The sequence below is a fragment of the Gopherus flavomarginatus genome, chromosome 1, assembly GCF_025201925.1.
Source record: "Gopherus flavomarginatus isolate rGopFla2 chromosome 1, rGopFla2.mat.asm, whole genome shotgun sequence".
In the NCBI taxonomy this organism is placed as follows: domain Eukaryota; kingdom Metazoa; phylum Chordata; order Testudines; family Testudinidae; genus Gopherus; species Gopherus flavomarginatus.
Window position 1 is genome coordinate 41,698,091 of NC_066617.1, and position 115,499 is coordinate 41,813,589.

A 115,499-nucleotide genomic window follows, 5' to 3' on the forward strand; every position below is an offset into this window, starting at 1 on the left:
CTTTGAAATATGTGATGCTCTTCTGTCAAAAAATAACTGCCATGTTCTACCGGTATGTTGTTCCTGAACAACAAGCATGATTTGCTTCAAGACTTTTGAAGTAAGTTGTGAGGTCACTTCCTTAGCCACAGGCCATATTTACTGTTCTTGACTATGAGAGACAGTCACCTGTTGATGGACCCTGATAACTTGAATAACTTGAATAACTGGAGACTATCCTCCTCCTCTACTCCATTCCCTTCATTTCCTTTGACTGTTCCCAGGGAGACAGAGATAAATGAGGAGCCACTGATCAGACTCTATAAGAAATGGGACTGGAATTCTCTTCAAAGAAGGCAGGAGTTTGTTTGGGCAATCTGAACAGATTAGAAAACTAAGCATTTAAAAAAAAAAGTTAAACTAAAGATGTTGTGCACTATTTAGCCAGAATCATTTTAGATATCAAACAAATAAAATAACTGTAGAAATGCAAGATGGTTTGAAAAGGATCCAACCCTTAAAGCTTTGTGCCTTCACTCTCCACTCACAGTCCTAATGAGAGATTTCGAAGAAGCCCTGCTTTGTCAGAATAAATATTTTGTATTTTAACATCCCAGTTGCCATTGTACTTTGCCACACTAACATGCTTTCTTCTATGACAGCAATTATTTCATAATTTCTTCTTTTGGCTTTGATTTTGGTGGATTACAAAACATGATGGTAAATAGATACTAGCGCCAATATAACTGTGAGGCATAGTTGTGTTTGGTATGGAAAGGGTTTTCTTTAATTTGTTAATAAGAATGGTTTTAGATATGCTTTAATTTTTTTGAAACCAGAAATATTATTTTTACTTAGAAAGAGCTGTAGGTGCACATAGTACAATACAAGAGAACAGGGCTATGGCCCTGGGATGTTACAAATGAGGAGCTTTGTCTTTATTACTATTAATTATTTATTGGAGAATAAGGATTGTCCAATGGTTAGGGTGCTTGTCTTGGACTTTAGAGACCCAGGTTCAATTCCCTGCTCTGTCACAAATTTCCTGTGTGACACTAGGCAATTCACTTAATTTCCCTGTACCTCAGTTCTCCATCTGGAAAATGGGGATAATAGCACTTCTCTACCTCACATGGGTGTGGTGAGGCTAAACACATTAATCACTGTGAACATGGGTGGTCGGTGAACTGGCCTTTGGGGAAGGCTAGCCCCTGGCCCCTTCCTTTCTGCTTGAGTCCCAGCCCCTCCTCCTCCCCTTCTGTCCCTCCTATCCCACAGGAGCCCAGAGCACTTCTACCATGGGCCCCAACCCCAGGCCACCCAAGCGCCCCCAGCCCCAGAGCGCTTGGTGACATAGTCCCAGCACCAGGCAGGTGGCATGGCCCCAGCGCCAGCTGCCCCAAGTCCTGGCGGCAGGCCAGCCCGCCCCAGCCCCAGTGAGCCTGGGCCAGGGAAGAGTGGGAATTGCAGGAGGGGACCTGGAGGCAGAGCATGGGCAGGGTTATGCCAGGCTGTTTGGGGAGGTACAGCTTCCCCTGGCCTATGATACCCTCTGCCCATGTCTGTGAGACACTCAGATACAATGGTAATAAGGGTCATAGACATACTGGTAGGAGCTAGTACAGTAGTGCCAGAGGCCCAGGGTACTTCGCACCATACAAAGAGTGAGTAAGTAACAGCTTCTAAATAGACCTGCTAGACAAAGCCTGGTCTAGGAAACAGGGGCACAGTGAGGTGATTTGTTAGTGGCAAAGGCAGACAGTAAAGTTAGAGGCAGCTGTTGGGTAAATGCTGTGTGCAACACAGGTTGCTTCTGAGAGGACAGTGGAAAGAAAAAAAGAAGGACAAGAGTTGAAGAGTATTATAATGCAAGTGAAATTCCTGCTCTTCAAACATACTTAAGCTTTGTGTAGCAGGGACCATTGTTTCATTAGATGTCTGTGCAGTGCTTAGAATTTGGGGCTCCAGCTCCTTACTGGGATCTGTAGGTGCTAGAAATATACTATCTACATTGGGATTCTATACTGCAGCCCATCCCTGTACTATATGAGCACCTTGCACATAAAATCAGTAGCAATAGCCACGTCTCTAGTGGATTCATGGAGTCCCTTGTTAGGGATTAAAAACTAACCTATGCATGAGGGGACAGTGGTTGTTGTTGATGGTTTGATCTACTTGTTTGTATTTATTGTTAGTTTTTAATTTTTACTTTAGTTTTTTTTAATTTATTTGGTTTTAATTTAATTTAATTTAATTTAATTTTTTTGCATAAAAGTGCAGGTCTGTTTAGATAGATGGAATGTCAATGTTGGGGGTGTCATTCTTGTTACAGAGGAAAGATTCTTACGAAGAGGCAGATTTTGCAGCATTTTGTAAAGATGATCAGATTCTGGGTTTGCCTAATCGCCTGCAGAAGTTCATTTTATAGTCGGATTCCCTCCACTGAGAATGCATAGTTCCCGGGAAGTAAATAATAATAGGAATGAATATGCAGGTTTTAAGAATAATGAACAGGATGGTTTAAAGAAGACTACACTGTACAGAAGAGTGTATTGAATGATTTGCCAGCCCCTTTTGAAGCAAAAGTTAAGTAAAAGTAGCTCCAAAGATGCTGTACATGTATGCTTTAACATAAGCCAAAGATAAATTCATTTGGATGAAAGTCAACAGCGAATACATACCAATTGTTTGTAGGCCATTGAGAAAGTAAACAGGGTCATCTTGTCTGTTCCCAGCACTTTCTCTGTCTGTGGCTGGTAGTCAGCTACTGATCAGTATGATAAGACAAAAACACATCAAGACCTGAAAATTATGTCTGGCCTCTGTTTGATACTGGAGATAGCTCAGATCAGTTAAGAAAGTAAAACTTTCAGGTGAGTACTGACTTGACTCCATTAAGCCAGGAGCCGCCCCTTTCAACTGGACTTGCCAGCTTCCTGAATCCTACTTCATATTATGCTAGGTTCCTGGAGGAAAAACCCATGGCTTGGCATTTATAATAAAATAATAATAATAATAAATAATAATAATAAACATCGGGCTAAATTGTCTGCTGATGTAACCCAACTGAAGTCAATGAAACTTAATCATGTGATTAAAAGTGAAACATATATTTAAATGGTCTACAGAATAGGGATAGTTTTAAATATATGTTTAAGATTATGCATAGGTTTAAGTACATAGGCTGAATTGGGCCTTATGGTCAAATCGTGAGATCTTTTCATGAGCGAGAGCTTTGCTTGAATAATGATGGCAAGATTTGGCCCACTTATTTAGTTTGGAAAATATATTGTAACATAAATGAGTGAAATAAAAGTTCTATTTTCAAATGGCTTTGGTGAACAGGGATTTAGAAATAATAATTTGTCAACAAATAATCAAAGCCACAGCCTGAAGATGCATTGTGTTTTTGTCTGATGGCTTCTTGGTAGGTTCTTTTTGATGGATCCTGCTATAAATCTATCAAGATAATATTCTTTTTAAGTAAGTGGATTTACTTTTAAAAGTTCTACAAAGAAAAAGCTGTTACACAGATGAAATATTAGTCTTTACTTTTGAACTTTCTACTTGAATAGTAGTCTTGGATTCAGATTTTTTTCTAGACTTTCCAAACATTTGCATTCAGATAAACACAAACAGGTAAATGTACATGACCCTTTTGGCTAACTTTCTTATAGGAAATGCCTGTGTCTTAAATCCATCAACTGATACAACATTATAACCAAGCTTGTTTTTAGGAAACTTCATTCTGAGCGCATGAAAAAGAAAATATGTTCGCATTAGATGTAAAACTGTTAGGACAGGGACTGTCTTGTAGAGCATCATGTATATCCTAGTGATATATAAATGTGATAATTATTTGTTCCTGATCACTATAAAAACAATCCTCATTGGAATAGTTCTAGTCTATTCCTACTTCCCCCTCCCAGAGGGGCAATGGGATTCTTCCAAATATCTGCAAAAGGCCTGACTATTCCCTACTTTTCATTTTCCTCCTCCCCATTTGAGACCCCCGTATTACTGATACTCCCTTTCTGGAAACGGATGACTGCATGGGACTCCCAGTAGTACAGTATCTGTTACTCTGCCAAAAGCTACTACTTCCCTTTGATCACAAAGAGGATCAGTGAGAGACTACAAGTCACATCATTAAGTGGCAGGCTGAGAATAGAACCCAGGAGTCCTGGTACCAAGTCTGTTGCTTAACTGCTACATCACATCCCACTATATACCTATTTATAGATATAGATCTATACCTTCAATCACGGATTCTCAGTGTTTATAACATAACTTCACAATCAGACACCCTCATCTAATCCTCCAAAGCAGCACCACGTCCGCAAATACATTGCTTTAGCATTCCTACTAATTTACAGAGATTATGTTAGCTATATTACCTGCTCTTATGAACAGCAATACAGTTCCTGATTTAAATGTCAGGAGTGGCAATAGGTTTGCAGAACAAGATGCCATTTTTAAAAAATATGATCAACTTTGATTTTTATCTCCGCAGGGTGTAGGAATTGGGCAATATCCCTTTCAAAAGTCGGAGAGTCCTCTAGTTGCACTCTCTCCGTTCTATGTTTAGTAACGTACCCAATCAGCAGTGTGTACATGTAGATAGGCCTCCTATGTTGTGTATACATAGACCTGGTCTACGCTACCAACTTATGTCAGTATAACTACGTCGCACCCTGAATGACGTAGTTATATTGTAGTTATACCGACCTAACCCTTGGCATTGCTACTGCCTCTCGGGAAGGTGGAGTAGCTGTGCTGATGGGAGGTGGTCTCCTGTTGGTGTAGGTAGCATCTTCACTAAATACGGCACTGGTGCAGCTGCAGTGTTGTATGTGTAGAAAAGCTAAACATGGTCACTTGGACCCCAATGTGCTGCTGTGGTGCCTTCATATTACATTTGTTGTGTAAAGAACAAAAGATGTAACAGTTGCTCCCTGACATTGTTAGTCGGTGTCGTGATTAATATAACAATTTCTGGGGCACATTCTAGGGTACAATCAGCCTTAGTTAACAGCGGTTTTTGTATTGCTTCACTTTGCATACCACCCCTGAACCACGCCCTTAATGCAGCATTTAAACACTAGCCAAACTGACAACATTCTGTGAACTTCCTTAATTCAGCCCCACATTCAGAAATTGTTTCATTTGCTTTGTGTTGTGTAAAGAGCAAAAGACACAACAATCTCCAGGGAAAGATGTGCAGGGAAATAACATTTTTTTCTTCAGCCTCCATGAAACCAGCGACACTATCTCAATTCAATAGGAGGTTTATACAACTGCAAAGGCAGGTTCCTTTTACATGGTGGGTTGTGAAACACACATTGCCTATATTGAGATCAAAGACGATTGCTTTCTATTATCATGTCTTGCTGAGAGGGGCACTGATAAAGATGTCTCCACCCTAATGCTTAAACCCTATTCAGACTAAAATAAACGTATGGAACCAGCTCAGCCTCCAGGCTAGGATTAGAAGGCCATGACTCCAGCACCCATTTGCTAGTCTGGATACAGGACATATTTTGCCTTTGTGTGAAATGTAACATAGCTTGGCTTGCACAGTCATTGCTGTCTCTGGGCCACTTTTCTTCCAACTGTGCTAGCAGGGAACTAATTTACGATGAATCCAGCCTAAATAGCTGAATGACAACAGGAGTTGAACAAATAAATGGGGAAAAAATTACTAGGCAATAATTTATAAACTGCTTAAACTTAAATGGTGCCTAAAATTATTTTTAAGAATGTGGTTTGCTTTGACCGGTCTTCTAAAGAGCAGGGAAGGAAAGCTGAGCATGGAATGCATGTAATTGACTGAATATTTATCTGGAGAGGGTGATTTTAGTGAACAGCAGGGGTTTCATTCTCTAAATAACATTACCGGTTTCACACTGGGTCTTGTGGCCTAAGATTGATGACTGTAATGTTTGCATCACTCGATGCTCTCAAGAGGTAATTTTCATTATTAAAATAATAGAGGAGTAAATAGATTAGAGATGAGATTGTTTTAGCTGACAACATTGGAAGGCTAGACTCAGGAACATTAGGGGACAAAAGTAAGGACACTATTCACATATTGATTCAGGAGAGTTTTCCTGAGGCACAGAAAGGAAAAGTGATACTTTACTAAAATAAAGAAAATAAAGGGAGTGTGCTTCCTAAATGAGGATGGTTGGCAGGTCTGGGTCATTGCACTGAAAGCGTTCCACCTCTGAACACAGGAGATAGTTACATTTTTATTGCCATTTAGCGCCAGACTCTGTCACCTTTACTCATGTTAAGTAGTACTTGTCTCAGTAAGGCGTCCTACTGAAAGTGGAATGAAGCTACTCTCTGGCAGCCTGATCCTGCCCATTGAAGTTAATGGCAAAGCTTCCAGTGACTTAAATGGTGCAGAATCAAGCCCTGAAAGCCGTGTCCTGCCACCCTTATTCACACTGACTATCATCATGTACCATGAACAGTCCTACTGATTTCAGTAGACCACTCATGGCATACATCACTATTCAACATAGGTACAGGTGACAGCAGGTGGCTGTATATAAATAGACTACCCATACTACTCCTGTTTTTCAACTGACTTTTAGGTAGTTATGTAAGAATGCATATTTACAAAACAGGACGTTTAAGAAGATTTAAGCTGGGCGGGATGCCTCAGTCCAGTACTCTGCACTGGCACATGGGAGAATGGCTAAAATAATCCCCTAAATCCTGGTCTCTCAGAATCCCTGTGCCAGCAAAGGCTAGGAATGCTGTAGATGCACGTGCCTAGTTTGAAGGGGACAAAATACTTCTGCCACTTAAAATCCATACGCATATCCTTGGGTTGAGCAGATTATTTACACAGAGATTCTGCCCCACCCAGGGACAAAGATACCGGAAGTGAAGAATTGAACTTGGTCCTCCACCTGCGTTTGCTTTATGCCACTAGCCTGACCATGATTTCTTCCGCTGACTGCATATGCAGTAATGTTGGTTTTTATTTGGTAAACGGATTTGGTAGATAACACTAAAGGCTGAAGCATGGGAGAGGGTGATACTTTCTCTGCCTTTTTGACTCCCTCCCACACTCTAATTTTCCTACTGTTACTTTTTCTCACTTTAACATTTTATTGATTCCCCACTTTCTCTCACTTCTTTTGTGACCTTGCTCCCAGCTTTCTCCAGTAAAATCAGATCGATGTAGGTGTGGAGTGGGCCCTTTGTTAGAATCATCCTCTGTCTCTTTCACTCCATTTTCTGTCTGGAATGCCTGCTTAGACTGTAACCTCCTCTTGGGAAGAGGGTGCGTTTTTGTGCCTTATTTAGTACTGAGCACCCTATCCTGCTGGCACTTATATTATAAATAGATAATATTTCATCTTAATCTTGTATGAGAAATTGTACTTGCTGGGAAAAAAGATACCTCCTCTGTTCACTTGTTAGGTCCCACAGGCAATTGCTTCTAAAAGCTTTTCAGATATAGTGTCTAAACTGTGGCTGGCAAGTGTAAATGCAATGTAATACTGCTGGCATCACCAATCTTTTCCTTTCTAACGTGAACTGTTGAAGCTTGTAATACACTTACACAACCCCTCTGAAATATGTTTGCACTTTGACATTTCTGTGAACTTTAAAGCAACAACTTTAAAGCAACAAAACAGAGGAGGGATAAGGAACTGTGTCTTCTTACATGATGTTGAAACACTTAAGCATGTGTTTAACTGCCTTGCTGAACTGGGGCCTAAATGCCAGATTATCAGTCTTATGTGGCAGAGAATATATTTCCAGGAAGGATGAAACTTCTGGGGTAAGAGTATTTGTAGCCAATCTTGTGAGTATCCCCAAACTTTTAAAGCCTAACTTTTTGGGTTAAATGAGCCATAGGAAATTTAACCTGTTTTAAAGTTAGGTAGCTGATCATAAGGTATACTTATCTGTGCCAAGTTCTGATCTGACACCAGTGTACCCCATTAGCCTCAATAGGGGCGTATAGGCATATTCTCGTATGAATTCAGCACGTTGGGTATAGCTGACCTTGAGTGATATATTCCTCTCCTTGTTCAGCTTTATCCTTTGGACTTCCATCAAAAAGTGCTGAGGACTGATCAGTCGTGCCATTTCTCAGAGCTGGTGATACAGTTTTGGGAAAATCTGACATTTTCATAAACAATATACATCTCAAAGCACTTCCAGTAATGAAGACACATACTGTTTATGGACAGCCATTCAAATGCAGTAAGACATGCAGCAAGCTCATTATATTGATCAAATGAGATCAGTGACATCTTGGCTTAATCCAATCAGAATCCACAGAAGGCTGTAGAAGCCACAGTAATTCCACATACCCTAATATTACAGCACAGGAAGGTAGAGTTAAAATTCCATTTTTAAGACTTATGATGGTATTGCTAATCTATCCATTAATTATAATTTTAGAGAATTAATATTAACTGAGAAAGTCACATTGAGACACTGAGAATTTCTAACCTCTTGCCTCTTTAAATTTCATTCTTTCACAGTTGTTCTGTAATTTAGCAACCTTAACTTAAAGTTTAACAGGGAGTTTTATTTTGGAATCCATAAGAGGAGTCATATTGAAAGCCTGTTGTGTGTAACCTGGGATTTGAAGTTTGTTTATATAGTTGGTGCCTCTGTCCTCTCACCCTGCTGCTTGAAGAACTCTGTCTCTGTTTGCAATTTTTTCACTTCAGTGGTTTGACTTATCTGATGAGTGTGAAGGTTTCATTTCAGATGTAGAGAACTTCTTCGCTTGTTTGCATTAGGTTTCCTTTCTGTCTAAACACTAATCTTTATGGTGTGTGGGGGGGCGTGGGGGACTGCACACGTAAGCAAGCTAGTCACTGCTAGGGCAAATTACATAATCTAGTATTTTAAATTTTGTACTTACTATGGGTCTGATCTAAAGCCTGTTGAAATCAGTTGAAAGATTCACATTCACTTCAGTAGGGTTTGGATCATGCCCTGTGAAAGAAAACTTCTAATAATGTTTCCTTTTATTTTTAAGAATTATGAATAAATGTTTTCAGCCATAATTTGGTCATGGTGTTACACAGAATGCCTGGTCTAAGAACCAGCTTTGAAATTACTAGATGTTCTCAAACCAACAGGCTCAAATTTCAGCAGGGTTATCTCAACACTTCATCCTCCCAAGACAGATCACAAAGTACTGTTATGAAGTTTGTGGGTGTTTCATTTAAAAACAGAGGTTCTCTGATTAAAGATCTGATGGCACTTTTCATAAAAAAATAAGGACAAGGGCTAGCGTCTTTGGCCAAGGGTTTCCTTTGACACCCTGGGATGTGCTGGATGGCTTTTACACTTTATCCCAGGTAGCAGCTTTTCAATGATGCTGGATTTATGTAGTGTGTAAAGCTCTTTGAAATCCAATATGCAAATTTAATATTAATTGACTATTGAACATAAGCAATAAAACATGGTAGTTATACACACAGACAGAATTACATTCAAAGAACATTAGTAAGGTTGTATGCAGTGTTGTTGTAGCTGTGTCAATCTCAGGATAGCACAGCTGTGCCATTGTAAGGTGCGCTGTGTGGCTGCTCTTTATCACCTCTCCCAGCAACAAAATTGTAGATTGCCACGTACTTTTAGAGGCGAAAGAAAAATGCAGACTTGTTATTTACCAGGCTGCACGTGGCAATAGACTGTATAGGTAAGGGATGCAAGGAGGGTATGGGTCACGATGCAAACTGCAGGCACACACACAACTAAAATTAATTAATTAAAAGTTTTATTGGGGATAGTTACAAGGGGTAGGGGAGCAGCGTATGATTAGCTAATAGGATTAATGGAACTTAAAACATACAATGGCTAAAGTATTTACTATCAAACAATATTTATAAACAAAGATGCAGTAAACAATATTTATAAACACGGATGCAGCATTTAGTAATAACCAATACTTACGAATACAAACCAACTCATAACGACCGGCAAACGTAGAAACTCTGCTTAAAACACGTGAGCTGAGAGAGGCTTCGAGGTGATCAGGCTCGGTTACGGGTGTGCACAAGGTACACAGGATTCGTTTTTCTTTCTCCTCTTCTGCCTGCACATGGCAGACCAGCCTAAAATATCCACTATGACATCATAGAAGTGTCATAGAGGACGGGGCCCAAAAACTGTGTGTGTTTGTTTCTGATTGGTACAAGCAAAGTTTACACCAAGTAGGGGAGCAGGTGCCTGAAAGTCTGGCTTCGCCCCCAAAAAGGTGAGGAAATGCATATAGTTCAGAATGCCTTTAACACTGACTGACAAAGGAAGAGGTCAGGGCAATACCGGTATGGGCAAGTCTTTTAGGATGCAGACAGGAACTTATCTTAACAAAAATAAAACCACCTCCCATCACCAGGAGTGCGGCTCCTCCCCGACAAAGCGCTTTCCACACAGGTGCTTTTCGTCACAAAAATTTTGTCATTAAGGGAAGTGTTTTTTTCACACTTTGAGCGACAAAAGTTTTAGTGATGAAAGTGCCAGTGTAGACATAGCCAAAGAGAGACAAGGTGGGTGAGGTAACATCTTTTATTGGACCAACTTCTGGGCATACACAGAGCTCTTCTTCAGGTCTGGGAAACTTACTAAGGCTATGGCTACACTACAGCTTAAGCTGACATAAGAGAAGGTTGCTCACCTTGCAGTAACTGAGGTTCTTTGAGACGTGTGTCCCTGTGCGTTCTCCACTCCAGGTGATGGTGTGTCCCGGCGCTGTTGATCGGAGATCTTCGGTAACAGCACTTGGTTGGGATGCATGTGCTCAGCTGCTGTATCATGGCATCGTTAGGTTCTGCCTGAGCATGCACGTCCCTCACCCCCCTCAGTTCCTTCTCTACCATAGAGATGTCAAAGTAGTATTCCAAAGTAGAGGGGAGAAGGGTGGGAGCACCCACAGGGACACACATCTCAAAGAACCTCAGTTACTGCAAGATGAATAACCTTCTCGTCTTCAAGTGCTGTCCCTGTGGGTGCTCCACTCCAGGTGAATGTGAAGCAGTACCCACTATGGTCGTGGGATTTTGGAGTTACAGCAGTGACAACTGTAGACAGTACTGTGTGGCCTACTATGGTGTCTGCTGTGGTATCCTGTGTGATAGCATAATGTTTGGTGAAAGTGTGGTCAGATATCCATGTGGCCGCCTTGCAGATGTCAGTAATAGGTACGTTATAGAAGAAGGCAACGGATGTTGACATCGCCAGAGTAGAATGAGTTCTGATGCCCTCTGGTGGTTGAGCATTCTGAGTCCGGTAACAGGATCTGATGCAGTCAGAGATCCACTTGGAGAGTCGTTGCTTAGAGACACACCTCTACCCCGATATAACGTGACCCAATATAACACGAATTCGGAAATAACATGGTAAAGCAGTGCTCCAAGGGGGCAGGGCTGCACACTCCAGAGGATCAAAGCAAGTTCGATATTACGTGGTTTCACCTAAAACGCGGTAAGATTTTTGGCTCCCGAAGACAGCGTTATATCAGGGTAGAGGCACCCTTCAATCTCTTGGTGGTGGAGACAAACAGCCGAGGGGATTTACGAAATGGTTTAGACCTGTCTAGGTAAAATGCAATTGCCTGTCTGACATTGAGGGTATGTAATGCCGCTTCTTGTGAAGTCTTACGAGATTTGGGATAGAATACAGGTAAGTGTATTGGTTAAGGTGGAAGGTAAACACCACCTTGGGGAGAAATTTAGGGTGGGGTGACGGGTTGCAAGGTAACCTTGTCTTTAGAGAAGGTTGTGTAGGGAGGGTGGGCCATCAGGGCGCTTATTTCTCCTACTCTTCTTGCAGACGTTATGGCAACCAAGAAAGTTACTTTCATAGACATGTGGAGCAGGGATGAGGTAGCCAAGGGCTCAAAGGGAGGGTTCATAAGACCTTGGAGAACTAGGCTGAGATTCCAGGCAGCTGCTGGTGAATGAATCTCAGGGTAGAGATTTTGCAGGCCCATGAGGAAGCATTTTATGGTGGGGTCGGCAAAAAGTGAATATCCGTCCAGCAAATCATTGAAGGTGATGAGGGCCGCGAGGTGCACTCTGATGGAGCTGAGTGAGACCCCACCCTGCTTTAGTTTCAAGAGGTAGTCTAGGATGCCAGGGAGGGTCACGGCATGGAGTGTCAAGTGTCTATGGGAGCAGCATACAGAGAAGTGTTTCCACTTTTGCAGGTAAGTCTTACGACTGGAGTCTATTCTATTGTGCAGGAGGACATATTGGACCTGCTCAGAACAGGCTAGTTCATGGGTTTGGAACCATGAACTAGCCAAGGAACCATGTCGTCAGATGGACTTTCTGGAGCTGCAGATGAAGAAGCCGGCTGTAGTTCTGAGAGAGCAGATCTGGTGTGTTGGGTAGAGTCCTTGGAGGACAGATGGACATGCGCAGCAGGTAAGGTTACCATGTCTGTCCAGGCCAAGCCTGGGCAATAAGTATGACCTGGCCTTGTCCTCTCTGATCTTGCATAGAACCCTGTGTATCAGTGGAATCAGTAGAAAAGCGTACATGAGGGAGTTGTTCCATGGGATGAGGAACACATCTCCTAGGGGTGCAGTCCCGGGTCCTGCTCTGGAGCAAAATAGATGGTATTTGCAGTTCTGGGTTGTGGCAAAGAGGTCTATCGACGGGGTGCCCCTGTGGGAGAAGAGCTGTTGTAGTATCGTGGGATGCAATTCCCATTCATGTTCCTCGAAGAAGTGTCTGCTGAGTGTGTCGATGATAGTGTTGTGACAACTGGGCAGGTAGGAAGTGGTGATTTCTATGTGATATTGTATGCACCAGTTCCATAACCGGATGGCCTCTGTGTATAGGGATTGTGATTGTGCTCCCCCCTGCCTGTTGATGTAGAACATACATGCTGTATTGTCCGTCAGAACCCAAATGGATTTGTTCTTTATGATGGGGGAAAGTGAAGGCAGGCATATCTGACTGCTCTGAGCTCGAGGAGATTTATATGCAGATGTGTCTCTGACAGGGACCAATGGCCATGTGCTGTGTCCTCCCCCCCCCCATGTGCGCTCTCCAATTGATCAGGGAAGCGTCAGTGGTGAGCATGAGCACTGGGGAGCGTTGATGGAAGGGAACGCCCATGCATAGGTTCTCTGGGTTTGTCCACCATTGTACGGAGGCTAATATGTTCATTGGAGGAGTCAGTGTCATGCAGAAGCTGTGTCTGCTGGGTTTGTAGTTGGAGTTGAGCCAACTCTGAAGACTCATGTGCAGCCTGGCGTACTTGACCATGAAGGTGGTGGCTGTCATGTGTAATAGCGATATCTATATCTGACCTATCAGTCCTCATCCTCAAAGGAAACCTGCACAACACTTTCAAAACAGGAGCCTAGGAGCTTAAATTCATACTTTTGCTAGACACTAAAAATCATGACCTGAATAGAGACACTAGATTTATGCCTTATTACTATAATCCTTGTGACTGGAGGGGTGTTAATGGGCCACTTCACCTTGAATGGTCTCTTAAAATATGTGTTAACTACTTATGCTAAACAATCTGTTCCACCTTGTATTTAGCTGTAACACTCTGAGTACTTTCCCAGACCTGAGCAACTCTGTGTAAGCTTGAAAGCTCTCATCAACAGAAGTTGGTCCAATAAAAGATATTACCTCACCTGCCTTGGCTCTCTATTAAGATTGCAAAGTCAAGCACTCGAAAAGTAGGAAGTATCAGAGTTAAGGTTGCCTATGGAACCTTAATTTGGTCCCCTTGTGCATATGCATTATGATACAGTCTTTAGCTATATGATTACATACTATTTTTTCCACAGGACCCCTGCCTCATTCAGTCCACAGCATAGATGAAGGTATTCAATATTTTGTTTTCTCATTGTTCAATATGTGGACCCATACTATTCAAACTGTGCTCTGAATACAGTATTATCAATTTCCTCATTAGAATGACCAGACAGCAAATGTGAAAAATCAAGATGGGGCGGGGGGGGGGGGGGTAATAGGAGCCTATATAAGAAAAAGACCGTATAAAATCAGGACATCTGGTCACCCTATTCCTCATGGACTTTTCAGTGCCACTTATCACAACAGTATTTGAGTGCTTCACAAACACCAATGAATTTATCTTCACAGTACCCTTGTGAAGTAAGGGATGGTATTATCGTCATTTTATAGTTGGGGAACTGAGGCCTAGAGACTAAGGCTATGTCTACACTACAGACGCTGCAGCTGCACCGCTATAAGGTCTCCTGTGTAGACACTCTATGCCAGCGGGAGAGAGCTCTCTCACCGGCATAATTAAACCACCTCTAATGCGCGGTGGTAGTTATGTCGGCGGGAGACATATAATTATGTTGGCCTTGCCCCCGTAGGCCTAGGGTAGAGGGAGACTGTGCAGTCTGGTTGGCATTAGGAGCTGTGAAAAGCTTGAGCATGCTCAGTGAGGACAAAATCTTTATAGAGATTTTAGCTGCTAAAATCTGTCTCTACTGAGCATGTACAAACTCAAACTTTTCAAAGGCTTGTAACTTGGATAAATTTGAAGGGATTTTCACAGGCATGGCAAAAGACACTTCCCTGACTTAAAGGCCATCCCCCCGCCCCCTTGTTAAATTTCATACCCCTTCTCCAATGTATGGGGTGCTAGAGTTTTTGGGAAAAAAAGTTACAAGAATTCTTTAACATCAGCAAAACAATGTATTTTCTCCTAGTCTCATTATCAGAAACAGCGGAACTGTTTTGTCTCGGGGAGAGGGGAAGTGGTAGGAAGAATCTCAGTCTCGATGATTAAAGTTTGGCAAAGACATAAGCAACTGGAAAGAGGGTATTATAATAATGGAAAGAATCAGACTACCTTAATAATAGGCGGTCTTGCCAGCACCAACACTAGTGGTATTGTACTACATTGCATTGAAGGCTGAATGTCACTAGTATCCTAGAAACTATGCATAAAATAATCTAGAAAGACATAAAACAGATGAAAGGTGGGGGAAACTGGATGCAACATACAAAGTGGTCAGAGTGAAGAAGGCACCTTTCTTTAAAAGAAAATAAAAGAAAAATGTATTACTCAGGGCAAATTCCCCTTTTAGTTATGGAACTCCATACCTAGCCATTGCTTTCTATAACAGCATTATATAAAGATTTATTGTCAGGAAGCCAAAATTAAATATAAAAACAAAAGCTGTCTTCCTCTGAACACAATCCAACACCAAAAGGCCCAGATTTTTGTCTATAGATGGGGAACATAGTGCAGTTGCGGGGAGAAGTATATACAAAGGCAGCCCTTGCACTGCCCTGATCCTGGACTGCTCTCCCGGCATGACTTGGAGGAACCTGCAGGCTGCTCTGAATTATTGTAGCTGCCTGTAGTCTTGAAGGCCATACAGCAGCCAGCAAGATATAATGAGGTGGAGGTATGGCACAAGAATCATTACACCAGTTTGTGCCACAGGAGGAGGATCCTCTATGTTGGGGTTATCCTCCCATGGCAAGGTACAACAGCCTTAGGGCTGGAACCCACTAACAGTGCAGTATGGATCAAAAGCTGTCACATCCAGCAGTTACCTTATAAGAGAGCAAACGGAGACACAACATTCATTTGTATTAGCTACAGTAAAGGTGCCCCAAACAATTTTTGTCTGAATTGATGAACAATTCCTGGCATCTGCCCATCCACTTGACAGTCAAAACTCCAGTTGACTTCACTGGGGCCTTTTCCCCCTCACTCTGCCTGCTTTAACTGGAGGTTTTGCAGTGGCATGTTAGTTGCTGCATTAGAAAGAATGCTCCCAGGATTCATTCACTTGGAGTTCAATGTTGTGTGGTTATTCTAGAGACAAGATAGCTGAGCTGAAATCTTTTATTGGACAAACTTCTGTAGCTTTCAAGCTACACAGAACTCTTCTTCAGGTTATAATCTAACTGAATATGCTTAAGTGATTCCACTGTTGTTTTGGAGTCTTTTTACTTGAATGGTAGTTTCAGTGCCTTTAACATTGTTTCATGTTGCAATATATTCCAGATCTTAAGAATGCTTTTCAGAAAGCAAACTGCTTGGTTTTGTTTCACAGTTTTTCTGTGCATACTTTTCCAAATCCCTCCCTCCCCCCTAGTAATGACTCACTGCATTTAAAAATATCAGCTAAATAATTGAAATAAAAAACAAAAAAGTGGGGAGTTTCCTGAAAACTGTAAGTGGTTGGACACACACCAAATGACAGGGCACAAATACAACAAAACTAACTGCGCTGTCATGTGCACAGAAAGTGAGCCTTTGGGAAAGGGAACAGAAACTTAGTTGCTGCAGCCCCCTGGTGGCTACAATTGTGATCTCAAAAGTATTACAGTTTGTATTGTATTTTCATTGTCCATTGAGATCAATAGGTGTTTTTCCATTGACTTCACTGGGCACTGCACTAGGCCACAGTCACTGCCTTTGATTGTTATTTATATTACAGTAGTGCTCAGAGGTGCCAGTTAGGATCAGAGCCCTACCAAGCTAGGCATTGTCCAAACGCAATAAGACATTCCCTGCCCTGAAAAGGCACAGTATTGTTTACAGTACTTTCCACTGCAAAATTGAGAGGATTCTAAAACAGGATCTGAACAGTACTTTGTTTCATTTGATTTCATGCATAGCAGTCAGTTTACATTTGCATTCTTTCACTTACCCTTCACTTGTGATAAGAGCGTTTCAGATCATCAATACAAGCAATGTAGAGCTTACACTGCGAGGGGTTAGTGCACTAGTCAAATCCAGTTGGGAGAGTCTCCACATCCTTAAGTAAAACACAAGTGATTGATGTAGCAGTGCTGAAGGAAACAGTACTACAGAAAGAACTTCAGCAGGACTAAAGCGCATGTGTGTGTGTGTCTTGTACTGCAGTATTATGTAACACTGCATTCTGAAACCAATTTCTTTGTTCTCAATTGCCTTCTTCCTGAGGGAGGCTACCACCAGCAGCAGAACAAGCTACATATTTCCCATGTCTGAGAGAGGCAAGCGGTTGCTAGGTGGCAATGTAAGTTTTTTAAAAGTGGCACAACAATCACACGGAGTGCAAATAGTCTTCTGAGCACTGAGATCACCTAGCAACAGCATGGGGCAGTTGTAAATGTGTGTGTACGGGCGGGGGGGCACATAAAAGAGATCCTCCTTTCCTAAACTACCAGCAACCCAAGGCTTGGTTCTCAAACTGTTTAGAAAAGTCTGCCTGGGGCGCTGGTGGCCCATGCACCGAATTGAACAGAACCACTGGCCATAGTAAGTCAAGTGCTACTTCCTATGTAGGAATGGATGGGGACTCAGGAGATGGAAGATGGATTGGCAGGGAGAACATATTCAGGAAGGTTTCCAGACATGTCACTAATCCCTCTGTAGCTACAGATAAAACAGCCCCCAGTTCCCCACTGGACCTTCCCCTAAAAACAAGTCTAAAGTTACCATCTTCATTCTTGTCCTCGCTAAACCTACAGCATATCTATGTTCTAGACTTGCTGCTCAGTGTTCAAATGGTTAGCATGGAAACTTACCTTTTTAATAGCCTGCTCTCTGGGCTGACCATAGTGCATGTGCCAAGTATGAGCCCTAAGGGAGTATTTTAATCCAAGTTATAATAAAAAAAAATCTCTGCTATAAGACCTGACATAACCTTAGCTGGAGCAGGTGGAAAAGGCACTTGATACAGTATTTGAATTTTGCAGAAGGTAAGAGAGCAGAGCAGCTCATAAGCTTTTTTATTCTAAGCAATAGCTTTTTAGGGCAGCTGATAGTGAACATTAATTGAGTAATTGGTATTGTAAGATGATCAAGATGCATTTAAGTTGTTAGATTTAGGGCCCATCACCACTTCCAGAACGCTGCTAGCTCAAAGTTCTCTTCTATGCTTACGAGGTGTTGATGTCATAACAGGTTTACCAATTGTCAGTGTGGACAAGACAGTGGTTCTTTAATCAGGTTAGGGAACGGTTTTATGTCTAGGCCTTGAAATCCTGTCCTCCAGAACAAAGTCATGACGTTTCTGTAAAAACTGAGAATGTCTATGAAATAACCAGATGCAACACTACACTCAGTCACGTTGTGTGGCTGATATACATTGCTGGACATTGGAGTGGGGGAGGCTAGAATCTATGGGCTTATTTCATTCCAAAATAAAGCAAGCCACCATCTCATATTAAAGTGGGATATATTGATAATATCGGGTTTCATACAATTTCTTGACAGCAAAAATATTTTACCCAGACATCTTTCATCAACAATACAGCTGGTGTGTGTGTGGGGGGGGTGTCGAGGAGTGGGAAAATGAGACCACTATTATTAAAAAAACAGTTTATTTTTCACAATAAATGTTGAGTACATGCAGATCATATTTACATTTCTCCTTAAGGCAAACAGAAATTGGGTTCTTATTGACCTGAGTTGCCTAGCACCAGTAGAAATAGCAAATAAAAACCTATGAAACTTAGCCTCCCCCTTTGAATCAGCAGTTGTATCACACAAAGTACACTTTCCTCCACGTTCACATTTCTTTTATAAGCTATTCATACTAATGATCCCTATTGCTCTCCTCAGCAATTTTTCTTAGCTTAAGCTCTTTGAGGATTCAGAATTCTGTATATTTCATTAAGGCCTTCTTTTCAACATTGGTTTTTTTTTTTTTCCCAAGAAAGGGTTAAAAAAATAAGGCAGTCTTATATTCACTGATGTTTTAGAAAAAATAAAATTCTTTTGCTTATGTGTCATTGTGCCTGTCCACCTCTACATTTAGAAATCATGGTAAGTTGAGAGGCAAAAGTCCATCTCCAAGCCAATGCAGAAGATGTCGCATGATCCTAATAAGTACTGAGCAGCAGAATGGGTCAACATTTTCCAAATCTCAATGAAAAAAAAAAAACCAGACAGGAAAAATAGAATTGACATTTTTCACAAAACAGTCATTCTGAGATTTGACCAACTGTAGTGCAGGAAGGAATTTTTAAAATTTCCAAAAGTTTGGTGAAATTTAGAGTTTGGAAATGTATTTTAAAAAAATACAGCAACACAAACTTTGAAAAAAATGCATTGAAGTGTTTGTCTCGTTTTTCCTGACTAGCTCTATCCAACATTAACTGCCATTACCTTCCATGAGAGTTGAAGGTATTTTGCTCTCAGCAACTTGCTGGATCAGTCTGAGACCATCTGTATACGGAAACTCTGGGTCTGATCTGGCAAGTTGCTGAGAGCAAAATACCTTCAACTCTCCTCTATTAAAGGACCTGATCCTGTGCCCATTGAAGTAAATGACAAAGCACTTATTTACTTTTAATAACATAAGACCAAGCTCAAGGTGAGAACAAATGGTAGTGGCAAAATGGAACATGACTCCCAACATGTGCATTTCTTAGTGTCTGATGTGCTAAAAGGTTTTCCTTTGGGATGTATTTACTGCCTCTTTTTATGCATGTTGTTTGTTTTTTTAAAGGTTTATCTATGCATGCATAAAATTGCATGGTTTTAGCTACCATTTCCTCTCTCCCTGTACCTCTTCTGGCTGCTCAGTGTTCATCACAAATACCTCTCGGCTAGATACTGGTATTTATAGAGCTTTATATTAAACAATCATTAAAAACCAAGTTGATGAAGCCTTTCAGTTTAAAATGTTTGAGTCAAAAAATAAGTCAGCTGAGCCATCTCTGGGTTTCTTTCCAGTTATTAGCTGCTAAGATCAAATATCTCTTTCCACAGATGTTCCACTTGGCACTGACGCAAAGCAGCACATTGTAGTGGGAGTAACCCTTATGCAAGTATTCAATTTTTAAAGAGATGAGCTTTAATGATAAAAACATGTACAAAGGTTTGTCAATTTCCATTTCCTGCTCCCCTGAGATTATTATGAACTAAACAGCTAGGAAAGTGCAAGAGATGAACACAGCTGAAGAACCCATAGAAGCTTCTAACCAATATCCCAGAGTAACTCATCAGGTAGATGTCTCCTGTGGATATTGTACCTTCTGTCAAGGGATTATTTTTCACAAGAGAATGAGATAATGAGATTTAAAAACGATTCGTTCTGTACACCTAATACTGCCTGTACAATGAGAACAAAATATCTAGCTGCAGGTCAGACGAAGAATAAAAGTATTATTTTCCCCATCCCTATTGTCATGAAGTGACACTGTGCATGTAGCTTTATTTCTAACTCATATCCACACACTGATCCTCCCCCTCCCCGATCACTATGTACATTTTCAATCACTACATCAAAACTATGAAGAAATTACAGAGCTTATAGAATGTTGTAAATCCTCACAATTTCCCCCTGGAAACCAGGACCCTCTACTCCACTATATAAAGTGAGAGCAAGTTATTCAGAAGAGGAAGAAAATACTGTATTATTTAAAATCAGGACCACTTGTGGCTCTATCAGTCCCCTGCTAAAACTCTTACAGCCATGGGTGACCCTGACTGCCACTGCTGCCTCTTGTGCACACCCCTCAGAGTAGGTTTGTTGAGCCTATCCGGCAACATTTTTGTTCCCTCACAATCTGCAGATCATCCACAAATTGGCATCTGCAGGAAGGAAAGAACCAAGAGGGAAGCCAGCACACTCCCCTTGATGCCTTCTGGGCTTGGCTCCAGGGGCTCATACTCCCCTCCATTCATGTAGGAAGAGGAAAACACTTGTCCATTTAGCCTCAGATTGCTTAAGGTGTTAACTATTACTCTATTACTCTGACCCAAGTTAACAATACCTGGTCTAAAAGCACATTCATGAAAACCCTGGTGTTTTGAGGAGTACTTTGATTAAATGAAACCACAAATTTGCACAAAAAGATGACAAAATTTGGATAGAGGTAAGTTTCCAGACAGTCTTGAAATGCTACTTCCAAAGGCACTAGCTTCCTAGTTAGAGTAAAAACACCATTATTCCTTAGAATACACATATAACAGATTACATCCAGTTTGTTTATAAAAAGGTTTGTACAACTGAGTTATCACAAGCATTTACACCCTTCCTGCTGCTTTTGATTTTTGAAGAGATGGTTCATACGGTTACACTGCTGTTTCCTTTGACTCAGGCAGGGGAGATGGCTTGAAGTTTATTACCTCTTTATAGGTAATGCCTGAAAAACAACAGTAAGAGAAAGCATTGCTAGTATGCTCATAAAAGAGTTAGGGTTCAAGTTTTCAAAAGTGGATGCCTAAAATTAGGCAACTAAATAAGTGACCCGATTTTCAGTGTTGCACCTACAACTGGCATTATCTTCAATAGCTGCTGTTGTGCACAGCACATCTGAAAATCAGGCCCTCTCGCTTAGGGGCCTAAATGGGCACCGAAAGCTAAGTGTCAAAGTTTGAGAATCAGGACCAAAACTGAGCCCCCAAATCTCATCAGAAAGAGATGGTCTCTCAGCCTCTGTTAGCAATACGCAGCATGACTACCTTAAGACTACGGCTAGTTGTCAGTCACACACCAGGAGAACATGCTGTGAAAGGCTCCTAATAAAAGGGTAAACCAAAGAAGAATTCAATCATGGACAGGCAGGCAGGAAGCTGTTAGGGAAAAAGGAGCTGAATCCCCACTTTTCTGACTGCCAGCCATCTGGGTGAAGGCAGCCTTAGATTTCCAGAATTGAGCCTGGTATGAATAGTAGCCACTGAGGTCTCTGTCTTGTTTTGTTATGAGACATTCACATACTAAGTATCCAATTCCCCTGTGGAGAGACATCAGTTGCTTCCTTTGCTTGAAGTTTATTTTTAATTCATCATAGTCTGTAAATCAACTTCCTAGTTCCGGTGAGCACAGAAATGCTGCAAGAACATCATCTCTGATGACACTGTAGTATTTCTCATACTGGCCAACGCTAGAAAGTAAGGATGTGAGGAAATGAAAGAAAAACACGAATCTCAGAAACAGCCTGGTTTGCATGATTGGGTGAGGACTAGTAACTTCCTTTTTAGTTTGTTTTTTAAGGGAAAGTTAAATTAACTCAACATTTATATTTATTTAAAAGTTAGCAGTCTCAGGTTTTGTAAATTGTAAAGGTCATTTTAGGAAATTTAAGGGAATTTGGTTTTAAATTTGAGTGACACCAAACAAAGCAGTTAGAAATGGAAGATTAGAAAGAGGACAGCCAGCAGACCCAGCAGCAGAGGGGAAAGAGTAGGTGGAAAAATCAGCAACATTAAAAAAATTATTCACATTAAAAAAATAAAAATATATATATATAAGTAACCAATAATTTGTACAATCTCTCCTGTGTATGGAGGCATATCACTCAAATGTATTAATTATGCAACCACATAACCTACTTTTTATGAAGATGTATCCACTCATGGGACACCTAAGCACAATCAGTAGCTCACTAGGTTCAGGAGACGTATTCTCCTGCTACATTGACAGTAAACAATAATACACAGTGTAAGAATTCAGAAATGCCTCCTTTCTGTACAGTTCAAGGTATCTTTCAGCAGAAAACCAGGAGCTCAAAGTACAAATTGCTACTTCCTCTTCCCCTCTATTTTCAACATTTGTTATGCTAAGGTAATAATTATGACCTGCACTCAGTCACAGGAGCCAACAGCATGCTGAATACTAGTCTTATGTTCCCTTGCATAGGCTAATAACTGTGGTTTGTTGCCAACCTTTGGGAGGCACATGCAGATGGGAGGGTGTTGATAGCTTTGCTGAAGTCTGTTTTAGGAAAGGCAGATTTGTAACAATCCATCATCACTGCTCCCATCCCTGTGATGTATGAAACAGGGAAATGAAAAAAAGTAAACCCAGAACAAAAAGTGAACCCAAATCCTCAATAACTGACTCCCACTCTTCTTTCTTTCCCTCAGAAAAGAGGAAATAATCATTTAAGTTTATTCTATACATAGCAATAAAACCTTGTAATAGTATTCTACAAACAGTATAAATCTAATTATTTTCCACTTTCAAGACACCTCTGGACAGTGAGAATGTTTGATAAAAACCCAGAATAATCCATAAAGATCAGCAGCAACTCCACATCTACCAGCCAGTTCTGCATAACCTCATTGCTAAGCAAGACTGTCCCAAAAAGTAATTTTTATTTCCATTCATAGTATAAATAGCTGCACTGTAAAGAAAATCTCTGGTCATCTAAAGGCATTTCCCATATGGGTCAGGGAAGGCTTGTTAGAACCTTAGCTAATCTTGGGGGGACCGAGAAGGGTGAATTGAAAGAGCTCAGAAAGAGATTTGGTGGAGAATGGGGAAGGGGAGGGAGGGAGGAACACAGATAAAGCATGGGGTGTTTGGGAGGAGCGGAGGAGGCGGAGCAGAGGGGGTGCCCTGGAGAGAGATGGAACTAGCAGAGGGGCAACCTTAGGAGGAGGTACAAGGAGAAATGGGCGCACTGACTCATTTTCTGTTTCTAGACCCCACTGGTGCCTATTTTCTGCCAAGATCAAAACAAGTCATTTTTAAGGAGATAAGTGTTTTTACTTCTCAGCTAGCCCTTCTTAGTCCCTTTTAACCTCCACTCTCACCCCATAATGGACTTACGCTTCCACTCATCCAGTGGCAAATCCATATTGTCAAATGTGTCATCATATTTCTCTGCCTCAGTTTCCTCTTCAGGATCGTGAATTGATTCAAAATAAGGATGCGCTAAAGCTTCTACTGCTGTTATTCTCTTCTCTGCATCTAACACCAGCATCTTCTCCAAAAGGTTTACAGCTGTTCAACACAAGCCAAACAGGACATTCAAATATTGCCACTGAATCCAACTTGGATTTTAAAGCTGTTGTACCATTGTTGTTTTTTAGAATTACAGATGATTACAAAGATGAGTTATTTCATTTCATAGACATCTGCTGTTTGAAGAAGAAAATAAAAATACAAAGTGTTTTGCTGCTGTCAAGTCATATTATTGTGATATTCAATACAAAAACCACTTCAGAATGAGCCAATCCACATGTTCAGTACACTTTCAATCCACTAGTGCAGTCAGATAGCCATGTTACATCTATAACACCGATTTTCTCAGCTATGCAACCACAGTGAAATCCATGGCAATCTTTACATGCATTTCAGTGGGATTTGGATCAGGCCCTGTGTGAGCATATTGAAAAATTCAAAATGTACGGTGCTTACGAAGTATGTTATCTTGAAAACTACCAAATCAAAACCAATTTTCTCTGGAACCTGAAATACTTCTCACTGAGTACTATTTTCATGACAAATTTCAGTTTTCAACCCCTATCTGTTTGTCTTGAACAGTCATTCAGAATAGGGCTTTAAGAATCATTTTTTTAAAATAGGAAAATTATATTATCTATATTTGATTTCTTGCTACTCACAGACCCTGATCCAGCAAAACATTTAAGCATTGGCTGGATCAGGGCCAACAGCATAAACTACTTTTGCTTAAGTTTTTAAGTTCTGCTTATCCAAGGACTAGTCTTGGAAAGTTTCAGTCCTTAAGATGAAAGTTATGAGCAATGGAAAACAAGGGGCTAGAACCCAACCTTAATTACCATAATGCAACCTTAATTATAGCAGCAGCTGCTGCACCTGCTGTAGCATACCGACACAAATGGTAGAAATCCAGACATATTTTCTTACCCAAAGGATTTGCATACTTCAAGATGGCTGCAAAGTCTTTTTTCTGCACCTTTGGGAGGCTTTTGATATAATTTTTTGCCTTAAAAGAAACATGAACATTGGTTAGAAGAGTTTTTCCTCTTTATGTGATAAGATTTAGCAATATGCTTGCTAGGTAAATTTTCATGATTTTTGTGAGAGCATGCTATGCATATGGACACCTTGTTTGCAAGTTTTAAGAAAAAGGAAAGAACAATATCTAAAGGTGATCCTTAATACTGTTTATTACAGCCTGTATATTACTGTATTTAGTTTGGGAAATGTACATGCATCATTATAATTATTTTTTCCCCACTGTGGGTTGATACAAGTTTCTAGAAAAGTAGGTCTTTCTCTTTAAGATATATCCAATGAGTATTTAAAATTTACAGGTATTTTAAGGAATGTTAATGTGCATTTAACAGGGTTTAAACTCTCCAGAGAAGTGTGCACATGGGACCAGGGAAGGCAATGTTAAAAACACAAGAACAAATGTCAGTCTTCTAAATATATTGTATGTATCATCACTGTGCTCTCAATAAAAGTAGTAGCCATTCAGCTAGAGCAGTTGATGTGCCACATATGTAAGAAACTTTAAGCACGTAGGCGTACATATTTCCAAGTGACCATTATTTTTTCACACACCAGTTTTGGGTGATCACCTTCAGATAGGACTCAATTTTTATACATGTTAAGCACCTGCAGCTCTCATTAACCTCAGCTGAAATTGTAGGTGCTCAAGACTTCTAAAAAAAAAGAAAAATCAGGCTCCAGAATCTCAGGTTGGGTATTCATAATTAATGAACACTTTTGAAATGTAGGCCATTAGCTTATTGCAATGTACTTAATTTAAAACTATTTGATAATTGTGTTTAACTAAATAAACTAAACTAATAAGGTTTCCAGAAAGTTCTTGAATATTTTTATGATGAGATTCAGAGAACAGCTTTCCATTAAGTTTTCTTGCATTTGAAACTAGGACAAGCAGAATATTAGCAGAATGTCAATCAGTTTACTCACATCTTGACTCTGTAGTTTCTGAACAAAATCTTGAGTTGGTGTGCCTGTTATCTTCATTATTTCTGTGAGCTGGTCCAGATCTGAATACTAGATGTCAGGAATCAAGTCTTTGTACAGTGACAAAATTAAAAGCCCTACAAAAATTATGCAGTTTCCTTGCCAATGGAGATCAAAGCAGAACACACAACATAAAGGTGAAATGAGAAACTTTACATTTGTGTAGCTCAAGGTTCTGTGTTTCTTTTGCAAAAGTTGAGGACACCAAAACACCTAAAGTCAAGTATATTCCAACTTTATGGGCCAGATAATGTCCTCTTCCTTGGATAGTTGATACTTGTGAAGTTTTCAATGGATTGTGTGATTGGAGCTGGGGTTTAGCCCCGTTAGCCAGGGTGTTTTGGAGTAAAAAGTATGGGGGGATAGCTCAGTGGTTTGAGCATTGGCCTGCTAAACCCAGGGTTGTGAGTTCAATCCTTGAGGGGGCCATTTAGGGATCTGGGGAAAAAATCAGTACTTGGTCCTGCTAGTGAAGGCAAGGGGCTGGACTCAATGACCTTTCAAGGTCCCTTCCAGTTCTAGGAGATAGGTATATCTCCTATTATTATCCTGTAGGCCTTCATGACTATGATAGCGGCCTGGAAAGCCAAGCTCACCACCATATTTTGTCCTACAGGGCCATCCCCTACTTTTCCTGTTTCCACCATCACACCATGCCATGGGGAGGAGAGGTTGGAGTTCCAGGAGACATATACTCCAAAAATAAACCTGGTCAGCAAGTCCTTCAGTTCTCGGTTTACCTTGCCACTGGAAATGATCTTGTTGGCTAAAAGTGTGTGCAAGTTGGTGCACAACTACTCGTTCACTTTAAACAAATTCTCATACATTCTTCAACAGTCTAACAAGTTCTGCGGTTATGGGAGAATGGAGAAAGTGACAGGTGATGGACATTGCTGGGACTCATAGTCATGAACCTGAATGCAGGCAGGTCAAGACTTTGGTCACTCTGCATTGACCTGAGGTGATAACGTAGTCCAGCAGCATCTTGATCGACTTGTCTGCTCTATTCAGGGACAGTACCACCGACCTCAATACAAGGAGGGGGACTCAAGAAGGTGCCCTAATAATTGCTCATCTTGAACAGCCCTGACCAGTTTACCATGGCTGGAGGGTGGCCCATCATGTGGTCGAAATTCAAATATGCTTTGAAAAGTTCCTTTTTGTCTCAATGTTGTGACATGGAATGTCTGTACATTCCTTGACTGTCCAAACCAAACTGATCATCCTGTCAGGCAGACTGCTCAGGTTGCTCAACAGCCTAGAAGATACGTATTGACACTGCAGCACTGAGCAAGATGCAACTTGCTGATGAGGGTCAGTTGATTGAGGAGAGTGCTGGGTATACTTTTCTTCCACAAAACAAGCCATACAATGCAGGAATAAGCTTTGCAACCAGAAAGGATCTTGTCTCTCATTTGGAGAACATATCCACTGGTATAAATGATAGATTGATGAAGCTTCAACTACCCAAAGAGGCAGATGTTATGCTTCACTGATTATTGCTTATGCACCAACAGTGACTAACACTGAAGGAGGAATTTTATTTTGAACTAAATTACCTGATCCGATTGGCTCCCTGTGAAGAAAAGTTGATTGTTTTAGGCAACTTTAATGCTCGTGTTGGCCTTGATGACTATGTGGCATGGTGTACTTGGCAAACATGGCATCAGGATGAACAGCAATGGCCTACTTCTGCTAAGGACAGATGCTGAGCACCATCGAAATATTGAAAACACTATCGTCTGACTCTCCCAACAAATATAAAACAATCTGGATGCACCTTTGCTCAAGTCATTGGCATTTGATTGACTAGGTGTTGGTCCGACAATGGGACCTACAAGATGTGTGCATAACTTGGGTATTACATGGAGCTAACTGTTGTACTAACCACTGTCTTGTTCCAAAGCTTTCCCTCACTATTTGGCCAAAAATGTGTAAAAAACCATCAGTCAAGCTTATAAATATAGCTTGGCTCAATGATCTATCAATTGCCGAACAATTTTCAACACAGCTAACTACTCTTTTAGAAATTCTTCCAATGATCAGTGATGACATAACTGCTGAATGGGTATCCTTGCGTGACACAATCGATAACACTGTCATGAATTGTGTTGGACATACGAAATGCCATCATGCAGACCGGTTTGATGAAAATGGTAATAAAATATTGAATCTCCTTGATGTCAGGTGACAAGTCCATGCTGTGCTCTTAGCTGACGCACTCTATGGGTTGAAATAGGCCAGATATAGGGCAGCCTGCAGTACACTCCAGTCCAAACTCTGCCATACGCAAAATATGTGGTTTGACCATAAAGCAGAGGAATCACACACTCTTGCTGATAAACATGACTCCAAAGGTTTCTATGAGGCAGTCAAATCTGTGTATGGCCTACCCTATCTATCTTGACACCACTACCAAGTGCTGATGGTGAATCTCCTACCACAGATCGCACTGCCATCCACGAATGGTGGCACGAAGATTTTAGTGAACTACTTACTTGTTCATCTACTGTTTCTGATGAGTCACTAAATAATGTCTAGAAACACCCCACATCTACTGCACTTGCCAATCCACCCACATGAGCCAAGGTGTTAAAGGCTTTTCAAGTAAGGAAAAATAATAAATTCCCTGGCCCCAATGTCATTCCAGTTGAGGTTTTCAAACACAGAGAAAATCTTCTCATTGACAAGCTCTTCAAATTTTTCTTACACGTCCGGCTTCAAGAAATTACACCATAACAACTGAAAGATGCCAACATTGTCACTATTTATAAGTGTAAAGACTCAAACAGCGACTGTGGTAACTACTGAGGTATCTCTTTGCTCTCTGTGGCCAGCAAGATTCTTGCATGGATCCTCTTGAACCACTCCTGACCCAAATCATCGACAACATCCTAGCTGAGTCACAGTGCAGCTTTCATGCTCAGTGGAGCACTGCTGACATGATCTTCATTATGTGACTATTACAGGAAAAATGTCACAAACAGCACCAATCTTTATACATCTTACAAACTGCTTTGTTATGACAGCTTGTAACTTTGGCCTCACCATCAGCTGAATGAAAACTGAGATTATATATTAGCCAGCTCCTCAACAACATTACCAAGATCCATCCATAAGGTTGGAAAGTTTTATGCTGTAAGCTGTCAAACAGTTTACATATCTTGGCAGCATACTGAACAACAAAGCTATAGTCAACCATGAAGTGGCTGTGCAAATTAAGTCAGCCAGCACTACATATGATCGCCTCTATCACCAAATCTGAAAGCAACCTGGAATCTGTCAACAGACAAAAATCAAAGTCTATAATGCTGTTGTCCTCATGACATTGCTCTATGAGTGTGAAACATGGACCTGTTATTGATGACACATTAAAAAGCTTGACAATTTCCATTTGCAACACCTATGGTGATTGCTGTACATGACATGGCAGGACTGAGTTTCCAACACCGAAGTCCTGGTGAAAGCTAGTTCACTTGGCATCAAGGCTCATGTGATCCGCATTCAATTGAGATAGGCAGGCCATGTAATTCAAATGCCTGAGACCCATCTATCAAAACAAATCTTATACTCTGAATTAAGCTTCGGCAATTGTAAGCATGGAGGGCAGATGAAACTCTTCAAAGACACTGAAACAAAAACTGTGCAAAATGAACATTTCTTACTCGCCCTTTGAGCAACCAGCGACTGATCATACTGCATGGTGCCACATCATAAGGGTGGGTGGCCACGACTTTGAGAAGAATCATGGGAGCAGCTGGAAGCACAGTGCCAGACACAAAAACAATGTGCAGCTCAATCAACACAATTAGGCAAATAGTTCTGTGGCCAGTGTGGTAAATGTTGTTTTTCCTGAATTGGTGTATGGAGTCACACAAAGACCCATTAGTACAAACTATGATTGTTGACATCATCCTCGAAGCTGAGGTGACCAGCTGATTATCATCATAGGTAGCTTCCTGACGGCAGCTGGTTGAACTATTTTGAAAATTTGAAATTTTGACAAATATTCCACAAAATGTTATTGCAGCTTTTTAAAAGTCATTCCCCCCCGCCCCTTGCTCCATTCCAAACCGAGATTTCCTGAGACAACCTGGGTGGGATAAGGCAAGTAGTCCCTGACCTTATGTTTCCTAAGGAAGTATAGCTTACTCAGCACAAGCATTATCTTTTCCAGGGATTCCAGCAGGTTCCCAGGGGCTGATGCCATAGAAAGCAGCCCTTGTCTGGTGTTGCTCCTCTTTGCCTATTGATTTTGCAGAGCTCCAAATACATGATCACACATTCAAATGCCTGTAGAGTCAGAGGGAGATGATGGATGAAACTGAATAGCTTTTACAAATGATGTTAAAAAATGATTTGATATAAAATTTGCAACAGAATTTATTTATGGAACTAAAACAAAAGAACTAAAAATTATATTTCTTGCTTTGCTTACCTGAAAAGGACTAGAATGAGATTGTGTTCTCCTTGCAACAGCTAACATAGGTTCACAGATTTTAAGGTCAGAAGGGACCATTATGATTAACTAGTCTGACTTCCTGCATAACATAAGCTGTAGAACTTCATCCAATACCGTCTGCAATATTCATCTCCTAAGATTATTAAAATACTGGTTTTCCCACTCCTGAATTTCTGGTGCAGCTTGAAATTGTGACTCACTTTTTTCCTTGTGTATGCATAAACGTTACATAAGTATCCTCAAGGCCAGCACAGCCCAAGCAATAATACTGGTTAGTTAACTGCTGCCCATAAGCCAGTAGGAAAAGATATTTTTGTATTTTGTTGTTAACAAGGGACGCATACTTGAACGTAATTAATTTAAAAAATTGTGTTAAAAATGGTTTCAGATACTGCAGCTGCACTAGTCCCCTCGTCTCATTTTTGTGGTTTTGCAATCTCCATTCTTCTATTTTGAAGTGTTTTTCTCACATAATAAAGGGACAATAAGACACAAAGAAGCAAACTAGAAACATATTAAAGCCCCAAAATCTTATGCTTAACTTTAAGCATGTATGGTAACTGCTGGCAGAACCCGGGCCTTAATGAATACATATCCAAGGGAAGGAGTGAAACTGGTTATACACAAGCCCTCTCAAATAAACAAAACAGAAAAAAAGTAGACAATTTTCCCTCTAATTCCTGTTCAGCAATATTAATTTTAAGAGTTACTTGTAACAATAGTAGGTCAAAAATGTCTATACTGAAGTGGGATTTTTAATTTTTTTAAGTTGACTTAAGTTTTAAGTTCTCAGCAATGAATGATACGACTCTATTTTAAATATGGAGAACCTTCCTAACCAGATCCTAACAATTCTGGATAAAATCTTGAGAAATGTGCGCCCCAAACCTGAGGCCCATATGTAAACTGGGCTCTGTATGTACCCATAAGGTTGAGTGTTGACACAACACCAGGTCTGTGTGCACACTCCTGAACCAGGGTGCCTGTTATTGAAGATTTTGCATAGAACCTCCCACCTGAGAATCCGAGAGTGCTTTGTAACATTAATGATTCAATGCTTATATCTTTGTAGTGAAGCAGCTCAGTAATATTAGTCTAATTTACAGATGGGTAAACTATGGCACAAACACCCAGTAATTTGCCCAGGATTTAAAAGAAGGTGAAATTTTACAGGGGAGAGAATTAATTGACCATTGTTTTAAATCTCTATGAAACCACCTTATTGTGACACACAAATACTGACACGCTTTTCATATCTTTCTGCCAGGAATTCATCATGAAAGGATACGATCATTTCCTTTGAACAGTGGCCTCCCTGTTATCATTTCTGCCATAATACAGCCCACTGACCAAATGTCAACTGAAATAAAAAAAATAAACATAAAGAAAAATCAGTAACATTAAGTTGCTGAATTATATTTTTAAATCCCCTCACAAATGTATGGTTAAAATAAAGTTTCAGTTATACTTCTTTAAAGAAGCATATTAATATAGTTGATCCTTTATACAGAAAATAAATGTCTACCAAAAGCAAGCTGCAATAATGTAACTGGTGTTCATGACCAGGACACTGGAGAGGGTAGCTCCTCAATACCAAGCTGATGCATACAGGAAGTAATTCTTCCAGTCATTTAGGAAGGGACTACAGCTACCTTCATGCTTCTTTAGTACTCCTTCTTTGCCGAATGGTTTGCCCTTCCATTTAGAGTTAGGATACATGCAGAAGGATTACAGCATGTAGCAAGGGTAGAGCTCGCTACCACCTGTGTCCAAACCCAGACTGCCTTTTTCTCTCTCTACACTGGAGTTTAATTTCTGAAAATTGACAACAAGAAAGGATTACCGAAATTTTTTAACCGCAGGGAACTTGCTCTTAATTACATTACTGTTTTACATTTTCACTAGGGCTGTCAAGCGATTAAAAAAATTAATCATGATTAATTGCACTATTAAACAATAATAGAATACAATTTGTTTAAATATTTTTTGATGTCTTCTACATTTTCAAATATATTGATTTCAATTACAACACAAAATACAAAGTGTACAGTGCTCACTTTATATTTATTTTTTTTTACAAATATTTACACTGTAAAAAACAGAGTATTTTTCAATTCACCTAATACAATTACTGTAGTGCAATCTTTTTATCATGAAAGTTGAACTTACAAATGTAGAATTATGTAGAAAAACCCCTGCATTCAAAAATAAAACAATGTAAAACTTCAGAGCCTACAAGTCCAATCAGTCCTACTTCTTGTGCAGCCAATCACTCAGACAAACAAATTTGTTTACATTTGCAGAAGATAATGCTGCCTGCTTCTTCTTTACAATGTCACCTGAAAGTGAGAACAGACATTTGCATGGTACTGTTGTAGTCGACCTCGCAAGATATTTATATTGCAGATGCGCTAAAGATTCATAGACTCATAGACTTTAAGGTCAGAAGGAACCATTATGATCATCCTGCATAATGCAGGCCACAGAATCTCACCCACCCACTCCTGTAACAAGCCCCTAACCTATGTCTGAGTTACTGAAGTCCTCAAATCGTATATCCCTTGATGCTTCAACCACCATTCTAGAGGACATGTGTCCATGCTAATGACTGGTTCTGCTCAATAACGAGCCAAAGCAGTGCGAGGCGACACATATTCATTTTCGTCCTGAGTCAGATGCCACCAGCAGAAGGTTGATTTTCTTTTTTGGTGGTTTCGGTGCTGTTGTTCCCACATCAGAATGTTGCTCTTTTAAGACTTCTGAAAGCATGCTCCACACCTAGCCTCTCACAGATTTGGAAGGCACTTCAGATTCTTAAATCTTGGGTTGAGTGCTGTAGTTATCTTTAGAATTTTCACATTGGTATCTTGTTTACATTTTGACAAATTTGCAGTGAAAATGTTCTTAAAACAAACAACATGTACTGGGGTCATCACCCGAGACTGCTATAACAACATGAAATATATAGCAGAATGCAGAGCAGGAGACATACAATTCTCCCTCAAGGAATACAGTCACAAATTTAATTAATGCATTATTTTTTGAACAAGCGTCATCAGCATGGAAGCACGTCCTCTGGAACGATGACCAAAGCATGAAGAGGCATAGGAATCTTTAGCATATATGGCACATAAATATCTTGTGATGCCTGCTACAACAGTGTTATGTGAATGCCTGTTCTCACTTTTAGGTGACATTGTAATTAAGAAGTGGGCAGCATTATCTCCCGTAAATGTAAATAAACTTGTTTCTCTTCGTGACTGGCTGAACAGGAAGTAGGACTGAGTGTGGACTTGTAGGTTCTAAAGTTTTACATTGTTTTGTTTTTGAGTGCAGTTATGTAACAAAAAACCCTACATTTGTAAGTTGCACTTTCATGATAAAGAGATTGCACTACAGTACTTGTATGAGGTGAATTGAAAAATATTGTTTCTTTTATCATTTTTACAGTGCAAATATTCGTAATCAAAATAATACAAAGTTAGCACTATACACTTTGTATTCTGTGTTGTAACAGAAATCGATATATTTGAAAACAGAAAAACATCCAAAAATATTTAATAAATTTCAATTGGTATTCTGTTGTTTAACAGTGCGATTAATCGCAATTAATTTTTTAAATGACGATTAATTTTTGAGTTAATCGTGTGAGTTAACTGCAATTAATCAACACCCCTAATTTTCACATATTCTCACCACCATTTTTCATTTTTCTCTGAGGAACAAAGATATGGTCATATATTATTTAATTCAGTGCATACGTGGGAACTGCTAAGACTATTCAGAGCAAGGATCTTGATCTTAGCACCCACACATACACATTACCTGTTTGAGTATAATGCATCCAATTAAGTATAACCTCTGGGGCTCTGTACCATCGAGTAACCACGTAGCCTGTCATTTCACTATCTGTATGCCTTGCCAGCCCAAAATCCAGAATCTAGATTGGAAGAACAAAATGAATGCAGAGACATTCCAATTGGAGACAATAGAAAAAGTGAACATTTCACATAGATGTTTTCTTGCTGCAATGTAAAATTTTGAAAGAAACAGCATACAAGTTACGTTTCAGAATGCTTCTCTCTCCCATTTATGATACTTTAACAAAAATGGAGCTGCTGACCTTTGTAAATATAGTGAAGGAAACAGTAAATTCTTTAATTAATTTTATTAAAATATTGGTCAAATATTTCATTCTACTAACAAAACTCCCTGTCCAAGGAATCACCATCAAACCTTTCCAGGATTACCTAAGGTAGATTGCTTCCTTACTTATATGGCCCCCATTCTTGTCGCAGCTGAGTGCCACACAATCTTTAATGTATTCATTCTAATAGCACCCTTATGAGGTAGGGAAGTACTATTATCTCCATTCTACAGATGGGAAACAGAGGCAGAGAGACACTTGTCCAAGGTCACAGATGAAGTCTGAGGCAAGCCAGGGCAGGGAACTGAACCTAAGTCTCCCGAGTCTCAGGCTACTGCTTTAACCAACCTTCCTCTCTCTTCCTCTTCTGAAGGGCCTTTTAAGGAGTTCAAGGCCCACAGGTGATACATTCAGAATTATAAAGTTATATATGATTAAACTTACTTATTCATTAAACTATTATTGCAGCCTCTTGGATATTTATCTGTACAGCTAGCCATTTCCAGTGGCAACCACTTGAAAATACAAGTACAAGCCTGGGCCAACTTCTACAAAATGGTCCAAATCAGAGGACTAGCAGCAGGACCAGTTAAAGCAAGAGGCCAGCAGTGAACAGGCTCATAGCCAGCAGTGAGAAATTACTAACCAGAAAAGTGAGCCTCCTGGATGAAGTGAATTAATAGATTTATGGCAAAAATGTACCCATCCACTGGCTTGTTGAAAAATAGAACTGAATGGACAGTCTATGGCAGGGAAGATTTAAAAAACATAATGCATGCTTGAATATGTAGATCTACTAATGAAATAACAGCTAAAATTTCCATGCTTACCAGACTGCATGGATGCCTTATGGACAGAGATTTATATTACAAACACTCATTGATGCTGCAAAAGGACACAGTATTTGTAGCATGTGGACCATAATTCAACCATTTAAAATACTTCACTATTCAATAAAATAGTATCATCACTCTCCTGGCACTAATGAAAAAGGAAAATTATATTGGGTTGTTATTCATGGATGCAGGATGTAAAATGTAAGTATTATGGCTTTATTCTCACTGCATCACATTAACATAATTTCCATATTTCATATCAGCTGAGGTGCCAACTACATTTAAAACAGAAATGGGATGCACAGTGGAAAGAGAGATCTGCTATGTTTAGCAATAATTTCCACCTTGCTCAATGGCACTTAATCCCTATTTTGTACTACATCACCCATAAACTTTCTCATTTAAATACTGGATACAAGGCAAATAAATATCTTCTGAAACAGGATAGCAAGATATACTTTTAAATGAAGCATCCAGACATCCTATAACAATGTTCTCCACTAGATCTTCACAAGACACCAAAGAAAAGAAATGCAACATTTCTATGGTCTGTATCATTTACATTAAATTTATTATTACTTTATACAGTTTTTTTTGATTTGCCAGACTAAGATCTGTGGTTTCACTGAGCGCTAGAAACAATTTCAATATATTGCAAATATTGGTGTATTTATTTAGTAAAGGTAGCTAACAATTACAAAAATAGTTAGTAACATATGTTATGCATAGGGTTGGGCAAAATGTTTCACACTTTTTTTTTTTTTTGAGGGGTAGACAAAAAATGCAGATACAGTAACACAGAAATATTTCACAAATTTGTGTCAGTTTTGCCAAATTGTTCTGGTAAGAAAAAATAGCTTCCCTCCCCCCACAAACAACCATTTTGTTTTGACATTTTTAAGTGGAATGTTTCAATTTTTCACTTTGAAATAACCTTCTGTTTAAGCATTTTTGTTAATTTTATTAAAACATTTAAAAAAAATTAAAATGGTCAAAATCTAAAAAAAAACCCCACCCCATTTGGCTTAACTTGAAATATCCCCCTCCTACTTTTCAATTTACTGAAAATGTTTAAAAAATTGGTTTTGGTTCAATTCAAAATGGAATTTAAAAAAGAAGTTTTGGAATGTCAGCAAACAAAAAAATCCATTATTTGCCCAGCTGTAGTCATGCAGCCTTTTTAGGATTTTCATTTGCTTTTGTACAGAGTTAATGTTTATTCATTCTTATGAACAGATTTCTAATTATAATGGCTAAGACTATCACAGTTAAGGTTGCACTACAATTTCCATATCAAGCGGCTATTTTCATACATTCTTGACCTAAACATTTAACCTTTTGGCCTGGAATTTACCATAGTGGAAAGTGATTTTTTGAACAACTTTGGGCACAATTGCTTTAGCTACTTTAAAGTTAAGAATAGGATGGTGGAAAACATATCTCCCCACTACAAAAATAAACACATAAATAAATATATAAAACTCCAGCTTCTCACCTTAATAACAAAACACAACTGAACTTTGACACTTCAAAGACAGTCTATAAACAGGCCTTAATGTCCAGTATGCATTTTGTTAAAAGTGTAGGGGGAAAAAAATAAGTTTGATGACTTTGAAAATGCATGACCGAGCATGTGCTTTAGAAAGTTATGCTAAGCTCTTAGCTGGGGATTTAAAGATGGATGTGGTGCACAGTTAAGAGAACAGCTATACCCTACAGGCCCACTAGCTGTGGAGAAAGAGGCTTTCAAATTATGCTCATAAAAGCAGTGGAGTTTATTAATTCTGTATGTTAGTGAACAGTGAACTTGTGCACCTTGCAAGCTCTGCAAAATGTTTCACTCCCAGGGAAGGTGGCAGAGGTTGTTAAGTTTTTAAAGCTGCAGGTATTGTAGTGATGAGATTACAGCCTGTTTGGAACCAAATTTCCCCAATTCTGGACAGAGGCATTATAACTCCACTGAAGTCAATGGAGTTACACTGGCATAAATGAGACAAGAATCAGGCCCTTCACCTGCATTTCTTACACAGACTAGTCTACCTTTTATAGATTGCTCCCTGCTGTTTACAGGTACCAGGTGTCTTTTCACAACTGATGCCTGATAATTACCAGCCTTGCATATTTCTTTCTCCATTTTTATAAAATAAACTTTAGAAATTACTGCAACATTAAGCAAAGTTAAGTACTTGAAAGTCAGTAAATGTCTTTATATGATCTTAATTTATCTCAGGGGTACGCAACCTATGGCACTTGTGCCAAAGGCGGCACACAAGCTGATTTTCAGTGGCACTCACGCTGTCCAGGTCCTGGCCACTGGTTCGGGGGGGCTCTGCATTTTAATTTAATTTTAAATGAAGCTTCTTAAAGATTTTAAAAACCTTATTTACTTTACATACAACAATAGTTTAGTTATATATTATAGACTTATAGAAAGAGACCTTCTAAAAACATTCAAATGTATTACTAGCACGCAAAACCTTAAATTAGAGTGAATAAATGAAGACTCGGCACAGCACTTCTGAAAGATTGCCAACCCCTGATTTATCTTAATACTCGTTTATCTAAGGTTATAGTATCCCTTTAACAAGGGGAATCTGCAGTGGCTGGATCCACCAGGTTAAATCTGCTTTATTAGCAGACTTAAGGCTCCAGAGAATTGGAGGGAGCCTATATTATATTGAGAGCTGGGCAGGAAATGGTTTCCCATCCTGCACACATTTTCAGTATTTCAAAATCTTTTCCATTTCACATTGGAAGAAAACCGAGACCTTTTGAATTTTTTGTTTTGTAACAAAATGACACCTACCCATGAATAGCCAGTATCCCTATGGTTACGGCATTCACCTGGCATGTGGGAGACAAAAGCTCCTACTTTAACTCTCTCCTACAGTTTCTTTGCCCTAACCACTGGGAATTTGCTACTTTAGGATGGGTCTCTCTGTCTCTCTCTCTCTCTCTCTCTCTCTCACTTTGAGCAGAAATTCTGTCCTGGACCTAAAAAACCTGCTCAATACAAGTTTTGACCCTTTCACATGAAAAAGATTTGATTTTGCTGAACCAGCATTTTCCAACAAAAATGTTTTTTCGACAGATTCCCAACCAACTCTAATTACAGTGCCTTGGTGCAGGTATGGCGCGTTAAAGTTGTGCACTAAAACTTAACTTTTCAGTGTGCCAACTCTTCCAATTTTATCATGAATCTTGTGCTGCTGAATGGTTTTCTTAAAGTCCCAGTCCAGGAGTCATGCAACTAGGGGAGAATTTGAACAACTTTTTGTCCCATGTGTAACCAAAAGGCTCAAATACCGAGAGAAAGAGAAAGAGAGAGGGGAAAAAAACCCATCCCAAATCCCAAATTTATTATTGTTTAAAATTTTCATTATTTATAATCCAATCTCATAATTTTTTGAAGCCTGACTTATGATTTGTGAATGCTTGGTGTTGACAATACTGCTTTTGTACTTCCTGATTTTTGAATGATTGACTATGCACAGTTTTTGAGTTTAATTGTTGAATCACTTACTAGCCTTTTATGAGGGTGATGTTTATAACTTCGGCAACCCCTCCAATAAGATAGCTCACATAGAAACAATTTCCACAAAATAAATAAGACTGGAAACCTTGGGGAGAGAATACCTTTTAATTCATTAGAAAGACAAGGCATGTGAGGTAATATCTTTTATTTGACCAACTTCCATTGGTGAGAGAGACAAGCTTTTGAGCTATACAGAGCTCTTCTTCAGGTCTGGGAAAGGTACTAAGAGTGTCACAGCCGAATAGTAAATAAAAACAGATAATTTAGCATAAATAGTTAGCACACGTTCTAAGGGAACCATTCCAGGTGAAGTGGCAGCTGGGAGCAGTCTGAATCTACTGGCCTCCTATAAGGGATATAACCAGAAGTCTTATAATAAGCTGACCGAGACATGTATAAATCACATTTAATAAAGATTTATTTGCTTTTTCATAACAAACTCTCCACTACAATTAAACAAATACATATTGTGTATTTTGCATAATTATTTCTGGAGAATAAATATTATGCTCTAACACACCGATGGATTGGAAGATTCCCAAGACAGAACAGAAGCAGAGTGATAAAATCAGATTCAGTATTTCAGCTTAATGATCTAAAGCAAAGCTTGCAGATGCCAACGCCTATTTGCACAACAGTTCAACAGGAATCTGCTTAGGGCAGACTCATAGGCTGGGACAATTGAACAGAAGAAACATCTCATACCTCTTTCCATGTATAAATGTCTTAGAAGCAGAAGCGCTGACTTCCTAATTTCCCTGGGGGTGCCTGACTCTGCTCTGCCCTAGCTCCTACCCCACTCCACCCCTTCCCCCCCCCCTCTGCACCCTTGCCCTTCTCTTTCTGCCCCCTTCCGCCTCCTCCTCGAGCATGCCCTGCCCTCACTCCTCCCCTCCCCCCCCCCCGCACCTCCTGCATGCCGCTGAACAGCTGATCTGTGGAGGTATGAGGTGCTGGGGGGAGGGGAAGGAACTGATCAATCGGGCCACTGGTGGGTGCTGAGCATCCACTATTTTTTTCCCATGGGAGCTCCAGCCCGGGAGCTCCAGTCCTGGAGCACCCACAGAGTCGACACCTATGCTTAGAAGATCTTAAATACTTGCCCCTAATTAACAAAAAAATTACCAACTGTCCAATTAAAGGACACAAGCTATTCTGGAAACCAACTAGAGCCAGTACTGCTGTTAGGAAACTTTACAGCATGCATTTAGCATTGTCACTGGCTCTCCCAGTTTCAGTGTCTTTTTAAAAGAAACAAGAGCCTCATTTCTGATGTGTAAATTTAGGGCCAGATTCTGATATCCTCACTCATGTTGAATAGCACTGTACTGAAGTGGATGGGACTAGGTCTGGTGTAAAATGGTATTCAACATGAGAAAGGGTATCACAGCAATGCCCTTACACACTAGCTGCCTTTTGGCAACATGGACATTAACTCTTTTGGGAAAAGTCAGTTTGTTAGCTGAGTGACTACATGACAAAATAAGTAGCTATTCATCACAGTTTATGTATTACACATACCTAGACCTGAAGTAGAGCTCTTTGTAAGCTTGAAAAGCTTGTCTTTCTCACCAACAGAAGTTGGTCCAATAAAAGATATTACCACACTCACCTTGTCTAATAGGGCGACAACAACACTGCATACATACCTACACTGATTATTATAGTTAATACAATTATGAGGGAACATACACCCTTACAGCAATCCACTCTGCAAACCACAGGCCTGTGTATAAACAGTCTTCTTCTTATATCCACTCTAACGCAGCCAATTTCAATTTTTACAGTAGGCTTTGCCACCCCTCCTCCAACGCTGTAGGGAATTCCCGGGTGTTGATCTCAGCAATAACTTGTGGTTGTGCTGTCATTATTATGACCCGTGCCATAGGCTTGCTCACCTAACAGTTATCCTCTGCACATCCAATTGTTATGTGAACTCATTACCAATACTTAGTATCATAGTTGAATTTCCTTATCCGCCGAAGCTTTTTGAAGGAAGATGTTAAATAAGATTGCAACTAATATTGATTTTGATTGATATTGAATTTGATACTTTGCTGTTTTGTCACGGTTTTTTAGAAACAACAATCCTTTGGCCAATTTCAAACCACCTGACATTGCTCATATTCAAGCGAATGTGATGTAATTTAAAAAGCAGGATTTTATATGACACTACTGAATGATTCACAAAAATCCATACAGATAACATCCACTGAATTCTATTTTTTTTAAAAAGCAGCAATTGAGTGTATTTGGCAAAGTTTTTCCTCTAGAAATTGTGCTACTTGCTTGGTTCCATAATCCTCTCGGAGGTCAATCATCCAATCAGCTGCTTGCAAACACTCAGAGTTGTGTAGATACACCCAATGAGATGATTAGGCTTTTGATGTTCAGGTTTCCTCTCCCGCCGGCCCCCCCCCCCCCCCCCCCAAAAATAAGTTCCATTATTTTAGTACGGATTGAAGTCAGACATATGGGACAACAGTATTCAGAACCACTCTTCTTTTGGAAGACTGGTACCACATTTGGTTCTTCCTCCTGCTAACGTCCTGGGACCACATTTGGTCCTGCCTCACCTCATTTTCCTGGTAATTCCCATATCTCCATGGCTCTTCAAAAGCCACAGGGTAAAATCCTAGCCCAACTGAAGCCAACAGGAGTTCTGTCATTGACTTGGTTTCACCCATGTTCTCCTATGTAGTGTGTTTGTAACAAATGCAACTGCATACTTCAAGAACTCTTTCCTACCTTCAATTCACAGTCTTCATTTACTGCTAAATTTCCAGGCTTTAGATCCTGTAAATATATCAAGTTTGAGATGGACTTTTACAACAAAAAGAAAAATACACTTTATAAATAAAAACACTTGCGTTGTGTGAAGGAAATTGTTAAAGTAGGGCAATTTCTTGCAGTAGCATTGAAAAACCTTATTGAATGTTATAAGCTTCAAAAGTACTATTTTAAACAATGTGCCAGACAAGAAAGAACTTCTGGGACAAACAAATGTAAGTGGGTTTCCTAGAAAATACCGATGAGGAGATGAATGCAAATTCCCAACTCTGGCCCCAACCTTCTGAGAAGAGAACTATTATCTGCTGATTACCTATTCCCAGAATCTGAAGATCAAAAGGCTCAAGCTATATAAAGGGGAAACAGACATTCCCGGAGTTGCTTGTTCTGAGTAAAAGCTGTTATGAACTTGTAACCATAGACAAACCCCGGTGGAGTTTGAAAGATAGACCATGTACCAAAGTCTTTGCTGCAGTTGGGGTGATCTCTGGTAAGCTTATTAATAGGGCCCTACCAAATTCCCAGCTGTGAAAAACGCCTCACGGACCGTGAAATCTGGTCTTTTGTGTACTCTTACCCTACTCTACAGATTTCATGGGGGAGACCAGCATTTCTCAAACTGGGGGTCCGGTGGGGGGTCACAAGGGTATTGTAGGTGGGGGCTGCAGTATTGCCTTACTTCTGCACCGTGTTCAGAGCTGGGTGCCAGAGAGCAGTGGCTGCTGGTCAGGCGCCCAGCTCTGAAAGCAGCACCCTGCCAGCAGCAGTGCAGAAGGGAGGCAATACCATACCATACCATGCTACCTGTACTTCCGCACTGCTGCCTTGAGAGCTGGGTGGCCAGAGAGCGGTGGCAGCTGCTGGCTGTGGTCCCAGCTCTGAAGGCAGTAGCACAGAGTAAGGGTGGCCATACAATACCATGGCATCCTTACTTCTGTGCTGCAGCTGGTAGCGGCACAGAAGTAAGGGTGACAATACCACAGTCCCCCTACAATAACCTTGAGACTCCACCCCCACAAGTCCTCTTTTGGGTCAGGACCCCTACAGTTACAACACCATGAAATTTCAGATTTAAATATCTGAAATCATGACATTTAATATTTTTTATATCCTATGACCGTGAAATTGACCAAAATGGACCGTGAATTTGGTAGGGCCCTACTTATTAGCATGTGTGTGGATTCTTTTGTTGTTTTTAATATGTTTTCTCTGTAATGCTTTCAGATAAGACTAAAAAAGCTTGCTAGGAAAAATTGTATGGTGACTTATAATGGTGGAAATTACAACTGTTCACAGCTTCTGAGGAGAAAGCAAAGTGCAGAGGCAGGCTTTTATAGGCAGTCTGGCTTGCTGGGGAACTCAGAGTAGACAGAGAACTGTGCAGCCTGAAGAATCCTGGTCAAGAGAGAGTGAGACGTGGTCTCTACCCAAGAGCGGTGATGAATGGGGAGCTGGAAGCTTAAGAATATATGCCCTTGGTGGACCATGGAGGGGGAATATAGGTGCAGTTGTCCTGAACTATGACAGAAGTATTCTTTTGGTATAATCACTCGAAACAGCAACAGATGTATTCTACATTATAATCAAGACCAGTGCACAAAATAGGGAGCACAACTATGACATTGTAAAAATCTGGAGATACGTGGGGCCTTTCTGCAATTTTTTCTTATGGAATGAAATTCTGTTCTATTAACACAGTCTTGATGAAAAGTTTATTGCTACTGTTTGACTACAAAAAAAGAGAATTACCCTACATGCCTCATTAAAGTAATTAGTCTGGACATTAAAGCCTAATTGGGACTATTTAAAAACCAACATCGTTAAGTAAGGGATTCACATAAACTCAACTGAAATTAAATAGCTTTCTGTCACTGCTGTTAAGCCACATATGTGTTCTTGGAAGAAGTCTTCAATGAAAAGGCCATTAATATTAATCGTGTTTATTACGGCAGTGCCCAAGGGCCAACCAAGAACAGAGCCCCATTGTGCTAGGCACTGTACAACCAGAGAGGAGTAGACGGTCTGAAGAAATTACAATCTAAATAGACAAGGTAGACCTAGGGTGAGGGAAGAGCTATAACACATAAGCAAATTGTTAATATATATCAGTATGCACCTAAGCAGATTGTTTACCCACCTGGAATGCTCTTGAGTATTAAAGGAAATAAACAAGATTTTATGATCACACCCTTCCTTAGCCAGAACATGCTCTCCTGTCTTAGGCAAAGTTTGGATAAAAAGAGATTTCCTGTTAATTTGACTTGCTTGAATGGAGGCTGTTACTAGTTACATTAAAAAAATGCCAACAAGAAAGGGGCAAGTCTTGATCTCCCCACAGCCTCATAGCAACATCAGTATCCTTCTCCATTTAACTGCTGCTAGACTTTGAGACTATAGATAGGGGAGGATACTCAAACAATCTGAAAAACTCAGACCCTTAAATTTTATTATACAAGATTAATGATCTGTAGAGATTCCAGATTTAGGGAGAAAATCTGAGCAGAATATCCCCACAACTCTTGCAGATTTATGTCAACTACACCATAAAACAAGATGCTTGTAGAAAATTTCTGCACAACTTTCCAATTGTCCATCCCAAGAATGGATGAAGAAAAAAAAAAAAGAGCAGGGGATGTGGACTATTTACATCATAGGGGCCTTGGAGAGAGAGAAGGGACACTTCCAGTTGCAGAGGCTCTACAATGGAATTGAAAGATGATTAGTCAGCAGGGGAAATTTAGAAAAAGCTGTCTGTCAAGCTTAGACTATGACTACAACACCTTTGGGAGCTAACACTCACACTTACTGAAGTGTTACATCATGTTGGGTTTGTGATGACTGATATAATTTCCAACAGTCAAATTGAAGCCACATGGGTGAAGTAAATTTTTTATGATGCTCCTGGTATGGTACTACAAAGGACTGTTTTCTTCTGTTGGTTAAGGTACGACAGCCAAGTCTTTGTGGAGGAATGGTGAAGTTTGCAAGTACAAGGGCAGGCAACCCAAAATGTTGTCATTTCAACATTCTCACACTGATTTCGTGAGTGCGTTCGTGGGATTTTCAAAAGGAATCAGAAAGGCCAGTTTTATTTGAGTCCACAAAATTTTGATGAAAAATATTCTTGTCAAAATATTCAGTGGAAATTTCTGACTTTTGCATTGTGGCTGAAAATTTTTCAGTTTTTATGTGCTGTTTTTCAATTAATTTTTTTAAAAAACACCCTTTTCATGCAAATTTTTATTTAGTCTAAAATCCAATTTTTTTGAGGGAAAATTTTCAACCAGTTCCAGTTTAGTCACTGGCTGTTCTGAAATCCCCTCTGTGGGGGCCATATCAATTAAAAAACATCCAGCCAAAATTAATTAAGTCAAGAATGGTGTGATAACTATATCTATGGACATACATGCACACAAACATTGTCTACAGAATACGAATAAAAAAACACAAGTATTTTTAATACTGTTTTCACTTACCCTGTGAATTATGCCTGCTGAATGGATATACTGTGAAAACAAAAAGATCTGTTAATTGACACTTGCTGAACTCTCAATAAATTATTATTTCAGTTCTGCTGAAAAAGTAGCCTTATATGGTGCTAAAGTGATTTGAAATTAATAATACACTTTTCAGAAAACAATGAGTCAATCAAATGTGTTGTCATATAAAAAAATTGAAATATCATTAGATGCCAACTAGAAAAGTAAAGGGAGATCACAATGTTAGAGGCAGGTGATAATCAGGTTTACATCAAATATTCAAAGAAAAAAATACAAGTGTATTCATTTTATGACACAATTGCAATTCATTCACCCTATGGATTTCCTGCCAGAGAGATTAGAGAATGATTTCAGAGAAGGTCACACTGGACTCCTAAAACTAAATTTAAGGTATAAGATTATTTTTACTTTCTAAAGAAAGTCTCAGGTATAAAGCTGCTGCTTTTTTCAACCTATAATCATTTCTGTAGCTCTATTTGAATATTGATATTGAATCAGGTCACCATGTTTCCTCACTTTTAATTTCCTCATAAATCATTTCTGTGTCCAGAAACTCTCCGGTATTGTTAGAAAAATAAAATTATCCTGAAATTGAGTTGTGAAATATATGGATTAAAATAAATCCTATTCTTTACTTAAATTCCTGAGCTAGCTACAACAGAAATTTAAACTGCCACAATCACAAATTAGGTTCAGATACCTCTGGTAAACCTTAGATTGAGGAAAGCATGTGCTGCACGACTGCAGTCATCAGATTTAAGCACAGGTTTAACTTTAGGAAAACAGATACTCAGCTTTAAGCATGTGCGTAAGCACCCTTCCTGAATAGGTATCCTTTCCAGAATAAAGGCCTGAATGCAAACAAACCTGAAAGTAATCTTAAAAACACATTTTACCTTGTTGGAATATTTTCATCCTCTTTCCAGGGCTCTGTGTGAGGATGCTCAAGTTTTCAAGACACACATAACTCAACATAATGGATGTCGAAGGACTAAGTTTTAGAGAAACTGATGTTTATACCATACTGAGCAGCACTGGCTATGTTCTGATAGGGACATGCCAATGTGTACATTCCAGTTACTAGGACCTTCTGTAGTTCCATAGACAGTTTGGTAAATAAGAGAGAGAATATTGTTGTTACATTACTATTATATCTAATAACTTTGGTTCCTCAAAGGGGCAACCAGAAAGATGCAAAAGCCAGACTGAGATGTGTGTAATGTTTGCTTTTTTGTTATTAGTAGCAATTTGAATTAGACCAGTTTTGACAGTCCACTTGGAATAGTGTGCTATCTGCTATTGTGTCACATCTTTGAAATATGTCAGAGCATGACAATAGATTCTCTAAGATCACTATAGAACCATTTGGGAGTTAAATGAAAATCTCTGTGTTGTTTGGATTTGTAGTATTAGTTTAAATGCTCAGGAGCATAGCAGTTTTACTCAGATAAGGGACTTTTCTAGATTTGTAAACCACTTCAACTTCTAAACAAAACCACCAGAAGGCAAATACCCGCCTTCATCCTAACACTTTAGAAGAATGGTTCTGCCTGGTTCCACCTCTGACTCTCCCAGCTGGGTTAATGATTCCAACAGTCCACAAAATCTCCATAGAGAGCAGAGCAGTTACTGATGAATATTCTGCTGGTATAAATTTTAAACAGAAAATTCCATTTTGTGCAGAGATTCTGCAACAAACTTATAATGGGTGCATTAGTAGCAGTTATGTCCATATGCAGTGCTTTACGAACACTAAACAACCAATCAGGGATGGATCATAATTGGAACCTAAGTGGCAGGAAGTGACAGTAAGGCCCACCTATCAGCTTGGTGTACTAGGAGTGCAGAGGAGCTTCGAACTTGGTACAGAGCTCAGGCAAATGAACTCCTTGCCTTCTGGGCAGCCTCCACAAATCCTGCCTCTATCCACCCCCAAAAAGAACCATGAAGTTAAGCCATAAGCCCTACAGTTACAAGAAGAAAGGAGAGTCACAGATGGGTGTTAGGGTTGTCCTGGAATCTCCAGGAATTAAATATTAATCTTTAATTAATGATTATATCATGTGATGAAACCTCCAGGAATAGGTCCAATCAAAATTGGCAAACCTAATTGGTGTCCTAGCCATCTTCCTCAGCAGACATATTGTGTATTTTAGTTTTAGATCTTTTTTACAGGAAACAGACCAGCACAGGAACTACTATTTCAAGGTTTACACTGCTTAAAAACTGGAATAATATGACAAGGATGAAATGCCTCCCATGCATGTATTGGTTTTGTGATATTCTTTCCCTTTGTTGTATTTCAATGGATACATCAGATCATTTAAGGATCTAGAAATTAAGATCATATAGTTAGCTACTATTATTGCATTTAGTGCAAGGGGAAACAAACCTTCATAGACAAAAATTTATTTATTTTTTCTTTTCCATGTATGAAATCTAAGTGTCAGTACTGGAATCCAGTGACCTGTACCCCTACTTGAAGATCAGGCCCAGTGTCGTACAGCAAGAACACAAGTTTCCCATGCAGCTACACATACAATTTTAAAGCAATGCTGTTCAGAGTCCATTTCCTCTCTGCCCATTGCAAAGACTAAATAACTCATCCTTCCACATTACACAGAGGTTCCCTCTCTCTCACCTGACATAACTTGTTTTGAAAGCCAGCCTGCTCTTGAACTGCTTACAGCAGTGAGTTTACAAGCCCCATCTTTGTATTCCTAGTGCTGCTTTCATGTTGGGCCATATCTGTCTGCCTTTGGCTTTATGTTCTCCTATACCACCCTTAGCTGATGCAATTATAAAATAGTTTCTTGTTTTGACATAATATGAGCAGAGGGTGCAAGACGAGTCATAACAAGAAGTGCCACAATAAGTGAGTAGGCCTGGGAGAGGGACTCATATACTGGACATTTTCAGCTGGAGGATCAGTTCCATTTGTGAATGGCCTGCAGACCAGACAGTTCCAGCATCATCACTAGGGAATGAAAAACAACCTCCTATACTCCCTTCCAAAGAACTGACTATTGTAGAGAGAAGATGTTGGTGCCATGGAACATAGCCTGTAGTACTACTTCTACCACTGACTGGAGGAGCCTGGAAACTATTACGTGCTATTTATTTCATGGATGGAAGGGTGAAGTGTATCAGGATGAGAGAAGACTGCTTAAACAAGGGGAAGTCCTGTCACTTGGATAGAGAGTCTTGAGAGAATTCCTATGGAAAGTATTTGTTAGAAGTCAGTCTCCCAGCAAAGACTGATAACAAGGAAAGGGTAGACATTTTCCACCAATGGCCAGTTTTATTTTTGAGCAACAAGTATGTCACAATGACCAAACATTCCAAATTGTTTCTTAATGTCTTCTCACTGAATCCCCTAATACTTCAGATGCTAAGACAGAGTGCAAAACTGTACATAGTTGGGAAGTAAACAGTAGGCCTAGGGACTTTTGCACAAGAATGCAGGATCTAGAAACAGGAATTGTAAAAGAATTTCAGCCTTGGGAACTTTAGTAAAAATGGGCCTCAGCCACCTTCAGGGAAGAGAATAGTTTTCCTTAAACATCCTACTTTTGCTAATGGTCTCTCCCCCACCATACCTAGGAATGAGTGTTAGAAATGTAAAGGAGGAAAAAACAACTCATTTAAACACGTTGGATATAATTTACATGTTTACTGAACACTCTTCTTAATAGAGAGATGGTGAGACCAAATTATTTAGCACTTCATTTCTGATGCCAGGTTTCTTTCATAAATGTTTGTTTTTTTGTAAATCAAGATATTTGAATCTATATTGCAGTGTACCCCAATATTGAGGAAACTACTCCAGCTTAGTTCAGAATATTTTCATTTTGACAGAGATTCTCTCTAAAATGGGATTTTGCACTCTCCTATTATGGATTTTTACCCATTCTCTCACAAAAGTATCTATTAGCAGTGAGATTTAGACCATGTCAGTCATTTCCCTCACAACATTGTCACCATTTCATCTTAACAACTGGTCTTATTTCTCTGATTAGGATGAACAAATTGATTTTAGTACAGGAAACTTGGGAATGGCTAAAAGGCAAATTTTGGTACCCTATGCAAATTCAGTTCAGTGAGTTACTGCACCCTGTTGGTAAACTCTTCATCATCAGTCACCTGATAATAAGTGTTCTTGGTGCACACAAAATATAATATGAATCTTCCCATTGACTTCAATGTTTTTTGGACCAACTCCTTGGAGCATTTTAGAGTATAACCAATAGAGGAAGATATGGCAAGGGAGTTTGAAAAGTGAAATCAAGTGAATATTTTTAAGGGGAAAAAAAGGGAATGACTGAATTTAGTACTCATGAAAACCACAGTCTAATAGCACCAAGTTGAGTCTAACGTAACAAGGGCTGGTGCTGTGGGAGCATCACTCAGACAAACAGCACTGCAATGTTCCTGCTTTTAGTTAAGTTCCTTAGAGACTTTCCCAGCTAGACACAGTGCTTGCTCAGAGTGAATTATCGCAGGGAAAAGATCCAAAGTATAGTGACATGGATGACAGGTGAAGTAGTAAAGATTATTGTTGAATGTCTGATTCACAATATGAAAGGACTAAAACATCAAAAATTAATGGATTGAATAAAGCCGTACATTTTTGCTGATAATGCTGAGGTTACTAGAGATGCACTCCTCCAGATGGAAAGCAGTTTTGCAAATAGTTAAGGGAATCATTTCTATTGAAAGACACAGTAAGATTAGGGTATCGAGCTATACTGATTTACTAGGATTATCTCAGCATCTCTGCAAGATTTGCTGGAACTGGAATGCCCAGGTTTCTCCAAACCCTGGGATTTTGGGTCACCTACGGAGCTTCCTCCTATTTCCTCTTTACCCAGTGTACTGCTTTGAGTGCTTCATACATCAGCTCTTCACACCTGCTTCTCCAGCTTCCTATGAATGCAGTGCTTCTGATTAGCAGAGACAGACACATCCTTTGGGGCTCACAAAGCCTACTTCTGTGGGTGGCTCTATGATTGTAGGGGCCTAAATATGTCAGGGCTAATCTATGTATTTTTTTTCACAGTAGGTTTCTAGCCCTTTTCCTTGTGAAGATATCCTAAAAAGGTAAATCAAGCCCTACAGTTGGAAATTCAGAATTGATTTTTTTTCTCCTGAAGATCCCATCTACCCCACTACTGTCAACTCAGGCTGGTCTTTTAACATTCATGAAACCCTTGAGCACAAAACTTTTTACTTGGAGCCAGGGACAAATGAATAAATGAGGGACAAGATAAAAATATATACACTAAATCTGGAGACAGAAGAAACAGTACAGACACAAAGGGGTAAATGTATGAAGTAGTGGAGTGAGGTCAGATGGGAGGTGAAAACAGCACTCCTAGGCAACAATCACCAGAGTATCCAGGCCCAATGTGTCCTGTTCTTTTGGCTTCAAATGTTTGAAAGGTCCAATGTAAATTAGAAAGAAAAACTGGTTAGAATCTGATCAGACATGATATGCCTGGATCATTTAAGGCTTGATTCTGCAGTTTACAAAGCACAGGGGGATCCACTCCACCCATATTAACTTCAGTGAAACTCTGCATGAGTGCAAGGCTCTTCTTGTGTGTCGTAAATTGCAGGATCCAGACCTTAAAGAACAAACATTCACAGAGAAAGGAATTGCCAAAAATATACATCTAATTCAAAATTCTGCTATTCCATGGCAAAGTGCATAGAGTTTGTCTCCCAGGGTGAAGGGAATTCAATTCTACAGAAATGGCTGTCACTGTGGAAAAGACAGGTTTCAGCCTGCCAAAGTAGGTCAAGGCACTTTCAGCAATTAAATCTCAACTGTATGCTAAAATTGTTGTTGAAGCATAGCGTGTTATTAAGGACAGAATACAGCATCTTTTATAAGGAAGCTCTCTCTTTTTGGATGCACAGCTTTTACTAGAAGGAAACAACAAAAAATAAACAACATACTTAAAAACCAAAACAACACACACTGTAATTTAAAAGTTAGAGTCAACGTTTTCATTTGCATTCCTAATATAGAATGAGACAGATTCTAATCTTCCATTTATAGGAATCATTCAGAAACATGGGGGTGATCCACAGTCATTTATAAACAGTATCATTATTAAAAGACAGTACATATGAGAAGAATATTTCTGATAGCAGAAGGCTCTATAATCTATCAAACAAATGTATAACAAGATACAATGATTGGAAGCTGAAGTTAGATAAATTCAGGCTAGAAACAAGATGGAATTTTTTAAACAGTGAGAGTAATTAACCATTGGAACAACTTACCTAGGGATGTGGAGATTTCTTCAACACTTGAGCTCTTTAAATCAAAATTAGATTTCTCTTTTTAAAAAATGCTTTAGCTCAATGTTAAGATATGGGCTTAATATACGAAACAGTGAAATTCTGTATCCTGTATTATGCAGGAGGTCAGACTAGATGATCACAATGGTCCTTTCTAGCCTTAAAATTTATGAATAAGTCTATTATGAAATAAAAATATCAAACTCTGAGATAGTATCAAACTATGCTCCCAAAAATCATTGAAAAGTGATGCTGTTTCAATGGATACTTTTCCAGCATCTTCCATCCCCCATCATTTACAATTTTTTCTTTACAGATGGCTGACTTCTTTTGTGGGGTGGAGGGATGAGAGAGTTTTGAAGATGTTCTAGCTTCTCTCAGCCACACTACACACTAATTTGTCACTAAAAATCCACAGAGTGTGTTAGCATGTTTTTTCTCTACACCAAGCCACCCCACCACCTCATGCTAGTAGACTTCAGAGATCCTTCAGATCTATTGAGAAAGGCTACATAAAACGTTACGAGATGGAAATATATTTTAGAATTTCACAGGTAATGTTAGAACCCTGATTAGTCAAGGTAATTAAACCTGTGAGGAATCCCACTGACATCAGTAGGATGAGTCATGTGCTTAAAGCAAGGCATGTGCTTTAGTGCCTTGCTGAATTGGGGCACAATTCTGTAAGATGCTGAGGAATCTCAACTCTCATTAACTCTAGCGGGAGTCAAGGAAGTTCAGCACCTCACAAGGACAGATCTTTACTCTGGGATGCCTAAAGGTCTCTGTTCATCTTATCAAAAAGAGGTTAAAACAAATTTACAATAAGCACAGGTAATATGAGCATGAAAGGCGATCCCCAGAGATAGTTAATTAAAATAAACAGAACTAACATGAAAGCAAAAACTGGAAACGCATCACATCTGATGTCACATCTCCAGTAGATACAGCAGGGGGAAAGCACTGTTCTCTTAACCACAGCACTTTAAACTGACTTTGAAAAATCTGCAGATTAGCAAATAGGAGACTTGTAAAACTGACCATGTAACCTGGTGCTCTGCACTGTCGTATTTGAAATCCAAGTTTGATTCTTAGCTTGGGATCAAATCCTAGCTCCACTGAAATGAGTGCCATTGTCTTCCGCAGGGCTAGGATTTCACCCCTGGTTTCTAATTACCTCAGCTAGAGGAGGCTAGGTGTGCCAAAGAAGCAGCACAATCAACTGCTGGAGGAGGATGGACTAAAATCACAGTAGTGACTTTTCTGGCTTGTTAAAATAAAAGTGTTGATGGCCTACAAGAGAGTCTTCGTGGATCAAATATATTTGCGACTAGAAAATCAGACCATCAGGACAAGGGACTCACACTCCAACCCCCACACATGATTTTTGAAAAAATATAAGCAAATATTCACCATCAAGAAACACATCCATTGTGGGGAATTCCAGAGCTCACAATGTCTATAGGGAGATTAAATTTTGCTCAGCTTTCAAACATTGCAAAATGTATGCAGCTCTCTAAACCAATTTTCTGAGAAAAAAATTAACTTGTGAAAGTAAGAAAGTAATAAAAATGGCAAACCTTTAGGCCTTTTAACATCTGATAGACCAGGAACTGGATTCGATCTTCAGTTAGTTTCTCATGCTTCATTATCTTACTCAAGTCTGTTCCCATAAATGGCATGACTAGGTAGCTACAGAAAATGGAGTACAAAATAACTCCATCAAGTTTGTCAAAGTGAAACATACCCGTACATTACATCTCAATGATAATTAGAAATTACAGTTCTTACCATTTAGTTAAGCTACTGGTTAATTTGATCTCCCATTTAATTAAATACCTCTAGGACCAAATAATTTCTATTAAAAATAATATGACTTCCATGCTTTATTTTTATCAGTTATGATTGCTTGAAGCAGGTACTGAGTAACTCAATCACTGGTTATAGGGAGTTGTCAATTAATAGGAAATGACAAATTCTGAACAAGATAAAAGAGCCCATGGAAGATCTTTCTGTGCTTAAAAGATAACTAGATAAAAAGCTCTATAATTTACACATTGTTTACCTTAGAAGAACTATCATGAGTTATGCAAACCAGTGGGTACTATACATAACAAGGTCAACTACATACCTCAGTCAAAGTGACAGGAACAAGATCTGACCAAGTCAGAAGAGGGTATTACTGTAAGGCATGATTTCTCAACCTGGAGGTCATGAAAAAGTATCAGGGGGTCGTGACCACCCTGCACTTCCCACATTTCTAAATGGGAAGGGAGTCCAGGTATGGAAAAGGCTGAGAACTATTGCTGTATGTCAAGTAGATATTTCAGGCCTAACCTTAAGAATGGGACAGTTTGGGACCTCATGTTTCTGAGGGCCTTCAGTAAGATCACAATTCAGAATCTAGCCTAATGTCCAACTCTGACAGGAGGACAAGCCTATAGCAACTAATATAGCCAAATACACTTCCAGCAGTTTAAGGATCAAACCTTAAGGCTGCACCTGCATATAATGAAAACTAGACTCAGTTATGATGTGTGAAAATACACTTGGTTGTTGTCTGAGCTATAAATATTTCACCAATTTGTCTTAAAGGGTTTTTCTTTGTTTAAAATCTATGAAGTTTCAATATTTTATGTTTAGTTTTACAATAACTGAGGTTTGCCACACAGCATCAATGTCATTAAGAGAAAAACAGAAAAATTTATTCTCAAATTAAAGAAAGAGCAACAGACATTGAATGGTAAATCACAGCGAAAAGGGACAATAAGGTAGTTCCAAAGAACTTTGGCTGGAATTATCAAAAGAGCCTAAAAAAATGAGGCTCCCAAATCCCTTTCAATGGGATTAAGCACCTAACTCCCTCAAACTTCCTTTGGTGCAAAGTTTAAGTAATTTAATTCAAGTACAATGTGGAGAAACAGAAGATAAGTGGAGGAGCAGAGAATGAAGTCTCTCTGCTCTCTATCAGTATATTTATGGCACATGAAAAAACATGGCTCACTGATAAAGTGGATGACCTGGACAATAGATTTTAATCTCAAATATATTGGTGTTCCTGAACAATGAAAGCATAGATGGACAAATTATTTTTTCCACAATCTTATCAAAGTCAATTATCGCAAGGCCATGAATATTTGAAGTGAGCTAGAAAGAACTTAGTGAATATTCTAGCAAAAATATAGGGTTTAAGGAAAAAATCTAGAGGATTTACTAATGACATTTTTGTCATTAATTACTAATTATTATTAGAGATATTCAAACATGCTGAAGGGATTCAGAAGCACTGATCCAGAGGTTCTCAAACTAGGGGTCGTGACCCCTCAGGGGTTCGCAATGTTATTGTGTGAGGGGTCACGAGCGTCAGCCTCCATCCTCAAGCTCTGTTTCACCTCCAGCATTTATAAATAATATTAAAAATATATAAAGAAGTTTTTAATTTATAAGGGTGGTTGCTATGTGAAAGGGGTAGGGTTGCCAACTTTCTAATAGCACAAACCTGAACTCTCTGGCCCCGCCCCATGTCCCGCCCCTTCCAGAGGCCACACTTATGCCCCATCCCTTCTCTGAGGTCCCACCCCCTGCTTGCTCCATCCCCCCACCCTCACTCACTTTCACTGGGCTGGAACAGGGAGTTGGGGTGGGGGGGAGGTGTGAGGGCTCCAGCTGGGGGTGTGGACTCTGGGATAGGGCCGGGGATGAGGGGTTTGGGGTGCAGGAAGGGGCTTATGACTAGGGTGGGGGGGTACAGGGGCAGGCTCCGGGAGGGAGTTTGGGTGTGGGAGGGGACTCTGGGCTGGGGAAAGGGGTTGGGAGTCCCTGGGACCCCAGAGTCTAGACACATGGGCAACCAGGGAGGTTCCTCGGCACCAAGAGCTGCCCTCGAGCCCAGAGGCACTGCTCCCGCAGCTCCCATTGGTCACGGTTCCCAGCCAATGGGAGTTGCGGATCTGGCACTTGGGTGGGGGCAGGGCATGGAGCCTCCTTGAGCCTAGGGGCTGCAAGGATCTAGCTGCTGCTTCCGGGAGACACACAGAGCCGAGGCACGTAGGAAGCCTGCCTTAGCCCCAGTCCACTGCTGTGCCACCAACTGGATTTTTAACAGCCCGGTTGGTGGTGCCGACCGGAGCTGCCAGGGTCCACTTTCAACCGGGCGTTCTGGTCAAAAACTGGACACCGGGCAACCCTAGAAAGTGATCACCAATACAAAATTTTGAGAACTACTGCACTAATCCAACATTCAATGGAACTTGTATGCCTAAATCCTTTAGGTGCTTTTGCACATTCATTATTATATTTTGGTGACACAAAAGCACTGGTCGAGGCAGGGACCCATTGCGCTGGGTATTGGATAAACATATGTGAAGATACAGTCCCTGCCAAACACCGCTTACAATCTAAGGGCCTGGGCCTGTAATCTGATACATTTGGGTGCACACTTCCACCCATGCAGACAACCAAGAATTCCTTTAACGTAGGACAAAATGCAACCAGTGAATGTGATAAACAACATGATGGGAAGGAGGTTATTTGATTACACTAACTAGCTATATGTACGTATAACTCCCAAGGAGATTACTTAGATTCCTGGTACTCTGTGTGCTGGTAGCTCAGAGAGAGGCACACAGTCCCTAGTAGGGGACTAGAGGAGCCAAAGGCAGACTCAGAGTCTGCTTGGCAACCAACAGGGAGAGAGATGCCCTTCTCAGGGAGCTCAGGAGAGAGGAGGAGTCATTTTGGAGCAGTCTGGACTCTGGAATCAGCCAGGGAAGGGGAAGGACTGGCCTCTGAGGACCTGAAAGCAAGATCCCTCTGCTTGGACCTTTCCCTCTCCAAAGGTGACTTCCAGTTTGTAGAGTTTTGATCTCTATGTGAGATCAGTCACCACATGGCCAGCTCTGCTCTGGCTGCTAGCCGGGGTTGCTGCCTGCTATGAGTGTGTCTGAGCACTGGGGTGAGAGACTAAAATCCAGAATTTACTATAGTTTTGTAATCTCCACCTTGATCCTTACACCCCTTTGTGGTAAGAGGAAATCCTGGCACCAAAAGCAGCCTGACTCCTGCATGAAGAGGACACCTGCCAGCAGTGGTTGTCAGCCCTCTGCAGTGACTGAGGAGTTCAGAGCCATCTCTGAACCTGAGGATCTGTGGTGGAGTTGTGAGTCACCAGCTTTTAGTTAGCTAGTCAGGGAAATTGTTTGGGAAACTGCTTACCAGAAGCGCCATTTCAGGGGTGTTGGGGAGGCTCAAGCCCCTCCTTCTCCCCCCCCCCAGTTTCATATTTGAGGTTTGCTAACAGCACATGCCCTACCCCCAGATGGAGCTTTTAACTGCAACACAACTCGAGTGTGATATGTGATGAGTTCTGTCCGGCTCCAAGCTTCCGCCTTTGGGGCAGGGAGTTTGTTTATAAACAGAGGCAGGGTGATTAAGATAACAAAAGGCTTTCATTAAATTAAATAAAGGATCATTAGATGATCCTGAAAGCATTGCCAGGCACTCCAGTTAAAAATAGGAAACAAAGGGTAGGAATAAATGGTGAAACTAGAGAGAGGTAAACAGTGAAGTCTCCCAGGAGTCTGTACAGAGACCTGTGCTGTTCAACATATTCTTAAATGATCTGAAAAAGGGGTAAACAGTGAGGTGGCAAAATTTGCAGATGATACAAAATTACTGAAGATAGTTAAGTCCAAAGCTGACTGCAAAGAGTTACAAAGGGATCTCACAAAACTAGGTGACTTGGCAACACAATGGCAGATGAAATGCAGTGTTGATAAATGCAAAGTAATGCACATGGCAAAATATAGTCCCAACTATACATACAAAATCATAGGATCTAAATTAGCCGTTACCTGTCAGGAAAGAGATCTTGTGGATAGTTCTCTGAAAACAACTGCTCAATGCGTAGTGGCAATCAAAAAAACTAACAGAATACTGGAAATCAGTAGGAAAGGGATAGATAAGAAGACAGAAAATATCATATTGCCTCTATACATGGTACACTCACATATTGCATACGGCATGCAGATTTGGTCACCCCATCTCAAATAAGATATATTGGATTTAGATAAGATACAGAGAAGGGCAACAGAAATGCTTAGGGGTATGAAACACCTTCCATATGAGGAGAGATTAAAAAGACTGGGACTTTTCAGCTTGGAAAAGAGATGACTAAAGGGGGATATGATAGAGGTCTATAAAATCATGGCTGTTGTAGAGAAAGTGAAGAAGAAAGTGTTATTTACTCCTTCTCATAACACAAGAACTAGGGGTCAACCAATGAAATTAATAGGCAGCAGCTTTAAAATAAACAAAGGGAAGTATTTCTTCACACAACGCATAGTCAACCTTTGGAACTCCTTGCCAGAGGATGTTGTGAAGGTCAAGACTATAACAGGGTTCAAAAATGAACTAGATACGTTAATGGAAGATAGGTTCATCAATGGCCATTAGGCCGGGGGGCGGCACAGTGATCAAACACCATATTCTGCGTGTCCCTAACCTCTGTTTGCCAGAAGGGAATGGGAGAAGGGATGAATCATTTTGATGATTGCTATGTTCTGTTCATTCCCTCTAAAGCATCTGATATTGGTCACTGTTGGAAGACAGGATATTGGGCTAGATGGACCACTGGTCTTCCCCCATCTGGCCATTCTGATATTCTTACATAGATTCCAGATGGATGTGCCTCCCGCTGTAACCCACTAGACCCCACTCCCCTCCCAGAGCTCAGACAGAACCCAGGAATCCTGATGGGAGCTCTTTCTCCACAGAGTTAGTAACAAAGTAAGAATACACATTCAAATTTGAAACCTAACCAGTACCTTAAGTGACTTGCCCCAAGATGTCAGAACATGTTAGTATTATCGCTGAGTGGGTCCAATATTTATTTAATTTTGTTTCTTTTATTTATGAATTAAATACAGTGCTTCTGCCAGCTAACTGTTAAGTTATCTGCCAAAAAACTAGAGTTTTCAAGTGTCTAAGTAAGCCCCTAGAATCATAGTTAAAGGTTGTGCCACCCTACCAAAATCTGAAATGGTGCCATTGTCATTTCCTGAAATGTGTCTTCAAGCCAGGGAGTAAGGTATTGGGAATTTTGTTACCTGCTGCCTATTAAATCTGCAGAGGCACTTACCGCATGATCCCACATGTGAGTCTCTTGGACTATACTGAACCCTGTCAGCCACATTGCTAACTGCTACACAGACGATATTGTGGTCACAGATCATCAAGAGCCCCCACAAAGTACGTGCACCAACAGGACATTAATTTTACATTTGCTATATCAGGTCACATGACTAGGGAAATTCACGGGTATTGCGGGGGCCCTCGTGACCCTGAGAATAGTATTTTACCCTAATATATTTATCTTCTGTTTAATATAATTACTGTCTTAAATATATTGAATATGTTTGCGTTATTTCATGGAAGTCTCCAACTATCTGGCAACTAAGTGATGGTTACCCAGTGATTAGAGTGTTCCTCCCAAGCTGCCCTGGTGACCCTGCCAGGAAGGAGCAAGGGAGTGGAGGCACCACCAAATAAATTCATATGGGAAGAAAAAGAAGTTACACCCTGCTGAATGTATGGCAGGATCCAGAAGAACCCTGGCCTGTCTATCAAAACCCATAAGGAGATTGGCGCTAAAAGAGGTAACCAGGTGGATAGGGGACACTACATACAATTTGATGTTTCTGAATTTTTAAGAATTAGGATAAAGAACAATCTTTTGGGAGAAAAACACAGCTGTGGTACAATAAAACAGAAAGTTTGAATATCCAGTATTTCTGGATATTATTGGAGCAGGAAATAAATTACAAGGCAGTCTCCGGTTATAGCCAGTAAGGAATTAGCTGCAATGTAGGATTCCAGAACAAAACCTCAGTTTAACATTGTTTTAACATGCCTCTAGGATATGAAGAACACTAAAATCTACATAAATAAATAGGCTTCATTCTTCCAAGGCCCTGCACAAGCAGCATGTTTCAGGATTGGGTCAGTCAAGAGAAGATAAGACATAGCTGGTTATCCGGACATAGCTAAACTGAGACACTCGGTCCAGCCCATTTTTGGCAGAATTCCAGCCCAACTAAGGCTGTGTGATCTATCTCTATGTTATCCTAGAGATTCCTGTATGTTCTCAAAATTCACCACCTGGTTATAAATCCAAGGCCCCAGGAGCTTGTTGGAATAACAACATTCATCAAGGAAGAAGGGGAAATTAATCAAGGAAAGTATTTTACTTCAGATGCATAATTATCTGCTAAATGTTTTTACTTCCAAAAGTGTAGTTGAATATTAGGAGGTAAGTTCTGATCTAGACATACCAGTTCAAATTCACTGAGTAGCAGAGAACTTTATTTTATTGACAGCAATTTTATAAACATAGCTATTATTTGAGTACTAATACGCACAAAGGTTGATTTTAATATTAATTTACCACTGATACAATTCAGACTGAGTTTTCATTTTATTTTCTATTTCTTTAAAAGCATGCTGAGCTTATTTGGATTAGATACAAAGCTCATAGTTAATTCCCAAACTGGAGTTCTTAAAGGAGTCTGATGGCATTAGGTGCAAAACCCTCAATTAATTTCAAGGGGAGTTGGGCACCTAACTTCCTTAAGTTCCTTTAAGAATTCCAGCCTAATCCCTACAAACAGACGGCTATAAAGAAGCACTTGACAGCACGAAAAATAGTGACCCCACAGACTACATTATAGTTCCCACTGTGCAGATAAAAGAGCTATTCCTAGGGGAATTCCACACCAGTGCACATGTGCAGAATTCATATCCATCACACGTTTCTTTGCTTCCCCACAGAAAAATGACTTTCTGACAGGGAAGCAGCAAGGGTAGTTATGTGCCCCTTCCCAGCAGCGCAGGCGTGTCATTTCAGGTGCCAAGAGCAGTCACTCGAGAGAGAAATCACTGGGGGGATGGGGTGTCTGGGGACACCCCAGCTGGTGCCAGATCAGACCCATCAGGAGCCAGGGCCAGGTCAGACCCATCCCCCACACACCCAACCCCTGTGTATCTGGACCCCCTATACTCAGACCCCCCCATCGATAAGCCTCACTTTCTGCACCCAGCACCCTATCACCAAGCCCCCTGGATCCCCTGCTGAACCCCACCCCCTGCATCCAGACCCCCCACCTCTGCACCCAGACCACCCCCTCCCAAGCCTCACCCCCCAGTATCCAGAACTCCCCACAACCCTACGGAGCCCCTGTGCATCCAGATTTCCCCCCTACACACCCAGATCCTCACTGAGCCACCCACTCGCAGACTGCCCGATACAGAACCCTATCACTCCGTACCTGGATTCCCCCACACTAAGCCCCTCCGCACTTAGATCCTGACAGGCTGAGCCTGCATGCCCACACCTGGTGTGCCTTTGGAGGGGCAGGGGCCCAGGGCATTTCTGGGGCAGGCCTGGCCCTTTCACTGTGTGAGGGTCAGGTGCAGCCTCACCACTGAGTCTATGTCCTGAGGAGAAGTGGGGAAAGCAGAGTAATCTCCCACCTCTGTGCAGTCAGCAGCCTGTGCTCCCCACTGCCATGCTGGAGCCTCCACATTTATTTATTGACAAATAAAATGAGCAGAATTTTAAAATATTGTGCACAGAACTTTTTTTTTTTTTTTTTTGGTGTAGAATTCCCTCAGGGGTAAAGAGCAGGCAAAAGACAGTGCAAAGTCCCTCATTCTCGCCCTCCCCTCCACCCTTCCATACTTGTTCAGGAAGCAACTACAGGCCTAGATTCTGATCCTGCAAAGACTTATGGAAGAAGAGGTGGATGAGGCTTTTTTTTAAACAACTAACAAAATCATCCAAAGCACAGGACTTGGTAGTGATGGGGTACTTCAACTATGCAGACATCTGTTCAGAAAATAATACAGTGGGTCACAGATTATCCAACAAGTTCTTGGAATGTATTGGAGACAATATTTTAGTTTAGAAGGTGGAGAAAGCTACTAGGAGAGAGGCTGTTCTAGATTTGATTTTGACAAATAGGGAGGAACTAGTTGAAAATTTTAAAGTGGAAGACAGCTTAGGTAAAAGTGGCCATGAAATGGTAGAGTTCATGATTGGAAGGAATGGTAGGAGGGAAAACAGCACAATAAAGATAAAGGATTTCAAGAAGGCAGACTTCAGCAAACTCAGGGAGTTGGTAGGTAAGATCCCATGGGAAGTAAGTCTAAGGGGAAGAACAGTTCAAAAGAGTTGGCAGTTTTTCAGAGACATTGTTAAGGGCAGAAGAGCAAACTATCCCACTGTATAGGAAAGATAGGAAGTATGGCAATAGGTCAGGGATCGGCAACCTTTGGCACACGGCTCGCCAGGGACAGGGTAAGCACCCTCACGGGCCGGGCTGGTTTGTTTACTTGCCGTGTCTGCAGGTTGAGCCGATCGTGGCTCGCACTGGCCGTTCCAGGCCAATGGGGGTGAGGGGAAGCAGTGGCCAGCACATCCCTCAGCCTGCACCGCTTCCCACAGCCTCCGTTGGCCTGGGACGGCGAACCATGGCAAGTGGGAGCCACGATCAACCAAACCTGCAGACACAGCAGGTAAACAACCAGCCCAGGCCCACCAGGGTGCTTACCCTGGCGAGCCACGTACCAAAGGTTGCAGATCCCTGCAATAGACCGCCCTGGCTTAATCAAGAGATCTTCAATGATCAGAAACTCAAAAAAGTCCTAAAAAAAGTGAAAAAGAGATCCAATTACAAAGAATGAATATAAACAAATAACACAGATATGCAGGGATAAAATTAGAAAGGCCAAGGCATGAAATGAGATTAAACTAGCTAAAGACGTAGAGGGTAACAAGAAAACATTCTATAAATACCTTAGAAGCAAGAGGAAGGCCAAGGACAGGGTAGGCCCATGACTCAATGAGCGGGGAAAAATAATAACAGTAAATGTGGAAATGGCAGGAGTATGAAATGACTTTTTTGTTTTAGTTTTCACCAAAAAAATTAGTAACAATTGAATGTCTAATGTAGTGAATGCCAGTGAAAATGAGGTAGAATTAGAGGCTAAAATAAGGAAACAAGTTAAAAGTTACTTAGACAAGTTAGATGTCTTCAAGTCACTGGGGCCTGACGAAATACATCCTAGAATACTCAGTTTGCTGACTGAGGAGATATCTGAGCCATTAGCGATTATCTTCAAAAAGTCATGGAAGATGGGAGAGATTCTAGAGAAATGGACAAGGGCAATATAGTGCCCATCTATAAAAAGGGAAATAAATTGACTGATCTGTAATTCCCCTTAACTTCAGTACCTGGAAAGTTAATGGAGCAAATAATTAAGCAATCAATTTGCAGACACCTAGAAGATAATGAGGTGATAAGTTACAATCAACATGGATTTGTCAAGAACAAAACATGTCAAACCACCCTAACAACTTTCTCTGACAGAGTAACAAGCCTTGTGGATAGTGGGGTGTCAAGGTTTTTTCCCCACTCTGAACTTTAGGGTACAGATGTGGGGGACCTGCATGGACCCTTCTAAGCTTAATTACTAGCTTAGATCTGATAATGCTGCCACCAGCCAGAATTTAGTATCTGGCACACTTTCTGTTCCCCCAGAACCTTCCCTGGGGAACATAGATCCAAACCCCTTGGATTTTAAAACAAGGAGAAATTAACCATCTCCCCTCCTTTCCCCCCAGACTTTCCCCTTCCTGGGTTGCCTTGAGAGGTTTCACACAGATCCAAACTTCTTGGATCTTAAAATAAGGAGGAATTAACCATCCCCACTCCTTTCCCCCCCACCAACCCCAGGTGAGTTCAGACCCAATCCCCTTGGATCTTAAAACAAGGGAAATCAATCAGATTCTTAAAAAGAAAGCTTTTAATTAAAGAAAGAAAAAAGTAAAAAATTATCTCTGTAAAATCAGGATGGAAAACGCTTTACAGGGTATTCAGATTCATACAGACCAGAGGGACCCCCCCCGCAGCCTTAGATTCAAAGTTACAGCAAACAGAGGTAAAAATCCTTCCAGCAAAAGAAATATTCACAAGTTGAGAAAACAAACATAAGACTAATCCGCCTTGCCTGGCTATTACTTACAATTTTGAAACATGAAAGACTAATTCAGAAAGATTTGGAGAGCCTGGATGTACGTCTGGTCCCTCTTAGTCCCAAGAGCGAACAACGAACAAAACAAAAAGCACAAACAAAGACTTCCCTCCACCAAGATTTGAAAGTATCTTGTTCCCCTATTGGTCCTCTGGTCAGGTGTCAGCCAGGTTTACTGAGCTTCTTAACCCTTTACAGGTAAAAGAGACATTAACCCTTAACTATCTGTTTATGACGGGGGAAGCGGTAGATGTGGTATATCTTGACTTTAGTAAGGTTTTTGATACTCTCTCACATGACTCTCTTCTCATAAACAAACTAGAGAAATACAATTTAGATGGAGCTACTGTAAGGTGGGTGCATAACTGGTTGGAAAACCATTCCCAGAGAAAGCAGCAAAGAGTCCTGTGGCACCTTATAGACTAACAGACGTATTGCAGCATGAGCTTTTGTGGGTGAATACCCACTTCGTCGGATGCATGTCATTCCCAGAGAGTAGTTATCAGTGGTTCACAGTCAAGCTGGAAGGGCATAACGAGTGGGGTCTAGTCCTGTTCAATATCTTCATCAATGATTTAGATAATGGCAGAGAGTGTACATTTATAAAGTTTGTAACGATACCAAGTTGGGAGGGGTTGAAAGTGCTTTGGAGGACAGAATTAAAATTCCAAATGATCGGGACAAACTGAAGAAATGGTCTGAAGAAAATAGGATGAATTTCAATAATGACAAATGCAAAGTACTCCACTGAGGAAGGAACAATCAGTTGCACACATACTAGATGGGAGATGACTGCCTGAGAAGGAGTATTGCAGAGAGGGATCTGGGAGTCATAGTGAATGACAAACTAAATGTGAGTGAACAGTGCAACACTGTTGCAAAAAAAGCAATCATCATTCTGGGATGTATTAGCAGGAGTGTTGTAAGCAAGACACAAGAAGCAATTCTTCCGCTCTTCTCCACTCTGATTAGGCCTCAACTGGATTACTGTGTCCAATTCTGGGCACCACATTTCAGGAAAGATGTGGACAAATTGGAGAAAGTTCAGAGAAAAGCAACAAAAATTATTAAAGGTTTAGAGAATATGACCTCTGAGGGAAGATTGAAAAAAGTGGGTTTGCTTAGTTTGGAGAAGAGAAGATTAAGAGGGGGCATGATAACAGTTTTCAAGTACATCAAAGGTTGTTACAAGGAGCAGGGGGGAAATTATTCTCCTTAATCTCTGAGGATAAGACAAGAAACAGTGGGCTTAAACTGCAGCAAGAGCGGTTTAGGTTGGATATTAGGAAAAACGTCCTAACTGTCAGAGTGGTTAAACACTGGAATAAATTGCCCAGGGAGGTTGTGGAATCTCCATCATTGGAGATTTTTTAAGAGCAGGTTAGACAAACACCTGTCAGGGATGGTCTAGAGATAATACTTAGTCCTGCCATGTGTGCAGGGACTGGACTAGATGACCTCTCAAGGTCCTTTCCAGTCCTATGATTCTATGATAAAGGTAACTGTATGTTCCATGGGTAGCCCTAATAAAGCAACACAACTACTCACAGTGCAGAAAGTTCAACGTAAGCATGAATCTTTGTAGGATCAGGGTCCTATATTCGCACTTCTTGAGGTAAAGGGCTGGGAGGTGTGGGTATGTGGGGGAAATGGTCAGGTGTCACCTGGGAGAGCACATGGGATCTCAGAAGGGGTGGGCTTTAGCTCCAATACCTTTTCCACATTGTCTGGCAGATTGATGCTGATGGTAGACCTAAGTGTATGCTTCCCTCTAAAAAAAAGGGGTAGAAGCCACATCAGCATATGCTCCTTCCAATTCCTAAAGGATTCACACAGAAATAACACCCCAGGGGACCGGCAGTGGTGGAACTGCCTGACCCAGCACTGCTGTTTCTAGCCACGAGGCAGCTGCATTATAGTAAGATCAAATTCATATCACAGACCAAACAAGCTCCCACACGACTAGTTAGCAAAAGGTAAACAATCAAATCTCCCCTTGAATGACTCATCTGACCTTTAATGCACAAAAGCTTCCCCTCACTTCTGTTTTAACTGTAAACACATTTGTACTTGTTTACAACACATTTGCAGCAGTCTTCTGCACTTCTAGTCATGAAAAGAAGCCTTTATCTGCCTCTTGCACCCTCAAAACTCCTGGGTGATGTTTTACCCAGCCTGCTAGGCACATTAGACTGTAAGGTCTCTGCCTCAAAGGAACCCTTGAGTAGTCCACATATTTGGGCTTAACCCAATTTTTGTGTTTCGTTTTCTACTTTTTTTTTAACTTTGTATTTTTAAACAACATGGGATAGATTTGTATTACCAGACGAGTGATTTCAAGACATTCTGGATCCGATTCTGATCCCAGGTTTAATAGAGCAAACATACTAGAATCTTCTGAAGGTAATGGGTTTACTTTAGATGTACAACAATTTAAATGAGATCAGAATTTGGCCATTTGTTTCTCGGATATGAAATCAATACATTAAGCCTAGGATTTTCAAAGGCGCCTAAGGGAGGGATGTACCAATTTCCATGGAGTTTCAATGGCAGGTAGGCACCTAACTCTCTTACAAGTCTTTGAAATTGTATAGGTATGCACATAATACTTACATTAAAGTGAAATTCAGAAATAACCATAATCTAATGCCTACGATTTCCCATAGAATCAAAAACTTACAAATCATTAAATTTTTCCAGTGTTACATCTGGTGTGAACACATCCAATATTCCAATAACCTAAAACAGGAGAGAGAAAAAACAGAAATATATGGATTCAGATTTCATCAACACAAAATCACCAAGCCATATAATAAATGAAGAAATATAGTGGAGAACATTACCAAAATGAGACATTAGTTACAAACATAAAGATGAGAAGTAGCTTGCCTATAGCAAAACACACAATTGCTAGTGAAAAGAAAGTCTGTCACCCATTATCCATCAGTTTTCACCTCCATCACTAGGTCTGCTTGACCTAAGGATAAACAAGCTTTAAACATACAGTTTTTTATAAATAAGCAAAGTTGAGTGATAATTATATAAAACAGCTGATAAAATCTCTCATCCTGAAGGATTCCAAAGTGTTTTACAAACAAACAAAAACTTTACCACACTGTACAGACAGGAATAGTCCATCATTGTTATTCAACCACCTCTGGGGAAAAGTGAGCCAACTGTGGGTCAATGCATAGTAACACTAAACAATTTAGGATAGCAAATAAAATGAATTTTCCAAATTCATCTGCAGTGGAATTTTGGTAGGCAGAATATAATTCCCAGAATGGAATTTGGTCAGGACCCTGGGACTAAACTAAACTAAGTCATCAAGAATGCAACTGGGAATTTAACAGCTCTATATCTTGGATTCTCCTTAACAATACTCTGTGTGTCTCAATAAAACTGTAATAAAATGTATAAAATAAACATGTCTTTCTCTAATTTTCCACTAGTAAATCCATCAATGGAATGAGACCAGTTGGCTGGATATACTTACAGTCACTGCCAATACTCCACTCAAGTAAATTAACCATCAATAAATTAAATATTGGAAAAATATAATAATCAGGACTAACAGCTTATCATGCTTTGTAGCATTACCATGAAATTAACGATCAACATTAGAAACTATTTTAAAACCTGCTTTGAGAAATGCCAAATTGCCTCTTTCTTTCCAGTACTTAAGAGGTATTACCAAAGATCTTTAAAAAATAAAACGAAACAGGAAGCGAAGCAAAAAAGGGGTGAAATAAATAAAGATAAAGAATAGGATTTGTTTCATTTAAATCTTTAAAGATAAAAAGTCTTCTCGCCCCTTCAAAAATCCCTTATACACAAACTTTCGCCTTTTCCATTATTTCAAAAGTTTACAGGAGGAGTTCTTAAAGTTAGCCTGGACGCAATCAAAATACTGTGGTGATGAGTGCAGTATAAACGCCTACATAAACCTCTACCACGATATAACACGACCCGATATAACACGAATTCGGATATAATACAGTAAAGCAGTGCTCCGGGGAGTGTGTGTGTGGAGGGGGGGGACTGCACACTCCGGCAGATCAAAGTAAGTTTGATATAATGTGGTTTCACCTATAACATGGTACGATTTTTTGGCTCCCGAGGACAGCGTTATATCAGAGGGTGTATAAAATACCCAGATACAAAAGCTTTATCTCTGCATCCATGCTGAATCTTTGGAAGCTCTACTAAGCATATCATTTTCCTGGAGTTTGTAATATAGTCTTTTTGAAGCCATTCAAAGAACAATACAAAATGAAAGAATCTCCCCACTAAATGTTAATAAGACCCATTACTAGACCATCAAAAATAAAGTAAAAGAGGATGTATGTATTCAAAACCATGCTTTAAAGTGCTGAGGTTATAGCAAATATTTTATTTTTCAGATTTGTACAGCAGAATTTTATAACTATCCACCATAGAAACTTTTCACTCATGACACAGAAAGTGACACCAAAGCGGAATCATGGAATTCTAATGGCTAGTTAAAACTGTGCATGTACACTTTTCTAAAGCTGCACCTTGCTGAATCTACATTTCAAAAACTCTTAAAATATATATAGATAGCATTTGAAGAGTGTGTCATTAGAAATGGAAAGTTAGTATCTGAACTTCAACCTGGTCCATCAAGTGCTTTCTCTTCCCATTAAAACCCACTACTTCCTGTGAAGAAGAGTTCCTTGTCCTCTAACCAATAAGTTTTGTGTGTCCTCATTTACCCGAACTGTTGCTCTATGTCTTGTCTATCTTAGATTGTAAGCTACATGATGGTGACAGCAGGCTTCAGCAGGAAAAGTAATTGATACCACAGAAGATGAGGCAATGTATGGATGCTGCACCACATGGATTTGCAACCAGTATCATTAAGGCAAACAAAGCATGGAAACCTGTATTATGCTCCTGTTCTTGTGAAACATGGGAAGCTGGAAAAGGTGTTTCAACAGAAAATATCAGCCAAAAATCAAAGAGATTAGTAAAGCTCATCAAAATTCCCCTTTATCTCCCATTAAAGTCAGTGGGAGTATATTAGTTACTTGGACTATTCTGTTAGTTAACAGCACAATTTGTCCTGAGAGGCAAAGAACTGAGCTCATACTTTTCAGGTAAACTGGCAAACTAATTGAGACAAGCTTGTCATCTGTCTTTGTTGTTGCAAATCCTCTGACTTGAGAAAAGACCAGGGAAAGAGCAGCAACTCCATTCTAAACATCTTGAAGGAAATTTCAAAAGACCAATGTAGCAAGCAAAATAGGAACTGAACACAGAATATTTTTTATAAACATGCAGTGGATGGTAGTCCCTCTTAGCCATACCCATTTGATTTGATAAACTAGTTTCTTCTTTTTCATAATGGATTTTCTAAAGCAACATCATTGAAACTAACATGGACAAGTCAGACTAAAAATAATTAATCATTTATAAATATCAAAGAGAGAACTCTGTTTCCTTCTCATCAGTGACCTTTATTTAATAGCTATGTTTCAGAGTGTTTTTCCCAAACTAGAATATAGTTATTAATATTTCATTTATGTCACAGCTTACTACAGATACATTACAAACAAGAGGATACAAAATAAAACAAATACTCTAAGGAAGATGTAATTTCAGTGATTAATGCAAATATAAGAAAAATGACTGGATAGTAGGTTGGAAATATTCTTCTTCATGATACCCTGCAAAAACATTTGCTACCGTGGAATGCCATCCCTCTATTAAATATAAGGTACTTAAACATAACAGCTGACGTAAAGACCAGTTTGGATAGCAAAGCACAAATGACACGTGGGCTTATTTCTTTTATAACTTGGTATGTATAAAATAAAACAGAAAATACCTTGAAGTTATCAACAATGATATAAAGGCTAGGTCACAGATACAGAGTGATCTGGAAGACTCAATAAGCTGGGCACAAGCAAATAACATGCGTTTTAATACAGCTACATGTAATGTTCACATCCAGGAGAAAAGAATGTAGGCCACACTTAGAAGATGGAGGACTCTATTCTGGAAAGCAATGGCGCTGGAACTGGGAAACGGAACAGTGGGCAATGAGCCCCCACACTTTTTAAAGTGGAAGGGCCACACACCCCACTTTTTAACAAAAAAAAAAACCCACATGAGTTTGGTCTCCCAGAGGCGACCCATGCCTGCCCAGTGAGGGCAGTGGCTTCAGCAGATATTACTGAGCATGCTCAGTCCATCTGAGCCTGCTTAGTACAAGTCAAGCACCAAATCTTTGCGGGCATATGACCCTGCATCCCGCCCCGCACTTCTACAAAGGTTCCAGTGCCCTTACTGGGAAGTGGTGACTGAAAAAGATTTGGGGTCATGGTGGATAAACAGCTGAACATGAGCTCCTAGTACAAAGCTGTGGCCAAAAGGGCTAATGCTATCTTTGGATGCATAAACAGAAGAATCTCAAGTAGGAGCACAGAGGTTATTTTACCTCTTTCTTTGGCACTGGTGCAACCCTGCTGAAATACTGTGTCCAGTTCTGGTATTCTCAATTCAAGAAGGATGTTAATAAATTGAAGAGGGCTCAGAGAAGAGCTAAAAGAATGATTACAGGATTAGAACATATGCCTTATAATGATAGACTCAGGGAGCTCAATCTATTTAACTTAAGAAAGAGACGGTTAAAGGCTGACTTGATCACAGTCTTTAAGTACTTACATGGGGAACAAATATTTCATAATGGGCTCTTCAATCTAGCAGACAAGGTATAACAAAATCCAGTGGCTGGAAGTTGAAGCTAGACAAATTTAGACTGGAAATCAGGAGTAACTGTTTTACAATGAGGATAATTAACCACTGGAACAATTTACCAAGGGTTATGGTGGAGTCTCCATCACTGACAATTTTTAAAATCGAGATTGTTTTTAAATATATGCTCTAGTTCAAAAGGAGAAGTTCTATAGCCTGTGTTAAACAGGTCAGACTAGATGATCACAATGGTCCCTTCTGCTCTTTGAATATATGAAAAAACATTCTTCAATTATATTTTGATTGCTTCCAATGAAGTGGGTTCTAGCCCACGAAAGCTTATGCTCAAATAAATTTGTTAGTCTCTAAGGTGCCACAAGGACTCCTCGTTGTCTTCACCAGTGTGTTACCTGAAATTAGGCCAGCGAGTAGGCTTAGGGAGGACTAATGTCCCACCAGAGTTTGGCAGAAAGCAACATGTTTATTATACTGATAGCTAAGCTCAAAAGAAAGGGGGTGGGGCTACACTCACACTCGCATAGTCAAGCTCCCAGGACAGGCATGGCACTGGACATGTCAGGATCCTTCAAGGTAAGTGTCCCACAGTGCAGTGATGGATGGTGCGATGAAGGTAAGTGTTGATGAAATACAACATGGCAAACCACTAGTCAGGTGGTCTGAGTGAAGGGCCTTCACGGGAGGTACAATCTTGTGAGAGCACTCTCGAGCACATGGCCCCTTCCCCTTTTATGGACCCGCTCCTCATGGCCTGCGACTAGAGATGACTTGGCCGCATCTGGCTGGTCACACTCCACCTCGGGCAGTGTCCATGCATTGGGTGTGTGATCACTGCCTAATCAGAGTCCCAGACACCTTGTCTACCTGGGTGCTCTTCTGATTTTCCAGCTGCTCAAGCAGCTCGTTCATCCCACAAGCATTCCAGGAGGGAGCAGGAGGGGGAAAGCCACTTCACAGGTATTCAAAGAGGAAGAGGAGACAAAAAAGCAGGGGGAGAGGTGTAACAGACCTTTTGAACATACAGGTTATAGAGAGCATACAGATCACTGTTGCTCCTACAACACAGTACACTTGCTATTATTAGAGATGCAAGTTCTGTGGACAAGGAATGCTACTATGAGACACCACTGGAAAAGGTCTATGTCTATGGGAGACACTAGCAGTGATGCTCTCCTCCAGTGTCTCACTTTTACTAATCAGTTTTTAAGATGAGATTTCTGGCATGGAATAGCACAATGAGGTGTGTACGCCATCAACCCATGGTCATCTAAGTGATTGATTATTTTATCCTGTGTTCATTGGTTCCTTGTAAACTCAGTGAAAGTCCCTCCACCATCCCTTTATAGACAAATCCAAAGTGGAGTGAATGATATGGGGGAAAAAAATCAAACTCAGATTTTCTTGTTCAATATTAGTGTCTTGTGTAGCCACCCCCAACCCCTTTCTCCTTCTCCAATAGAGTAGGAGGAGCTACTTTGAGGATAAAGTAGTAGTATAACTGCTCTTGAAAATCTGGAGTGCAAGGTAACTAAGACAATAGCAATAAAATTCAATTGCTATCAGGAATTGTTAGTAGCAGCTTGCAACACCATGTTTAAGAATATTTCCAGAAGAACACATTCTGAAAAAAGTCTAGGGATAGAGAAGACAAAACAGTCAACGCTAAGTTGTTAAAAGAATTGATTCCTGGCAAACAAAAAGATGGATTTCTTTACATACCACTGTGACACAGAGACCCCTTGGCAAAGGGTTCCCTGTTCTTTGCAAACAACTCTCACCCCAGACCTGACACACTCACCACACCAAACATCATACAGGATGTATATCCTTGAAGAGTAACAAGTAAGGTATCTACAGAAAGCTCATAACCGGTCAAGATTCATAATCATTGTATGTATGGGTAATATTTAAGGACTAATGTATTTATATTGAAAGTATGCTCTATGAACTTGAAGTAAAAGTTAGGGCTTGTTTACACTGCAGCTTTGGCAACGAAACAGTGGAGGTGAACACACTGCAATGCCACTTTCAGCAACTAAACTCCTTAGTTTCAGCGACCAAATAAAAACTCCATGAGTCATAGAGCTTTTTATGCAGAAGTTTTGTTGCCAAAGTGCCAGTGTAGACACTGCACTTGATTTTATCGCTTTAATTGAGGGTTTTCCACAATGCCCATCCTGACTGCTCTCGTCAGGAGTTCCAACTCCGCTGCCCTGCAGCCAGGTAAGCAACCATCCGCCCCTCCTCCTTTAAAGCCTTGGGAATTTTTGAAATTCTACTTCCTGTTTGCATGACATGGAGAGCTCACATCGAGTCTTCCCAGCTGACCATGGTGGCTTCAAGCAGCAAATGCTATCCTGCTTGAACCAGTGCAGAACTGCTGGATCTGCTCAGTATTTGGGGAGAGGAAGATGTGCAGTCCCAGCTGCACTCCAGCTATAGGAATTTCTGTACCTACAGGCAGATTTCTTGAGGCTTGTGCGAAAAGGGCTATGATCAGGACATGAGGTAAGCATACTAGAAGGCAAGGGAGGAAAACCATTGCTCCGGTGCTGAGCCTCAGACCTGCCATTTTTACAAGGAGTTGGATGCTATCCTTGGTGGTGACCCCACCTCCACTGCCAAGAGCCCTTTGGATACTTCATTGGGGATGGAACCGGCAGAAAGTGGACCTAACCCAGAGGACGAAATCATTGACGAAGAGGTAGAGGCAGACAACCATATGGAGCCAGGGCTGGATTAACCCATAGGCTAATAAGGCTATAACCTTAGGCCCTTCTATTTTTAGACCCTAATGTAGGCCCTCCATTCCATACTGAAGTAATAGCTGAGCGATGGTAGCGGGACCATTGGAATTTTTTTGTCTCATTAGATATTGCTTTGTGAAAATTAACCCATAAGGATTGGGAATTCAATTTATAGTGGCTGTGATTTTGTCTTTATGGGCTAAGGAAGTGGTTGTGGGCCCAAGAAATATTAGAACTTTGTACACAGTAGGCTTACACTAGGCAATAGAAACCATGTCGAAGAAAGGAGGATAGCAGAAATTGAAGTAGGCCTGTAGCGGGTTGGTTACCCGCTCCTGCCCAGCAGGGCTTAAAAAGCAGCCTGGCAGGGCTTGAAAGCTGCAGCTCTAAAAGCTGGGCTGATTGGGGAAGTGGCCACAGCTGGGCCACACCCCAATCAGGCCACACCTGGCCCCTATAAAAGGCTGTGAGCCAGGAGCCCAGTCACTCTCCCTGCCTGTAGAGGGAGAAGGACCTGGCTGCAGGGAGCTAGACAAGGTGCCTAAAGTGGAGCAGGGCTGGAGAAAGGCAGAGGAGCTGGGGAGCTCCTGCCTGGAAAGCCCCAGGCTGCAGCCTAGCATTAGGCCAAGAGGTACTGGGGGCTGCAGGGGGCAGCCCAGGGGTAGGCAAAGGCAGCAGGTCCAAACCCCTTTGCTGATGCTGAGTGGCTGATACTGCAGTCTGCCACAGTGAACAGGGGCTAGATGGAGACTGGGCAGTAGCCAGTACTGAGGCAAAGTGGGGATAGTCGGGTGGGGGTTCCCCTGAGAGGGGGAGACCCAGAAAAAGGGCACCGGGGTCCTGGGAGGGACACAGGGTCCAGTAGCTGGAAGGTGGATCACCAGCCTGCAGAGGGCGCTCCAGGCTGGATTGAGCTAGTTCCCGAGAACGACCAGCAGGAGGCGCCGCAGGGGTGAGTCTGGCCTGTCTACAAGGCCAAAGAAAGATGGCAAAGACAAGATGTAGTGCTGAAAGGTACTCCTTCTCTAACTAACTATTTTTCCTCCTATTAAGTTTGGTGGTGAAGAAGTCCAGGTGAATACCACCCCAAGTGAACCTGCTCCACCTGTGCCTGATGAAAATGAGCAGCCTCCTGTGACTTCTCTACCTGCAGTCTCACCCCACTCCTCTGAAGACTTTCCCAGTGATAGTAATATACAAATATTGTTCTCCAATGATCCAGGTGAGTGGGACATGACTTCTGAAGATCTCATTGCACATTGGACTCAGAAGGGCCAACACAAAATGCCAGAATCTAGATGCTGACTTTTCATTGACAAAGTGAGAGTACACCAATCAGAATAGTTATCTGACCAAATCAGTGTTTGAACATGAAGCCTAGTAAACAGATTGGCAACCGAAAATAGCTCATCTATTCGCCTTCTAAGAAAAAAGTGTACTGTTTTTATTGCCGCCTGTTTTGTGATACCAGAGAGTGGGGAATGGTCTGCGAAGGCTTCAGTGGTTGGAAGAATACTGCGTACATTACCAAACATGCAATGAGTGAGCAGCATACATTGTTAGTTAACAGCTACCAAGCCCGAAAGAAAGTTAGTGGCAGAATTGATACCCAAATGGAAAACCAGTTTTTGGAAGCTCGTGCTTATTGGAAGGACATTCTCAGATTTGTAGTTGAAACCATAGTTTTTCTTGCTGACCATGGTCTGCCATTCTGTGGCTCAGGTGAGACTGTTGGATCAAAACACAATGGCAATTACCTTGGCATTCTAGGGCTAATTGCTAAGTTTGACCCTTTCTTAGTTCAGCACATCAATCAACACACAAATCGTGGAAAAGGCCATACATTTATCAAAGACTATTTGTAATTAATTCATTACACCGCTGGCAAAGAATATGCTATCAGCCATTGCAGATGAGATCAAAGATATGGGATATTTTTGTGGGATATTTTTCAGTGTCCATTGATTCAACACCGGATGTGTCACATGTAGATCAGCTGACTGTCATCTTGCGTTATGTGCTACCCAGTAGACCAGTTGAGTGTTTCATGACCTTCATAAACATCACTAGCCACATAGGGGAGAAACTTGCCCTTTACCTACTCGATTTCCTCACTGAAAATGGGACTGACATCAGTCTTTGTTTTGGCCAAAGCGATGACAATGCAAGTAATATGAGTGGAAAATATTCAGGGATGCAGGCAAGTATAAAAGAGTGCAATGCTTTGGTTGATTACATATCATGTGCTGCACATTCACTCAGCCTTGTTGGCCAGTCTGCCATGGATTCTTGTGTTGAAGCAGTTTCTTTTTTTGGATTTGTCCAAGAATTGTACAATTTTTTCTCTGCATAAACCAGTCGTCGGATGATTCTCAGAGATTCACTACCAAAGGGATGCCCAGTGCCCAAATCACTCTCAGGGACGTGGTGGAGTGCCAATGCTGAAGCTGTGAATGCAGTTTTTCTGGGATACTCCAACATCCTTGAAGGGCTAGAGAGCAAAAATCAGCAACAGAAAAGATGCAAAGATCCTTAGTGAGGCAATGCACACTTTGGAAACTGATATTTTGTGTGAGGTCTGGAATGATATACTTCAGCCATTCAGCGGGTGCAGTCTAAGCTTGCAAAGTGTTGAAATTAACCTTTCCACTGATGTAAACCGAATGTGGAGTCTTGGAACTGTTCTTCAACAAATGCAGGATAGTTCTGCTGAGTATGAAATTCAGGGGCTGCAAGGACTGCTAACCATGAGTATAAGTCAGCCAAAAGCCGCAAAAGACAGAAGACATGCAATGATGCAACTGCCCACTCATTCAGTGACAAGGAGGTCTTCAGAGTTAATACCATCATCACAATCATTGACAAACTGAAGAGTTTATTAGAACATCGGATCAGGCTTACAAAAATATTGACAAAACCTTTAGTGTATTGACACATTTTTCACCTAACATTTCGAGTTCGGAAGTCAGTGAAGGTGTCAGAAGTACCCAGACTATCTCTCAGTAGATTTTACTAAAGAATTTCTTCAATTTGTTGAATTCACATCACTCTCAGATATAGAAAGAAAAGATGATGAAAGCAAATCTATTTGGATGTAGCAAGTTTTCACTGAATCCAATATGACAGACTGTTTCCCCAATTGTTGAAACTACATTACAGCTGTATTTGTCACTAATGATCGCTAACTGTAGTGGAGAACGTTCCTTCTCTCTTCTAACAAGGATCAAACCACCATGACTCGAGAGCATCTCAGTGCTTTGTCCCTCTTGAGCATTGAGAATGAAATTGTCAAGTCTTTGAATTATGATGACAACATTCATGTCTGTGCCACAGCTAAAGCTAGGGGAAAAATTATTTGTTTGAAGAATTGAGTGTAGTGAGAATAAATGTATTAACTTTACATAAATAAACAATATGTAAATATTGTGACAAAAGTTCCTCCTCTACCTTGGTGGGTCCTGTGCTTATTGGCGGATTTGCTCTCCTCACAGATTCACCCTGTGGGTTGGGAAGCAGCCCCTCTGGTAGAAGCCACAATCCAGGTCAATTCCTCCTGTGTTTGATCAGGAGTTGGGAGGTTTAGGGGGAACCAGGGCCCGTCCTCTACTCCAGTTCCAGCCCAGGGCCTCGTGGGCTGCAGCTGTCTAGAGTGCCTCCTGGTACAGTTGTGTGACAGCTACAACTCCCTGGGCTACTTCCCCATGGCCTCCTCCCAACACCTTCTTTGTCTTCACCACCGGACCTTCCTCCTGATGTCTGATAATGCTTGTACTTCTCAGTCCTCCAGCAGTATGCCTACTCACTCTCAGCTTCTTGCATGCCTCTTGCTCCCAGTTCCTCACACGCACTTCCTCTCCTCTGGCTCCCTTTGGCCTGACTGGAGTGAGCCCTTTTATAGCATCAGAGGGGCCTTAATTAGAGTCAGGTGATTAACAGCCTCACCTGACTCTTGGCAGGTTAATTGGAGTCAGGTGTTCTCATTAGCCTGGAGAAGCCCTTGATCTGGTCACTCAGGGAACAGAAAACTGTTTATCCAGTGGCCAGTATATCTCCCTTCTACTATTCTGCTGTTCCCAACTAGCCTGGGTCTATCACAATATGTATGTAGATAAATGTTTGATGACTTCATAATTTTTTTGCAATATGTAAGTCACACTTAGGCCCTTCCCTCCCATTAGCCTTAGGCCCCTCATAACTTTAATCCACCCCTTCGTGGAGCCCACAGTAGGGTCACCCAGTGGTGTGTCTGGTCAGGAGCTGTTCTCTGCTCCAGGGGTGTCTAGCCAGTCTCAGCAGTTGCACTCTGGCAAGCCAGACGCAGGAGAGGAAACCCCTGGTAAGTGTTTTTGCTTTGTGAAGTGCGGAGGTGTATTGAGGGCATAGAAATGTACAAGGCTGGCCATGTTACTATGTGTTCAACATTTCCCCATGCAGCTACGCAGTATGGAGAAAGAGGGTGTTGATGCACATGGAGATTTCATAGGAATCCTCCTGAAAAATCTCCAGGAAGCTTTCCTGGAGGGACTCGGGAATCCTCTGCTGAAGTTTCCTTGGCAGAGCTGCTTTGTCCCTTTCCTGCGCCATTCTGCAATTACTTTTACTGGGACCAAAGCAGCACACAGATGAGCAACACAGGGACCAGGGCATGTAGTAGATGCACTCTTGCTTCCCTATTTGCCCTCAGGAGTGAGATATCTGGTACAGTAACGCCCACCTGTGGAAAAGGATGGAAAAATTTAAAATATTGTCCCTCGTCGACTGCACTGAATCCCTTTCATATTGCTTTTCTCCCCATGTAAAATGCACCTTGCCGCTAGGTAAAGTCACCATGCATATGCTTGTCAAGAGTGAGTGAGAAAGTAATTGGTATGTTATTAGAGGTGTATTTTACTATTCTTGAACCACTCCTTACTGCTATCTAAGTTTCCCGTGTAAGGTTTCACGAACCATGGCATTAAGGGGTACACTGGGTCTCCAGGATCACTATGGGCATTTCAACATCTCCTTCTGTAATCTTCTGGTCAGGAAAGAAAGCCCCCGCTTGCAGCTTTCAGTACAGGTTGGTGTTCCTGAAGATACGTGTGTCATGCACCTTTCTGGACCACCCTGCATTGATGTCAGTAAAACGCCTGCAGTGATCCACAAGCACCTGCAACACCATGGAGAAGTGCCCCTTCCTATTGATGTACTCTGTCGCAAGGTGGTCCAGTGCCAAAATTGGAATATATGTGCCATCTATTGCCCCTCAACAGTTAGGGAAACCCATTTCTGCAAAGCCATCCACTATTTCACACACATTGCCAAGAGTCTTGGTCCTTCACAACAGGATGTGATTAATGGCCCTGCACACTTGCATTAACACAGTCCCGACAGTTGACTTCCCGACTCCAAACTGATCTGCAACCAACCGGTAGTAGTCCGGTGTTATCCAGCTTCCACACTGCGAGTGCCATGTGTTTCTCCACCGAGAGGACAGCTCTCATTTCGGGGTCCCTGCATCGAAGGACTGGGGTGAGCTCAGCACACAGTTCCAGGAAGGTGGCTTTTCTCATCGAAAAGTTATGCTCGTCATCCCAGACCTGCACAACGATGTGATTCCACCACTCAGTGCTAGCTTTCCAAGTCCAAAAATGATGTTCCACCACGTTCAGCTGTTCTGTGAATGCCAAAAGTAATCAAAGGTTGCTCCTATCAATGTCAGACAGCACTTCATGCAACTATGAACCCCACTGAGTTCAGAACTTCACAATTAACTGTACTGCCACTCACGAGGTGCTACTGCCTGCTAGCAGAGCACCAGAGAGCAGTGTGGGATCCATTCCTTCAACGTGTTGCAGTGCACAACTCACTGCTGTGGCGCTTCCTGCTGGTCTCTCAAGGAATTAGCTCATCCAGCCTCCGGAGCGCCCTCTGCAGGCCAATGTCACACTGCTGCTGGCCCCCGTGTCCCTCCCAGGACCTAGTGCCCCTTGTCTTTGGGGCAATACCTCCCCAGTCTCAAGGTCTCCCCACCGAGGGGAACCCCCAACCCTCTATCCCCACCTTGTCTCAGTCATGAGCTACTGCTAGTCACCATCTAGCCCCCACTCACTGGGGCAGACTGCTGTGTAAAAGCCACTCATCATAGGCAAGGGGGGTTTGGACCTGTTGCGTCTGCCTGCTCGTGGGCTGTCCCCCTGAAACCTCAGTACCTAATTGGCCTTCTACTAGACTGCAGCCTGGGGGGTTTCCAGGCCGGAGCTCCTCAGCTCCCTTGGCCTTCCCCCAGCCCTGCTCCACTCCAGGTACCTGCTCTCAGCTTCCTGCAGCCAGGTCCCTCCCTCTCAAAACTAGAGAGAGTCTGTCTCTGGCTTCTGGCCCCAGCCTTCTTATAGGGCCAGCTGTGGCCTGATTGGGGCATGGCCCAGCTGCGGCTGCTTCCCCAATCAGCTTAGTAGCTGCTTTCTCCCAGCCACAGCCCTCCCCAGGGCTGCTTTAAGCCCTTCAGGGCAGGAGTGGGGTAACCACCCCACTACACAAGGGATGTTGAAAAGTTCCACAAACCAAAGACAGAAGCACATGGAATGCTGGGATGGAATGCAATGCATCATGGGACACTGAACCCAAACCCATGATGCGCTGCGATCCATTCTGCCTTCCCACAAGACCTCGCGCCAGGTGGAGATCTGAACTGTGGGATAGCTACCCACAGTAGATTGCTCACAGTAGATTGCTCTCACTGTCGATGCTATTGCCCCGAGAGTGGATGCACTTCATTGACCAAGGAAGACAGTCTGCACATGCAACAACAATTTTCTGTTAGTGCTTTTTGATCGTCCACAAAACTTGCAGCAAAAAAACTTCTGCCAGCATAGACATGGCCTTAGTCACTAGGAGATAATGTGTCTGAGTGATGGCCCATTTGGATGGGGGGAGTTGTCACCCCACCCTGTTTAGCTGGTGATGCAATGCAAAGCTCAATTATTTAGCTTTGCGCAATACTAGGATTTTCAATGGGAAACCATCAAAGGCAAATGCAAACAATCAAAACCACTTAGAAGGAACAAACAAGACAGTGGTTCACCCTGTCTGTGAGTAGAAGGTTGTTTTCAGTGTGACATAGAGGAGGGAGAAGCACTATGGATCCATTCACTGAGGGAACCCCTTTATGGAGAGGGGATGTTTCCACAAACTTTTAGATCCAGGTTCTTGGGAAACTGGTCAGCTTTGCAACATTTTGAACTTTGGAGGAGAAACCTATTTAGAGTGAAAAGGTAACTATTAATAAGGATAGACCCAAGTTTTCATTTTAGATTGAAACCATTTGTTTCCATCACTGTCTCTCATTTCTAGCAAAAACAACCAGAAGTCCTTGTGGCACCTTAGAGACTAACAAATTTATGCCCAAATAAATTTGTTAGTCTCTAAGGTGCCACAAGGACTCCTCGTTGTTTTTGCTGATGTAGACTAACATGGCTACCACTCTGTAACCTCTCATTTCTAGTTAAATCTTTACCCTTTCTTAAATAAACTTATTTTTGTTTTATTGTAAGTGCTCACAAGTGCTGTGTGGCTTACAGGAGCAATGGTTTAAGGTACATTGCTCCTTTGGGAGCAGCGGATCTGGGATTTCTTCAAGTAGCCAGTGTCAAAGGCTGATTATCACAGAGGAATGATTCAAAGGGATTCAGAGACTGGGGTACATCTGTAGTTAACTTGGAAAGCGAAGACGGCTGGCATAGCACAGAGGAGAGTGCCTACGTGGATGACAGGCTGGTGGTATTAGAGGAGCTGACACCCAACCAGGCACAGGCAAGTCTCCCTCACACTGGAGACAGGGGATAACAAGGTGACTCACAATTTTGGGTGCCCCAAGAACCATCACAGCCACTCTCTTTAATATGCAATGTTTGCTAGTTTGGGAATCCAAAGGCATCAGAGTCCATTTGACAGACCTAATTGGGCAGCACATCCATTAGCACCAGCCAACAGAGAGTTTAATTTACATTTTTGTATTTATTTTTATGTTGTACCATCAAGCTGCCTGCAATTATTTATTTAATTATTTTTAAAGCTAAAGCTAAAATTAACGTAAATTACATCAAGATTAAAAAATGGAGTCGATTCTCTCTCCTGAATTTTACCATTTGTGACTACATAGTTTCAACATGTTCCTTAGCTTAAGTAACTCTTACAAAAAACGTTGGAACCTACCTTTAATTATTATTGTTCATCTATCAGTATCCATCAGCTTTTACGTACTGAACATTTGTATACAGTATTATAGATGTACATGGTGCTTTATGTAGTAAAAATATGGGGGTAAAATTCTGGCTCCACTGAAGTCAATGGAAAAACTCCCACTGACTTCAATGGACCCAGGCTTCCACTCATGGACCCTGCCCTAGCTTACAATTTAGGGGGCTGATTCTGCAAATGCTTACTATTGAGCAGCATAGTACCATGAACAGTCTCACTGGATGCTCTAGTCAAGACAGTGTTTTCAAGTTCAGATCATACATTAGAGAAAACATTATATGACACAGGAAGATTCCAGGAGAGTGAGAAGAGAGAAACATACAGAATAAAGGTTACTTATTTTCACGAGACACATTCTGTTAATTCTTTTTTAAATGGTTATAGTATTCATTTAGAAGACATGAGAGAGAAAAATTACAGCCTATTTAAAGAATGTAGAAAGTTGAAATGTTGGGAGGTTGGGTGGATTTCAGAATCTGAGTCACAACTTCAAGATGTTGTCTATACCGAGCCCCACTTGCCCAAGTCTGTCAGCCCTGGCTGGAAGACTTGCTCCAAAATACTGTTGTAGACATACCTGGTGAGGTCCCTGTTCAGGAAAACATCCCTAATTGAGGAAAGCACTTAGCATATGTTTAACTATAAGTATGTGCTTAGGTCCCATTGTTAACTTGCTTAAGTGCCTACCTGGATCAGGGCACATAAGGAAGCCAGGGATACCTGCGGCCAAAGACAGACTAACATTTAAATGTGGCGCAACTGATGAAAAAATAGCCTCAAATCTGCAGATATGTTTCCATGGCAATTGTAGGACAGATCAGTTGAATTCTTCCATGCTCTCATAATCCATTACTGCCTGTGGTGAAGGAGGGTGAGGGAACCAGGACTGCTCTCTGAAACTGCAAATTCATTTTTCCTGAAGAGATTTGTGCTTCAGCATGCTTCTCTTGTTTTATAGGTAGGAATCCTTCTGAGCATACGTAGGCTGTGATTACAATATGAGTGTATATTCCACTTATCAGAAATATATGAAAACTTCACTGAGGGTGCAGACATCTTTGGGCCCAATTCCTTATAATCCCTAAAAATGACCACACAGTAGGGAAATCTTTAAAAGTTTGTGCAGTTTCTAGCAGTATTTATTATTACATCTCTCACAAATGGCTACTATCTGTCTGAGAACATTTCTAAAATATTTGTAGCCATATACACATATTTCTGATCAAATACAATTTTTAAACAGTTGATGAAATATAGTGTACCACAAAAACGCACATGCCTTTTTTTTTTTTGCATGCAAAAGTGGCAATATGAATAGCACAAGATTGGAGGGATTGGGAACTTGTCAGCTAAATTCTGCTTTCTCTGCAGTCTACATCTACAAAGAGGGCTGTTCATTAAGTTTAACTACCTCTTTGGGTACTTAATGAAACCCTGTTTTGAAACAGTTTTATTTCTACTACTATTCAAAGAAGAGAGAATTAAGCCCTAACGGCAGGCCTACACTTAAAATGCTACTGCTGCAGCACAGCTGCACCACTACAGTGCTTCAGCAAAGACGCTACTACACTGACAGAAGAGCTGCTCCAGTCAGTTTAGTTAATCCACCTCCTCAAGAGGCAGCAGCAATGTCAACAGGAGAAGCTCTCCCATCAACATAACACTGTCTACACCAGGGATTAGTCGATATAACTGTATCACTCAGGGATGTAGATTTTTCACACCCGAGTGATATAGTTATACTGATGTAAATGTATAGTGTAAACTTGCCCTAATTCTACTCTGGATAAAAGTATCTAATCGTATGTCAAGTGTTAGCTATTAACACTGACACCTTGGTTCCAATGTTCGACTTCACTGGCGTGTCAGAACCAATCTAAGAGCTACAAACCCTTAGCTCTCTTGGAGTGCTGTTGCCTTATGACTTCACAAAGCAGGCTGGGGAGCAGCTCTATCTTGGCTGCCTCTCCAAACTCTCCTCCTCCTCCTTTCTTGCACTCTCCTACCGAGCAGCTACAAAAATATTCAATATCAAGCTGACAGTGTGTTACAACTGAAGACCATTCACAACTGTTTTATTCCTTTCAGCTGCAGAGGGTGCAACTGACTGGGAGTGGCCACAAAGGTATTTGTAACTCTGGCTAGTAGCCTTCCTCAGGCCAGTGTGCGCTGGGGGTTTTTTCCCAAGTGCTGGCTAGAATGAATGCTTTTTCGTCAGCTGTTAAGAAACAAAATACTGAATTTGTGGAAATCAAATTTAAAAGCAAACACAGACCATTGGAAATGAGTGTCAACTATTTAAAATGAATGACTAGGGCATAGACAGTATGGGAGCAGCATAATAAATTCCATGAGACATGGTTCCTCTACATGGAACACTTGCACTTCGAAGACTATCATGAAAGTGATCATGAAATCATAGAGTTTGCAGTTCTAAGGAAGGGTAGAAGGGAGTACAGCAGAATAGAGACAATGGATTTCAGGAAGGCGGATTTTGGTAAGCTCAGAGAGCTGATAGGCAAGGTCCCATGGGAATCAAGACTGAGGGGAAAAACAACTGAGGAGAGTTGGCAGTTTTTCAAAGGGACGCTATTAAGGGCCCAAAAGCAAGCTATTCCGATGGTTAGGAAAGATAGAAAATGGGGAAAAAGACCACCTTGGCTTAACCACGAGATCTTGCGTGACCTACAAAATAAAAAAGAGTCATATAAAAAATGGAAACTAGGTCAGATCACAAAGGACGAATATAGGCAAATAACACAGGAATGCAGAGGCAAGATTAGAAAGGCAAAGGCACAAAATGAGCTCAAACTAGCTATGGGAATAAAGGGAAACAAGAAGACTTTTTATCAATACATTAGAAGCAAGAGGAAGACCAAGGACAGGGTAGGCCCACTGCTCAGTGAGGAGGGGGAAACAGTAACAGGAGACTTGGAAATGGCAGAGATGCTTAATGACTTCTTTGTTTCGGTCTTCACTGAGAAGTCTGAAAGAATGTCTAGTATAGTGAATGCTTACGGGAAGAGGGTAGGATTAGAAGATAAAATAAAAAAAGAGCAAGTAAAAAATCACTTAGAAAAGTTAGATGCCTGCAGGTCACCAGGGCCTGATGAAATGCATCCTAGAATACTCAAGGAGTTAATAGAGGAGGTATCTGAGCCTCTGGCTATTATCTTTGGGAAATCATGGGAGACGGGGGAGATTCCAGAAGACTGGAAGGGGGCAAATATAGTGCCCATCTATAAAAAGGGAAATAAAAACAACCCAGGAAACTACAGACCAGTTAGTTTAACTTCTGTGCCAGGGAAGATAATGGAGCAGGTAATTAAAGAAATCATCTGCAAACACTTGGAAGGTGGTAAGGTGATAGGGAATAGCCAGCATGGATTTGTAAAGAACAAATCGTGTCAAACTAATCTAATAACATTCTTTGATAGGATAACGAGCCTTGTGGATAAGGGAGAAGCGGTGGATGTGATATACCTAGACTTTAGTAAGGCATTTGATACGGTCTCGCATGATATTCTTATAGATAAACTAGGAAAGTACAATTTAGATGGGGCTACTATAAGGTGGGTGCATAACTGGCTGGATAACCGTACTCAGAGAGTAGTTATTAATGGCTCCCAATCCTGCTGGAAAGGTATAACAAGTGGGGTTCCGCAGGGGTCTGTTTTGGGACCGGCTCTGTTCAATATCTTCATCAACGATTTAGATGTTGGCATAGAAAGTACGCTTGTTAAGTTTGCGGACGATACCAAACTGGGAGGGATTGCAACTGCTTTGGAGGACAGGGTCAAAATTCAAAATGATCTGGACAAATTGGAGAAATGGTCTGAGGTAAACAGGATGAAGTTCAATAAAGATAAATGCAAAATGCTCCACTTAGGAAGGAACAATCAGTTTCACACATACAGAATGGGAAGAGACTGTCTAGGAAGGAGTTTGGCAGAAAGAGATTTAGGGGTCATAGTAGACCACAAGCTTAATATGAGTCAACAGTGTGATACTGTTGCAAAAAATGCAAACGTGATTCTGGGATGCATTAACAGGTGTGTTGTAAACAAGACACGAGAAGTCATTCTTCCGCTTTACTCTGCACTGGTTAGGCCTCAACTGGAGTATTGTGTCCAGTTCTGGGCACTGCATTTCAAGAAAGATGTGGAAAAATTGGAGAGGGTCCAGAGAAGAGCAACAAGAATGATTAAAGGTCTTGAGAACATGACCTATGAAGGAAGGCTGAAGGAATTGGGTTTGTTTAGTTTGGAAAAGAGAAGGCTGAGAGGGGACATGATAGCAGTTTTCAGGTATCTAAAAGGGTGTCATCAGGAGGAGGGAGAAAACTTGTTCACCTTAGCCTCCAATGATAGAACAAGAAGCAATGGACTTAAACTGCAGCAAGGGAGATTCAGGTTGGACATTAGGAAAAAGTTCCTAACTGTCAGGGTAGTTAAACACTGGAATAGATTGCCTAGGGAAGTTGTGGAATCTCCATCTCTGGAGATATTTAAGAGTAGGTTAGATAAATATCTATTAGGGATGGTCTAGACAGTATTTGGTCCTGCCATGAGGGCAGGGGACTGGACTCAATGACCTCTCGAGGTCCCTTCCAGTCCTAGAGTCTATGAGTCTATGAGACTAGAATTGTATGACAATAGGAACAGAGATAAACGAACAGATATTTTACAAAACAGCTGTTGCTCTATTGATCCTATCAACACTTTCTGAAGCATGCCGTTATTCGTAACTGGACACATCCCAGCTACCAGGAATGGTGGGTTATGAATGAAGCAGGACATCTGTCTCATAGCCAGGGATGTGTCCCAATACGGATACCACCCTTTATTGGTATAAAAGATTCCTGTTATTCAAAACGTTTGCGTGACTGATATACTGACTCCGCCTTGCATTATGGCTTGATGAACAGTGAAAACTGTTTGTTATATTTTATTTAATATGAACTAATAAAATTATAATCAAATGAAAAAAAGTTATACCACAATAATTTCAGCACTGTGGAATTACTATAGGATTTCTGATGTAGGTTTTGTCATATCCTCTTTGTTATTTTTGTCTGATAGGGAGTTTTTATTTCTAAGATTGTCCATACTTCTGTTTCTAGTGAATTTTGGGTTTTACATATATATTTGAAGATGGTCTGGATAAATTTCAAGCCCGATTTGTTCATCAAACTTCGTTGTTTGCCAACCATGTTATCAGTATGGCCCGATGTTGCAGTATGATCTGCATGGGTGGACCCTTGCACCCCTGCAGAGCCTCAGTGACTCTAACAGTTACAGGACTCCATACATACAAGAATCCACCCAGATCAGACTGCAGGACTCAAAGATGTAAATTAATTTTTTTTAAGTATCTGAATAGATATAACAATGTAACTGGATAAAGACTTCAGTGGCTTCTTTGAGCAGATATATAATCCCTTTTTTGAATATCAAATTATGCTTTTCTGCAAAATGCAGATTGTCTTCTGTATACTAGATTTTAACTGTAAGAGCAAACCCACTTTTCTTTATTCCTCACTATTTATTCTTTATTAAAGCGGCAGCGCTTTAACGTTGGCTGTGTACAAATATCTCTAGACTAATAAATACGTTAGTACAAGCACTGATTCTGTTTTAATTATACTGATGTATTTTAGAACTGAAATATATATGATATGTTTTAATATGGTTTCATTTACTGAAGCGATCTTATCTGAGGAATGATTCCACAAGGTGTATATCAGGGGTTCTCAAACTAGTAGTCAGGATCCCTCAGGGGGTCACAAGGTTATTAAATGGGGGTTGTGAGCTGTCCGCCTCCACCCCAAACCCTGCTTTGCCTCCAGCATTTATAATGGTGTTAAATATATTAAAAAGTATTTCTAATTTATATGGGGGAGGGGGATCACACTCAGAGGCTTGCTATGTGAAAGGGGTTACCGGTACAAAAGTTTGAGAACCACTGGTGTATATAAAGAAAAGTTTTCTGAAGTTAGATGCAGCATGTCACCAGCAGTCTCAGATTTTAAATATGTTAATACATAATGTAGGGCACATTTCATGTTGTAAGTGCCTCACAGTGTAGGTGTTATGCATGGGAAAAACAGTGAAGCTGAGTGACTTTGGCACTCATACTGCAAATGTAAGGACATTCTTATACTATAGGAGTTACCCCTGCTGTGGATATCGCTTGCAGATCACACAGTTTATTTCCTTCAGGGTTAGCTTCATTTTGTGCATATTTGTATCTCACATCACATCCTTTACCCTCACATTATAGGGTCTCTGCATTCATATAACATTCTAAGGCACCCTTTTTCCTCCTTAAACTACCTTGCCACCAGGCCTGTCCTGCAGCCACCTTTCTTCCTGAATGGGTCTCTCTTCAGTGGCTGTCCATTCCACTCCACCAAAGAAAAGGATCACTGCTAATGGATAGAGAACTCCCTTCTCGCTTCTCCACATAATCCTGACAGGCTGAGCACTCTGCCCTTCTAAGAGTCCCCACATAATTCCATCCCCCATTTAATGAAAGAATGAATAACTAACGCCCCTCCGGTTCGGTCCTTCTCCCTCTCTTCTCAGAGACTCAGGGACACTTCAGGCTGTTGCCCTTTATTTATGTACAAGTCCCCATCACCAGTTTCCAACTATATACAGACTTTTTACAACAGCTTGGCCTACCACAGGCCTGGCCAGCAACAGACTAGGCAACTCCCATCTCCCTCTGAGCCTGACCTTCCCCTCCTGCCCTCACTTCCTCCCAGCCTTATAGCTCCTGCAAACAAGGCTGGCAGGTGTGGCCAGTTACCAGGCAAGCATCAGGCTATCTACCCAGCCCCAATCCAATCCCCCTGATTGGGGCTGGAGTAGCAGGAACTGATTAAGGCCTCTCTAGCAGCACCCTGCCACAATAACCAAGAAGAAAAAGTAGCAGAACAATCAGGAGAAAACGTCCCATAGATTCACTACTGTCCTGAGAGAGGAAGGAGATGATGCTCTTTGTAAAATAAAAGAGCATCAGGACTCATTTGACTACTGGATGCTGACTTGTGTGGTGAGGAAGTAACACTCCAGCAACGTGACCAAGGAGTGATGTCAACATGCCTACAGACTCTCAAGTCAGGCTGGAGTAGCTCCAGTCTTTTCTCTGAGAGGTCTCATAGTAATATTTGCTTTCTCATCTGCCCTGAGGGCTCTTTTCTGTGATGTATTGCAGGGTTCTATTCTGTCACTCATCCTGTTCAGTTGTGTACACAGGGCCAGTAGTGCAGATAGGAAGAAGGTGTGGGTTACAGTGACATCAGTATGCTGATGACCTTCAGCTCTACATCTCTGTTTGATTGGTTCAAGTTTGTGCAATTGATTTGCTTTCCTAATGTCTAGCCAAGCTTGGGGCTTGGATGACAGCTAGTTAGCTGAAGCTTGGTCCAGAAAGGAAAATTGGTAGGTTGTCAAAAACCAACAAAGGAAGTGACAGAAGTGATATGTCACTGCACTGAAGATTTTCCAGCCTTTTGTTACTGAACTTCATACTTTGGGATTCTGTTAGATCCTTGGCTTTTCTGAATACACAGACAGCAGAGGTGGCCAAGAATGCTTTTTTCCATCTGTTCTTGGCAAAAAAGTTACGATTGTGTCTTTTGAATGTGATCTCTCACACTCGTGTGTCTTTGTCACTTCCAGCCTATATTACTGCATTGCACTCTATTGGAGTCTACACCTGACGAAGGTGAAATTTTAGCTGGTGCCAAAAGTGGCTGCCCAATTACATAGCAGTATTCCTTGCAGGGAGTCTATGCTCCAAAAACTGCAGACTTTCATTATACTTCCTGTTGCAATCCAAGATGCATGTTTGGATCTATAACTTCCTTCCTGCTTTGGGTTTTATGTATCTTAGAAACTGCCACTCTTCCCATGTTTTAACTGGAAGTTGAGATCAACCAAGATGTTTGACCTGGCAGTCCCACGATTTGTTCAGCTGGGGACAGGGAGTTTCTCAGCAAAGGGCACTTTACTCCCTTGATCTGACATAACCTGAAATTATTTGCATTCAGAACATGTCGGAAAGTCTACCTATTACTCAGGCATTTTGTAGGTAGATGAATGGCTGGGCAGGCGAACATCAGTTTAGGTGGGATAGGGACTATTTTAGCTTTGACACTGCCTCAGGATGAATTATTTGATAAAATGCATTTTAAATTGTTCATGGATTTAGAGTTTCCTGATAGGCACACTGTATAAGGCTAAACAAATAGCCCTACAATATGAGCATTTTGCAAAACACAGAGTTCAGTTTGTTTAATATTATCTATCTAAAACTGGAGGGCTGTAGCTTACTCAGAAAAATATATGGCGATTGTGAGCTGATTTGGTATCTAATACACACCTGAATTCTCTCCAAAAGTCAGGAAAAAGTAACATATTTCTTATATTATAAAACATACATTGCTTTTTGGACATGGGAATACACTAGAGAATGATCAGTAAATCAAACAATGAATAGGAGAACAGTATAGAGTTTCTTCTAAATAAATAATATTGAACCTGAATCTCTAAACACAGTGTTCCAAGGAAGAGAAAACATCTGTAGTACATGAACCAATTCAAAACTTTGAAATATTATAGGTCACTTATCAAGGGATTCAGACCAAAAATATGTTCTGAATTTATATTTGGAAGGGTTAGGTCAAGGACATCTTCTAGGTTTTATCAATAGGATATTTTAAAACATTTCACTCCACTGCTGAGAAATTAAAATAAATTATTTTAACAACAGATACTGTTTTTGAGCATCATAAAATCCCCTCTCAATATTCTGCACTCCTACTGGTGGCTTTGCAACAGCCATTAACTAACAAATATCCCCAGAAGGACACCAAGATGGATTTAATATTGGTTGCTATACAAATTGTTGTTGAATGAAAACAGGCATGTTAATGCCAGCTCCATTCAGTGTGCAAAACAAAAACCAAAATCATTTGTCAAATGGAAGTAACAAAGAACCTAATCTTGCAAGTACCTGCACATATTTAACTTTATGCTCCATTGATCTCAGTGGGATGATTCATGGGTGGAGAGGTAAGCAAATATGTGTTTGCAGGATCAGGTCCAAAGTTGGTACATTAAAATATTTGTATCCTTCTGGGTATCACAAACAACTTTTTCTTTTCCGTTCAGATTTAAACCTATAATGTAGAGAGTTGTAAAGGTAACAATTATAGATTTAACGTCAAGTTCAAAAGAAAAAAAAAGTGCTAAAAAATCTTCCCATTGGTAAACAGCCTGTTTTTCTTTATGGGTTGATGCCTTGACCTCCACGATATCCTCCATCAGCTTATACTCAGAATTTTTCAAATTAAAGGTAAACTCTAAAGACTAAAAAAAAGATGGACACTACTGCTACTAGCTTAAGTGGTTCATTTTGTAATTTGGATACAAATGGAAAAGAATCTCCCAAGTTCTCACTTCTCTGCTCCACAAACACAACAACCCTCACACACAAAACCTCTGTAGTCTCACATCACTTCTCCACATGTATTCAGCAGCAGAGGGCTGAAGTGAAGTCTCGCATCACCAAGACTTTGTTGCCTTCATAAAATCTTCTATAGCAGTGGTTCTCAAACTTTTTCTTTCGCGGACCACTTGAAAATTGCTGAGACTCTCGGCGGATCACTTAATGATCTTTTCAAATGTTAGATATCAGAGGGTAGCCGTGTTAGTCTGGATCTGTAAAAGCAGCAAAGAATCCTGTGGCACCTTATAGACTAACAGATGTTTTGGAGCATGAGCTTTCGTGGGTGAATACCCACTTCCTCAGATGCATGTAATGGACCATTACATGCATCTGAGGAAGTGGGTATTCACCCACGAAAGCTCATGCTCCAAAACATCTGTTAGTCTATAAGGTGCCACAGGATTCTTTGCTGCTTTTCAAATGTTGTTTGTACCGTTAGCTAACTATTGTAAAGCACTTTGGATAAAAGCACTATATAAAAAAACCTTAAAAATAAATAATGTTTTTTTGTTCTACAAATAAAAGCACACAATTCATATTTTAATATAAGTAGTCTTACCTTTCTAATGCAACGGATGTGCGCTCTCTCCCCTGTGGCAGCAGCCCCTAAGCTGGGGCTGGGAAGGACGGCCGTCTCTCCCCGGCAACCGCAGCCCTGGAGCTGGGGAAAGTTGCCTCTTTCTCTGGCCACTGCAGCTCTGCACATCCCAAATTCCCCCCCAGCCCTGCTTCTCACCCCATTGTCCCCCCCAAGGTTACCACTTCACCTTACCTCCACGGTCCAGGCACCTAATTTGTCGAGCCATGCCTGCACGGCTCCACTAATTAGGAAGGTGGCCTTTAATTCTCTTGTGTGCGGCCGCCCAGGCGTGCACCCTAGAGGGAACTATCCACGGACCACCTGAATGGAGCTCACAGACCACAATTTGAGAACCTCTCTTCTATAGTACATTTAATAGTGTACTGTTGTTTCAAAGCCACCAACATGCACAAAGATCTGGAGTACATAAAAGAAGACAGTATCCCAGCATCCAGAGATTTATGATCTGGGGCTGTGTCTTGAAAATGCTTAAACATCTACTGATATGAGTCGCTCCACCTGTGATGACATTCCAGTTAAATTCAGTAAGACAACTCACATATTTGCGGGACTGTTCCCTAGGTGACTGATCCTACAACCCTTACTCATGTGAGCAGTCCCACTGAAGTCAATAGGAATGCTCCAATAAGGATTACTCATATGAGTAAGGCATTCTAGAATATTGATAGTAGTTACTTCCAAATGTGCTGATGCACTGTTGTGGTACAGTAGTGGATAGAGTAAGCATACCATGATGAAAGTTCAAAGAATTATTGCAAGGATTTTTGACATAATATATCATACCAAGACATATTCTTCTATCATTCTGAATATGCCATCAAGTGAAATGATTACAGCTGAATAAGCCACATATATTCAGCATAATGTATGATCTTTCATTTTACTAGCTACTTGACATATTCTATCACATGGCTTCACAAATGAAAAAAATCATTGCAATAGTTCTATTGTCAATAATAGACAAATACTTTTCATAAGAATTCCATATTAAATGCTTAACTACTGCAGAAGATACTTTCTAAGAAAAACATTATACACAGCAAATTGGATATAATTTTAACTCTGATGGCATTCCAGAATCTATAAATCATTTACATCTTGAGGGTGAAAAAAGCAAATTGAAGAAGACTGAGTACTAGCAGATTAATCCAATATTGCAGCAATGTCCCGAGCATGAAATGCAGCAGCAGCACTGTTAATGTTGGCATGCAGTGCTGATAGATTACCTGTTATATACTGCCTACTCTAGATATCATTGGCTAGGTGCTATTAAAACCTAAGATAGGTAAGACAAATATTAGTAATATTCATCTCTGTCCTGTTCCGACATCATCTTATTTTGGAAACCAGAACTGCAACTCTATTCATATTTTATAACAATTGTATTTATAGTAGAACCAGGAAAGGACTACCCACTATATCTTTCCCATTAATGTCTTTTGGAACTTTTTCTTAAATAAGTGCAGCTATGGTACTCTGAGCTCCCTTACTTTATACCTATTCCACTGAGTAACTGCTGTTACCAGAAGTCCATTCAAATGCAGGAAGGCCCCTCAAGATACTCAGTGTCACTTCAGCTCTGTGGCAGGGTTGTCCAAAGAAGAGGGAGTTGTTGGGGCACAGTGGTGGTGGGTCCAGTGCATGTTTCTGCAGAGGAACCACTGGGGTGGCTTGGAGTAGGGGGCCTCTGGATCTATACATGTCTATATTCAGTGGCTGGGAAACCTCAGAGGGGCTGTGTTGCAGGTCCAGCTACCCCTGGCTGTGAAGAGTGGTTGATTTCTACCCCCCTCAATCCCCACTAATTCCTAGTACAGATACCACTTGCTCAGGCTTTGTTCTAGGAGCCTTGTGATGAACTCTTCCTTAATATCTAGCCTAAACTGTTCCTCCAATAGCTTCAAGTTATCACTCCTTGATTTCCCTTCTGAGACCTTAAATTACTCATTTCCTTCATATATAGTGATTCTTAAGCCTTTTATGGATTGAGATCACATCCCCAGAGTCTGCTCTCTTCTAGAGTCTTTAATGTCAAGTGAGCACATGGAAGAGTTCAAGATTACTATCCCAAAGGGCACATGCAACAAAAGGGCATATACAGCTGAAGAACACTAGCCAAGTGAAGGACAGATTACTCTGAGAAACTGGGGGGAAAAAAATCACCCAGCTATGTTGGACACTTGGTAACTGCATGAGTCCATCATCTCCTAAGTGTTCAGTCAGAATGCTTTGTGAATGTTCCAAATATAGTAAAAAAGCCTACGTGATGTACAAACATTAACTGAACAGCACTTTGAACATATAAAATGCTAGCTGCTAATGGCAGAACACAATTACTTTAGGGGTGCAGTGAGTGAAATGAATTGACCATAAATTATAAAAGGAGGCTTAAGGCTAAAATGCCTGAGGGACAGAGGCTAGTGGGTGTGTAAGTCTAAAGTACAGTCTGCTTCATCTAGACAGGAAACCAAGGCGTTTCACAGATTAGTTTTAAAACTGAACTCAGATAGTGTTGGTGCTGTGTTCTAAGTGTCAATACCATCATTTTCAATGACAAGGATTGGCTATTCCAAGCCGTTAGCCTCCCTTGCCCCCACTCTCCCTCCTGGTAAAGCTCTTGCTCTTTTCAAGCAAACTGCTCCTTTCAGATTAAAAGCATGGTCTGATCTCCCACATCCTCAAATGTTTTGCCACTTGCCCCACTCTCCCTCTCTTTCTAATATGTCTCCATCTCCTCCCTTCCTTCCCCTCTAAACCCTTGGAACATGCCATTTGTAGCCATTACATTGGTCCTCCATCTTGGGCCCCTTCCAGTCTGGCTTCAACCCCTTCACTCTATCAACCTTTCTCTCACCCAAGTCTCTACAACTTCTTCCTGGCTACATTTAAGGCCCAGGGCTCCACCTGTTCTCCTTGACCTTTCTGTCACTTTAGGTACTGTTGATCATGCTCTCCTTGAACCTTGGCCACTGTCCTCTCCTGGTTCTCCTATTACCTCTCCAATCACTCTTTCAACATCTCTTTTGTGGTTCCTCCCCTCCCAGCAGGAGCCCCACAGAGCTTTGTCCTTGACTGTATACACCCTCTCTTTAGGGGATATCTTCAATTAACATCTGTACCTCAGTGACTCACAAATTACCCTCTCCACTAATGACCTGTCTTCCCTTCCTACATCTAATGTCACAATTTAGCCTCTCTCTCTGTGAGAGCTTTTCCTAGCAATCCAGCCATCAACTTGAATTTAACATAGTTAAAACTGAATCTGAGATTTCATCTACCCCTTTCCACTGCTTACTATTCTCTCTGAGGGTATGGCTACACTTGCACTTCAAAGCGCTGCCGCGGCAGCGCTTTGAAGTTTCGAGTGTGGTCGCAGCGCCAGCACTGGGAGAGAGCTCTCCCAGTGCTGCATGTACTCCACATCCTCTACGGGTGAAGCTTGCAGCGCTGGGAGCCGCGCTCCCAGCGCTGCGGCACTGTTTACACTGAGGCTTTACAGCGCTGTATCTTGCAGCGCTCAGGGGGTGTTTTTTTCACACCCCTGAGCGCGAAAGTTTCAGCGCTGTAAAGCGCCAGAGTAGCCATGGCCCCACTGTTGACAATATTATTATCCTTCCTGTCCATCTAACATGTACTCTGGGAGTCATCTTTGACTCCTCCCTCACCTCCCGTCTTAATTACTGCAGCCTCATCCTCTTCCACTTCCCTGACACATCACCTTCCTCCAATCCACAGCAAACACAGCTGTTACAATCACTTTCCTCTTCCACTACATTGACGGTATCACCTCCTACCTTCTCATTTTCTCTGAATCACCCTCTGGTTTCCCTCTTCCACTGACTATATCCAATTCAAGCTTTTCCTTTTAGGTAAAATTTTCAAGAAGCACCTAAATGACATTTTCAAAAGTGACTTAGGGCTTGTTTACACTTGAAACCCTACAGTGGTGCCAATGCTCATGGCAGCTGCGCCACTGTAGTGCTTCAGTGTAGACACATACTACAGCAACGGGAAGCGTTCTCCCAGTAGCTAGGTCGACATAATGCTACACAGGCACCAACTTTCCTTGGCGCCAGTGGGTGCTCGCGCCCTAGCCCTGCCCTGACTCCGCCTCCTCCCTGCTCCTATTGGATCCCTCCCCAAATCCCCACCCCGGCCCTGCCTCTTCCCTGAGTGCGCTGTGTTCCACCTCCTCCCCCCTCCCTCCCAGCACTTGCCATGCAAAACAGCTGTTTTGAGGCACAAGCACTGGGGGGGACGGACACAGGACTCTTCAGCATGCTCAGGGGAAGAGGCGGAGGTGAGCTGGGGCCTAGGGGGCAGGTCAGGGAGCTGCCGGTGGGTGCAGAGCACCCACCAATTTCTTCCCGTGGATGCTCCAGCCCTGGAGCACCCACAGAGTCGGTGCCTATGACTGTCTATACCAGAGGTTAGGTCAGCTTAACCACATCAATCAGGCATGTAGATTTTTCACACTCCTGAGAGACGTAGCTAGGACAAATTAACTTTTGAGTGTAGACCTGACCTCAGGCATTTAGGAGCCTAAATCTCATTGAAAATCAGTAGGACTAAGGCTCTTAAGTTTTTTTTAGGCATTTTTGAAAATGTTACCCTAAAGGCTTGGCTACACTTACATTTTATACTGCTCTAAATTGCTGGCTCAGGGGTTTGAAAAATCACTCCCCTGAGCACAAGTTTGAGCACTTTAAAGTGCTAGTGTGGACAGGCTCCGAGCACTGGGAGCTGTTTTCTTTGTGGAGGTGGATTACTAGGAGTGCTGGGAGAGCTCACGCGCGACCACACTCGCACTTCAAAGCGCTCCCTCAGCAGCACTTTGAAGTTTCTAGTGTAGACATAACCTTAATCTTCACGGCTCTTTACAATTCTACTTCTACCTATTCACTCATCTCTTATTGCTTTCCCCATCCCATATGTCCACCAATAATGCCAGCCTTGACTGCTGCTCCTCACAAAACCATTTTACTCTCTTCTAAATCACCCTGAGTTAATCCTCAAAGCTACTCACATATCCCTCCACTCCAACAAGCCTTCCATTGCTGGAGACAGGCATGTTCACAGCATAGGTTACAATGCTTATATCTGTATATTTATTGATTTGTTTGTATTACAGTAGTGCCCCAAATGTGCTAGGCTTCGCATAGACACACAGAAAAATCCTATCTCTCATAGCTTACAATCTTCAGGATAGCCACAAACAATGAAGTAGCCGCAAAGGAGGCAAAGACAAGTGTTACAAATGTATGATCATGCAGACAGAAGAAGCTATAGTCACTTTTTGATGCCTCCTCCCTGATGGCACATACACACACTCCCATCATCAGGTTTTGCATGCTGACCCACTGATGGCTTTGCTCTTTATCAGGACTTTTGGTAATACATGGCTAAAAATCTCTGTTACAGCTAAATTACTGATGATATGCAAGGACATATCTACCTTGGCAGATTGTGGACATAGTGGAGGCCGGGGGGCAGTGGATCAGGCAGTGTACATGGTGGTGTGTACGCATTTTGCTGTGCAAGCTACAGACTTGAGGGGATATGCTAATGACTAAACTCACATTTTCATGCTTCATGTGTTTCAGGAGGCGCAGTTCCCGGTAGGCTCGTTTGGCAAAGAGTTCGGACTGAAATGGGCGGTACAGTTTCTTGATAGCCACTTTGGTGCCATTTCTTCCATCGATAGCTGAGCTTTAACAGAACAAGAAAGTGAGGACTGGAGTGATGCTGCAAGTCCTGCCACCCAAGATGCACTGAACAATAGGTTAGAGGACTCCTAGTGTGTGGCTGTGCTCTGCCATGGGACTAAGGCAAAGTCACATAACCTCTCTGTGCCTTTGTTTATCATACTGTAAAGTGGGGATAATAACTCCCTAAGTATCTCACCAGGGTATTGAGACTCTAGCATGCTCCCAGACCCTTTGATGAAAAGAAGCTAGTATTAGAAAACTGTAAATGGGAATAGGAAGGAAAAAAGAGAGATGTCCTAATTCCACTATATTTTATCGGACTAAGAAAGGATTTTTGGTAAAGGTAGAAAGAAGGGAAATTAAGAACTGGCTACGAAATAGACCATTGCCCTTAGCCAAGTCAGATGAGCCACAGCAGAGGTCTATAAAGTAATGGATGGCATGGAGGTCAATCAGCTCTCATACTGTAATAAACAGTGGAACATTTTTATGAAGTAGAAATGCAAAAGGATAATAGGGATATGCAATTTTATAGGATGCTGTAACTGTGGAACTCACTGCCACAGGAGACCACAGAGGACAAGACTTTAGGGTGGGTGGGAAAGTGCTTGGGCATTTCTATGTATGGGAACATGCAAAGTTACCGTAGACATAGGGTGACCAGATGTCCCGATTTTGGGGTCTTTTTCTTATGTAAGGTCTTATTACCCCCCATCCCCATTCTGATTTTTCACATTTGCTGTCTGGTCACCCTACCTAGACAGAAGAAGAAAAACAGAAGGGACATAAACCCTCATGCTTCAGGGCATAAACTCGCTGCCCCTGGCACTTGAGGATCACAGAGATTCCCCCTAGGGGCAGATTACTGTAGAACTGTCCTGTCTTGCAACTTCGTGGCAGCACGCGCCCGGCTAGCAGGGCAAACGGGCGGCGAGTCCCGGGCAGAGCAGGAAACGGGGCGGGCCGCACCTGGGCTGGGAAGAGCCAGCACCTTCCCCCCGCACAGGAGCGGGCCGGGCCGGGGCCATGTCACAAACTGCTGCCCGTCCGAACTGGCTGCGATTACACCGGCACCGGGGGGAGCGGGGGCCGGGCCGGCGCAGCCAAAACAAAAAGTTGGAAGGAATTAAAGCGAAAGTGGCCGGGGAACCGGCCGGTGTCCCCGCGAGCCAGGGAGCCGAGCCGAGCCGAGCCGCGCCGCCTGCCGCGCCAGGGCGGGCCAAGTCCCTGGCTGTGAAGGGGGCCGCCAGGTCGGCTCCCGCGGCCGGGGCGCGCAGGCAGTGGGCAGCCCGATTCCAGCGGGGCGCCCCGCCCGGCCAGGGGGTGTCTTGGGGAGGGGAGACCCGCCTCACTCACCAGACAGCGCCGTAGGCTCCGGAGCCCACCGGCTGCAGGTCCCGGTAGCGCTCCCGCACCTCCCATAAGGTTTTCGTGATTTCCTGCCGGTAAAAGCCTTTCTTGGTGGAGGACATGGTGACTCAGCCCCCTGTCGGCGCCTTCCAACAAAGAGCCCTGAGGAGCGGAGAGGGGGACTGCGGCGGCTGGGCTGCTGCGAGGGGCTGGGCTTGGAAGCGCTCCCGGTGTGTGTGTGGGTCCCTCTCTTAGCGGAGATTGAGTGTGGCTCCTGCTTTCTCTCCCCCCCCCCCCGCAGCATGCCCTCTCAAAGGAGGAGGAGGTCCTGCTGGAGCCACTGTGAATGAATCCCCGTCCCTCCCCCCCGCATCTGGGGGCTGCCTGCTTTGTGACAGATAAATAACTCTCCTGTGTGTGGCTGCTGCCTGGTGGCAAGGCTGGGCCCAGGGGCTAGGGAGGAGCTGCTCGCCGTTCTCAAACCAACTAGAAACTGGCCTTTTTGTTTGAGATCACGTGGTGAGATATCCCTACACACACACACACCTCCCCTTCCAAAAAGCCACTTCTAGCCTGTTTCTGTGAAATCTGCTGTATTTGAAGGCAACCTTCTAGCTAGGTGAGATTCCCTCCCTGAAAAGTTCTTATTAAAAAAAAGTGTGTGTGGGGAGGAGATATCTGAATCGCACACTCTTGTTTAAATAGAGTGTGTTTGGACATGGAACAAGGAAGAAGGCAAGGGTTGCACTCTGCATTACAGACAAGGTCCCTACCAAGAGGGGCTTATAAGGCACCAGCCAATCCTGCAAACTGGTACCTACCTGCTAATCCATTTAGTTTCCTGTATGGCGCCCACAGGTTTGTCCCAGTGAGCAGTTTGATCCTAGATAAACATTGCACAGACATAAGTAGAGGAGAGTAACCAAAAGCAAGGTGGGTTTGCAGTAAAATTGGTATATATTTTAGTTCTATAACTTTTGTAAATTCCGTAACTTGGCTGATGACAATTGCTAACAAAAAGAGACTGGAAGCTGCCCACCACCATCTTCTGCCAGTTCTTCCTTGACTTTTCTCACTTTCTCTTTCTTCCCGCAGGTAACCAATTCAATGCCTTCTTAGCATGTCTCCCATCTTCCATACAGTGTCATGTCTCAACCACCAGTGTCTTCTTTCTTTGCTGATATTTTCTAGCATGTCCTGCTCTGTCAGCTCCCTTACTCTCTCATTTGTCTTCCCATGAAATGTGTAGTGTCTTCCTTCGCCATCTATGGTGGGCAGCTTCCAGTCTCTTTGTTAGGCAATTGTCATTAGCTAAGTCTCTGCTCCATACAGTAGCATGCTTAGTATAATTGCATGGTATAATCTCACTCTTAGTTTGGTGTAGAGATCTGTCAGGCCAGATGTTGTTCATCCTTCAAAAAGTGGTGTTTGCTTTTCCTAATCTCATATGAATATCACAACTGCCTTCAAATGTCATGACACTCACCAGATAGCAGAACTCTTCTACCTCTTCAATTTCTTTTCCAGCAGTGTACATCTTTGTATCTGTTGTACAGTTTCCTACCTTCATCATCTTGTTTTTTTATGCATTTACTTTCAATCCAATTTTTGCTGCTTCTTGTTCTATCTCTGATGTAAGGGTAATCCTTCAGTTCCACGTCATATTTAGTAAAGCAATGTCATCGGCAAAGTCAAGGTCATGTAACGCCTCCCTGCTAACCCATTTTACACTGTCCATGATGCCTTTTGTTGCTCACTTCATCACCCAGTTTATTGCTAATGCAAAAGAGTTTAGTGATAACATGCACCCTTGTATGACTCCACTCACAATATTGAACCACTCACTTAGGCCTGTATCTCATCTTAATTTTTATCTCCTTCCATCATATTATGTTGATAAGCTTGTCTGGTATTCCATAACTTCTAGCAATGTTCCACAGGGTCTCTCTGTGGACACTGCTTTCTTTAAAGTAGATCAAATTAATTAAGAGGGGGTGTTGCTGCCAACCAGTAGCTTTTTCGATGATGTCAAAAAGTGAATATCTGTTCATAGCACGACCTACCTGGAGGAAACCCAGACTTTTCTTGTAATCTTTCATCTACTGTCTCCTTCATTCTATTCAGCAAAAAGGTAACCAATTCTTTGCCTTGGATTGATAGCCATAAAATACCTCTCCAGCCTGTGCACTAAGATTAGTCTTTTTTTGGCAATGCCATGATGACACCATCTTTCCAGTCTTGTGGCACTTGTTACTTCACCCATATTTCATTACAGAGTTTTGTTAACTGCTCAATCAGAATTTTGCCTCCAGCTTTTATTACCTCTGCTTGAATTCTGTCAACCCCAGGATCTTTCCCCTGTTTAAGACCTTTGTGGTTGCTTTAATGTAATTGGATGTTATTGGTCCCTCTTCTATTTCTAACTTAGCATTGGCATTTCTCTCCAAGCTGTGTGTGATCATCAGCTTTGGATAGTCTAGTATAGAATGGAAATGTTCTTTCCATTGGCTGGCTTGTTCTTCATGCATTTTCAACACATGTCCATGAGAGTCCCCGCTGGGCACCACCTATGACAGTGTGGTTCTTCCTTCCTTAAATGTCTTCCAGTATTCTATGGAGCTGCTTGAAATCTCCCCTCTGTACTGTTTCTTCTGCCTCTGCAGCCTTCTCCTGAACCCAGGCATTTCTATCTTGCCTGCATCTCTTCTTTATTTCTCTGTCCTTTTCTCTGTATCTTGTAAGTTCCTCTACGAGTTCTGCCTGTGTCTTGCACTGTTCCATTTTTGCCTTCAGAGCTTTCAGCTCATCAGCCACTGACCATGTTCCAGATGTAATCCATGCATCTTTCTTTGACCCTCTCTCATGACCTACTACTTCCTCTGCTGTCTTAAGTACCATCTTCTTCCAGTTTGACCATCTGTCTTCCAGGCTTTCATCAGCCTGGTACTAGGGGTGCTGGAACAATTTGTATAGTGGGAGTGCTTAGACCAGTGAACCAAACTGTAAATCTTGTATATGATGGAAACCACTGCACCCCCAGAACTCCTAGTTCCAGTACCAATGCCTGGTACTTTAAACATTGGAATGGTTGATAAATGCAATCTGGAATCTGATCTGCATTTCTTTGTCCTTGAACTTCTCTGTTGCTATAACATTCTTTTGACCACCTTCATGATCTTTTTGAGTTTAAGATGTAACATGGCTACTAAAAGATAATAATCTGAACTAATATCTGGACTTCTGCCGACTCTGACATGCCTCAAAGAAGATGCCCATCTCTTAGATATACACGCATGGTCTGTCTGGTTGACAGTTACATTGTCTGATGATCTCCATGTGAGCTTGTGAATCCTCTTGTGTTGGAAGAGACTATCTTCTATCTTTAGGGTGTTTGTGCCACAGACATTCAAGTGCCATTTGTCATTATCGGTTCAGATGCCTTCCACTACTGTGCTTATGATTCGTTCCAGCCAGTAAAGTTGTTGCCGATTTGTGCATTGAATTTGTCTATCATCAGCATGATGTCATGATTAGGCACGTGCTGCACCTGCTCCTTGAATGTATTATTTTCACTGTCACTTGCTATGTTTGTTCATGCATATACTTGAATTATTGTATACTTGACATGTCTTGTTTGCTGCCCTGACCATTACTAGTCTGTCCTTCACCGTCTCCCAAGCCAGCGGGGTCTTTGCTGTGATGTTATCCAGTGTAATTCCTACATCACATTTGTGTGTTCCTCTTCCTGAGTATAAGACTGTAGCACCATCAGAGTCCATCTTGCCACTCCCTACCCATCTTGTGTCACTGACACCAGGAATGTTCAGACAGTATTTTTTCATTTCTCATGTAACCTGTACTAGCTTTCCCATGCCATACAAAACATGCACATTCCACGTGCCTACTCTTGTTATAAATGTGGTTGTCAGGATTCGATGTCTCAAGCACTCACTTTCTTTTCTGCTTTCACTGAGACCTGTCCTACTTAGTGCATGCAGATGGTGCTAAAAATGCATTGTCCTCAAGTTTTGGTTTGACTGAATTGTTTCTGTTGCAGTAAGGTTTTACCTGCGTGGGTCGCAAACCCTGTAAGTGCAAAGCTAAGGGAAAATTCCCAAGTCTGATCATTTTCACTGGGAAGCCCATTGCTGTGATGCTTCTGCAGCACTACAGGGTCTCTGCTGTGGCAGCTGAGCCCGGAACCGGAGGGTGGGGAGCAAAAACTGGCTGGAGAAAATTGAAGGCTTTTGGGGGAATGGGTCTGTAATATGAGGTAATACCACTTCAGGTGAGAGGCTTGGTAGGTCTGTACTACGGTACACCTTGACACAGTGGTGTAAGTTAAAGACAAACGAAGAACCTTAACTATGAATTTCTACATCTCAGCCTTCTCTTTAATGTATGCACAAAGTGCTTACACTGCACAATCTCCAATCCAGCTTTATTTTATATAATATGTGTTATCTAACCTGTAACTGGGTTTGACTCTTTGAAGTGTTTTGGGATAAAAAGTAAAAATAGCAATAGAGCGGGGAAGAAATTCAAAGTTATAGGCAAGGGAGAAAAGGTTTATTTTCAATTTTGGTTTAAAATGAGACACAAACCTTAATTCTGCACCTAGTTACCTCAGTAAATCATGAATCCACTGCACATATTGGCATTATGTTGGAGTCAGAGGATGTAAATTGAAAGAGAGTTGTCTCTATGGAGTCAATGAAACAGAAACCCACATGATAGCAGTATTAAGTGGCAGAAGCTTAAAAGGCACTCGCACCAGCAGTGGCAAGACTGTTTGGATGGATAAGAAGCCTTACCTGGGGCAGCAGGCACCACTGCTGTGTGAGGATAATTTTTCAATGCCATATGGAGGGGTTGTTATGCCACTTCCCCTTCCTGCTGCACTAGCTGCTTTTGTGCTCTGTCAGTGCTTGGTTGTTTTCTGGCCTTCTATTTGCCGTTGCCTCCTGGTGTAAGTTAGAGCAGTGAGCGCAAAAGTGAGCTTTAAGTCCTTTTGCATATCTACACCAGTGGATTGTGCTCACTGCTGTTCAATCTTATCCCAGGAGCACACTCCAACTTACAACATTTTAAAATAATAATAAAAAAGCCCCAAACTACATTTGACTTACACAGTCTTTCAGTGCAAGCAGCCTGGTGCACATTTGCAGGAAAACGTGCCTACAGCAGCTTAGAACAATTTCAGTGGAAGTATATGAAGTTTAAGCCCCTTGACAGTACTTCTTTAGTACGATCATGATGCCCAAACTTTGTCTGTCACACCCCTCCCTTACCAGTAATGGAATCTGTCTGCACCCTACCCCCTTCATCACCGTACAGTTGGCTCAGCAGAAGAGCTTGAGCTGAAGGCAGAGCTGGGCTGGGAGCGGAGCAGAGTGCAGCTGCAGCTGCGGGCAGAGGTTGGCTGGGGCAGAGCGAAACTGCGGCTGGGGAAGGAGGTGTGCTGGGGATGGCATGGAGCTGCGATTGGGGCTGGAGCTGGGCTGGGCAGAGTGGGGCTGGCCTGGGCCCTGCCCCTGTGGGGGCTGGCCTTAGCCCCGCCATGTGCCCCCCTGAATGTTCCTCCTCACCCCCGTAGGAGGGAACGCGCCACAGCTGGGACCACTGCGGTAAGGTATGCGTAGAGCAAACACCTGCTTTTAAAAATGTTCTACATTTTCTCTGTGTGAATATAATTAAAATTCTTTTCCTTTGGGGAGCTGGTAAACCCTTTGTTTTGTCTGACTTCACCCCTAAGCAATGTTGCTGAGGTTAGATAATTCAGGCTTGCTGTCACTGGAGTTCTGTTTGTGGCATAGCTCAAAATGGGCTCCCAAACTCCACCTGTGGACAAGTTGATTGTTCTGTTCACCTTTTTGGTAGTTGCCATGGGTCCATTCCTCTTCATGTGTATACAGCATGTTTGAAAAAACAGCCCCACCTCTCTTCATCTGATGATTTAGATGTCAGACGCAGAAGAAAAACAGGCTTTCCAAATTGTTTGTGGAGACACATTGTAAATTCATTCGCAGCCAGACCAGAACAACTCTGACATCCTTTCACTACATAGATATTTTTCCATGGCCATTCTCTACTGACTCACTGTTTCAATGAACATGGAAACTATAGACTTTCTGACATTTGGCAGTCTGTATAGGAACAAACTCCTGAAACTCTGACCAGTTCACAAAAGTGGTCCATAGCCATGCAAATAGTCCCATTGTCTTTAATGCGATTGATCAAATGATTAAGGGTTTACAGGATTAGGTTCCAACTTTGTAAATTGTTCTGGATGAAACTGCCAGGGCCTGAGCTGTCAGATCAGAAGGAGCTTCATTCGAATAAAGGTGGGCAGATGTGTGATAAGTCTTAGTGCCATTGCTAAGATGAGGAACATATTTTTCAAAAGAGTTCTAGGCAGATTCCTGAGGCAGATGGTTTAAAGCCATCAGTGTCCAGCATCATAATCTTCACTTATATTTCTCTCACCCACAAAGCTGGAAAATGAGGCATTTGTTTTGCTGCTCCAGTTCCAGTTAACAAAATGCATGTTAGACTAGTTTGGCTGCAAAGAAGAATTCTATGTACACTGGGGACAACACATGATTCCTGTAAGGCTACAGAACTGGGCTGACATCAAAATCCAAACATCCTCTGGTCAGTGCAAGCAGAGGTATTTCTCTGATGATTTGGACTTGATGTGATGCAGTATGGATGTCATGGATAATTCAGACCAATGGGGAGAAATAGAATAAAAAACACTGTTTAAATACCTTCTGTCCTCCCCCTCCAACTCCAACTCCTCTTGAGAATTCCTGATCAAGGTAACAGCACAATACATATGCTAACAAACTTAAACAAAACCTTTGTTTAAGTTTGTTAGCATATGTATTGTGCTGTTAAAACCATTTAAAGAATGAATGCTCTCCCTAGTCCCATTCTGCTCCTTTAAGGAGCAGAGTGCAGCCTCACCCCTCTTTCTGGTACCCCATACCTGGTAAAAATCTCTTGCTGGTACAGTATACTGGAGTGTACCACCCTACTTGCACTCCTGTTTGGCAGACACTGTAGTACAATGTGTGTGTGTACAGTGTTAGATTAACAATATAGATTTAAAAAAAAAAAAAAAGCCAGGACTCCGGTAGAATTGCTTTACTGAAATTAATGTACTAACAGAAGACGGTAACTTTTAGGGGATGAGCTGGCTATAGTGAAACCTGGTGTGGTTAGAGGTAGGCTGGGACTGTCATTGGGTGGCTGAAGTCAGTTTGCTTCCTATTCAATTGTCAATCTATTATATACATCAAGCATACCTAGAACAAATATATGCTTGTGTCTGATTTTATAGTGAGTGTGAGCCCCTCCACAATACATTCCAGCACCTGATTGCCCTTTTCCCCATTCCAGGCTCTAGCAAAATAATGCCATCAGAAACTTGGTTTTTTGTTGTTTTTTTTGGTCATTCAGGGGAGAGAGAGATGTGGTTGATTTGACAGTTTGGGATGAACTGAACCAGCAGCAGGACAAAACTTTCACTTGCCAGAAACTCAGAGAAGTATAGAGCAAAGGCTGACTCTAGTAGAGACCTTCCCAAACACCTAAGGCCAGTTCTTGCTCTTTCCCCCTTTTGTCTAAGTTACTATTGCAAATAATGATAATATGCCCAATATTGTTGCATCTGGGTGCAATGACAGCATAGATCAAATGCAAAACAGGTTTTCCCATTAAGAAGGGGGACATACAGAACAAGCTCATCACAAGAGCAAATAGCCTTCCCTGAAAGGACTAGGAATTACTACTGTGAGACTTAGGCCACGTCCAGACTACCCGCTGTATCGGCAGGTTAAAATCAATTGCTCGGGGATCGATATATTGCGTCTAATCTAGACGCGATATATCGATCCCCGAGCGCGCTTATATCGATTCCGGAACTCCATCAACCCCAACAGAGTTCCAGAATCGACACGGAGAGCCGCGAACATCGATCTCGCGCCGTGTGGACGGGTGAGTAATCCGATCTTAGATATTCGACTTCAGCTACGTTATTCACGTAGCTGAAGTTGCGTATCTAAGATTGATTTCCCCCCCAGTGTGGACCAGCCCTTAGTGAGTGAGAGTATTTGCCTGATAAGCACTGCTGTGATATCTGAGAAAGGAATGAGCAGAGGCACTAACTAGGGTGACCAGAGAGCAAGTGTGAACAATCGGGACAGGGGGTGGGGGGTAATAGGAGCCTATATAAGAAAAAGACAATAAAATCGGAACTGTCCCTATAAAACTGGGACATCTGGTCACCCCAACACTAACATACATTATCTCTACCTCTGCCAGGTCCTACAGTCAAGTCTCAGCACGTGCGATCAACAGTATGCAGCTGCTGGCACATCTAATAGTATCAACATGGATGTCTGACATTGTCTTCTGCTTAAAGGAAATCTATCACTGAGACTATTGCTACTGATATATCCTAGCCCAGTCCTAAACTAGATTGATTGAGGCTAAAAAAACAAAAAAAGAATGATCTTAGCTGTGGCTGGCATGGCACATTATTTAATTATTTGCATTATAGCAGTTGTTGCTGTCAGGTCCCCATGACCCTACGTATTGTATAAACGTGAAGCAAAAAAACAGCCCCTACCCCTAAAATTTATAATCTTGGGGCATATCTACACTCTAACTGGAAGTGTGATTGCAGCATGTGTAGACATACCCAAGCTAGCTTTGATTTAGCTAGTGTGATGACCATAGCAGCAAAGCCATGGTAACATGGTAAGGTACCCATGGTTACCCATGGTAACATAGGTGTCAGTGCAGATTGTAAAAGTTTGCCCAGAGCCCTGGGTACTTATTCAGCAGGTGGTGTGTGCTGAAGCCTATGCTGCTGTGGTTTCATTGCTGCTGTTGTGCAAGCTAGGCTCTGTCTACACGTGCAGCAATCACACCACCGCTTGCGGTGTAGACATACTTGTGATTGTATAATGACAAGCCACAATATGTAGATAAAACAAACATCTATGCTGAAGGCAGAGAAGGATGTAACCATGAAATAAGGTTTGTATGGTAAGTACGAGTCACCCGTGCTGTTTAAAAGGCTCTAAATACAGTCCAAAAACAAGGCCTGTCAATAGTAAGATGGGGGCATTTCCAATTCTAAAAAGTAATATATTAACTATGTGAACATCACCACCTTCTCAATGCCCTTGAGGTTTGCAAATGGGCAATAGGTGGCAAGGTGGTTATTGTCAAAAAATGTCTTTATTTTTAAAAGGGCCAGACCACAGCAGTGCTGAGGCACAAGAGAAGATTGGGACATGCGATAAGTACAGGAGCTCTTATACACTGTCCCCTACCCTAGGTGCTGATAATGTAATTTGCACCCTATTGCACCCATAGGGACAAGCTGTGCCAGAGGAAGGCTCATCCCAGGCCCTACAGGATTGCAGCAGGGAGATTAACTCCACTTTCCCTGTGGGATTCCGCTGGGGAAGATAGCTATAAATTCTGGTAAGGACTCAGTAGTAGCCCCACCAGGACAGGCGGCCTTAGAGAGGTGCTGAATCAGTACATGTCCCAGCCACACCCACTCCTGAGACATCTTTACCCACTTTGTATGCCAACCTGTCAACTCTGGACCCTGGGGGGTGGGGGGAGGAAACCAGGAAGAAAGAGCATGTGTGAGAGAGAGAGGAGAGGGGTGTTTGCAGATATTTTACCGTACAGCACCCTCAATTGAGGCAACCAGCAGCATGAGTTCTGCCAGTGGAAGTGAGGTGATTCAAACTCAGTAGGAAAAGCAAACCCCTCCCAGCCCAGCTGCTTAAATGATAGATTATGTATATTTCCAGTCAGAACAAATTAAAGGTGCACATGATTCTTTCTGTCTACTTAGTTACATGCTTTTAATGATGAGATTTATTAACACTGCTTTTACAGGCTGTAGTCCTATTGCCCATATTCTTACGTTTTGCGATAAAAACAGTTCAATAAATATAAAATAAGGCTCCGTCTTGCTGCATCATTAAAGGATATTTCCAAGGTGTAAAATGATTTGTTTCTTAAAACAGCTTCCTCTCTCCCCTTTAATTAGGCACATTCATAATACTCCTTCTAGTCTACTTTTTAAAAAAAGGCATAGTTTTTTTTAATCAGTAGACCTTAGTTTGTCTGAAGAAAACAGAATTATTTCATTCACTATTTCTCCTTATTTAAAAAACTAAACAAAAATCATTTTTTTTCTGCTGAAAAACCCATTTCATACTGTTCTCTTCACTGTTATCTTCACACCCTTCCATGCCTGATCTGCTGCCCAGTGTTTTGTTTTTGTTATTATTGTGACTTCTTAGCTAGGTCCTTGCATTCAGATTTCTTAAGAGTGCTAAGTACAGTTTTTGTCATTAAATAAATAACAATTTAAACACTAAGTGAAATGGAATAAACACCAGCCAGCTAAATTCTTTTTATGAATTTGCATTTTACAGATCAATCAGTTTGGATGTTACAGTGAGAGCTTAGGGCTGACCTACAGCTGTTTATCTACCGTTTTGTTGGAGGGAAGAGCAGAGGAAATAAAGCCAGTAGGGTGGAGTGGTATGTTAACTGCCATGACTGATAAACACACTTGTCTGTAAACTTTCTCACATATCCACTATCTTCTCTTCTTTCAAATCCGACTTAGGACCCTGATGAACAGCAATGCCTAAAATGAAACTGCCAGCTGATAAATGGATGGGTAGAAGCCTGAGGTGTTATTTACGTAAATTATTTGGCATTATGGAGTTACGAACATAGCTGGCTTATGCAACCAACCATGCTGCTTAGTGTGCCACTCATCCTCTCTTCCCTAGTCCCCTTATGTTGTTATTTCACTCATTTATCATGTTTGTTTTAACTAGACTGGAAGCTGGACCAGGCAGGAGTCTGTCATATTATGTGTACAGTGCCTAGCACAATGGGGGCTCAATCCTGACTGGACGACTGTAAAATAAATGGTAATAGTAGCTCAGTACTAATCTACTGCATGCCACTAGAAAGCACTATAAAGAATGAGGTACTACTGATCACAGGCTGCCAACTACACCATGTTATGTGGCAGTTTTCAAATAGTCATAGAGACTAGGTAGAGACCACTACGCTCATTTCACTTTTGCTTTAGTTCAGATCTGTAATTAAAAGGGCTAGGAATTCTAACCGACTAAAGCCCCAATCCTGCCAACAAGTTCTTTTGACAATAATTGAAGCCAGTGGGTCTACATGAATGTAAAATTAAGCATGTGCATGTTTGTGGGACTGAGGCCTAATTTAACAGTTCTGCTTGTTATAGAGACTTACAGTACAACAGATTGGACATCAGGTGGGTTAGAAATTCAGATACCTCCCAGTGTATCCACTCTCTTCAGTGGAAGCAGTATAAAAAGTTTTATGAATATCACTTGGATATCTTACATTACAGAAGAAAACAAGATCACTGGCAGCTGCACTCCTGCAGTTCTCCATCCTTCTTGATGCGTGTCACATAAAAATCCTTACCTTTTCATCTTCACTACTTACAGGGAACCCATTTCATAATGCATATTGCACACTGTGTTGAAAATCAACATTACAGCCTCATAAATGAATTACACTTGGTTTGATCACTCTGTTAGGAAGTGCTGCTTTTTCAAGAGAAAGAGTCAGGTTTAATGAGTTGCAATGAGTGCTAGCTGCTCGGTTCACATGGAGCACCTTGCAGCAAACAACACTTCCGTTGCTCCCACCCGTGCTGAGAGAAACAGAGGTGCTGTAATTAGCACTTAGATTCCTAATAAGACTGACACTGTGATGGCTAGGTTGAAAGATTTGCTGCTACTAAAAAAAATGATAGAATTTATCCAAGGAACAGCCATCAGGTTGTGCGCTACAAACCTAGATATAAAAAACTTTTCCAGAATGGAATGAAATAAAAAATACAAACAAAAACCAAGTATACAGTAGAACCTCAGAGTTATGAACACCTTGGAAATGGAGGTTGTTCATAACTCTGAACAAAACTTTAGGGTTGTTTTTTCAAAAATTTACAACTGAACGTTGACTTAATACAGCTTTGAAACTTTACTATGCAGAAGAAAAATACCGGTTAACCATCTTAATTTAAATGAAACAAGCACATAAACAGTTTCCTTACCTTGTCAAATCTTTTTTTTTAAAACTTTCCCTTCTTTTTTTAGTAGTTTATGTTTAACACTGTACAATATTTGCTTTTTGTCTCTGTTGCCTTATTGCATACTTCCTGTTCCAATGAGGTGTGGGGCTAACTGGTCAGTCCATAACTCTAGTGTTCATAACTCTGAGGTTCTACAGTATATATATATCACCAGCAAATTTTTCAAAGATTCATGAGTGGAGCCTGTGATTACTAATATTGCAAAGGATATTAAGATAATCTTTGACTGATATTAAACATGCCACAAATGAAGGTACTTTCTTCATAGTCATCTTTGGCAGCTTCTGAGAATTAGAGGAGTGTGTGTGTTCTTTTGATCTAGAAATATATAGGAAGGAAGTGGTTTTTACACTGAATGCTCTTCAACAACTTCAAGGAGAGGGTGGAAACTGATTACTGAACTCAACAAATTGAAGATAACTTTTTTCAAAAGTGTGACTAAGCCTGATCCTGTGAGTCTGAGCCCCCATATCATCTCCTTAATCCCATGCAGTAGTTTTTTTAAAAATGGAGAGGCCACTTACATTGTGAGGGACTCTATACTGGGAAGCACTGACTTTGAAAAAGATTTGGAGGTTGTGGTGGATAATCAGCTCCCATTGCGACGCTGTGACCACAAGGGCTAATGTGATCCTTGGATGCATAAATAGGAATCTTGAGTAGGGGTAGAGAGGTTACTTTACCACATACTTTACCAGTGGTACAACCACTGCTAGAGTATCCTGTCCAGTTCTGGTGTCCACAATTCAAAAAGAGTGTTGATAAATTGGAGAGGACTCCGAAAAGCTACGAGAATGATTAAAGGATTAGCAAACATACCTTAGAGTGATAGAGTCAAAGAGCTCAATCTATTCAGTTTAACAACGAGAAAGTTGAGGTGACTTGACTGCAGTCTATAAGTACGCACATGGGGGAAAAACATTTGATAATGGTCTCTTCAGTCGAACAGAGAATGGTATAAAATCATCCAATGGCTGGAAGTTAAAACTAGACAAATTCAAACTGGAAATAAGATGTAAACTTTTAACAGCGAGAGACATTAACCAGTGGAACAACTTACCAAAGGTCATGTTGGATTCTCCACCACTGACCATTTTAAAATCAAGATTGGATGTTTGTCTAACAGACATGCTTTAGGAATTATTTGGGGTAATATGGCAGCTTCTGGCCTTGGAATCTATGAATCCATATGAAGATTTTAAAAACTATTTTATCAAGTAATTGAACCTCTGACCCACAGCTGCATAATGCACTTTTCATATTTTACAGTTTTGTGGAATGTGGTTTCCCCACTTCGATTTCTGTTCTGCTACCAATTCTAAAATGCATCAGCAGCCAAGTACATTTCTTCGGATATTTAACTTTTTTCTACATTCTCCTGTGAGGAGAGCACTCTGAGGATTATGGTACTAAATACAATATAATGATATGCTTTTCTTCATCAGTCCCCACAACTTTACTTCCTACTAATATGCCTGCAATTTAGCGGTTTCTCTAGTTAATGTGTACTTTTGCTTTGGGTATGGTACATGAACTTCAGATTTATTTACAACTCTTGGGGAGTTATGCTCTACGACGGTCCTTCTAGGGCCAGTCAGGTGAATAGCTCCAAAGTATCAAAATATTAGAAGAAATGTATACTGGGCTGCTAATGCATATGGCACAATAGTCAAGTGCTATGTACAAGACTTTCAAGAAAAGCTTTATTAATTGGCATTGCATTTAAAATGGATTAGAGTTAGAAATTTGATAATGGAGAGCTCTTCAGTCTAGCAGGCATAGATATAGCAAGATCCATTCACTGAAAACTGAAGATATTCAAATTCACACTGGAAACAAGGTGCAAATTTTTGACAGTGAAGGTAACTAACCTTTTTTTGTTTGTTTGTTAAATACAATCTGCCTTAGAATCATAGAATACCAGCGTTGGAAGGGACCTCAGGAGATCATCTAGTCCAACCCCCTGCTCAAAGCAGGACCAATCCCCAGACAGATTTTTGTCCTAGATCCCTAAATGGCCCCCTCAAGGATTGAACTCACAACTGTGGGTTTAGCAGGCCAATGCTCAAACCACTGAGCCTTGTAGGTCTATTAGGCATGAAGAGACTTGCTCCTAAAATTAGAACAGTCTATTTTGGCTAAGCTGAGAAATGATTTCTTCACCTGCATTCAAATGATAAGCATTGCTAGCAATACATTTTTCACATATTCACTTCAAGGTGGTAACTCTCTTTCAATTATACTGTCCTGCCAGTGTAAATTGATAAACCTATCACATTACCATAGCATAGGAGAATCTCTGACCTAAAACTGGAAAATATTTTGATTATTAGGATTTAACTGAATCCATAAAAAAAGCCCTTAGGCATTCAGGTGAGATAATGACCTTTTACAGCTTGTGATTGTATTTCAGTAGAAATAACTGAACGCATATTAGCCTATACTTAGGGTATGCATACACAACAGCTTGGAGATGCAATTCCTAGAGTGGCTAGACAGACATGCATTGGCTCTGCTTGAGCTAGCATGCTAATGTCACAGATCTAGATTGGTGCTATAGCCTGAACTTTGGAACAGTCTCTAGAAGGAACTCCTTCAGTGTGCCAGACCCTCTAGGGGGCCTCACTCTTCCTCCAGGTTAAGCCACGTGGCATCATCACCTCCTTAGACTGGACCTCTGGGCCTTCAGCACTCTTGCTTCACGCTGTGAGCTCTGTTTACTGAGTACTGCTGAAAAAGATCTGGGGTTATAATGGATCACAAAGTGAATGAATCAACAATGTAACAGTTGCAAAAAAGGCTAATATCATCCTTGGGTACATTAACAGGAGTGCCATAGGTCAGATATGGGAGGCAACTGCCCTGCTCTACATAGCATGGGTGAGGCCTCAGCTGGAATACTGTGTCCAATTCTGGCCATCACGCTTTTGGAAAGATGTGGACAAACTAGAGAAAGTTCAGAGAAGCAGTAAAAGGTTTTGAAAACCTGACCTGTGAGGAAAGATTAAAAACACTGAGAATGAGAACTTGAGAAAAGAAATCTGAGAGGCAATCAAATAATCTTCTAATACATTAAAAGCTGTTATAAAGAAGAATGTGATCAATTGTTCTCTGTATCCACTGAAGGTAAGATAAGAAGTAACGTGTTTAATCTGCAGCAAGGGAGATTTAAGTTAGATATTACGAAAAACTTTCTAATGACAAGGTTAGTTAAATTCTAGAACAGGCATTCAAGGGGGGTTGCGGAATCCCCATTAGTGGAGGTTTTAAAGAACAAATGAACAAACACCCATCAGGGATGGTCTAGGTTTACTTGGTCCTGCCTCAATAAGAGGAGCTGGACTTGATGACTTCTCAAGGTTCCTTCCAACCCTACATTTCTATGATTCTGTGATGTGTGTGTGTTAATGTAGCTTTGTAGCATTAAATACATCCTATGGAAGATTGGCAACTTTTTTGAGTGCAAAACAGAGTTAATCAATCCACCTCTCTTGGATTGGATATTTATATGGCTATCAAGAAGATCCAGAGTTTTCTTAATTAATAATAAAATTTTGGAACGGATATTAAACCTTGTGCTTCAAGGTTTAAGCCAATCTCTAAGTATTAGAGATCAGGATGAAACCTATGTTGAGGTCTACTGTATCTACTACTTACTGCCGGGTTCTTAACCTTCCTTGGAAACATCTGGTATTGGCCACTTGGCCTCGGGTCTGATCCAGCATGACAGTTTCTATGTTTTAGCCATGTTGGTCCCAGGATCAGGACCGGCGCTAGGGGTTTTAGCGCCCTAGGCGCACGGCAATTTCGCCACCCCGCGTGCTGGTCCCGCGGCTCCAGTGGAGCTGTCGCAGTCATGGCTGCGGACGGTAGGCTACTCCCGCGGCTCTGGTGGAGCTGCTGCAGTCGTGCCTGCGGGAGGTCCACTGGAGCCGTGCAAGCAGCCGACCGTCTGCAGGCATGACTGCGTTAGCTCCACTGGAGCCGCAGGAGCAGCCGACCGTCCACAGCCACGACTGCGGCAGCTCCACCAGAGCCGCCTGCCACCCCCTCCGGCAAAACACCACCCACCAATAATCCTGGTGCCCTAAGTGATTGCCTAGGCCGCCTAAATGAAAGTGCCGGCCCTGCCCAGGATATGAACAAGAAAAGGTGGGTGAGGTGATAACTTTCACTAAACCAACTTCTCTTGGTGGAAGGGACAAGCTTTTAGAAGAAGAGCTCTGTGAACAACATTACCTCACCCACCTTGTCTCTCAGTTCCCATATTGAAATCTTTAGTACTACATGCAAAACATTCAATAATGTGGAATGGCAGATGAAATTCAATGTTGATGAACGCAAAACAACACATATTGGAAAACATAATCCCAACTATACATATAAAATGATGGGATCTACATTAGCTGTTACCACTCAAGAGAGAGCGCCTGGAATCATTGTGGATAGTTGTTTGAAAACAGCCACTCAACGTGCAGCGGCAGTTAAAAAAAATCTAACAATGTTGGGAATCATTAAGAAAGGGATAGATAATAAGACAGAAAATATCATATTGCCTCTATATAAATCCATGGTACACCCACATCTTGAATACTGCGTGCAGATATAGTCACCCCATCTCAAAAAAGATATATTGTAATTGGAAAAAGCTTCAGAAAAAGGGCAACAAAAATGATTAGGGGTATGGAACAGCTTCCATATGAGGAGAAATTAATAAGATTGGAAAAGAGATGACTAAGGAGGGATATGATAGAGGTCTATAAAATCATGACTGTTGTGGAGAAAGTGAATAAGGAAGTGTTATTTACTCCTTCTCATAACACAAGAACTAGGGGTCACCCAATGCAATTAATAGGCAGCAGGTTTAAAACAAACAAAAGGAAGTATTTCTTCACACAATGCATAGTCAACCTGTGGAACTCCTTGCCAGAGGATGTTGTGAAAGCCAAGACTATAACAAGGTTCAAAAATGAACTAGATAAGTTCATGGAGAATAGGTCCATCAATGGCTATTAGCCAGGATGGGCAGGGATGGTGTCCCTAGAAGCCTGTTTGCCAGAAGCTGGGAATAGGTGACAAGGGATAGATCAC

At 41.4% G+C, this 115,499-nt stretch overlaps 1 protein-coding gene across 3 annotated transcripts; it reads right to left on the minus strand.

Annotated features, from left to right (window-relative positions):
- Nucleotides 1-18,285: 18,285 nt before the first annotated feature.
- On the minus strand, nucleotides 18,286-98,597 carry MAPK12 (mitogen-activated protein kinase 12). Of its 3 annotated transcripts, none has more exons than XM_050936340.1 (12): nucleotides 98,219-98,592; nucleotides 96,734-96,863; nucleotides 65,992-66,050; nucleotides 52,802-52,913; nucleotides 44,889-44,918; nucleotides 41,371-41,418; nucleotides 33,930-34,044; nucleotides 31,393-31,464; nucleotides 25,586-25,665; nucleotides 24,548-24,626; nucleotides 23,486-23,659; nucleotides 18,286-21,074 (listed from the first exon to the last, which is right to left on the minus strand). In XM_050936340.1, the coding sequence occupies exons 1-12, from the start codon at nucleotides 98,332-98,334 to the stop codon at nucleotides 21,004-21,006; spliced, it is 1,086 nt and encodes a 361-aa protein (XP_050792297.1). In that variant the 5' UTR covers nucleotides 98,335-98,592; the 3' UTR covers nucleotides 18,286-21,003. The 3 variants fall into 3 exon arrangements, with proteins under 3 accessions (XP_050792297.1, XP_050792296.1, XP_050792298.1); XM_050936339.1 differs by lacking the exon at nucleotides 18,286-21,074 and adding an exon at nucleotides 21,124-21,815 and having other exon boundaries at nucleotides 98,219-98,597; XM_050936341.1 differs by lacking the exons at nucleotides 18,286-21,074; nucleotides 23,486-23,659 and adding an exon at nucleotides 23,682-23,796 and having other exon boundaries at nucleotides 98,219-98,595.
- Nucleotides 98,598-115,499: the final 16,902 nt, after the last annotated feature.

What these genes read in the sequence shown, in the direction of transcription:
- MAPK12 (XM_050936339.1), bottom strand. Translation starts at nt 98,334, where the DNA reads ATGTCCTCCACCAAGAAAGGCTTTTACCGGCAGGAAATCACGAAAACC. An exon ending in AACACATGAAGCATGAAAAT is followed by an intron (nt 66,051 to 96,733) that starts GTGAGTTTAGTC and finishes CTCCTGTTTTAG; the next exon opens with GTTATTGGAATATTGGATGT. An exon ending in AGATGTTAAAAGGCCTAAAG is followed by an intron (nt 44,919 to 52,801) that starts GTTTGCCATTTT and finishes TTGTTTTCACAG; the next exon opens with TATATCCATTCAGCAGGCAT.